The following is a 144,179-nucleotide window of genomic DNA, read 5'->3' on the forward strand; positions in this document are numbered from 1 at the left end:
TCAAATTTAAGATAGCAATAACTCATAATGCTAAGCATTACTGAAGTATATACAATATTTGAATAAATGAAAAGGTATGTGGTGCTTCAGGATAGGAAGACTAAATTTTGTGAAGATGTCAATTCTCTGCAAATTTCTTAATAATGTTAAAAAATTTAATCAAATCTTCAATGTGACTGTTTTAATTTGACAAGATAACTTAAAAGCTCTTTTGAAAAAGGTAAGAAAAGCTAAGAGATTTGAATACAAATGCTAATGAGGAAGAGGGATTTTTCTCTATCAGTTATTAATAAATATAAACCTGCATTAAGCAAAACATTTTAGAATTAGCACAGTAATTGACAGATTAATAATAACAAATAATTTGCCCTGAAAATAAAATCCTAGTACATATATGAACTTACTACTACAAAGACACTACAAAAATTAGTAAGAAGAAATGAATGTTTTGGCAATAAGAGTAGTGAGTGGATGAGTGATGATTCTTACCTCATAAAGTTGTAAGATCAATTTTTGTTGGATTTCGTAACTAAGTTTTTACAAAATAGACAGCAAAAAGCATAATTAGCAGAGTAATTTTGGGATGAGCAAGAACTTTCTAAGTCTAACAATAAAAATATAAGGGGAAACAAAAAAACTAAGAAAAGTATTTTCAATAAAAATAAATATATAATATTTATATGTACATAAATATTACATATTATAATATGAAATAGTTGTACTACAAATATAACATGACTAAAGTCCTTAATATATAAAAGCTCTTAGAAGAAAAAAGATATTTCTAACAGAAAAAACAGGCAAAGGAAATAAAAAGAATTTTAGTTTACATGCCGACTTAATGTATAAAAAAATGTTATTTGCTAGTGGTCTGAACAATTCAAACTTAACCATAAAGCATAATATAAGACATATCAAATTAGCAAGGATTAAAGACAAATGTTACAAAAGCATGTGACAGTCTTGTAGACTGTTTGTGGGAAAGTAAATCGGGACAACTAACCCAACTTTTCTAGAGAGCAATTTGGTAATATACAGCAAGCATAAACAGTACATTTACACTTGGACTTAGTAGGTCTATTTGCAGGATTAAACCTTAAGAATAGTAAAGAAATATTCAAGGAAACTTTAGACATAGTCATTTGTGTTAGATTATTTCATTGAGTACATATCTGATAGTAGAAAAGTGAAATTGTGACACAGCCACAGGATGGAATATTAAGAAATATTATGCACCTATAATCATCATTGTTCCTTATTCAATGTTAAACTTTTTAAAAGCACAATAAACTGCATATATAATATATTCCAAGTTTTACAGATATATAAATACCTATTCATATCCAGATATATAGATATGTAGCCAGAAAATATAAAAAGGAATATACCAAAAATGGGAAAGTGAGAAATTCTCTCTGGCAGATGGGGTTTTGTCCTTGCACTTTTAAAATATTTTACTAAATTTTTGACGGTGAGCACCTATTACTTTTATTATCAGAATCAACAAAATAATCATGTAAAATACACCATGTAATGTCTCAAAAATATTCTGCAAGTTGCAGTTCCATGAGAGCAAATGAAAGGATCTATTTCCTCTGCAGACAAATCACAAGGGAGGCTCTAAGAGGCATCTGAAAGCAGACACCTTTGTGATGGTAAAGCAGGCCAAATGGAAGAAGAGGAGGTTCCAGACAATGCACTGGCCCCCAAGAATCACACATCGAAGGGTCTGAAGACCTGCCAGCGTCTCCCTAGTAATGAACTGTGTGGGTGCAAGAGGGATGCAGTCTTTAAATAATGAAGTTTACACACTTTCAGAGCCAAAGCAGAATTCAGGAATTTAGTGATGAATGCAGTGATTCTCCTAATTCACTTCTTTCTCCCCTCTCTCATATTGCTCCTCTTAGAATTTTTTCCCCACTCTGACCCCCAACTAGTATCTTAATAGTGATTTCTGGATTAAGCATGCAACCTGTGAATTATCTATTCCTTTAAAACTCCATTTTCCAATTGTGTCATTTTTCTATTATCATTGGGATGGGCTGAACCATAAAGTGCACTGGGGCTTCCATGTTAAGTTGAGAATAGTAGGTAGGTGGATTAGACAGAGGCAGGCATCAGGCTTAGAGAATCAACCTGGCCCAGGGCACTAGCCTCTGCTAGGAACCAGGGCTCCTGAGCATAGGCCCAAGGTGATGTGGCCAACTCCATCGAAATCCAAGAGGCTCGGGTGGAGTGGGAGTGATGCTTGGAGTCAGGCAGGTGCCTGCATGTGTCGACTTTGGATAGGCTCCCAGGGAGCCTATGAAGTGACTAATGAGAGGTGGAAGGATTAGTGTTCAACCCTGGGCTGGGGAGGCTTGCATGTAGGGGATCAGATAGCATGTAGGGGACTAGAAACACAGGCAAGAGAATGGGAGGACAGTGGAAACCAAGGCAGATGACCAGCGGTCATTGGATGTACACTAACTCATTAGCCTTTTAAACTCTGTTGACCAGCCACCCAATTTAGATGCACAGAAAATGAAGGCGCCAAGAGTAGCAATATAGGACTAGAGCCATCTCCCTGGAATCCTACAGAGCCCTTCTCACGCCCCTTTCCCCCACCTGTTCTCATCTACCAGGATGTTCGGCTCCATGCCCTGGCCTCACATCTGCTTCTGTTCTTCCATTTGCTCGCTCCCCAAGATTTCTCCTAGCTGTCTGATTTTGAGCCTCCTGGAAGGACTGGAAATGACAGATTGATTGTATCATGGTCTGAGTTGAGATAAGCCCTCAGGGGGAAGTTTCCTCGGACACTTTCCTTGTTTAGTAGCACCTCCAAAACAGAAAACAAATTCCCACAGTGTTATTTTTTTAATTATGTGGATCATGAGGAAGAATCGTTTCTTGGTATTTTTATTACATAGAATTACTTTGGTTTCTACCACATTGTAGAGATTTGGACCTAATTTATCCAAATGTTAGTGTTCTATATTTCAAGGATCTAGAGCTCAAATAGCTATTTAAATGTTAATCTCAGTTCTTGGTACACAGCAGACACTTTATTTATTTGTTCAACAAATATTAATTTCTACCTAGACTGGAGCCCAGTGGGTTTTAAGATGATTTCTAGCATCTGTGGTCTGATATACTACGGGAATTCAGATGGAATCCCAGAATTTAATTGCCTCAAAGCTTCCAATGTACCCTATTTGTGATTAATCTGGAGGTCATTTTGTGATTCAAGAGTGAATCACAAGAGGGACTCACATTAAAATGAATGTGGGACACGGGCATTTCTGTTTCTGGCGAAATTCAAGGATTCACTAGTAACCAGAAAGCTGAATCAGCCTGTCATGCAAAGGCAGTCCCTGATTTGCACCAAAGCCTGATATGAATGAGAACAATTAGGCAGTGGGAAGTTAACACTGCTAATTAAACTCGAAATATGACCCATGGCAAAAATGATCAAATACTCCAGACTAGTAATTAACCCTTTCTGGTCAGAGTAGAAAGAGCTGTATTGAATAATACAGTTATTCAATATGTCCTGGAGGCTAAACTAAGAAATAAGTGTTAGACAGTGAATTGCTTTCTTGTTCAGCCCCAGTTTGAGGGAGCTAAAGTTGTATTCTGTCACCTGTGATGATGGTGTTGAGAAGTAGGGCAAAGGTAGTACGTGCAATGAAGACAATTGGGAAAGATTCCAGATGGGGAGGAATCTTTTCTCTTGGTAGCAAGTTCTTTTAACTAAGGACAAAAACTCAGTGCGGACCTTTCTCCACTTTTGAAATAGTTTTTAGGACATAAGTCCAGTTTCTCATTATAAGCCTTTCTCTGATCTGTGACCACACTTAACGGTTCATGGATGGTCCCTGTCTGTCATCACTAACCTGAAAGTTTTCAGTCTGCCTTCATGCAAACTCTTGCCAAGCAACCTACTTGTTTGTTTGGCTACTTCTACTCATTTCTCAGACTCAATTCACATATTAATTTCTCCAGGATATACCTTTTGACCAACCATGACCAGTCCCTCCTCAAGTTCTACTAAATGTCCCTTATTGGGGATCCTACAGCATCTCCATTACGTTAGTTCACGCTGAAAATTTTTGGTTACATATAAGCCTCTATCACCAGACTAGGAGCTCCCTGTCCTAGCCTTCCTTCTATGGAACTTCTGTGGAACTATGGTAAAGTTCCCAACGTATGTTGAACTTTGCTGCTAGATTCTCAATAAATGTTTGTTGAGCTTGATTATACCAACTGTAAACCAGTATAATCATTGTCACAGCAACATGACTTCAAGGACAGCTTCCTACTTCGGGCCTGAGTATCATTTCTACACCATCGTATAGGTATATGCCAAGGCTCTCCCCTCACGGTAAATGCCTTCCGCCTCTGGTACACTACATGAGAGATGACACTTAGTGCCCAACTATTGATATTTGGGACCGTCTTTGTCCACAGCCCTGCCGTCCACCTCAACAGACCCAGGCTGAGACAATACCTCCCATTCCATTCATGTTCTCTCTTCTACATGCAGGAGGCCTCCTGCCAGCTGGTCCTACCAGCCCCTAGTCAGAGGGTGCAACCTACATTTCTGTTCAAGACCCCTGTTAAAATGATATTAAGAGCCTTACCAAAATATAAGACTGGAATTAACATCCACACTTACATGTAGCTTTATGTAATTGTCTAATTTTTTTGTAATTTAATTAAACTAATTAAATAAACTATAAATATATAGTTTATTTATAAATAATAAACTAATTACTTAATTTAAGTAACTAATTAAAAAGTCTCATACATTTTTTCATAATTGAGTATTAGCATTGAAGGCTATCCTGGAAGTAATCCAAGACGGAATTCCCAGAGGTCCAGGTAAAACAGCTAGAAAATGTGAGTGCAGATAGGTGGTTGTGATGACAATAATTCCATGGTATTTGCAAGGATGTCTCCAAGCTGGGTTACTGGGAGGGTGGTGAAAATGCAGATTTTCCAAAGGGGCATCGGCAGGAGGAGGGGATCGTGGGGAAGTAGCCAAGGCAGGCACTCAGGAGCAAGCCTGGTCCTACCCCCGTGCCTCCCACTTGACCACCTGGCAATGCTTCTGAAGCAGCAGGTAGGGCGAGACACAGGGAAAACTTGGGACAAACTCCTGAATGACAGGTTTCCAATGGTTCAGAAATGGTCACTGCCCAAGGGTCTACAGATCCTCAGTGCATCTCATTCCCCAAGTCTAATGAAGCAGCTTTGGGAATCCAAAGCTTTGCAGTCTGCTCCTGCCTATCTCACTTCAGATTGTGTGCTCCCTGTGTTACATAGTGATTCAGCCTCAATGGAATTAGATGCTTTCAGAGCTCTGCTTTTGATATTTCCAACCCACCTAAGCCAATTACTGAGGCTTGGAGCAGACCTCAGAGCCTGATGCTGTGAATGACAGGTGGTACACTGGTCTCAGTGACAGGACAGCAGAGCTTCTTGGACTGCTGGCTGAGAACTGAGGCTGAATCATAACCTTATGAGACTTCATTTCCTCTCTTGGGAAGTATGATGTATTCTCTCCTTCCTGTGCTTGAGATATTCATCTTCAACATCACAGAAATAACAAGAACCATAAAATGAAACATGAAAATGTAAAGCCCTGTGATCCCTGGGGCAGAAGATGCATCTGCATCTTGTGTGATATCTACGACTTATGTTGTGTGGAAGCCACACATTACTCCAGAGTCCATCCATCCAAACACATACTGAGCACTGACCTTACTCTCAGTCCTGGGGAAGACAGTCATGAAACCGACTCAGCTCCAGAAACTCAGCTTCAGACAAGTTTGGGTCAGAAGGAAAATGAAGATCTGTTTCCCACTTGAAAATTGAAAAGAAATGAGGCAGCTTCACTGTCTCTGGCCTAAAATTCAAGCAGAAAGCCACTACAGTAAGCAGGGCATGGACTTTCAGTCAAGCAAAGCCATGTTCAAACTCCATCTGTATCACTTATAAGCCAGGTATCCTAGATAGCAACTTCTCTGAGCCCTACTTCCTTACCTATAAGTTTGAGGACCGTGTCATCTCATCAGTCAGGCTGTGACGATTGGCAGCCTGACCAATGAGTACCTATTTACTGAGTACCTATTATACATTACAAACTAAGTCAGTCAGGTGCTAGATTAAAATGTGATTCACTCAAATAATGTTAGTTCCTATTCTCTCTGTGATTGTTAAAGATACCTTAGAGGTTTTTTGTTTGTTTTTGTTTTGTTTTGTTTGTTTTCAGTTTCCGGGACTGCAAAGGAAAAGAGGATTATCATTCCTTGGATTTGAATAAATCATGTCTTCTTCTCCAGACAAATCTGACATATCTAGTTTCAACAAGTCATACAGCTAAATGTCCTGTATTTCCTGAGATAATTTTCATTTCAAGTAACCTCTTATGATACTTATAAGTACCCTTGTCCTTGTCATCAACCATATATTCATCCATCAGATATTTATTAATCACTTTCTATGGGAAAGATAAAATGCCAGCCCAAAATGGTGACTCAGACTTAATGCCTGGACTAATGGAAATCTTTTTGGCTCTGGAAGCATATCCCATGGAGTCAAATCCCAGGTATCAGCCCCATGGCAGCACCAGCATCGTCAAGAGAACACTGCAATTCATCCCTCTCAAACCAAGGTTGTAATTTTCTGATCTGCAGGAAGCTGGGGTCACTGCGTGACCTCAGTAACCTGAGGTTAAAAACCAATTAGTCATAATCCCACAACTATTTAACTGAGTTTAAAACAGTCTCTAGTCACTGAAAAATTCCAAATTCACCTATTCCCTCTACTCACTATTGAGCATCTGGCTTGAATTTTTGCCTCACATGACCACTAGGGGGCATTTAATCCCCAACTATATTCTTAAATACTGGTTCTGAGAATGGTGTTGGTATACCATCCGTACCTGTGGGGAAGAGGCGCAGGTGGAAGGCCTGTTAGGCTCAAGTGAAATTTCAGCAGACTGGAACTGAAAATAGGACAAAGAGGGTAAATTCAAGCACCATTCTTAAAAAGTAGTGAGTTATTTATAAATCACTGCTCAAACCTAAATGTAGTCCATGAAACTAAGAGATAAACCAATTTTTATTTTGTGTGTACTGTGCATCAGTCACTGAGCTAGAAATCTCCATTTTTGTCATCATATCTATCCATCACAAGTATCCTGAGACAGATTTTATTTTTGTCTTCATTTTATAAATGAGAAAACAGGCTCAGAGAGGTTATCACTTACTGATGTGTCACACATCTAGCAAGTAGTAAAGAATCTGATTCCAAATCAGGCTGGTTTGAATGCCTACTCACTTTTCTACTAAATGGCTCACTTGACGGTGATGCTCAAATGCCTCTAAACTTGTTTCCCCAATTCCTATTTTCATAATTCTCCAAATCCTCGTATTACGCTGGGATGCGTGTGTGTTTAGGTGTATGTGCAAGCATGGGTTTAAGTATACTATGAATAAATGATCCTACAACTATGTAATTGTTTTCATACTTAATGACCTTTGTACAACTTGATGAAACAGGATTTAATTTTGGCTGGGTATAATTTATACAATCTACATGTTTTAGTCTCTTTTGTAGTGCCAACACTTTATACTAGAGACAATTCACTGATACTGAATGAATTAACAAATAAATAAACATGGCTCTTGGAAAGCAACAGTAGGGAGCTTCTCTCATCTGGAAATTTCCTGGAGCCAGTGACTTAAGGTTGAGATTGTCTTTCAATAGAAAACTCCAAAGCAGAAGGAGTGGACCTGATTTCACAGGATTTGTTCAACCTGCTCCATACACATCATCTAATCCCAAGGAGAACAGACCCTGACCTGTTCACAGAGCACCCTGGGACAGCCAGCCCAAAGCACAGTTACTGCGAGCTCCTAAGAAAAGGCTCAGCCGAGCCAGCACTGACTGCTCCAGCCCTCCTGAGGCTTGACCTCCTATTCACTGATACATCTAACCGGGATAACTTGCTTTGCAGTGTTTGTCACTCTGTGCTCGCAGCAGAGCGGTTCTGATCCCCAAGCCTACTTTGAAGAGATTGGATGCCTGGGTCGGGATCATGCAGTCCAAAGATGAAGAAAGCAGCTGTTCCATGCCCACTGGGAGGCCAGGGGGCTCCTCCATTAGAGAAACTTGATTTCTGGAAATCTGACTCTTGGTGCCAGCAGCATAATCACCAACACACTTTGTGAAAAGCAAATCATTTACCCAGTTCAGTGTTGCGTTTCTGGAACTGTGGCCTAACTGTGCTTACCAAAGGCGCTAGTTATGTCAGGAAAGGGGTGCATGAAGAGAGGTGTATTCTAGAAAAGGCATTGACTTCTAGTTCACAATTACCCTGGCTTCACTTGATTAACTCTCCTACTCTTTCTAATTCTCAGCCAAAAGGGCTTCAGAGTGTAATTTTAGTTGGAAAAAATTCAGTATCAGAAGTAGAAAATAGGGAAGGTTGTTGCCCACCTGCTGGAAAATTGGAGGTTATCTCTATAAGGTGTAGAGGAGGTAAGATGCCCGAGCACAGGGCAGCAGACTCATTCACTCTCTCTCTCTCTCTCCCGTGCAGTAAAAGTCACCCTGGAGAATCGGGAAGGAGGGGGCCGGCCCCCAGGGAATCCCACCACAGGAAGGCTCAGCCCAGAGGCTGAGTCTGGGGCAGATTTCTGTGGGAAGTTCGTTGAATGCCGCACACGCCAGCTGCTTTCTCCCAGCTAAAGGGATGCGGGAGCTGGGCAGGCCTGGGGATGGTGTTGGTGAAGATAAACGACTCAGTGAGGAAAACAGTCTGTATTCCCTGCCTTCCCGCCACTCTACCATCCCCTGTAGAGTGCCAGGCCTCCTCCTTTGTCTGCTTCCCGACACTGCTCTCTCCCCATTCACCATGGAGAGCTGGATTTCTGATCTGACAAAGGGACATCACAAACATTCTAACTTTTCCCTTCCTTCTTCATCTGAGGCTGAAGGAGTTCAACAGAGATCGACGTAGTACTGGACAACTGTGGAAATAAACTACCCTCCACCACTACCCAAGCAGAGAAAATTTGCGGACTGTGATACAGTGCTTTGCAATTCAAAACAAGAAGTTACTTTAAGGCATCAAAACGCTTCTCCAGATGAAAAAGATTTCCTAAGAGAAATAGGAGAAATTCGTGGAAAATCCCTCATTTGCATTCTCAGCAGGGCTGGAAAGGACTTCACAGGCCCCTACCTGTCACATCACCTGCTCCAAGGGCTCCTTGATCTTTTCTGAACCACGAACACCCCCAGGGTGCCATCATCTTCCCTGGCAGCACACTACATTATGACCATATTGGGGACATAGATGCCGTATGTATCCCCTGTATCATCTATCAGTATCATAGGGTCCATGAGACCTTCTGCTAAGAGAGATTTCCAAGCCACCTATTTTCTTGCATTGGTCCCCAAGTTGCTCTACAGTTTTACAAAGTAGGTCCTCCAAGTTCAAACCACTTATTTATGTCCCACCACCTACACACAGATCCTGAATGGAGAACATCAGTCTGGTACATCAAGGCTTCCCCTGCTGGATTTTCTCCTGAGAGCACAGTTGTCCATCCATCTCAAAGAATAGAATTCTCCTACAAAAACTCTTTCCCCCTCTCCACTCAGAATAACCCTTTTCAAAATAATTAGTTTCCATTCCTGATGCTTTCTCAGTGCCACCCATATGTAGGCTGCTAGAGAATTGAATCATCCAGAAAAATGTGACCCTTCTGGTTAGAAAAGGACCAGAGAAAAAGCAGGAGGCCTGGCACTGAGCAAAAAGACTCTGCTCTCCAAATGGGAGATGATGTAAGCATGCTGGAGGTGAAGTATCTGCCACCTGTGCCCTTCAAAGCAGCAGAGGTCATCCACCCTGCGGTCCTCCCACTCCAGTTGTGCACCCACCCATCCACCGGCACCACCACAAGGCCCATCCTCCCTAACTTCTACCGTTCTGTGGCCCCAAGGCCCTGACCTCCACCAGGGCCTCAGGACCCATCTGTAAATGTGAGATGGAGAACTTTAATATCAGCTTGATATTTATTTGTTATGGATGTGTGTGTGTGTGCATGCTTATGAAGTATTTTTCAAAGGATAGGAAGGATATACAGTGTAATCAAAAGGATATTTACCTTCTGCGAGACGGGAGTTGATCAAGATGGAAAGTGGTGGACAAAGGGGATTTGAGCTTTATCTGAATTATTATAGAAGGATTTATCTGGCTGTTATTGTATAATTTAAAATTAATTTAGTATATAAAAAGGGCTGCCGTGATGCCTCAGATTCTCAGGGAGTGTGTCAGTCAGGGTTCTCCACAGAAAACAGAACCAATAGGAAGATAGATGATAGATAGATAGATAGATGATAGATAGATAGATGATAGATAGATAGATAATATATTTTATTGAGAGAGAGAGACTTATTTTAAGGAATTTGTTCACGTGATTGTGGGGACTGGTGAGTCTGAAATCCTTAAAGGATAGAGCAGGCTGGAAACTTAGGCTTGATTTCTATGGTACACAAGGAATTCTTGAGGAAACATTCCTTCTTCTCTGAGAAACCTCGGCTTTTGCTCTCAAGGCTTTCAACTCATTGGTTGAAGTCCACCCCTATTAGGGAGGGTAATCTGCCTTTATTTAAAGTCGAGTGGTTGTAGATGTTGATCACATCTATAAAATACCTTCACAACAACCACCTTACACTAGGGTTTGACCAAACAGCTGGGTCCTCTAGCCTGGCCAGGTTGACACATACAATTTTACCATCACAAGGGATTTCTTCAGGCTCTTCTTACCGTCTTCTCCAAACAGGAGAAGCACTTCTCATCCCAGTCTTAGATGTGTGCATTCTTACCAGGACTCTGCCCAGACCTTTTGGGCTGAAGTCTCTTGGCTTCTGATCTCCTACTTCCCTCTGGATCCCCTTGGCTCCCTGTTCCTCACCCACAGCTCAGCCCACCCCGTCCTTATGTCCAACCCATCCTGTTGCCCTGGGTTTCTGCTTATTCTGGGCTATGGACTTTAGGTAGATGGCAAGTTCCATTTGAAGGAAGAGTGGAAAACTTTTTATGAAGAACTTGACATTTTAAATGAGTGGCATTCCTGCTTTTTTCATCTTTACTAATTATACACTATTCAGTGGAAGTTTAATATTACTATATTATATAATTCTGTCAAAGGAGAAATAGTAAGATAACCCATAATCACACTACCCTAAAATAACCACTCTTAACATTTTAGTATACTTCAGTCTTTCCCCTGCATGTATAATTTTGCAGAGTTGTAATCACACCCAACATACAATTTTATTATGTTTTTCCATTTACCATTATATTATAAGCATTTTTAATGTTGCCACATAATCTTCATGTCTGTCGTTGTTAATAGCTACATAATGGTTCACTGAATTGAAGTGCTTTATTTACTTAACTATCCTATTATCTTTCAACAATTTCCAATTTCTTCTTACAGTAAATATGCACATCTTTGTGATTGTAATGTTCTTTTTCAAACTTAGAATTCTTTCACATAGGCTTAAAATTGTTTGGCAAGAATACTGTGTATACATTTTTCTCTCGACATATATTTCCAAATGGATCTTTTTAAAGGTTGCATCGATTTACACTGCTGTCAGTGTAAATAAGGACCACTGTGTCTTTGTTCTCTTGAGAGTAGAGCTTTGACAGGTGGGGGTAGGAGACCAGGAGGAAGACATTTCAACACCAAAGCCTGAGCCTTGCATTCTGTAAAGTACCCTGGTCCTCACTGATACACCAGTTTTGTGTGGTTTCTCACAGACTGAGCCATTGATAACTCTGTGGGTCCTCTTTGTTTTCACCATTGTTGGAAATGCCATCGTGCTGTTCTCTACACTGAGAAGGAAGAGGAAGTCGAGAATGACCTTCTTTGTGACTCAGCTGGCCATCACAGGTACATAACTGCAGTGTGTGCAGAATTCCAATGGCTCCTCACTTTCAATTATTTTACCAATAGAATTGGTGTATTATCAGTCCAAAATGCAACTGCAAATTTGGGAGGAATTTCTATAGGGATATAAAACTCAAATCTGAATTTTTCTTCCAGCAAATTTAACATATTTAAATATTTATAAGATTCCATTATAAAAATAACTCCTTATACAACAAACTTGAAAATATCATTATCAGTGCTACCAAAGCGTTCTAAAGGGTTCTACTTTCCCTATACACAGCAGCCTCCATGGTTCACTAAGGTGATATTACCATATCATACCGTCTTATGAGCTTAAAGAATATATCCCAGAAAATAGAGTAAAGGGTAATTAGGATTACCGAGTAAATGCAAAATTCTTGGATGAGGGTATAATAACTTTCTTTCACCATATTTTTTCAATTACAGTGTTGTAACCCACATTCTACAAAACTATGTGTTCATCTAGAGTGTAAGAATTTAGAGGTGGTAAGGATATCAGCTTAGAATTTAAAGTACTGTCAAGAATAATAATAAATGAACAACTGAAATTTCACCATCTATTGTCAAAAAGAAGAGTTGCATGTTCTAGTCAAATCCATAGTCTGCTGTGTTAACCTGGGCTTAATTTCTCATGAATGTTCTAGATAGTCTAGATAAATTAATGTGTTAATTCCCTCTGGAAAAACTCAAGGGGTCAGATCAGGAGCATTTCAACTGAAGAATTCTTGGAGAGAGAAAGTTTGCCTAGAGTCTGAGATTAGGCTAACTTCTTATTTAAGGTGTTAAAATTTCCTTCATACACATTTCATCATGATCTCAGATCCTGTAGTAAGGGATTTGAGAATACATATCTGAGTCTTTAGTATGTATAAAAAGGTTACTCTGGTATCAGCTGAAGGATCCTATTCTTTCAGATTTATATAAATTTGATTTGAGTCCCCTATCCTATGCTAATGGCCTCCCCAAGATTTCTTCAAATTTTCTGGACTTTGTATTTTTAGTCATCACTTCTGGTTCTTACTTGCTAACTCTGCTGAACCTTTGCTCTCTTTTACAGGCATCTCACCTTCCCTAGTCTTTTTTTTTATATATATTCTTTAAAATCATCCACAGAAACATAACTTTCTATTTTTAAAAGATTTTGTCAAATGTTTCTGGCAACAGAGGGAGATTGCATTATAGCAAAGCAAATATATTAAAATTGAATATTATATATTTTTAAAACTGTCAGCTACAACCAGTTGTGTTTTTGACTCTCCAATGTTGTTTTATAGGATGACCAAATTTTTTCACACAAACATATTCTTGAATCATCAGATTCAACTGACATCATCAGTGACACACTTATTTGGAAAATTAAATTCAGAGACATTATTCTTGGCTCTTCTGATAGAGAAAAATAGAGTTAACAGTTATTACTGGGTAAGGCAATATTAATGCCCTTCATAAAATAATATTTTCCATCATGACTCACCTCTTAAGAGCAGCTTCCTACTTACAGGCCGGTATCCTTGAGTGATTCTTTAAGGAACACTTTTTTTTTTTTTTGGTACGCGGGCCTCTCACTGTTGTGGCCTCTCCCGTTGCGGAGCACAGGCTCCGGACGCACAGGCTCAGTGGCCATGGTTCACGGGCCCAGCCGCTCCGCGGCATGTGGGATCTTCCTGGACCGGGGCACGAACCCGTATTCCCTGCATTGGCAGGCGGACTCTCAACCACTGTGCCACCAGGGAAGCCCTAAGGAACATTTTGATTTCCATTTAGTAGGTGAATCAATTGGAGTTAGATTCATCTGCACATCTATAAAATCCAGACAATGGTGGCTTAAGTTTACAAGGCTTTATTTTCATCAATGTAAAGAATTCTGGAGGTAGACGGTCCAGGGCTCATATTTTATTTTCTTATTCCTGGGGTCTCAGGCTCCTGTATATATATTTTTACTCTATTAAAGGACTTACATACTCAAGGTCACCTCATGGTATGGATGGCTCTTGGTTCAAGGTGGCTGCTAGAACTCCTGCCATCATCCCCAGATTCTAGTCTAACAGAAAGGATGAGAGGAGGACAAGAGGGGCTCATGCCAGCTATGTGTCCTCTTAACTGGCATTCCTAGAACTCCCACCCATTAATTTTTGCTTGCATCTCATTTGTTATCTCTAACTGAAGAAAAGCTGGTAAATGTTTTTGTTTGTTCATTTTTAACCCATTGGCCAGAATAAAATCAAGCTTCTTTTCCTAAGGAAGAATGAGAGAACAGAGATAAGTAGCAGTCTCTGGTATAGCTTGTCTTCCGTATTTCAGTTTCCATTGAGAACTGAGAAGTTTAGACAATGAATCTCTGTTTGACTACCCATTGGACTGATTTGAAGGTGCTTCCTCCAGAGTGCCATGCTTTCTTCTTCAGACCTCATGTCTTGGAAGGCCAGCACTTCGCATGTTGTCCAAACACTGCAGTGACCCATTGGATGACTGCCCCATTAAGTAGATAAACTCCTATTGTTGACTATTCATATAACCTTCCCCCCACCCAGTTTTTGGCTATTATTAGCAATTCTGCAATTAATATTCTCACAATTAAATCTTGTGAGCATTCTTTATTATTTATTTAAGAAAATTTATAGACATGAACTTAGTGCATCAAAAGAAGACACTTTTGTGAGCTTCAAACTGGCCAATTTCCTGTTAGGTCACCCAGGATTAAAAGATGATGAAGAATGTCATGGGACAAATGCTCTAGAGGCTACCAACACAGATCCACACTGAGTCTTATTTAAAAAGGACCCTGAAAACAAAAGCCCTATTGGCTTGCAATAGTTATAGAATCATGACCAGTTCCTTGAGGACACGGATTCTCTTTGTTCACCTATAAATGTTCTATCTGTACCTACTCAAGTCTAATTTGCTTATTTTAAAAAGGAGCATTTTCTTCCACCCTAGCTAAGTGTATCAGAGAAGAAGCCACACCTAATTTGGCCTTTCTTTCCCCCACAGTAACTATAGCAGCACTCGTATTTGTGAAAACAAAGATCACATCATTTACAAGACATTTGAAGAATTGTTTTTATTTTGCATCTGTATATTTTAATTCACTTCCCTCTTCTCCACATTTCTGTTCCCTTCAAAAAATCTTACCTAATTCTTCTCTATATCTTCCATTAGGAATTTTGACTGTAGGTTTAGTCTTGAGAACAGAAGGAAACCAGAAGTTCTTAAAGCTGCTATTTTGGCATATACTGCCATTTTTAGCACTTCCATTTTAACAATCTATTGGATGAATTTAATGACTGTTTATATTTTATGAGCTAAAGTGCTAATTAAAATTTATTAGTCATTTATCATCTTCAGGACTGACTTGTCTGTTTTATTCAAATGCCATAAAGAAGGGGACCTAATGAGAGTAACTCCCATTGAGTGTTCAACCAAGGAAAGACTGAAAATATATATTTTTTGGCACATACTCAAATAACGTCCTTCTTCTGATAGGCCCAAATCTTCTCACATTGGTGGAAATTAGCTTTGCCTCAAAGCACTTTCTGGAGAGCAATTTACTAATAAACGAAGGTATGTGCCACCCTCAATGCCTTCCTGTTAATTATCTGACAGCAGAGAAAATTGAGAGGTTCAGGCAGGGAGGTGAGACCAGAAAGACTGAGGTATTTAAGGCCATCCATGGAGTTCACTACCACTTCCAATGCTAATTTCACTCACTTTTTCCCTGGGGTTTTGAATGGCATACTTAGTTCATTTATTTATTTTAATTCTGCTCATTCGTTTTTTAAATATTTTTTCAGCTTTATTGAGATAAAGTTGACATAGACTATGTATAAGCTTAATATGTACAAAGTAATGATATGCTGTATGTACCTATTGCAATAAGTTCAGTTAGCATCCATCACCTCACATAGTTACAATTTGTGTTTGGTGGGGGAGGGGAGTATGTTAAGAACTTTTAAAATCTACTCTCTAAGCAACTTTCAAATATACAATACAGTATTGTTAATGACGGTCACCATGTTGTACATTACATCCCCAGAACTTATTCTTCTCATAACTAGAAATTTGTTCCCTTCGATCATCTTCACCCATTTCCCCCAATCCCCACCTCTGGCAACCACCAATCTGTCCTCTGTTTCTATGAGTTCTTTTTTTTTTTTTTTTTTTCAGATTCCACATATAGCATTTGTCTTTCTCTGACATTTCATAATGCCCTCAAGATTCATTTATGTTGTCACAAATGGGACGATCTCTTTCTTTTTATGGTTGAATAATATTCCATTTTGTATGTGTACCATGTATTCTTTTTTTAAATAAATTTATTTATTTTATTTATTTATTTTTGCTTGCGTTGGATCTTTGTTGCTACGTGTGGTCTTTCTCTAGTTGCAGCAAGCGGGGGCTACTCTTTGTTGCAGTGCGCAGGATTCTCACAGAGGTGGCTTCTCTTGTTGTGGAACATGGGCTCTAGGCACGCAGGCTTCAGTAGCTGTGGCGCTCGGGTTTAGTTGCTCCGTGGCATGTGGGATCTTCCCGGGCCAGGGCCCGAACCTGTGTTCCCTGCATTGGCAGACAGATTCTTAACCACTGTGCCACCAGAGAAGCCTATACCATGTATTCTTTATCCATTCATCCACTGATGAAAACTTAGGTTGTTTCCATGTTTTGGTTATTGTATATAATGCTGCCATAAACATGGAGGTGCAGATACTTTGAAGATAGAGATTTTATTTCCTTTGGATATATATACACAGGAGTGAAATTGCTGGATCATATAGGAGTTTTTAATTTCTTAAGGAAACTCCATACTGTTTTCCATAGTGGATACACAAATTTACATTCCCACCAAAAATGTACAAAAGTCCCCTTTTCTCCACATCCTCACCAACACTTACCTCTTGTCTTTCTGATAATAGCCATTCTAACATTTGTGGTGATAACTGTTTGTGGTTTTGATTTGCATTTCCCTGGTGATTAGTGATGTTGAGTATCTTTTCTTGTACCTGTTGGCCATTTGAATATTTTCTTTGGAAAAATGTCTATTTATGTTCTGTGCCCATAATTTAAATGGATTATTTCTATTTTGGCTATTGAGTTGTATGAGTTTCTTATATATTTTGGATATTAACCCCTTATCAGATATATTGTTTGCAAATATTTTTTCCCATTCCATATGTTGCCTTTTCATTTTGTTGATCATTTCTTTTTTTATGCATAAGCATTTTAGTTTGACATATTCCTGCCTGGTTATTTTGCTTTTGTTACCTATGCTTTGGGTGTCATATCCATAAAATCATCACCAAGAACAATATCGAGGAGTTTTCCCCTATGTATTCTTCTAGGAGTTTGATGGCTTCAAGGTCTTACATTTTTCTTTAATCCACTTCAAATTAGTCTTTGTGAGCAGTGTAAGATAGGGGATCCAGTTTCATTTTTTTGCATGTGAATATCCAGTTTTCCCAGCACACTTATTGAAGAAATTATCTTTTATCCATTGAGTATTCTTGGCTCCCTACAGTCAACTATTAGTTGACTGTATATGCATGGGTTTATTTCTGGTCTCTCAATTCTGTTTCAATGGTCTATGTGTCTATATTTATGCCAGTACCATACTGTTTTGATTATTACAGCTTTGTAGTATATTTGAAATCAGCACGTGTAATGCCTCCAGTTTTGTTCTTCTTTCTCAGAATTTCTTTGGGTATTTGAGGTCTTTTGTGGTTTGATATGAATTTTAGGAATTGTTTTCTATTTCTGTGGAAAAATGCCATTGAAATCTTGACAGGGATTGCATTGAATCTGTAGATTGTTTTGGGTATTATGGACATTTTAACAATATTAAATTTTCCAATCCATGAACAGGGGGTATCTTTCCATTTATTTGTGTCTTCTTCAATTTCTTTAATCAGTATCTTACAATTTTCTGTGTGTAGATCTTTCACCTCCTTCATTAAATTTATTAATAAGTATTTTATTGTTTTGGATGCTATTGAAAATGGGATTGTTTCCTTTATTTCTTTTTCAGATAATTTTTAGTGCATCGAAATGCAGCTGACTTTTGTATGTTGATTTTATATCCTGCAACCCAAATCAGGCAAAAATACCAACTAAGCTCCCTAGCCAAATGGGGTCACCATCTGTGATCTTTGCTCTGGTGCATGTGTGAAGAGAAATGTCATCTGCCAAGATCTGAGCACTGGTTGCTATAAGCTCCACCCTTCTTCTCTGCTTGTTTCTGATCCACATGGTCAAGCCCTGCAGATTTTCCCAGTGATTCTTGTGAGTTGAGACCAGAGAGGGCATCCTAGGAAGCATCCTGCAACACTGGGGGAAGTGGATGCTCACTTTGGGATATTGTTTCCCCACTGGAGAAATTGTAGGCCCAGTAGGGCCCTCTCAGTGTGGCCTTGTGCCTGCCTGGGGGAAGGACGATGTTGTCAGAGTGTAGTTCTTCAAATACCCTTCTAACGTGGTCCTTCTTGGTCTCTGTGGTCCAGGGGGTTGTTTCACCTCACCCCTGTGTGTTCTAGAATTTTCACAATCATGTCTTGTCTATGGACACTTGCTAGTTGGTCTTCTTGTGAGGGGGACTGAAGTCAGGAATGATCTATGTTGCCATCTTGATGACATTACTTGTAATTCTTCCCTTTCAAAATGAAAATGCTTAAGACTAAGGATTTTTTTCTGAATTCATAAATTTTATGAGATAATTCTTATTGTTTTTATTTTCCAAATATTTTAGTGTTGAAATTTTAATTTCCTCTTTCACTACTAAATAACTATTTAGTAGTTTTTGGTTATTTTTATCTTTAATTTCCAGGTAACTGTATTTTTCTTTAACATTTTGTAATTCACATTTAATTTTATTGCCTTGCAGTCAGAGAATATTTTTAGAAGGATTCCTGCTCTTTGGAATTTACTAAGAGTACCTTTGAGGTATAACACGTAATTATTTATTTTGAAAAATATCTAACGTTTACTAAAAATTAGGACATAATAATTAAAATTGTGGAAATTAAAAAAAAAATCACCTAAATGAAAAAAAGCAATGGTTGTTTACTTAGAGCTTACTATAGCAAGGAAGTCAGTCAGTATCATTTGTGTTGGCAGGACTCAAAGGTAGGCAGAGGAATGGGAAAGCTTTGCAACACACACAAAAAAAGGAAAGGCTGCAGGTGTGCCCTGATTGGAAACTGTTGGCATGGGAAGCAGTAGGCAGACTAACCAGAAGCACAGCATCCTATGTGATTGGTTAGCATTGCATATTTGTCTTTCTCTGTTTGGTCCTAAGTTGTAAGCAGAGTCGGTTATTAATAAGGGAAGCTGTCAGTTATTAATCAAGTGCTGCCTATTTGGGGCAGATCATTATAGCAGTTATTGTTTGGCTTTCTGGACTGGTTGCTACAGATAGTAGGTTGGCTTCCTGAGCTGGTTACTTCAGGTTGCGGTTCAGAGTTCCATTTTTATATACAGTCTGGTCATTGTCCATATGTATATTCAGTCTCTCAATGTATTCTTTGTGCTTATCTTTCTGAATTTGCCCTTATTAATTACAGTCTTCAGATTTTCTCTATTTCCATATATGTACTTCTTGCCTATTTGATATGTCATGAGTGACTAAAAGTGCTGTTAAAAAGTTTCACACTGGGGCCTCCCTGGTGGCGCAGTGGTTGAGAGTCCGCCTGCCGATGCAGGGGATACGGGTTCGTGCCCCGGTCTGGGAGGATCCCATATGCCGCGGAGCGGCTGGGCCCGTGAGCCATGGCCGCTGGGCCTGTGCATCCGGAGCCTGTGCTCCGCAACGGGAGAGGCCACAACAGTGAGAGGCCTGCATACCGCAAAAAGAAAGAAAAAAAAAAAAAAAAAAAAAAGTTTCACACTTTGTCTCATTTTCTCCCAGTATTTTTTAACATATTTATTTTATAAATTTTAACATTTTGTTATTTGGCTCCTAAAGGCTCCTGACTAATATATCTTTAATATAGGTCTGAGTGCTTAATGTTACACACACACACACACACACACACACACACAATCCTTCTAGTTTCATTTATTAGCTTGCTTAAATTTTATTTACGTGATATTAATAGTAAATGCATCTATTTAATTTTTATTGCATTTGTTTTCCAAGCACGGGACTAAGCATTTTAATAAAATCTCATTTAAAAAATATATTTATCGCATTTGTCTTCTGCTTTGTGACTATGCTTGCAATAATTATCAGCAAATATTTCTATATTTGAATGTTTCAATGCTCACCAATAGTTGGCTTCCCCATTCTTGGTTCCTTTATTTTGATAGAGCTTCCAATTTTCTGGAGTACTTTGAGTGCTAATATTTTTCCTCATTCAGCCTGGATAGGATTCTCAAGCACCCGGCATCAATGAAAAAGACTTTCTCTTGCCTCCACAACAATGGCAGTATAGATGAGGAAATCTTGAATTCACAACTCATATCACCATAGATGTTGCTCCACTGACTTCTGGCACCCCATGTTACAGAGAAGTCTAAAGTCAGCCTGGAATTTCTTCCTTTATAGCTTACCAGATTTTTTCTTTTGTTTCCAGATTTTCTTTTCCTTTTTTTCCTGCGCTGAGCTGGGTATGGGATCTTAGTTCCCTTACCAGGGAACAAACCCGCACCCCCTGCAATGGAAGCTCAGAGTCTTAACCACTGGACCTCTGGGGAAGTCCCCTAATTTTTTTTTTTGAGGATTCATACTTTTACCTGGTTATATCTATTTATTGATCCACTATATCAGTTCTGCTTTTTGCCAAGTAAGCTCTTTGGATCTGCAGATTAAAGTAATTTCTTAGCTCATTTTATTTATGTCTGAATATTGATTATCTTCCATTTATTCTTATCTTATGTTCAGGAGCACTAACTATTCATACGTCAGTAACTATGGTCCTTCTCACTCACCATTTAGATATCTTGGTTCTATTCTTCTATCTATTAAAACTTTTTCTAATTATTGATTTGATTTTGATTAGCAGTGTTAACTCTACTTTTTAATGTTTCTAAAGTATCTTAAAAGTTGCTTTTCCTTTGAGCAGTTTCAAAACATTCATTCCTTATATTATCCAGTACCTTTTTATCTCTGTCGACTTCTCAGTATTTCTCTTTTTACAACTTACCTAATGTCTTATTATCTCATCTTTCACCTTTTATGCCACAATGTCAAAGTTTTTCTAAAGTGTAAAAAGAACACAAAACACACTGCTTAAGATTTAAGTATGTTTCCTGAACTAAAAGTGTTTTTTTAAAGGATTTTTTTTCTGACATTTGTGTATTCTTTACTACTTAATATTACAAAATTTCTCTACCATATGACTCACTCATTCCACTAAAAGTTGCTTGATTGGCTAACATCTGAATAAATGTGCATGCTTTTCATTTAGATTACTCATACAGTGGCTATACAATACCATCATTGTTTCCCACTCTGAGAAGAGATGGTCTATGTTTGTAAAGAAAATCAGTTTCTCTTGAGCAGGAAAAGAAGGTATTGTCCTATCACTATGGAAATAATTTAACTAAAAAGAAGGAACTCTTATCCCAGGAAAACTTTTTCTTCTTTAGAGAAATTGGGTTTCTTTTTTGTTCCCTCCGTTTGCTCCACCATTATCACACTGTGTGACCTGGAAAGGGCACTTAACCTCACTAAGTGTTCGTTTTCTCATCTCTAAAATGAAGGAGTTATCTGGATGATCTTAAGAGGCCAGAAGTGATCTGGCTGTAGTAGTCCTGTGCTTCTAATTAGAAATTTCCAGTTGTAGAAATTGAGGGGAATTTTTACATTTTCAGATGTCTGCCAATTAAACAACTTTTGTTATAATGAGTACAGGTCACCCTTATGAATTAGCTCTGTTGCTTAAAAATGGTAATATCTGTCTCCTGGTCCACATAGAACGTGTCCAATGGAATGTAGTAATAATAGTAATAATAATAAGATTGACCCACTCCTCTGCTGCTTGCTACCTCGCTGGGCTTCCCAGATCAACACACTACAATTCCTTCTGTGGCTTATTCTTTCATTCCTTCCTCTAGTCATTTAACAAATACTATTAAGCACTTACTACGATGAGGCTTGGTTCTAGGTGCTAAGGACACAGTGGTGTACTTGGTTATTAGTTACAGTTGAAACTATAAAGCAAAAAGGGGGACAATTTTGCTTTTGTCATGCAAAGTTCAGGGACAGAATAAGCTTTGGGCTTGATTTGCTTAGCAATTCAGGAATGCCACCAAGGACACTGTCTCTGACATGGTAGAAGGCATCACCCTCAGCCTTGTCCCTCATCCTGGTTGTAGGATGCTGTATTCATTTGCTAGGGCTGCCATAACAATTACCACAGACTGGGTGGCTTAAACAACAGAAATTTTTTCTCACAGATCTGGAGGCTAGAGGTCCAGGATGACGATGTTGGCAAGTTTGGTTTCTTCTGAGGCCTCTCTCCTTGAAGTGGTGGCCATCTTCTTCTTTTGTCTTCTGTTGACCTATAACAAATAGACTGCCAATTATTTCTCCAGAAAAAAAAAGGGTTTATTCAGGATCAGTAAAGAATTGCCATTCAGGGTGTGCAAGGATGGCAAGCCATGTGCAAGTCCTCTCACAGGAAGGAGAGGAGAACTCTTTTAAAAAGGGGAAAGGGAAGCTGGGAGGGCTATAGGAAACAAAGGGTCTACTGGAGGACTTGAGAGTTCAAACGATAATGGCTTTTCATTGGCTGAGTTGTGCTGACGTTTTCTCATTGGCTGAGCTCTTGCCAGGAAAGAAGAGAAAGCCTTTCTTCTTCCTGTTGGGCTCTGCTGTCTTCATAGGACAGGAGAGCTCCCCCTTCTGGCTTCCTGACTCTATTTTAATTGAGGTTTCTGTTTATCAATTTTTACACTTCACATGGTCTTTCTTCGAGTGTGTGAATGTCTGTGTCCTCGTCTCCTCTTCTTATAAGGACATTAGTCAGGTGGATTAAGTCCAACCCATATGACCTCATTTTACCTTAATTACCTTTGTAAAGGCCCTATCTCCAAATACTTTCACATTCTGAAGTACTGGGAATTAGGACTTCAACAAATACATTTTGTCGGGGGGTAGGGGGACACAAGTGAACCCACAACGGATGCTTACTAATGACTCCTGGGGAACTCTGGTCCACATGCACAGAGAAAGACTGTGACTTTTAGAAATTTTCTTAGAAATGTAGGAAGCCACCCTTCCCGGCAGTGCTTAGCAAACACGTACACGCCCCTCACCAATCTAACTTGAGCTATATGCTCATATGTGAACTAATCAGTGTGAACAAGATATGCAATTACTGATGAGCTCAGATTGAAGTCAAATGTCCCACTCCTAGGGATTCAGCTTTCCCCAGAGCACACTGGCTGGGATGAGATATTTGAACTAAAAATTGGGCTCTTACTAAAAGAAGTAGATGTTGGAGAGATAACCTCATTACAAATGGTAGGGGGGAAAAGACAGAGTGCTTAATCCTCAGGAGCTTCTATTCAGGGGAGGGGTCGGGGGTAGATTTTTCTCAGGGCTTCAGGACTGGGGCAGCTTGGCAGTTAATGCCTGGAATCCAGAGAAGGGCAGAATATATCTCTACCCGAGAGCTGGGAGCCTTCCAAATATCTCTGAAGATTAAAAACATTAAAACTCTGCCTGAGAAAAGTAAAATTTATGAAGTTATAAAGTTAGCTTATTCGATTCAACTCGGGAACTTACACAGATCAAATGAACTGCAATTGTGTTTGTCTCCCTGATATTCAGATAGAAGGGTGATTGGTGAGCACAAACCTTCAGGATGTTTACAAATATCATCACTTTCAACTTTATACCAGCCTTGTGAGATAAATATTCCCATTTTCCAGATGAGAATAACAAGGCTCAGAGAGGGTAAGTGGCCTGGCAAAAGTTTTCGAGTGCCTTTTGCCCTGCCCCATAGCCCCTCTGCAGCGTGAGGACGCAAGAATGAGCAACCTGGAGTTGCAGGTGGTCCTTTTCCCCTAAGGGGGTTTGAGAGCCACCAGCACCTGTTCAAGGGGTCCTTGTGGTCACACCTTGAGGATCCTCAGAGTAGAGCAACTTAGTATACAGACGGGCACCACAATTCTGTCCTGTGCAACTCTGTCCTTGGCTCAGCAATTATTGGCTCAATTCTAGATGAACTCTGCCAAAAATTTTAACATTAAGAATTGTTGCCTGTTTCTAATTTTAATAATTAATGGAAGTTTTACAACTCTCAGTTACTTTTAACTCAGTTTTCTTTGGCTTACTGTTTCTTGGGCAGTAACACTGTGATCACTGTTATACAAACAAAGGCTGGACATGATCTATGACCAGCTTCTTCCTCCATGGTAATATCATTGCATGCTTCTGAATTCCCCAGCTTTTTGTACAATTGGGTCATTGTCTCAAAATTCGAGCAATCAACACTTGAGTTTAAAACGTGTCCTTGTAGCATACTTTTTAGGCTAATCCAATTCACGATGTTCTGACTTGTGTTGCCAACCGCTTACTTGACACGTCTAAAAATGCCCTTTTTCATGCACAGCTTTCCACACCTCAATTGCTGCCAGCACATCTTTATCGTTGCTTAGAACAAACAAGAAGTCATCCTAGACTCCTCTCTTTCTCTCACACCACACATGCAATTCATCAGGAAATCATCTGCCTTAAAAAATATTCAACCACTTCTTGCCATCTCTATGGCTTCCACTCAGTTCTGAGCTTTCAACATCTCTTGCATGGATTACTTCAATAGCCTCCTGATAGGTCTTCCTGTTTCTATAGTTGCCTCTTTATAGTCTATGCCGAGGGTGACAAGCTACAGTCCATAAGTCAAACTCTGTCAACTGCCTGTTTTTGTAAATAAAGTTTTATTAAAACACAAATAGGCCTATTTGTCTGCATATTGTCCATGGCTATTTATGTGCTAAAATGGCACAGAAATGAACAGATTTGACAGAGATCATATGGCCCACAAAGCCTAAAATATTTACTATCTGACCCTTTAAAGAGAAGGTTTTCTTCTCTTTAGGTCTCTGGAATACTCTCGACTTGGCAATCTGAAAGGTCCTTTTGAAATAAAAATCAGATCAGGTGATGCCACTGCTCACATCCCTCCTATGACTCCCCAGTTTACCATGAGTAAAATCCAAAAAGCTTTACAAAGACCTTTTAAGGTTACATGATCTGGCTTTTCCATTACCTCTCTGATATCTTCTACTGCTATCTCCCTCATTCACTCTGCTCCAGCCCAAAGGACCCCTTGCTGTTCTTCCAACATGCCAGGCACAATCTTACCTCAGAATCTTTGCACATGCTGTATCTTCAGCTTAGAGAGCTCTTTCCCCAGATGTCTGCATGGCTCACTTTCTCGTGTTCCTCAAATCTTTGCTCAAATATCAGTTGCTTGTGGGTTTCTAATTAATACAACCCACCAGCCCTAGATCCCAGAATTCCTGAGACTTCCTTCACACTGTTCTATTTTTCCTTTTTTTTTTGCATAGCAATTGTTACATTCTACTATGCTATAATTTACTTATGCATTGAGCTTATTGTTTATTGTTTGCCTACACTCCCTAAAATATAGGGTAGGGATTTTTGTTCTATAACAACTTAGAAAAGGACCTGGACACATAGTAGTCATTCAATAAATATTTGTTGAGAGAATGAATGAACAAATGAGTAAATGAAAAATGAATATAAAATATTTACAGGTCCTAACATTCTGCTAAGCACTATGGGGGAATACACACACACACACACACACACACACACACTCCCCAATATGTGACATGTTCCTTTATCTCAAGAATGTATTATCACCCACAAAGTTGAAGGAATTTAGGAAAAATATAATGGAATATAATTAGCACTAAAATGACTAGTATAGCCAAATGTACAGAGTAGATTAGAATAAAAGAGAACAAAGTAGGACAGAGTTGTTTGGGAAGGCTCCTTGGAACACCATGAACCACTCCCAGAAAAGTAGAGAGAATTAAGCTGAATTAAACAGTGGGTGGCAGGAGGAACTCACAGTATTGCATATGAAGGGCACAGCATAAGCAAAGCCAGGGAAGCGAGGAAGAACAATCTTTACCACACCTGTTGCTCAGCAAATTATTAGTCAGCCCTAGCTTAACAATCCAGTGTTGAAGTTTTGATCTTCCTCCATCAATCATCAATCAATCAATCAATCAATGGGACATTGAGGAGCTTGGTCTAATCCACCTAGAGAGTCAGTACAGAGAAAACAGGCTATAGAAGGGAACATGGAGCCCTCTGGAAGACGCCTGGCCAGGTAGTGCTGGAAGAGCACAAGTGCGGGGTATGCCTTTAGTAGAGCTTCTTGGCATCTGCATGTAGGAAATCCTGATGGACATTCACAAAGCTCCAAGCCCCGGACGTAAAAGAAAGAGAAAGGAGGTTTCCATTTAATAGTTAAACTTATTAAACCGATCCATGATGGGAAAAGGCAGAGTCTTCTAGAGCCACTGAAATAGTTACTTTGCTATAGATTATTCAGTAATATGCAATCCTCTAGATAGTAATATGATAATATAATATGTAATAACACAAGTATATACATTAGATATATACATTATGTAATATATATCTATAACTTTCTGTAACTGTATATATAATATATAGAGAAATATATTATATATAATATACAGAGATACAGTTTATAATACATGCAGATACATTATATCATATATATACAGATATATATTATACCTATATGTCTATATATCACATATCATATATATCCATATAGATCTATAGATTCAAAAAGACTGACAATATGGAATTTTTTAATAAAAGGAGAGAAACTATGGAACTAAGTATCTACTACCGACCAAGAGAGAGAAGTACTAAATCAGGTCACTAGTGTAGTGTTCTGTCCTTTGAATCAAGGATATGTCATCAGACCTCACGATGATTATGTATCCATTCAATTAATCAAAGCTCATGGAGCATCTACCATGCACCAGGCTTATGCTAAGTGCCAGGGATTGAGTGGTGAGCAAAACAGACAGTGTGCCAAGCCCTGAGGAACAGAAGTCTCGTGTGGGTGCAGATATTAAACACACACTGGTCTAGGACAGTTTGAAGGGGTCTCCAAGACCAGCCACCAATTCTTTCTCTGATTATACGATCATGAAAACACCTTCTGATGACTACTTAAGTCTCTCATATAGATTTTCAGGAAACTGTGAGGTTTGGGGGAGGTGGCTACAGATTGAAAACCTAATTTCTGAATCTGCCGTGCTGAGAACTAAACCATAGATTTCAAATCACCACAGGAAATTCACTCTGTGAGCCTCGTGGGGACAAGTACACAGAGGCACCTTCCTGCTGGCTACATACTCTGCTTTCAAGAGAAATTTTTTCTTGAGATTTCTTTCTTTTTCCCATTTACATTTTTTCTCACCTCTTCTTTTTTTCCCCCTCTAAGTCTTCCCCCAAATAAGCTTGTCTTGACTTACCTTGAGTTCATTTTGCCAGATTGTCTGTTGTTAATTCCATGTCATCACTGCCTCTCTCCAGGTTTTGCTTTGCATCACAGGGGAGAAGGCTGCATTTCCCAGAATTGTTTTTCCCATTTACTTCCAGGTCACATTCTGCCACTGAGGGGTACAGACATGGGATTTGGAAGATAGCTGAGAAGGAGAAACCACTTTCTCCAGTGGCAGTTCTGCCAGAACACGAGCAGATGGCAAACATGCGATTATCAGCAGCAACTTCTAAGCAAGTTCTTGGAAGTTACCTGATCTCCTCGTGCTTCCAAAGATTCTTGAAGCTTGCAGGCTCCTGGTGAGCTCCTGTAAACCACCTGCTTTGGTGCTATGGGCAAACTAAGGTCATCTGCAGGTGCTTTGTAGCCACTCAGGTGCTTTCTGATTTTATGAACTCAAGCCAAAGCTTCCCTAAGCCCTCTTAAGTCTCATTCCCTGTATCTGAAACCTTTCCTACTTGGAATACATAGAAAGGCTACTTTCTGATCAAACTTGAAAAGTTCAGTACGTTTGTATGGGAAGGACTATCCCCAGTTATTTTGGCCCTCTTCCCAAGATCCTTAAGCTAAATATACAATGGCCTCCCTTCAGGTAGAGAAGAGAAAACAGAGGGAGGAAATGTAAATTACCTATTTCTAGATTCCACTATTAGTGACTAATGTGCTCTTTGTACTTCCTATACTGGAGCCTCACAGACTAATCAGAAGCTTGAAAAGAAGTCCTTTAGCCAATAAGAGAAAAACCTTTTTACCTGACCTAATATTGGATAATTGAGAAGCTCTCCTTGGCCTGTGGGTCTTCTTAGTGATGTTTTCAGGATATGGCAAACAGGCTTGCTTGGCTAGGGAACAGGGACTCCATAAAGGTGTGAGTAGGTTTATAAAAATATAATCACCTAGTGGACTCCAAAGCTGGTGGTTCTCAACATCCTGCAGATAATCAACTGCAAGAGCAGTTACAATATATATATATCCAGACTCATAACAAAGATTTGATTTAATTGATCTGGGGCCAAACTAAGACGTTAGTAGTTTTTCAAAGTTCTCAGATTATTTTACTATGCAGCCAGGGTTGAGAAACACTAAGAAAATGTCCATGAAATGCTCAGCACAGATCCTGCTCAAGAAATGTTAGCTCTTGTCCTCTGCTGTCATTGTTGGGAAATCTGAGACTTGAGCCCAGGCTTCTTGGAGGAGTGTCCCTTGCATTTCCCCACAGCAGCCCGGAAGCATGGATAAGACCATACAACACACTCCTTGGCACTGACTGAACATTCCAGTCAATGGAGACTTTGCAAAAGTACTGATGCCTGGTAATCCTGACCAATTAAATCAGTGCCACTGGGGTGGGACCCACACATCAGTATTATTATTGATTATTCCACAAACATCGCCACATGATCTGATCTCTAGTCCCCCATTATAATTTATTCGTAGTTCTTTATGCCACTTCAGTTACAGCTGCTTGTTTATATTGTCTCTCTCACTGTACTGTGAACCACCTGATGTCAAGGTGGATGTTTTGTTTCGTATTGTTTTCATACATTCTCTTTCCCCTTACACTCAGAACCCATCAGAGTTCTAACATTTTGTATGTATTTAAGTAATATTAATTTAATTAATTGTCTAATGCTGCAGATATCCATGTGAAGTTCTCCCACTTCTCCAATCTACTTTTTCACTTACATTCCCAGCTGTACTTTCTTCTGTTGTTGTTTTATGATGTCTTTTTTCACACTGTAGCCAAAATGACCTTTTCAAAATTCAACTCTATCATTGAAGTCTGCTGGTGGGTATGATAGTATATAGACAATGATATAATTAGCATGCATGTGAGTTATAATATTTGGTCTACTTTTGTGTATGTGAGAAGGCACCCATAATTTACAAATGTCCCCAGTGATTCAAAAATGCACCCAAGGTTAAGAATCACTATTCTAGGGGTAGATTGAGGCCAGATTGCAGAAGCATCTGAGACCCAAGACCAACTCTAGGAGTTGGAGTGTAATAAATGTGGGCACTGGTTCATCACTAATGTCTTTCAGCAGAGATACAGTGGAACTGGAGACGTGTTTAAGTGTATAAGCCAGAATGCAGCATGTGGATATAAGAGAGAGACTTAATTACTTCTGAGAGGGTCCTTTATTCATTTCTCAAAGGACTTACATAATCATCTCAGTTCTGTTTCCAGTTTCCTTCCTTCTATAATTACTTTTTCCTCCATTCACTTGCCCTGATAGCCTTATACTCATCTGAGCAACTGTCAAAGGGCCACATTTCAGTATATTAATTCTCTTGCTGAATGTTACAGATGAATTCCCATCTGCTAGTTTTATTAAAATATAAATGGGGAAAAAACCCTCTACATTATCTAGGAGATCCATGTGAGCAGCCTGGCTCCATTAGCTGTTGTCTACAGTGGATATGGATTATGAGCAGTCATGATCTTAAGGACACAGCTCTTTGTTAAAAGGAAGACCAGACTGGGCAGAGATGGTGCCTCCCTGATCTGTAACTGCCATTGCTGGTCCCCACAGCTAATAGAATTTCAATTGTCAGAGCCATCCTGGAACAATAGACTACAACTATGAATTTAATCATCTAGAAACCAATGACATAGTTTCATTTTTCTGAAAGAATTTGCATCTTTTAAAAGAGTTAGCACATTCATGGTTTTGCTAGCACAGTCTGTGATGTAGGGGGCAAATACTCAAAAGTATTCTAGAAAGAAGATAAGGTAATGAGGTTAAAATATCAGATGGATCAGCCTCTGGAACTCCTCCTTTGCAGCCCACCTTCACCCCCAACCCAAATTAAAACTTCTAGAAGAAAAAACATGTATTTTAAAAAATTAATAACTTACCTTAAAGGCAGAAGGTGAAATCTCACGTGCCAGAAATAAAGAGCAAATCCTTAGGCTGGAAGGCTATGGGAGCTGAAGCCCTGCAGAATATAGTGGGAATCAAGATGTGATATATGAGGTGCCGTGTTGTCACATCTCTGAGACGGTCAAGGCTTCAGGACTCGAGCACAGAACTGGACTGCCTGAATGAAGCCTGGAATTGGGGAAACTGCATCATCTGTGACTGAGAAATGGAAAATCTCCCCACTGGCTGGGAAGCCAACCATTTGTCCTAGGCCTTGTTTCAGGTCCCTCCAGATATAAGAGCCTCAGGAAATAGGATCTCAAACCCACTGCGTACCACACACCAGGCACCAAGTCCACTGGACACCTCTGGAGGACATCTTTCACATAAACAAGGGTCCCCTGTTCTGGTCATTGATTGCTATGTGACAAATAATCCCAAAAGATAGTGGCTTAAAATATCAGTTTACTGCCCCTCATGTTTCTGAGGGTCAGGAAATCAAGCAGGACACAGCAAGGTCCATGACGTGGACTCCATGATGTCTGGGACTTGTCTAGGAATAGCATGAATGGCGTGGCTGGCATGGTGATGCTGACTGACCACGGGAGCTTAGCAAGGACTGTAAGACAGCTTCCTCAGCTCCTCTTCACATGGGTGTCTCCAGAGCTTCCTTGGAGGGTGGCAGCTGGGTTCCAAGAGCACAGGGTAGAAGCTGAAAGGATACCTATGGACCAGGCTTAGAAGTCATGATGTGTCACTTCTGCCAGATTTCATTGACCAGGCACGAGCCACACACCAGCCAGGATTCAAGATGAGACCACACAAGGGTGTGAAGAACAGGAAACATGGTTCTTGCTGTGGGAGACGGGCTGGGAGTGGATTTTTAGAGACTAGTGACCACGCTACTGGAATCAGGCAATGTGTCAGTCCTCGGCTGCGGTTGTGGAAATTCCCGTGTAAGAGCCAAATAGAAACATGGATTCAGAATAAGACAATCCAATGGCGCCCTTCAGAAACGATCATAAAACTCCTCCCATAAAAGGACCTCTTCTCATTAGAGCACCTGCAGGACTGCCTCAGAATTCCCAAAGGTGATAGTTCCCCTGGAAGATGAAGTCAGCTAGAAGGTAGGTATCATTTAGCTGGGTTGTGAGCCCCAAGGTTGACTAAGTGGGGGTCTGCAGGGTTGTTCCCCACCAAAGACCCAGACCCAGTTCCTGATTAGCCTCAGGAGTAAAGCAGAGCTGGGGTCGGGGCTAGATGGGTAGATGGGCTATCAAGTGACTTTAACTATCCATCAAGGAGTGCCACAGAGACCAGGAGTCAAATGAATGAAGATGTGCCATTGTTTTGAAGGACATAAAACCACATGCACGTTTATAAGAAATTTTACTAGGATCACAAACCTCCCATGTCAGCCCAGCATTGATCTCTGAACAGAAGCCCCAGGGTAGCACAATCCACAGTGGAGATGTGTGCTCAGATTAGCACAAATGACAAGTCCTACTGTGTTTCCTCTGTCTGGAAGAAGAGTAACTGAGGACAGCCTATGTGGGGAAGAGCATGAGAGGAGCATAGGTCAAGGTTGTGGCAGGTTCCTGTCAAGGTTGTGGCAGGTTCCTTTCTGCCCTGCTGATGCTTCAGAATAGAGTGGAGATCTATGACTGCCTCACAATTCGGACTGCTTGAAAGGCAGCAAAGAAAGAATACCTAATTTAATAAATCAAGAAGCTCAAGCATGGAAATGCAATGCTATCCCAAGCCAGCATTCCTGTTGGAATAAGCACATGGGAATGTGAATTCAGAAAGTCCTTCTCCCAAGGAAATCTCCTTTTTGACAGCCAATCCAGCACAAGTGGATTATAAAGTAGCTCATGCAATGAAACATTTAGAAATGCTTCAGAAAATCATATAATTGGGGCCTCTACCAAGGAATTGTCAGTCAGCCGTACAGAATATTCTGTGTGACCTTACCTTAAATGCTTGGTAGAAATATTTCTTCCCTTCCAGATGGGGTCATATAATTCGTTCAAGCCAATGAAATGTGAGCAGAAGTGATTGTGTCACCTCCAGGCTGAAGCCATGAAAAAGTCCCTTTAAGATTGCCCTGTCTGGGGCTTCCTTGGTGGCGCAGTGGTTGAGAGTCCGCCTGCCGATGCAGGGGACACGGGTTTGTGCCCCGGTCCGGGAGGATCCCACATGCCGCGGAGCGGCTGGGCCCGTGAGCCATGGCCACTGAGCCTGCACGTCCGGAGCCTGTGCTCTGCAACGGGGGAGGCCACAACAGTGAGAGGCCCGCATACCGCTAAAAAAAAAAAAAAAAAAAAAGATTACCCTGTCTGGAATGGCCATCATCAAAAAATCTACAAACAATAAATGCTGGAGAGGGTGTGGAGAAAAGGGAACCCTCTTGCACTGTTGGTGGGAATGTAAATTGATACAGCTACTATGGAGAACAGTATGGAGATTCCTTAAAAAACTAAAATTAGAACTACCATATGACCCAGCAATCCCACTACTGAGCATACACCCTGAGAAAACCATAATTCAAAAAGAGTCATGTACCACAATGTTCACTGCAGCTCTATTTACAATAGCCAGGACATGGACGCAACCTAAGTGTCCATCAACACATGAATGGATAAAGAAGATGTGGCACATATATACAATGGAATATTACTCAGCCATAAAAAGAAACGAAATTGAGTTATTTGTAGTGAGGTGGATGGACCTAGAGTCTGTCATACAAAGTGAAGTAAGTCAGAAAGAGACAAACAAATATCGTATGCTAACACATATATATGGAATCTAAAATAAAAAGAAAAAAAATGGCTCTGAAGAACCTAGGGGCAGGACAGGAATAAAGACGCAGACATACAGAATGGACTTGAGGACATGGGGAGGGGGAAGGGTAAGGGTAAGCTGGGACGAAGTGAGAGAGTGGCATGGACATATATACACTACCAAATGTAAAATAGATAGCTAGTGGGAAGCAGCCACATAGCACAGGGAGATCAGTTCGGTGATTTGTGACCACCTAGAGGGGTGGGATAGGGAGGGTGGGAGGGAGGGAGATGCAAGAGGGAGGAGATATGGGGATATATGTATATGTATAGCTGATTTACTTTGTTATAAAGCAGAAACTAACACACCATTGTAAAGCAATTATACTCCAACAAACCTGTTTAAAAAAAAAAAAAAGATTACCCTGTCTGTCTCTTCACTTGCAGTAATGAGTATGGAGGCTGTGTTGACACATCAGGGTCTTTAGAGCAAAGCAGCCTGACTCACTCTGCATTTGGAGGTCGTCTGCTACTGCAGGCAGCATAAGCCTCATCTACGCTGTTACTCTGGAGACCTGGTGGGCTTATTTTGTAGCCCTAGGGGTGTCCTGATGCTGGAGCCCTCTCATGGGAGAGCTATTGGTGGGGGCAGCACAGGGGTGGGAAAGCTTGTTGTTCAGCTTGGAGAGGTGTTAGTGGAAGCAATCCTAGGATGTGCCTCCAAGAGAAGAAAGCTGAGTGAAGCCACAGTCAGAATGAGGGAAATAGTATTGGTTAAACTCAAAGAAGGAAGCATAGAAAACCTGGAGAAGGAGTGATGATGTGGTGGCCCCCAGAGTTGAGGTGCCAGGACATGGTATAAATTGTGCTCGGGATTGAGCTGTTCGGGTCTCAGCTTACAAACAGGTAAGACATGCTTCAGTGCCCATTCAGCAGAGAACGTACTTCAGATGAAGGTTGTGCTCTAAATTCTATTAATGGAGAGACTTGTTACTTGAAGCGTGAGATGATTATAACAAAGGCATGGTCATCTATCCAGCACAGAGGAAATGAGCCCATGCATGGCATTTACCAATGTATAAAATGATGGCAAACATCACACTCCTCTGGGCACTTTAGCTGGTACCTTGGAAAAGTTGAGCATTGTCACAAAAACGCTGTCTTCCTACATTAACCCTGACCTGAGAAGAGCAGGAGAGCATACATGCTGGCAGCAGGTTGCAGAGACAGTGTTTCTGCTTCAAATCCTTGCTCTCCCACTTTCTACTGGGAGATCTTGCAAGGTGGTTATTTGACTTCTTTCTGCTTCTATTTCCTCATCTGTCAAATGGAGATGAAAGTATTTCTTTTTTCATGAGGTCAGTACGAGAATTATACTGGATCAGGAAGAAAAGTGTTAAGTACCATGTCTGATACATGAGTCCTAAATAATGCTAGATGTCACGATTTAACCAGGACCCTTTAAAGTACTGGACGGGTATCCCTACCCACCCCCTTTCCCCCCTTTTCCCATCTAAATGCCTAAGACAGGTCACTTCTCCCCTCTCCACACCTGCCACACAGTTCCTGGGAGCACAGAACTGCACTGTGGGGTCTCGCTCTGGGATGAGTGTATCACAGCTTGAGAGTCCTAATTCCCTTCTGTCTCTAACTTGCCACTATTCTTGTCTGCTTCACGCCTAGCCGGGGTGTTCAGGAGCAGATTACACGCAGCCCTGCAGCTGCTGCTTTGTGAACGAGGGCTTCTCTTAGAGGAAGAGAAGTCAGACAATTCCTTTCTTGGTGCGCTTTACTGGGTACCAGAAAACTCCCACTACCAATAACATTTTACCACCATTCACATTCTCATGTCTAAAGTTTTGTAAGGCAGGGCACATTCGTTTAGTTAAAATACAAAAATTCCAGGGAGAAGATATATAGCAAGAGTTATCGGTCACATTTACCTCAGTACAAATGAATTTCCCAGATTTCTTTTCTGAAAACAGGTTAGACAAGGGGGAGATATAAGAGAGGATGAAAAGCCTGAGGATTTGAGAAGCAGCTGAGAAGGAAAAGGATCCAAATGAGAGCCCTGGGAACTCCAGAGATGCTCACTGTGGAAGTACCATTTGGAGCAGGGCTGCTCTGAATGGGCCATGTCCCCAAATGAGTCGTACCCCCAGAGGCCTCGTAGGGTTTTCAGGGTCTCACCCGAGGAGGAGACTACTTTCAAATCCTGGGATTGCAGAGTGTATAACAGTAATCTGAGGAGCTATTCATCAGCGAACAGGAAGTAATCAGAGTGCACAGCCAGCAAGTGTGGGCTTTGGAGTCAAAGGCATTTTTATTAGGACACGTCCTGCATGGGGGATTTTGAGGGCCAATAAATATGTCAAATGCCCACCCTGCCCCCCAGTTAAAGGATTTGAGATCACCTGGACCTCTAAATGTGCCACTGTGGCCCTTTGGGGGAGTATAAACATAGGAATAAACACAATGGATGAGCAAATCTAGCTGGGATTTATTTGGGCATCATATTTTAGAGCAGAAGTTTAAAATTTTTAGTTTACACACTTTAAAATAATATTGAGGCTCCCAAAGAACTGTTGTTTATGTGGATTAACTTATCTCTAGAATTATTTACCATTTTGGAAAGTAAAATTGAGAAATTAAAAATATTTTTATTAATTTATTTTAAATAACGGTAATAAAATATTAACAGAAATAACATACATTATGAAAAGTAACTTTTTTTCCAAAAAAAAAAGATTGCTTTGTTTCTTCATCAGTCAGCTATGCTATTATATGTGTGATATAGTAGGAAATACATATATATTTAATCTTTGTCTCATCCTTGGCTCAGAGCTCCTAAAATCCCTGGAATTTCCTGAGCGATGGGGGTGAGAGAAGCACTTTTTGTTATTCCTAAGAAGCCCTTTTCAACTGTACCTGCGTTTATACTAATGAGGTGAGTCTTGGAGGGCCCCCAGATAGCTTCAGGGTGAAAGCTGGTACACAGAGGAACCAACCCTGTGATTAGAGGGTTGGAAACTTCAGCTCCACCCCTTCTGGAGGGACTGGAGATTGAGTTCAATCAACAATGACCAATGATTTAATGTAATGGAATGAATGTAATGAAACCTCCATAAAATCCCCTAAACAGGGTTTGAGACCCTTCCTGGTTGGTGAACACATCAAAGTGGTGAAGGGCGGTGCTCCCGTAGAGGGTATGGAAGCCACGTGTGCACCCCTACACGTTGCCCTGTGCTTCTCTTCTGTTTCCTGAGTTGTATCGGCTATAATAAACTGGTGAACATAAGTAAAGGGTTTTCTTGAGATTTGTGAGTTGTTCTAATGAATTATCAAACAGGGGCAGGGAAGGTTGTGGGAGCACCCAAATCTGCAGGCAGCCAGGCAGAAGTGTGGGTCACCTGAGCTCCCCATTTGTGGCAGGTGTCTGAAGTGGGCATTCTTGTGGGACTGAACTCTTAACCTGTGAAGTCCATACCAACTCTGACAGTCAGCGTCAGGATTGAGTTGGACCGTTGAATACCCAGTTGGTGTCAGAGAAACAGAGGCATATCATGTAGCCTCTAGAAAACACCATATGAAAGAATGAGAGAAAAAGCAATAGCATCTTAGCGTTGTTGTAAAAATAGTTTTGACTTTGCAGACCACCCCCCTCCCCAGAAAGGGCCTCAAGGGACCCCAGGAGTCCCTAGACCCCACCTGAAGACCTCTGTGTTAGAGAATTGTTTTCTGTGATTGGACTGTTCTGAAACTATCCATTCCTTAGCTCCAGAATACATCATACAAGTCTCAAAGGCCCAAAAAGGTTAAAAATTGCTTTTCCATAATTAAGATTTAAGATGAAGACTCCAAGGAGTCCTTGGAGTTTGTGTCCAGAGACAGCACGGAACAGAGAATGGTGGAAGATGGGGTTTGTTCTGTAAGTTTATCCAGAGCTCATGGCGTATGGTGACTATGCCAGGAGTGAATGAGTACTCAGTACCTAATAACGGCACTGGGGAGGTATATACAATGAGTGGGAAATGATATGGTAACCTCACTAGTTGTCAGAGGGCTAGAGTGAGGAGAAAGACCCTCAGAGCACATGTGCTGGGTATGCAAACACCCTCCCATCCCTGCACCTCTCAAGGGAAGGGTGGGAGGGAGGCCTGTCCCTCCTTTCATTTAAATGCTGATGCCTGGCATAATTTGCTGCAAAGCCGTTTTCTCTCTCATGACTTAGGAGAATAGAGTCAGATGGTTAGCATGCTAGAGTGTTCAGAGCTATGTTGAAGCAGCAGGTGACCTAGAAAAGATCTGTCCCCCCAAAAAAGTGATAACATGCTGTCCCTGCATAATGATGATATTTTGCCTCTATGCACTGTTAAGAAGTTTCAGAAATATTATGGGAAACAAGAAAGGGATTTTTCATACAGCTGGCACCTGACTAAATAAATGTATATTTCATACCTGATTCTTTAACTAGGATCCCAAATGCATTCTCATATTTCTGCCAGACAGACTGTTTTCCTTTTCTTATGCAAAAAATCTAGATGGACTTCCAGCTCAAGACTGTGCCTGGCTAACAGCCTTCAATACAACCTGTCCCATTTTCTCACTTTAAAAATATGGGAAAAAATGAAAACTCTCACTACTGTTGAAAACCATCACTGACAGACAACCTAATGTCTGAATCAGAGAGGAATAGACACTACTTATAAAGCAGATGGAGCTCCACTGAGAAACACTAAGCCAAGGAGCCTCTGAGCCATGCAAAACACAGACTGTCAACAAATGTGAGACAGAGGCATTGTCTGCAGCCGGATCTGACCCACCCATCGAGGAGAAGCTCATCCTTAGATGCTGCCAGGCTCTGAGGCAAGCAGAGGATGGACTCTACCTCATTAACTACTTTCTAGAAAGAATACAAGTCCCAGGGGGAAAATGGTCAGGATGTAGGAACAGACTCAGGATATAATGTGATATGTAGTCCCACAAGTGAGGAACTGGGTGTATGAGCAGAGAGAAGTCCCCTGGTAACGGGCCACACTGGGAGTGGGTGGGAGTTGTGTGGTTTTCTGTGGTGTGGTATGTGTGTGGGTGTGGCACGTGGGGCATGTAGTATATGTGTGTACACCTGTGTATGCATGTAGCATGCATAATGTGTGGTATGTGTTGCATTGTATTGTATGGTGTGTGTGTGTATCATGTACTGAGTGAATATGTATGTGCGAGTATGCAATGTGTGTATGTGATACGTGTATGTGTGTGTGTATGTGGTATGTGTTTGGTGTATATATGTATGTGGATGTGGTATGTGTGGGGGGTGTGTGTATATACCTAACTACTATAATTAAGACTCCTAAAGAATAAGGCAATTGAAAGAGAGGGATGAGTTCCCTTGGATAAAGACCCATCAGAAACTTGGAGTTGGCCTGGACTGTTTGTGCACGTTGACCTGGCCTCTGGATGTAATAAAGGATGGTTATTATTGTTTCACCATATGCTGAACAGAGAGTGGGAATAAGAGTCATTCATTTACCCTATCTGCTTCTAAGCAGCAAATCTGAAAAGAAATCTGGTTATTTTTTGAGAAAAAGAAGAAATCCATCAAATCATTTGTAACTATAGAAGCATAATTTATACCAAGAAAAAAGAAATAACATCTGGAAGGCTCCAAAGAAAAAGACATCTCTAAAAAAGTATACCTCAATGACTAGAAAAAAAGATATTTCAAGGAAGTGTTTTAGTGTCATGAAGAGATGTAAGAAAGCATAAGCAGGAACAGTGTTGTAAGCAAAAAGGCAGGGAGAGGAAAGGAAGAGGATGGCACGAAAGGCGCCATTGTGGGGAAAGGAGCCACTAAAACAAAGCCTGAGGCAACGACAACCAAAAAAGGTCAATTCGTCGTGCAGAAAATCCCATCAATTACTGGAAGGGCAGGTTTGAGAAGCCTTTCCAGAATGCCAAGTGAAAGGATAAGGAAGTCAAAACAAAGTAAGAGGAGATAGGAATAAAGTCAGCAGAGAGTGTTCCTGGAAGAGAAACAAAAATAGAGAAAAGCAGAATCAAACCTATAACGTAAGAAATCTTTCCTGAGCTTGCAAAAAAGGGGAGAAAGAGGCTTGTGGAAGCAGATTCCAAGAGCTTACCATACTTAGGCATAGTAACTGAAAATATACCTGGGGTATCCCCACCTCCACCATCATCTAGTCATGTCTTATCAAAGCATTTTTATTCATTCACTCAACAAATACTTATTTTATGTGCCAGGCACTGCAATTATAAAGATCGAAGGAAAAGTCCTCAAAGATTTAGGCAGAACAAAATTGTTTACTTACAATACCCACCGTAAGCCAAGTATCAGATCATTAGAAGAAGACATCTATCATCTTAAGGGATAGTTTGGGGGCTCAGGGATTTCTTAGGCTTCCAAGCTACCTTTACTGTATGAACATAACAAAATGACAAATGCAGATATACATTTGTAACCAAACCAAACTTGGATCCACTTGCCTGCCTCACAGCCAAGCCAATCTACCTACACCAGGTTGTGGTGGAGGAAACTGCAGCATTTATTGCAGGTGCCAAGCAAGGAGAATGAGCAGCTCATGCTCAAAAGACCCAAACACCCCATGGCTTTCAGGCAAGGGTTTTTAAAGACAGTGTTAGGGGAGGGGATCATAGGAGCATAGCCATCTCATGGACCTTCTTCTGACTGGTTCATGGTAAGGTAACAGGGTGGTGTTTCAGTAATCTTAATTATCAACCTTCTGGTTCCAACCAGTCTGGGTTATACCACCATCCTACACCTGGGCAGTGGCAGGGGTCTTCGTTCCTGCAGAACAACTTAAAGATACATGTCAGATTGTTATATATATATCCCTTGAGGAGGAACTATTGCTGAACTGTTGATCTTGACTGCTTTTCCTTTGTTTCTGCATTTCCTCACTTCCCTAATTAGTAACTGGTTGAGTCTGGTCTTTGGAACTCAGGGAAGGCCTGGGAGACTAAAGCTTTTTTTCTACAAACAAGAAATGGGGGACATGAGGGGCTTTTGTACCTGGGAGGGCCCCACAGGTTCCTGCTTGGTTTCACAGTGGTGTAAAAACCATGGCCTTAGTATTGAATATTTAAAAATATATGTAAATGTTTTCCACAACTAGTGGAGATTTGGAGCAGAATTAAAGGCCTAAAACTGAAGAAGTCATTCGTGTACAGAAGTCCTAAAATTACTAAAACACAGATAATCATAAATAATTGGTACATGTGGTTGTAAACTGAAAACATGTATCAAATATTCTACTAGAAAAAGGATATATATAAATGTACATACCCTTTAGTGCAACAATTCTATGAGTAGAAAAATTTCCCCCAAGCCATTATTTAAGGATGGTATAATGGTTTCTAAACAAGGATATAATTTACAGTATTAGTTACAAAATGAAAAAAAAAATAGAATAAGAATAAAACAGTGGTGGCATTGGCTATATAAACAATAATTTATATCTACGAAGAAATAAAATAGAACAATGTAGATAATGTCCATTTATAGGGTAATAAGCTGTGATATTGTTACACAAAATATGGGTTCACTTCTTGGTAGGTGTCAAGCCAAAAGACATAACCAAGCCAAAGATCAGGAGAAGGAAGGATTTCTTATTACTTGCAGCAAATAAGGAGAACACGGAGACTCTTTGCCAAAGCAGTGTCTCCCCAACAGCAAAACTGGGGAAGTTTTAAGCTAAGGGTACATGCATATTCATGAAGGGGCTTGGGTGGTCCACTGAGTCCAAGCTTTAGTTGATAGAAGTCACGAGGGTCAGAAAACGTCGATATCATCATTCGTTGGGTTCCTGTTGATCTGGTGGTTGAACACTTTAGGATAATCTTTACCATTAAAACAAAACTGGGAGTCTTTAACAACTGATATATAATCTTTGTTATTGCTTCTTCTTTTCCCTGATAATAGTTGTTTGTTCTTTTGTTCCTTTAAGATCATTAATTACTGAGACGTGTTCAAGGGCAAGCATTGTGGCCAGGCTTAGATCACAAAATGGTTTAGGCCAAAAATGGCTTCTCTTATGTCAAGAAAGCCACGCCTGGTTCTCTTTCTCCAAGGATCCCCTGTCCTGTTTGTTTACAATATGTTGTCATGTTAAAAAGAAAAAAGCAACTTAAAACCCAATATTTACAGTATAATTCTACTTTAGAAAAAAATATATGCATGTAAATAGAAAATAAATTCTAAAAATTTCTGCAGTTGAATGTTAGTAGCTGTTATATCTAGATGGCAAGATTTTGCATGCTTGTTATTTTCTATTTTATCCTAGTTTGTTTGGCTCATCTGGATTTTCCAGTTTTTCTGCAAGTTGCATGTAAGCGATTTAAATAAGGCTGTGACATAATTAGATTTTCAAGGGTAGAAACAGGATTGCAGGGCCAATATAAGAGGCAAAGTTATTGAAGCAAATCAGATGAGAGATGATGGCAGCCAGAAGCCAGGAAGTGGCAGTGGGAATGGGCAAAAGTGGGCAGACTTGAGTGATTCCAAAGACAAGAAATGATGAGCTTGAAGATTGGTTACTTATGGGAGTGAGGCTGCAGATACCTACAGTGCAGTAAGAAATCATGCTTCCTTGGAGTTTAAAATAAGGATGAGTCAGCCAGATTGAGAGGGAGGGAAGGCCATTTCAGCCAGAAGTGTGTGTCCCATTATTTGACCTGTCTTACAGTGGCCTTTCCCAGCCAAATTGCAAACACACCCACCAAAGTTGAATTAACATTTTCAAAGGGAGAGGAAAGCATAATTCCCTCTGGAAACTCTGAGCACATTATGTCAAAGTGAATCCATCCATCCTGGCTATAGCAGTTTCCAGACAGGCTGCCCAAGGCTGCTTTGCAGAAAAGGCTTATTCTGTGCTGAGCACCTCATTTACACCTGAATGGAGAACTCCTGAGAATCCTGGACCAGCCAAGCACAGTACAGTTACTATTTCCAGAAAATTTTCATTTGACCCCAATGACTTACAATAACAGAACAATGTCCCATTACCCAGTAATAATCACTGTGACCTTCACTGGGAATGGTCCTTTCCCACAAGGACCTGATCCAAAATACCATCCAGCAGATGGGAGCTCCTGTCAGAACATGAAGATCCATCACACTGACAGGTTCTCCCTGAAGACCCCAAGTGCCAGAGGATTTGAACAAAGCATCCTTTTATATGCAGGGTGAAGGAGGCACAAATTTCTAAATGGCACACAATACAGTAGCCTGTAATTATCTATTTTTAGCAGAATTTTTAAGTCAATAGGACAGGTCAATGGGATTTCCATTCCAAATCTTCATTGAAGTTCTTTATCAAAAAAAAGACTGTTTTTCACTTGACCTGTTCAACATTTCTTACCAGAGATAATTTCTAACAATAATAATGATAATCATAATGAAATAATATGAATATTTCTTAGTTTGCCAGACCCTATTACAAACCTATCTCATTTTATCTTTATAACAATCAACATGAAGAAGGTAACAATTTCTACAGATGTCAGGGAGGAAATTTGTCCATTTGATTGAACCAAAACCCATCTACCTCCCACACTGAGGAGTTAGGCTTTTATTTTAAAGAATATGCTGTTATCAAGAAAGACCTATTAAACATTTGCTTTGACCTTTGCCTTCAAAGTCATCCAAACCTGAGTTACCAGCTGGTTTCTCGAAAAGGGTAATTAATGTTGACTTTTCTTTTCACCACCTTCGGCATAACTAGTATAAAGGAAAACCTCTAAAATAGTATAACCATATTGCCACAGAAACAGATTCAGAAAAACAAACCTGAGAATGCTAGAGAAAGGAAACATATTATGTAAGTTTTCCCTTAGAGTTTGGCAGCCTTTGTTCATAGTTGGCTATAAACTCATTTAGTTCTACCAATAAGCCCACACAACTTTACTTCCTGACATCTGTTCTCTCCTCCCATGATCTGGAAGTTTTCTTTCTTCTGATAAGTGTAAAACATTTGTGGGGATAAGATGTGTTCAGAAAGGAACAGAAAGCAGACAGCCTGGTTCAATAGGTGTTGGCGGGGGGGATCCCAGGAAGCTGGATTTCTTTAAACAACCCCTTCAAAGTTTTCCTTACCCAAGTGGTTTTGGAACAATGTTTTGAGAATCTCGAGTCAGGTATTTGGTGGTGGTATGCACATAGTGGTTAGGAAAATGGCATCATAGGGTCCAGAGTCAAATCCCAGCTCTTTGTGTCACCACCTGGGTGAAGGTGGCGAGCCAATTAACTAAGTCTCAGTTTTCCCATTTATCAAGTGGGTGTGGTAATAATATATGTAAATTAATGAGCTAATATATATATGCAAAGTGCTTAGACCAGTGTCAGGATTACAGTAGGTAATCAATAAATGGAAGTAATTATTATTATCATTATATTATATGAAACGTTAGATAGTAATATAGTATGCAGTGAAGCCCTCATTTTCTTGGACAGAACTAACTAAGCACAAATCCCCATATGTCTGTTGCCCATGGAGTTAGATGAGAGAAATGTCTAATGGTAACACACAACATGTGTTATCAAGCTACCCAAATTAATAATCTAATTAAATTCCACTTTAAACAGGAACAAAAAAGGGTGGGGACCTCTAAACCCCTTCTCAGCACAAGCTCTCAGAACAGTAGACTGCTGACTGTCACCAAGGTGACTGTAGATACAGCTTTCATAACCATTCCTGAAATCACTCATATTCCAAAAAGAGAACATACTTCTAAGAGTAAAACTTAGTAATTAAGTCACTCAGCCAAAAAAAGACATCACAATACATATCAGAACACCCATAATAACACTTTTAGAGAACTGACTATGTCCCATCAACTGTGCCATGCCAAATCCCCTACTGGAGTTAGCTCATTCTATCCTGACAGCCACCCTAGGATGAGTGTTGGTTTGATCTCCATTTGTGACTGAGGGTACTGAGGACAGAGAGATTAAGTAAGTATTTATGCACCTCATGGAGAGTAGACCCAGGTTAAACCCAGGATGACACATCCCAAAGCCTGTGCTCCTAGTCAGAACCCCCACACAGAACTGCTCATGTAGTCAAGAGAACAGTAGTGTCCCCAGAATGTGGGCAAAACCCAGTGGAGAGGCTGTTTAGTGCACTATGCAAGCTAATTGTTGTCACCAGCTTGTTAATGAACAGGAAGTGGGTCAAGATAATGAGAAGACAAGCCACAGACTGGGAAAAAATATTTGCAAAAGACACATCTGATAAAAGACTGTTAACCAAAATATACAAAGAACTCTTAAAACTCAATAGTTAGAAAAAAAAAAAAAAATTTAAAAATTGGGGAAAAGACCTGAATAGCCACCTTACCAAGGAAGATATACAGATGGCAAATAAGCATATGAAAAAACACTCCACATATGTCATTATGGAATTGCAAATTAAAACAACAAGATACTGCTATACACCTAGTAGGATGGCCAAAATCCAGAACACAGAAAATATCAAATGCTAGTGAGGATGTGGAATAACAGGAACTCTCATTCATTGCTGGTGGGAATGCAAAATGGTAGTTTCTTACAAAATTAAACATACTCTTACCACACAATCCAGCAATCACACTCCTTGGTATTTACCCAAAGAGCTGAAAATTTATATCCACACAAAAACCTGCACATGGATTTTTATAACAGCTTTATTCATAATTGCCAAAACTTGAAAGCAACCAAGATGTCCCTCAGTAGATGAATGGATAAACAAACTATGGAACATCTACACAATGGCATATTATTCAGCGCTAAAAAGAAATGAGCCATCAAGCCATAAAAAGACATGGAAGAAAACTTAAATGCATATTACTAAGTGAAAGAAGCCAATCTGAAAAGGCTACATATTGTATGAATTCAACTATATGACATTTTGGAAAAGATAAAACTATTCTAAAACCATTCTATTCTAAAATTAAGCTGGAAAGAGTAAAACGATCAGTGGTTGCCAGGGGTTAGAAGAGAGGGAGGGATGAACAGGCAGAGTGCAGAGGATTTTTAGGGCAGTGAAACTATTCTGTATGATACGACAATGGTAGATTCATGTCATTATATACATTTACCAAAACCCATAGAATGTACAACATCAAGCATGGACCCTAATGTAAACCATGGATTTTGGAGGTTCATTGATTGTAACAAATGCACCACTCTGGCGGGGGATGTTGATGGGGGAGAGGTTGTGCATGTCGGGGGTAGGGGGTATATGGGAACTCTGTACTTTCCTCTCCATTTTGTTGTGAACCTAAAACTGCTCTAAAAAATTAAATCTATTTTTTTTAAAAAAAAGAAGTGGATGCTAATCTTCAACACGTGCAGCTTTTTATAATTCATTTATAAACAATGATCTCCAAGTGGGGAAAGACTCATGTTCATCTTGTTAGCTTTTTAAAAATTTATTTTGAAATAATAATAAATTCAAAGGAAGTTACAAAAACAGTGGGGTGAGGTCCTCATACCTTTTATCTAGTTTCCCCAATGATGTTTGTACAACATTTTGCGTAACTCTGATACAATATCAAATCAGGAAACGGACATAGGTAAAATGTGTGTGTATAGCTCTATGCCATTTTGCCACATATGTAAATTCGTATAACCACCACCACAATATCTTGATCAAGTGCCGACTAAGATACTCAATAAAGATACTATTAAAGACTCATTGAATAAACAAATAAGCAAGTGGCTGAGTGGATGATTGAATGCATGAGATAAATAAATGGCACATAGATCTTATTTGAATATAGGGTCAGTCAATCTCACAAATCATTTTTATTTTTATAAAGTCTTGATCTGAGGGTTGTTTATAAATGCATGGATTGGAAGCACACCACCACACTATTAAGAGCCATTTCAATTTGGCTAATTGAGCCTACGTGTGTTTCGTTGCCCTCCCCCAAAACATTGTTATTGAAATAATATAACATAAATATAGGGGGAAATGTGTACATATATATATATATATATATATATATATATATATATATCTCCTTGATGATAGGAAAGAGTGCTATCCATGTGGTAAAAAAAAAAAAAAGAAGAAAAAATTGAGACTTTCTTAACATATTCAGAGCAGCTTGTGGGAAAGAAAAACAAAACCCTCCTTTGTAGCAAGTAGAAGGGATACCTGTCAAGAATCCATTCTCCATCCCAGAACTCAGAAAACCAAGAGATGGGGCAGTGTCTCAGCCCCTGACAAAGTTCAAAAGCTCTAGGTGGAGCTAGTGCTCTGGTCTTAGTCTCCAAAAATAACTGGACTTTGATCTGGCCAAAATTCTCCCTCAACTCTTGTCTGCTCATCTAAGGTTTTTCAGAAACCATCCAAGTATCTGAACAAAAGCGACAGCATCTCTGAAGAAATACTCTCAGCTCCAAATCTGATGTTATGAAAGACCCTCAGGAAAAACCCCTCTGCTGGGCTTGAGATCCCTGACAACTATATCCACTGTTTTTCTTCTCACAGGAAGCCCATCGGCCTGAAGACTGTGGCACTTAACCACGGTTTCTATGGGTCACTTCTCAGATAAGCTGCAAATAGGAGCAGAGAGAGAACGTAAAATTTCTCATTACAGCTCTTTGTTTAGAACGCATTTTTGCTTGCTTTTTTAAGGAGAGTAGAGAAACTTGCTCCTCTGCCTTCCAAGAGAAAACTGAAAGTTAGATTCGATTTCAGAGTGTGCCCACAGTTTCTGACCTAAGGATATTAATCAGGGTGTCTTAACCCCTCCCACCTACCCTTTGCAAGAACCATCACCTATTTCCCCCATTGGAGGTTCAGTTCTGAGTAAAACACTCCTAAGCACATCATCCTCTCCCTAGGAGCCTTGTCAGCCCCAGGATCCAGTCTATGCAAGCATCCCACCTGCCCTGGAGTTGTGGCAGTGCGGTGGTCTCTGGAGACTTCCACTTGAGAGGGAATAGAGGAGGAGCAAAGCCCATTGACTGATCTCTATTTGCCTCTCTGTGTCCTAAAATCTCCATCTCCTTGTGAATAAAAGAATCAAAGTATGTTCAATCCCAGTGAAGAGCTATATCCCTGAACTTTACAAGACTTAAACATCTTGAAAAAATAGAACAACCTCTGACAGAAAAATCAATGAACACATACAAAGTTTCTGTAGTTCAAAAGGAAACTCTCTAAGGAATTTAGCTAATACAATCCAATAAGAAGACAACAGAATAAATGGTGTAAGTGAAAAAAAAATGAGTGAAATTATCAGTTTGCAAATGATGTGACTATTTTAGAAGGAAACACAAGATTGTTTGGAAATCCCATTGGTCCTAATAAGAGATTTAATTAAAGTAGCTGATTATAAAAACAACAAATATAAAAAGCAATTAGCTTTTCTATATACTAGCAATAACCTATTAGAAAATATAATAAAAAACTAAAGATTGCATTTTCAATAACACAAAATGCATATGAATACCCTTTAAAATAAATGTAGTGACTTATATGAAGAAAATTATATCAATATAAGTTAACTTAGTGACATTTTTTAAATTTAATAATTGAAAATCCATTCAATGTTTCTGGTCAGAAAAGTCCACATTGTAAAGACTGCAATTAAAATTGTGGTTCCATGCAATTCAGATGAAGATTCCAATTGGATTTTTAATTTTAAAACTAGCAGATACTATTTTAAAGCACATCTGGAAACACATATTCTTGATATTTTTCCAAGAAATTTATAACAAGGGAAACAAGTAAAATGTAACTGCTCATCTTGAAACAAGGCCATGTTGGCTTAAGATTTAAAAATGAAGGAACAGAATGAAAAGCTGGACAAAAATCAAATATACATAGGACTTTAGGAAATAAGAAAAATGCTTTTGAAATGAACAAGGGGAAAGAAAGGTGGTTGAATAATCAGAGCAGGATGTGTGCTCCAGCAGATTAGCCCTCCTGCTTTCCTGCACATACTTAACTCTGTGCTGCCTGCACCCCTCTGTGCTGGCTTGGCCCTCTGACTTGAAATCTTCCCCCGAAGCTATTCCTTGTCTCTGCTCAGTGTTCCCTCCACAGAGAGGTCTTCCTTGGTCTTCCTAACTAAAATAGCACCCTGTAGAGGGTTTAAGGGATTTGGGGGTTGATCAATGAAAAAGATGTGACCACTAGGTACCAGTAACACACACAAGCTTTATTTAGGTGCCGCTTTGACAAGTTTGCATGTGAGGAAGTCCCTCACAGCCAGACTGTCAAGTGGCTACGGTGCAGGGGTCACCATTCAGAAGGGAAGGAAGGTAAGGTGGGAGTGAGATCAGAGAGGGGTTTATGTGTCTTGGTGATGTCATTCAGCAGCACAGCAGGGAGTCTAGGTCAGGGAGTTCCAAAGTTGACAGCATCTGCTTGAGGTCTTTTTAGTCTATGGCTATAGCTATGGCTATAAATCTAACAGATGTTGGGCACAGTTTTTCAGGGTATACAAAACAGGAAGGCTGTCAGTGGCTAAAAATCTGCTTATATGGGCTATATATAAAATAATTAGATGTAAAAACTTGAGTTGGTGCCAGTGCGCCTTTGAGCTAACGGATCTCAGTCTGCAAAGAAGAAACAAGCAACCTAGGAGCTAATATACAGAGACCATCTTTGGCTTATTTATATAACACACTTCCACTCGATTCAATGTCAATACCCCGCTTGATATTTTGTTAGAGCACTTATCCCTCTGTGCCATTATAATCTATATTATTTGGTTTTTGTGTTTTTATCTGTTTTTCTCATTACAATGTTAACTCTGTGAAGATAGAACTGTGTCATCCTTATACATCGATGTTTCCTCAGTGCCAAAAAATTGAGTGTCTGAACAGAATGGGTACTTAAAAAACATTTGCTGGAGGAATGAAGAAAGGAAAGGAAGAAAGGAGGAAGCCATACTAAGATAAGCATCAAAATAGAGTTAAAATTCCAACATAAACATGAAATTGTTTTTAGGAAAAATATTTCAATAATTAGGGTGGGGAAGAATTTTTCTAAGTGGGACATCAAGGTAGAAATTATTAAGGAAGACTAACAGATTTGAATTCAAAAATATAAAGCATAAAATTTAAATTATGAAGTAAAATTTTTTAAAAATAAAATTATAAACTAATTTAAATATTTACAGTATAAGTAGTATTTGCATAGCTGATAGAGAGTTGACATACTCACCAAATAAGGACTTCCTACAAATCAATAATAAAAAGAAAAATACCTAATAGAAAAACAAACACAAATATGTGAATAGGAAAACACAGAAAGGAAATGCAATTCACCACTGTCTATTTTAAATGTTTAATGTCATGAACTAAATAAATGCAAAAAACAGTAACAATGAGATGCCATGTCTGCCTACTAAGAAAAGAAAGTAGGTTTCAGGAAACTGGTACTGCATCAGGCCATTTCTATTAAATACGATCTGAAAAGGTATCAACAAAGATACCTCAGAAAGGGTTTATCTATGGATCATGTTTTGCTTTTCGATACTTTTTAATTTTTCATCATTACATATTACTTATGCAATAAAAAAGTAATTGTACATTAAAAATGAATAGTTAGGGTAAATCCCTGGCTCCTAGAGTGGGCCAATCGTGGAAAACGATGTCCCAATACTGAGAACGGCCTAGGTCTGTTGCAACTTTGGTAGCACAGTGGAGAGGGTGATGATTTTCTCTGCTTTAGATGAAGGCCAGGGGACGAGAGTTAATTCTGCACAGATGGATCTTGAAGTCTCAGCAGAGGTTTTCCAGGTGCCCAAAGGAGGAATGGATTGTAGGCAGAATAGAATGTGCAAGAAGGAGATGGGCACAGGACGGCATGGGGCGCAGTAACAACTTGAATTCTCAGTTTCCAGAATTCACACTTGACACTGAATGTCTATCAGGTAATAGGGCTCAGGTTGGAGTTCACCTCACTGGTTATGGGTAAAAGACAGATTTTTTGATGAAATTTGCAAAGCGAGGGTTAGTAAAAAGAGCACATTTCCCTAATGTCTTACCTCGGGGAGTGCTGGGACTGGCCAGAGTGTACCTTCCAGGGGAGGGACCCAGTTTCCCTAGTTGCTCACCTTTGTTATTTATCAAGGGATAGAACAAGTTTATCAGTGGGGGGAAGGGTGTGGTGGCGGCAGAAAAAGGGCCTCGACCACTAGGCAGTCTGGTGTAGAGGTCAGTTGTTTACCGCAGTTGTTTAGGAAAGCCAGCTGCCAGCTTGAGACCCATGGGAGTTGAGTTCAGGTGCAGTCCCACCTCTTGACCTGGGGAAAACCCACTGTCCCCACTGGCTCATCACCTAGGCCACTCGGTGAGAATTCCCAACTTGCTTTTGGACTATTCTATTTATCCGTAACAGAATCTTAGGGTCACTTTTGGACTATTCTGGTGTCCATACATTTCACTGATTTTAATTTCACTGAGGCTGGATTTGACTCACCCATGCTTTAAGGGTAGTGTGCAGAATACATCACAAAACTAGTGCCTGAGGTTAACTACATGCCCAGCAGTCACGTCTCTATTAGACGTCTTTTTGTGTATTTGTCAGCACATACACATACACGCTTATGATACAAGGCTGGTCTTTTGTGAAAAGTAGCCACAAAACTACTTTTTTGTACTAACTGCCAATGCTAGGTGACAGAGAGTGAAGGGTTAACAGTTCTTGGACAGAAAAGAGAAGTTCTAGATAAATGACAAAGAATTGAAATATTAACCCATGTCATCGGTTAAAGTTTGATAACAAGGGCAACATTTAGAAAGAGGTAAAGGGGATCCATGAAACTGTTTTTTTTTTTTTTTAAATAAATAGCTTATTTACTCTAAACAGCAACACAGACAAACGCCATATAAACACAAAGGAAGTGATGCGGAAACGCGCCGCTGGCTGACTGTGGATCTGAGGCTCCTAAGCAACACAAGCCGGGCTCTGGGAGAGGAGGCGGCGGGGCGGGGCAGGTCTGATTTTCTGTTTCGTGCAGCCAGCTGAAGGCTAAGTGCAGCTCTAGACGGCGTGAAGCATGCCTGCATCCGCAAGCAAAGGAACTAGCTCCTTGGGACTCATTGAAGTATAAAAGTTTATAATTTTACAGCAGTTGAAATACTGACATCAATATTAAAATAAAAGCAAGTTTTACATAACAATCAAGAATACAAAAGACTGAAGGAAGAGACCCTGTATGGAAAACTGGGCGATTCAGCGAGCCGAGACCGTACCAGGGGCGGAAATGGAAAATGGCGCCCGCCCAACCCTCCCCTGGTGACCAGTAACTGTAGAGAGCAACGTTAGATTTGCAAAAATGTTGTAAACAAGTTCTTGCCACACCAGTCCCTTCCTTTTTATGATGCCACAGGTCGCTGCTTATGAGGGAGCAAACTTCTTGGCTTGTGCTCGAACCCTTTTCTCGTATTCCACTCTGTTTCGGCAGTAGATCGTGTAGGCCTCTGCTTGAGCTGGGTCTCGGATATTTGGTTCATTTAGAAGTTCCTGTATTCCTAATAAGATGTGCTTAATCGTGATGCCCGGCCTCCAGTCCTTGTCCTCCCCCAGGATGGACAGGCACACTGTGCCCGAGGGGTACACGTTCGGATGAAATAATGGCGGTTCAAACGTGCATTTCGGAGGTGAGGATGGATAATCGTCTTTGAACAGCATCCGTAGTTTAAACGAGCCTCCTTCCCACGGAGTCCCCTTCTTCCCGGGAATGGCGCACTCCCAGTTCATGAGGTTCATCGTGCCGTCGGGATTTTTTGTTGGGACGGCCACAAAACCAAACGGGTGGTCTTTTCTCCAAGCTTTCCTCTCCTGGGCGAGTCTGCTGAGGGCGATCCCCAACATGTTTGCGTCCCTCGGGCGGCCGCGGCCCGGCGAGGGAGGCGGACGGGGAGGCGTTGGCGGCGTTGGCGTTGGCGGCGGCGTTGGCGGCGGCGGCGCTCCCTTTGTCTCGGGACTTCCCTCACGAGCCCCCATGAAACGGTTTTAATGATTGCCTCACTAATTCAAAAACTGCTCATCCAGTTAGAGATAAAATAAATGAATGATAAAATGGTGATTAACTTAGAGTGTTAGTAGGTGTTTGTACAGGAACCCCTGCCCAGCAAAAGTGCCATAACGGCTTTAAATAGTATATGTTGAAAAATAAAAGTTGGTTGGAAATTTTAAAAATATATTTTTTCCTTGCAGAATGTGGATAATAGGCCTTTGTGAGGTGAGGTCACCTTAATCACACACCTCTGTACAAATGTGGATTCTATAAGAATAGTTAACATCATTCATCATTCTTGGTTAGTGTTACTGTAGAGATGTAATGCAATATTGTGTGGAGATCATTTTCATGACAAATATACTGTGATTGCTATTTAAATTACCTTAGTCCTGCATTTATAGAGTCACGGAAGTCACAAATTTTTCAGTTATAGAAAGAAATTATGTGACATTCAAGAAAACGGAGTTTCACAACTGTCTTGAGATATTTCTGTCTTAGAATATCAAAGACTACGTTGGTACCACTTCAGAACAAACTGGGAGGGGGAAGTCACGGGAGATGATACTGAGGAGATGGGAGGTGGGAAGCCGACCATGAGTTGAGTTTCAAGCCACGCATAGGGATTAAGTCAGAAGGCTCACAACCATAAGAGTGATGGAATCAGATTGGTTCTCCTGGAAACCAATTTCACTGAAAGATTCCCCTGGAAATGGACAGACAGATTGGTGGAAGACAAACTGGTAAGAAACCAGACTGGAGGAGTCAAGGTAACAGCTTAGGAGACTATTTTCATTGTCCTAAAAAGATGATAAGGGTCTCAAATCCAGTGGTCCTCAACCCTGGTTGGATCACAGAGTCAGCTGGGGAGCTTTGGAAACTATGGATTCCTGAATACCATTCCAGATCAAACACATCAGAATCTCTGGGGCATCACTATTTTTTTAAGTTCCCCATATGATTCTGGTACAAGATGAGAAGTGAGAATGCTGCTCTGAACTATGCAATGGCAATAGGTGTGGATATATTCAAAAAATATTTAGGAGATAAACCTTCATGATGGCTGACTGATGGAAATGGAGGAACAGGAAGTGTCTAACTTCATGGTGTAGGTCTTGGACAGCTTGGAGGATGGGGAGGCACTTATTAAGATGGAAAATATGGAGAACTTCTTGAATATATTTCAAGCTTTGAATACACGTGTAGTCTCTTCAAAACCTAACCTGCCCTACAAATCTACAAACTTGGAGTGGCAATCGGCAAAGAAAGCTTACATAATTTGAAAAATAATTCTTTGCTAATGTCAGGAAAATTATATTCTTTCAAATGTTACAAGAAAAATATGGTTTGACTATAGATGCCTGTTCTCAACGGAGATCTGGATATTGAAATAGCAACATCTCATTGTGAAGATTTTGCTGCTATCTGAGATTAGATTTATCATTTCTTTTCTTTAAGACTGAGTTGGAGTATCTCATCAGAGGACACTTTCTCAGCAAACTGGTCTATATGGCTATGAAGTTTCAGAGCAGTTCTTAGATTTCAGTCTTCTTGAAAACCCACGTCCACCTGCAAATGTGTTCTCTGTCAACTCCTACTGGTCCTACCTGTTTTTCTCTTGCTTGTTCCCTCATTTAATGGTTGTATTTTTCCCTGCGAAGGTATTTCTCCAAGGCAGGATCTCTCCACGAGGAACCCCAGCAGCATTAGGCTTACATTATCCTTAATGCTAATAAACAATCACTATGACAATGGAGCAGACAACTCTGATTGGGTCATGAGTCCACACTAGGTGGCGGGCATGGAGTCAATACCACCTAAATCATGTGGATTAAGGCCTTCTCTGGGAAAGGTAATTGAGATACTGTCATCAGGAGAAGAAATATAGGTAGGGTAAGCAAAACCAACAGATGACCAGTAAAACCTCAGTGAGTCTCTGACTTTCCATTTCCCTGAGCCTCACCATGGCTGGGTGATTCATAGGAATAATCCATGGTTTACTGCGTTCCCTCCCCAGTCTCCACGCATACCCATGTGTGGAGGCAGAGATGGTCGTGCATCATGGGGAGGCCCTGGAAGTTTCAGAGAAAAGACTACCCTGGAGGTTAAAGCTAAAGTGAAGGCCAACTTGTTGTGCCATTCATGGCAGGCCATCCCTCTTGTTTCTTATCCCGGAGCCCTGTTCCCCTCCTCCTTTTTGCTGACTTTGATAACTGAATGAGTGAATAAATGAATGTATATTTGGGTGCCACACATATGGTCCCTACAAACCCCATGCCAGCCTTCCTTCTTTCTTCCAAAAGATGAACTGAGTGATTACTGGAATAAAAGAGCTGGAAAAGTGAGAGCTCTCAACTCCAGACCCAGAGAAAAAAGAATGGGGCTTGTGAAAAGTAATGCTTAATGAGTTAATTTCCAAAAGCCTAAAACAGAGCTTTAAAAATGTTCATTTCTTTTAAACAGTGGTTAAGGTTTTGATAATCTACCCTGAGGAGGTCATATAAAACTGCTGATAAAGCTTTTTGCAAAGGAATTTTGCAAAGCTATTTATAAAGTAGAAAATTGTAAACAAATTAAATGTCCAACTTTGAAAGAACAGTTAAATAACATATGCTACATCCACTCAAAGAATATAGTTTACCATTAAAAATAATTTTAGTAATAAATTTATAATAATTTTGAAAAAATCTCCTAAATAAGTGAAAAGCAAGATAGAAAATTATATATGCACAGTGAACTCCAGCTACATAAAAAAGCAAAGACTTACATGGAAAAATGAACTCAAATAACTTGTTTTTGGTGATGATAGAATGTATGATCCTCCTCTTCCAACTTTCTACTTTTCTTTAGTTTCCGTATTTTTGGTAAGCATAACCGATGTTCAGTTCTCAATCATCTTGATTGACCTGTCAGCAGAATTTGACACAGTTGATCACTCCCTCCTCCCCCAAAAACTTTACAAACTTGCCTTCTAGAACACCATACCCTGCTGGTTTTTCGCTCACCCATTGGTCCCTCCTTCCATCTCCTTTCCTTGCTCCTCATCTTCTCCCTTATCTCTTAGTGTTGGGTGTCCCAGAACTTGGTCCACAGATCTTTACTCTTGACTAGTCACACTTCCTTAATGGCCTCACACAGCAGCATGACTTTACATACCATCTATATGCCAACAAGTCTCCCACTTATATCTCCAGACTAGTCCTTGCTCCTGAACTCTAGACTTGAATACGCAACCCTACTATACATGGCTGCAAAAAGATATCTCAAACAATTCATGTCCCAAACTAATTCCTGATCTTCCCTTCCCAAACCTATTCCATTTGGGTTCTTTCTCATCTGTACCAGTCAAGATTTGGTCTAGAAATCAGAGTTACTCTAATTATTATAGGAATCAAGGGATTGAGTAGATAACTTGGTGCTTTCCTAAGTGTGAGCAGAGTTACAAGAGTGAAGATCAAGAAGACTGAAGCCAGAAGATCAAAGAAATACCTCCAAAGCTTGTGGCTCTTAAATGTTCTTTGGGGAACTGCAGCATTTCTCAGGGTCTATGCCAAAGCTCCCATCAACTGTCTCAACTGCAGAAGCAAAGCAGGCTCTTCCAGAAGCCTGAGAAGCTATACACCTTGCAGTTGCTCATACATCTGCCTTCTATGGCTACTGACAATAATGGCCTCTCTTCACTTTTCCTTTTCAAATTTCGCATTGAAAAACTCTAACCTGGAACCACATAGGGAAAGAGAATCTAGAAAATATGGTTCCTAGATTCTTCTCCATCATGCAGAGGAGTCCCTTAGAAGTAGACAGACAGGTCAAAACAAACAACCACAGCTCTTTGAGATTAAGGTTTGTCTTGCTGCCTGTGGCACTAGCAACCTGCACCAGGTGTGCAGTGTCTTTGTGGCCACTGGTGACCTGGGGAGTGGAGGATGGCAAGTGGGCAATTTAAAACTTTGTAGCACTCTCTTACTACAGTGCACCAACTTCTTTCTTCACTAAGCTTTCTCCTGGTTGTTGTAAGTTATTTACTATTGGGTTGGCCAAAAAGTTCGTTTGAGTTTTTCCGTAAGATGTTATGGAAAAACCCGAGCGAACTTTTTGGCCAACCCAATGTATTCCAGAGTTCTGTGGAAGTTGATCCTGACAGTTTTCACTAGCGCATTAGCTGCTGGAATGATGGAGCACTGGAGTTCCCTACCCTGTCATGTTCAGCAACATCACCCCCACCTTTTTTATGTTCTTAAGTTAGATACTTGGATAATTTGGCTTCACACTTTCCTCTTTTCTATTATAGGCACTTAGGCACCATAAGTATTTGTCAAAAATGCTTTAATTTCATCTCACAAGTCCTGATAGACATTATTTTCATTCTATCTCATTATGATTAATTAATCTATAATTTCTATTATGATTTCTTTCTTGACAATTTTGACAAATTTTTATTTAGAACTTTAATTTTCAAAAGTACCAGGCTTGTCTTTGTTATTATTCTCTAGCTTAACTTCTTCTATGTTTTAAGTTTTATGAAATTGGATGAAACTTGACATACAGTGTAATGCATAACATTTTTAGAATGTGCCATGTGCCTTTGAAAATATGTGTGCTCCAGATTTGAGAAGTATCATTAATTATTTACATCAGATCAAGGTTGTTTCCTGCATGATTCAAATTTCCTCTATCCTTAGTGATTTTTTTATCTACTGGATCTATAAATAACTAAAAGAGGTTGCTAAAATCTGCAGTTATGGTAGTGGATTTGTCAATTTCTCCCTGCAGTTTTTTTTTTTTTTTTTTGCCTGCATTGGGTCTTTGTTGCTGCGCATGGGCTTTCTCTAGTTGCGGTGAGCAGGGGCTACTCTTCGTTGCAGTGCGCAGGCTTGTCATTGCTGTGGCTTCTCTTGTTGCGGAGCATGGGCTCTAGGTGCGTGGGCCTCAGTAGTTACAGCACGCAGACTCAGTAGTTGTGGTTCACGGGCTCTAGAGCACAGACAGTAGTTGTGGCGTACGGGCTTAGTTGCTCCGCGGCGTGTGGGATCTACCTAGACCAGGGCTTGAATCCGTGTCCCCTGCATTGGCAGGCAGATTCTTAACCACTGCGCCACCAGGGAAGCCAATCCCTGCAGTTTTATTAAGTTTTTACTTTATTTATTCTAACAGGTTTAGAATTGATACATCTTCCTGGCGAATTGAACTTTCAGTCACTATTCAGTAACTCTCTTTGTCTCTAGTAATGCTTTTAAGGATTTTATCTTATATTGGTGTAGCTATAGTGTCTTCCTTTTACTTAATATTTGCCTGATATGTCATTTTTATTTTAATATTTTTAGCTTTTATGTTTTAGGTGCTTCCTTTTTCTGCTTTCCTGAGAACAAGTACTCATGTATCTAGCCCTGTGTCCGGTTTGACCACCTGCTCCCAAGGGGTGGGGGTAGACCTCAGGATAAGAGGAACAGGGAGAGCAAAGGAGATGCAAAGAAGCCCTGATCCTTCATCTGGCATCAAAGTGAATTAAATGACCAGGGCTTCTCTCTAGTGTTGGCCTTGGACTCAGATAGTTTCCCCATGATCTCTTTGTGTTTGAAACTCTAGGTGTCCAATGAAGAAGCCCTGATCCCCAAGTGTTCTGTTCACGATAAACACTCCATTTGGTTTGTGATTCAAAACAACATCCATTATCTCTGTGAAAGCATTTCCTCTTCCAAAAGTTGTGACGTTGTCTGAAAATAGTATGAGATATTTTAAACGGGGACTTTTTCAGGTTTCCTGTATCCGAGACTGACATCCTACATTGATTGTATAAAATTCCTAGGCACTATCTTTTTGCATAATGCCTCTTTTCCATTCTCTTTATCATCTCCTCCTGGAACTCCAATGAGATTTTTATTAGACTTTCTCATTCTGTTCACTATGTCTCTTAACTTCTCTTTGATCTACCTCTTTGTCTCTATTGCCTTCAATTTGATTTTTTCAGATCTCTCTTCAAGCTTACTGATTCTCTTTTCATCTGTTTCCAGTCTTCTCTTTATCATGTTTATTGGGATACTAATTTTAATTATTATGTAATTTTTTGTCATTTCTAAAAGTTTTACTTTGTTCTTGTTTTAATATACCTGGTCAATTAGAGAGTCACTTTTTAATATCATCAAATTTATAATCCCCTGCTTTATTTCTTTTAATGTATTTTTAAATGCTATATAATATTGTTTTTCTGATATTTCCAATATATGAAATCTCTGAACAGTTAATTTCTGTGTGTACACAGATGTTTATGTTTGCACAGTGGAGTTTTTCAAACGTCATAGTACACTCATGAGAGATGAAAGTAAAAAAGGCAAATAAAGTCTTAGTATTATTATGAAAATAATTTTGACCCAATAGATTGAGGGTCTCAGGGACCCTTGGGGATCCTCAGATCACACTGAGAATCACCTCCCTAAAGCATCCATTGATTTAAATGAATTCTTTCTCGCCTATGCATCGAGAATTACCCTTGGGACTTGCCTTTGGCACTTTTAGGAAGATGCCAACACTGGGAACACTGAGAAAATGAAAGCTCCAATCATTTTCTCTGGAACTCTGGTTGAGATAGACTGCAAGCAATTAAAAAATACATCATATAGCTATATAATCTTTTTGATTCTTAACCAATGTGCTTTCCCCTTCTCCTCTTTAGAATTTCTATCACTGCATAATCCTCCATTTGGACAGCTATGTCATGAGGTTTTTGCTGCTACAATGAAGGTTTATTAAAGGAACATGAAAACAAAATAGTCTACTTCTTGACTTTTGAGTTTCAAATGATTTGGAAGAAAAAATGAAAAGCCAGGCTATGTGGATCTAAGAATGGGAAGGAATGCGGAGAGCACGTGCAGGAGACAGGAGCTTGAACATCAGGGCATTGCTGGGAAGGAGACCTTGAGCCCTGAGCCACCACAGGACAAACATTGCAGAGGATATGGGAGGGGAGATACAAGCTGGCGAAATGCAAGAGGAAGAAGATCTGTGACTCCCTCTACCCGCTTTCTCAAGAGGCAGTCCAGGGAATGAGTGAGGCCCTGGGTTCACCCTCCACGTAGCACTGAAAGTGAGAAGAAATGCGTATATGGGTATCTAGGCAGAGAGCCTGAAACAGCCACATATGATCTCTGGACACCTGCATTCTGTTGTGGGGACAGAGAATGTATTCTGAGCAGCCAAGAGCAGAGAGAGCTGGTGCCTTAAAGGGGTCCTGCAGTTAGAAAAAAGGGAGGCACCACTTTGATCTACTGACAACCAAATGCAAGATGGAGTTGGGGACATCATCTCAGTAGATGTCAATGAGGGTAAGGAATGATGCCAATGACCAGACCCCCCCCCACACACACACAGGACTTGACACTGAATAAGCTTTCTAGAACTTTAAGAGGACTACAGAGACAAGAGAAGGGTAAACACTTAATTGACTGCAATTGAGTTTTGACATCCAGCAGAGTAAGAGTTCATAGTAGCAATTAATTTCAGTTTTAGAAGATGAAGAATGTTATTTTTCTTGTACAACTACAAACAGAAGTGTAACGATTGCTCGGATTCCGGGATCCCTTAGCTGGGTGACAGGTGGGAAGAGATGAAGAGGGGATGGAGGGAAGGGATCTGGGTACCGCTGCCTCGCTGCTTTCTCTCTATGGAGACCGCATCACAATGAGGCTGATCATGGCTCCAGGAATGTTTACTGTCTGGTTCTGCTCAGCAAGGCTCTCAGTCAAACATAACTGATGTGCACAAAGCCGGGCCTCTTGCCAGCTCATGGAACAAGGGCCTCTAATTCAGAGAAAAAGGAACTGGGCCTCTGCCAGTCATGTACCTTTTATGCTTCATACGGGCATCAGTCAGACCCTGATTTCAGGCTGACAAACCAGGAAAAATAAAACCGTCAGAATGCAGGCAGGCTCTTGACGGGGACTGTTAGCTTGGTAATGGAAGGAAATGTTATTGCTCTAGGCATTTGCATAATATTTATTGATCAAGCCTCCTCAATGCTACTATTCTTCCTGAGAGGTTCTGGCAGTGCAGGTGGACGGTTTAGGTTCACATCACAGCCTCTGCACACTCAAGCTGGGCCACAGTCACTGACGCAGCTCAAGAATGGGGCAGGGAGTCCCAGTGTGACCAAACAAGAGGCAGCCTCCATCAGTGTGAGATTGGAAGTCAAGGTAGCTGGGTTTTACTCACAGCTCTGCCACCACCTCGCTGTGTGACCTTGGGCAAGCTGCCAGCACATTCTGTTCCTCTCTGCATTCCACACCACCTGGAATCTCTCCGTTAGGGAGTCCCTCCTGGGCCAAGGTTTGATGCCCCCATTAAAACGAAAATGCTGTTGCGAGAATTAAGTGCCTTTAGCCATTAACTCCTGAGAATTAGTTTGTCAGTTTGATTTGTTTACAGCTGAGAGCTCTTTGGCTTTGGTGGGCTGACATGGGGGTGGGAGCAGGTGGGAGAAGGCTAAGTGGAGCGTTGGGAATCTCCTGCCTGGGAGTGGGATGGGTGACACAGGGAAGGATCCTAGTGAGTCATTAGAGAACCATAGATGCAGGTGCATCCCTCTCCCTGCGGTGCCTGAATTCTTGACAAGTGAACTGAGGATCTGAGGTTAATCATCTCCTCCTAAGGCAAGCTGTTTGGAAGCTCCAAGATAATACAGAGAGAAGACCCTGAGCCCAGCCCTATATTAGCCTGAAGTCTAATGCTCCTCCCAGGTGACAGCCTTGAAGGGAAGGTGTGACAGGCACAGGCTGAAGTCAAGAGTGTGACCTTGAGTCAGTCTCCTCTTCTGGATAAATCATGACCTATCCCTTCCCTGCAGCCCTAACAACTCCGAGCCCTCTTTGTGGCTGATCCCGGCCTGATGTTTCTTCCAAAGAAACCTCCACCTTCGGTCTCAAGGAAACCTCTCAGAGGTAACGGCATTTACCTGTGGCAGTAAACTGCACGAAACATGGCAAAATGTCTTAAACTGCCTCTGGGTCCATCCATTTACCTCTCCCAAGGTCTTCATAAGCTGCTCAGAATCTCTTCATTCACTGCCTTCTAGCCTCTCTCTTTCCCCAAATTTCCTCCTGAACATTCCAAGGAAAAAGGGAAGAGGGTAGAAAAGGAAGTGAGGAGAAGAAAGGAAGGAAAGCTTACATTATTGAGAGTCTATTATGTTTCAAACACTTATACCTTTTAATCTTGACGAAGTAAGTATACTTACTTCAGTTTTATCAGGTAGCCACTGAGACCCAAGATGTCTAAGTAAGTTGCCCGAGGTCACAGAGCAATTCAGTGGCCCAAAATGGATTCAGATAGTGACTGTGTCACAGGTCAGGCCCAATTACAATCAAAATAATTCCTATCCTCCTGAGAACCGGAGAGCCAGGCCCCAGGGACTCAAGGGTGGGGCATTGAATAGGGCAGAAAGTGAGGAGGACACCAGCTGCTCATCACAGTTTGGCCCTGATTATAATAACTGCTCCAATTAAAGTTCAATTTTATCTCTTTAGAAGGTTTCCTTTATGTTCCAAATCTGATGAGAAGTTCACATTCTAAAAATGCAAATCTGTTAGAATATTTTAAATTCAGGTCTTTGGTTACATCTTTTAAGACTCTTCCTGTGTTTGCCCTTACTCTTGTGTCTATCTAATTTAATAACTAGAATTTTACTAGCTTTTTGGGGAAATGGGAGATAAAGAAGCCTAAGTTATGAGTCTTATCCATGAGTCTCTCACAATCTGGTTGGAAAGACTAGTAAATTTAATGACATAGACATATTAAATGGTGAGTGACAATATGTGCTCTATACTTCCATACCTTCACACGTGCTGCTCTTACTACCTGAATGCCCTTCTCTCACTCTGGTCTAACAAAGCCCGGCTTATTCTTCAAGGTGCAGAGCTCAAGGGGTACCTCTGTGAAGCTTGCCTTGTACTCTTGGTTCCTACTGTAGCAGATTTAATCAATTACTGCATCTTTTATACCGATATCATGTAATACTCTTTGATATTTTACACACCTCCCTTTGACACTGGAATGTGAGCTACTTGAGGACAGAAATAGAGTTTTCTTTCTTGAATTCCCAGCATATGGCATGGTATTTGAAGCTTAGTAGACAGAAATCAAAAATTATAGACTGATGATTATATAAATAAGTGCTAAATAAAGTGATGCAAATCAGAGACCTCCAGGGAAACCTGATAGAAACTTCATGGAGGGGGTAGAGCTTGCATTGGGTCTTAGAGGATGAATAACATTTGGGGTTGTTGATGCTGCCAAAAGTATAGGAGAAAGTTACCAGCTACAAGGGTAAGAGAATAAAAGACCAGAAATACAAGAATATCTTCCCAGATGTTTCATGGTGGTCCTGGTTTCAAACATCTCACCCTATTGTCAGACATTGCCAGCTTCAGAATGAGGAATATTGTTTCACAGAGAAGAGAGTGTTATTCTGAATCACAACCCGAGCTGAACGTTCATCATGAACAGGAGGCCTGGGGAGCAGGACTGCCCAATGGGATACCTAGAGTTTTAAACACGAAGAAAGCATAGGATGACTTTATCTGGGGCCCAGCCCAAAACTAGGAAGAAGGCCCAGCCATCTTGAAGCACTTAAATTCCCTGTGACAGTTCAATGAACATTTGTGGAAACCTTGCCAGGTCCAAGAGGGTCACCCAGCATCAGGACCCCTTCTCATCTCCTCTGCTCTACCTGACCTTCTCCTGAGATCTACTATCCCCTTTGCAGCAGGGGATATATATCCCCTGGACATAAGACTAGGTACATCAAAACTTGCTCTCAGACAGAGGATTTTCAGGGCAGTGAAGGATACTATAATGACGGATACTTGTTATTATACTTTGGCGCAAACCTCTAGGATGTACAACACCAGGAGTGAGCCCTCATATATGAGGACGCTCTGTACTTCCACTCGATTTTGCTGTAACCCTAAAACCGCTCTAAAAAATAAAGTCCTTATAAAATAAAACAAAAACTTGCTTTCAAGAAAGAAGAATAACAATAATAATGCACATAATACGTACAGGAGGACACATTCTTATATACACTCAATGACTGTCTCTGGATATTCTGTTTGATGGTAACAGTGGCTGCTTCTGAAGAGGGGACTGAGTGACTAGGAGTCAAGAGCAGGAGGAGGGTGCCTTTTTATTTTTAGGTTTTATTATTTTGTCAAAATACGAAGTCTAATCCTGTGCAGGCATTTGCAAGAATCAGCTGATGAATTTTCACAAACTGAACACACCTGTGTAACCTGCACCCAAATCAAGAAACAGAGCATTACTAGCTGCCCCCTAAGCCTCCTCCCATCAGCTTCCCATCATCACCCCTCACCTGCACCCAGGGTAATCCCTGAGGCAAAGGGGAGATTTCTCCTGATTCTGTACCTTATCTAGATGGAATCTAGGTGTGTGCTTTGCTGTCTGGCTTCTTTTGCTCCGCATTTGTTCAAGAGATTCGTCATCATCGTTGCCTGTAGTTATAGACCATTCGCTCTGTTGAACGGCATTCCATTGTATAAATATACCACAGTCGATTTCTCTCTTCTACTAGTGATGGGCATTTGGGTAATTTCCAGTTTAGAGCTATTATGACTATTACTGCCTTGAACATCTCAGACTCATTCTTTGGTGAGACATTTATTTTTATTATTTGTACTATTTGAATTTTGTATTGTGTGTTTGCATTACTTTTTTTAAAAAACACAGAAAACATGTTTTAAAAACACCTTCTAGGGCATTTTAACTTGAATCAGAGACTTCACTCCTTCCCTGCTGACAAGTAAGCAGAAAAATTAATAACAATAGCTAACATTTACTGAATGCTTACTGAACCAACTCTTTGCAAAACAACAAAAAACCTTTTTATTTTCTCATTTAATGCTCCAAATTATCTGAGCTACAGATACTCTTATTACTCTCATGTTTGACCTATGGAAACTGAGACTGAGGGAGTTTAAATAACTTGCCCAGAGTCATAGTTAGCAAGCGGAGTTCAAACACAGGTCCCTAACTCTTGTACTTTAACCTCTGGTGCGCAGTCTCCATTAGACAGGGCTGGGCGTCCAGGGAGCCGGTCAGAAGTGAGGAGGAGGAGCTGAAATACAGCAGCTCCAAACACCCGCTCAGCCCAGCCCAACAGCATGGATTGTTCTTTTCCCCATTCATGTCCTAGTTAATCAGATCCTTTTGAACATGAAAGAGAGTGAGATTGGATTTTGGCTAAGGTGAAAGAAGGGAATCTGTCCCATCTGATACCTTCAAACCTCTCCAATGTAAGCCAGCAGGAAGCACTTCAGTGCAACCTGCATGGCAATTTAATAATTCCCCAAGAATGCCAGAAGATTTGGTAAAGTCACAAGCAATCTGCATCCACCAGCACTTGGGCATAATGAAAAGAGCAGGAGTCTTAAGTTCTAGAGCAGAGGTCAGCCAGCTTTTTCTGTTAAGGGCCAGATATTAAACATTTTAGGCTTTGGGGGTCATATGGTCTCTGTCTCAACCAACCACCTCTGCCTTTGTAGCATGAAAGCAGTCATGGACAATATGTGACTGAATGGACATGGCTGTGTTCCAAAAGAACTTTAGCTGTGGATACTGAAATTTGAATTTCATATAATTTTCATGTGCCACAGAAAATTTTTCTTCTCTTGATTTTTTTCAAAAATTAAGACATTTTTAAAGATTCTTTGTCTGAGATAGATGTAAGTCTTTATATTTTATCTTTTTTATTAGAGAATCCTTGATATGAGATTACTGAGTAGAAAAAAATGTTTTTAAAATTCTTGAAAGAAAAAAAAGATTCTTAGTCTGACAGCTGTACAGAAACAGGTGGCAGAGTCTAGAGATCTGGGTTTGAAGCCTGGCTCTACCATTTTATTTCTGTGGCTTTCAAAACATTACTTAAATTCTCCTAGCTTCCTTTCTTTCTGGGGAAATAAGCAGAGCAGGTACCATGCATTCAGGTCCTCCTTTGTGGTTAGCACTGAGACGTACTTTACTTAATTTAATCCTCACAATGACCACAAGAAGCAGAAATTACAGTACTGCCTTTCTTTGGACAGTTACGGTGTTTGTTAGAAAGAGACTATGTACATAATTTTGTCTGCCCTGGCCTTCATTGTTTATTGAGGTTCATCCTCATCATATGCAGAAGTCTCTATGTTGGTTCAGTGATAGTGTTCCTGCTTCTTCTAAGATTCTGTGATTTTTTTTTTTTGAGTATCTGTAGTTGTACTGCACTTTAGAGTGAATCGTTTCATCTGAGTAGAATTATTCTATTCAATTAGAAGTACATAAAAGTCCAATTTATACTCCAAATTTCACTGAACCAAAGTTGAATGCACACTCTGAGTGGTCACTAACTCTATTTATGTGCAAAGTAGAGTTTGGCTCAGATACATTCATACAAAACACTGCATTAAATAAGAGAATGTCTGTGAATTGCCTAGCACAATGCCTGGAACAAGGATAGTCTGCCAATATTTGTCCCCATCCTGCTTAAAGACAAGGATCAGCATCAGAGAGCTATTTCTTGGAAAGATGAGGCCAAGGCACTTCTTTACTTCCAGGCTCATCTTGTACTCTTCCCAGCCCCAGGCCTGAAATCAACCAACTCCAAGGAGCCACGTAGACCAGGATACATTTGAGGGAAAGGGCTACAGGAACTGTGAATGTTCTAGGGACATCAGCTTATATTCTCAATCTAAGCCCAAATATCCTTTCATACTTCAGTGATTCTCAACTAGAAGCAGTCCTTGGGCATTTAGATGGGGCATTTGGAGTTATCACAGAGTCCAGGGATGTGAAATTTCCTGTAATGCACAGAGTGGTCTAGCCTAACAGCATGGCTCCACAAACAGCATCCTTGCTAACAAATAGCTATCCAACCCCTGAGCCACTCATCACAGTTCGTCTATCTTGAGTTCTGTTCCCTCAAGTATTGGCTGGTTCTATCCGCCTTGTCAGGCACTCAGTTAACTTAATCACCACCCTCTTCTTAGTGGATGCCAAATGTATTAAGTTAACTACCATGCCTTATAGCAGATAAAACAGCCAGTCTTTACTGTTGATCTAGTTTAATCAGAGCCTCAACCACTTATTTATCAATTCTTTTCAGAAAACTATCTTCCAGAAATTGGTTATGAGCTCAGAACTTACCTTACAATGAAGCCCCTTTCATTTCCAGTCCATGCAGCACTCCGCCTAGTCGTTCAGCCCTATTCATGGCATCACCCCCAATCAGAGTTACTCAGGGTTTACACCAAGCGTTTTACCAAGCAGTTTACATGCATTATCTCATTTAACCTTCACAATAGCCCTAGAAATCACGTACTCTTATTATCATATTTTTACAAAGAACCTGATGTTCAGCATGGTTGGTGACATGCCTAAGATGGCACAGCTATTATGGGGCAGAACCAGCATTCAAATCCCTACAGTCAGGCGCCAGGACCCATGCTGCATCCACTGCCTATAACATGTAAGACATACCCAATAAAATGAGAAATACAAAATAAAATATGAGAGTCATGGAAAATATTAAACTATACAGACAACAAAATCAAAAACAAATTTAAGCTTTGAGGTACTACAAAGTTACTGTGACTGAGCATATTTCATTCTGTGCTTCCTAGTAGCCAAAACTAAGGGTAAAAACTCCTCAGATATGATTCTTTCCAGCCTTGAGGGAAATGCACCATAAGATGTTTCCTGAGCATGAACACTGATTCTGTGGAGCCTTATATACAGGACTTGGATAAGACTTCAGTAGAATGTTCTCAACAACATCTTTACAGTAAGTGAATCAGTGATTCTCACAGACCTTCAATAGGATCTGAAAGCATGAAGCCTGTTGGAGGACAGAGGAAATGAAAAGTGCCCATTGAACTGAGACAGCATCTTGAGACCAAAAAAACGAGGCAGGAAGCTCCATATACTCAATGGATCAGTTAATTATAGGGTCACTTACAGGATGGGATCAGGTTCAGGCAGACAACAATCCAGAAGCACTCACAGCTGTAGTCCACACTGATGAGGGGCCACTGAGACAATTTTATAGTTAATCTAGGGTATGGGGGTAGGTGCTTGGAAACAGGACATGCATTCTTAACTTAAGATTTATGGATGGGTAACTAGTCTCATGGGCGTTAGGAATATATCAGTGAAGGTTTTCATTGTTTGGGGATTAACAGAGCATAGAGGCTACCTGGTACTCTATGATTATTAAACAATATATATTAACTACAAAGCCTTTGATGACAGAGAATTGCACAGTACAGTCCTGGGTAGGGTCAGTGAAATAGGATATTTGCTAAGATCTTAGATTATGCAAAAGGGCAGCCCAAGAGACCATCCCAAGACAATGAATGATCTTGTGTCCCTTCCTGCCTCACTTCCTGTTGCAAGTTGGATTCTTTGGGAAACAGATGTTAGAATAGAATTAGGCATGCAAAGGTTTTGGGGGAAGTAACACCTATGAAAAGAAAAGGAAAGAAAAAGGAATGGTCAGGAGGACCCATCAAAGCATGATGGCAACCTACCAGATTCTGCCAGCTCATTAAAGGATTCCCATGTTGCATACAAATGACTAGACCCTTCTACCTGCACCTCAGGCACTGGCAGAGCTTGGATTAAGAATAACATGATCTCAAGCTGAGGCAAACCTTGAGAATCTAACAGCTGGAGGATGCCAGTGAACCACACTCCTTGCAGCTCGACAGCAATTTCTTTCCTGAAGAGGGATCTGAGTAGTGTATCTCCATGTCTGCCTCATGTCCCTATGTACAAATTTATACCTGGAGAACCAAATATTTCTTGTTACTATTGACCACTTCTGTCCCAACCTGTTACAACTCAGCTGTCCTTGGGCAAGAGTGCAAAGGGGAAAAAAAAGACATTCAAAGAACTGTCTCTTGGATAACTGCAAATGGAACTCCCCACCCCTACACTTAGATTGCTAAACATCCCAGGTCACTGATGTCAATTCTTCTTACTAGGAAAACACAATCTCATTAAAAGAGGAAACAAGTTGTCCATTTCCTATATTTATACTGAGTCAATTTGAGTCCAGTGTTGTGCAATGATGACTGAGTACGACCCTGCCTCAAGAAATTTCCCCTTAAAGTGGAGTGAAGAGGAGAAATAGCAGTGACTCGGTGCCTTATTTTCCCTCATTTCGAGCAAACATTTTCTCTTGCTGAACCTGATGTTTGCAAGTACCAATGTAAGACTTCTTCACCACTCAACAATGATCAGTGACCCAGGCTGGCCAGTTGGCCTCATTCAATGAGATTCTTGGCTTTTGAACACAACAGAAGCAAAGGGAATAGGTTTTAGGAGGACTTGGGTTTCTTTAATTAGACACATGATTTTTATTTGTTTGGTGGACCAATGGAGAAAGGAAGACATTAGTGGCATTTTATGACTTGTTAAGACTAATTGAAAAATCTCAGGAACAAAGCTTTCTGTGAAGAGAGTGCTCTAATGAGAATGGATGTGATGATTATTTACCTAATTGAGCAGTAATGACTGAGGTACAGGCCACTTTCCTGGGATTAATAAAGAGCTGGGGAGTTGACAGTTTAGGCCATTAAGCTCAGCTAGTACTTAATCTTAGCGAAGGGCACAGTGCCAGAATCATATTCGTACTGTAAAATGAGCCCAAAACTTAGAGCCACAATAACTTAGTTTTTTGAGAAATAATTTTAATTGGCAGTTGAGCACCCGACATCAGTTTGGGCAATGCAAGTTCTATCATTAAAAATCTTTCACATAATGTCGTGAAATCTTGTTTCATTTAGAGTGTTCTCAAGCATATGGTTGTTAAAAAGGAAAAGTGGGAGAGAGTGGGATCCTTAGCAATATCAAAAATAGTTTCTTGTGCAACTGCAAGCAAATAAACTATTATCACCTCCTCTGCTTTAAAAACAAAACAAACAACACTAAAGACATTGAATTGAGCTAGAAGCATCATAAACCCTGGAGATTCACAGTTGAAATTGTTACCCAGAGTGTCCCTACAGTAAAAACCAGAGCACCTCTCATCCGTAACCCATAGTTGGAGCTAAAAGGATCTTACATGATCAGAAATGTTGATGTTATAAAAATTGTGTTTGTATTCAATAGCCCCTTATCCAGTGCAACGAATGTTCAGGTACTACTCACTTACCAAGAAAAAGAGTTACTCAGCTTGCTAGGTGTTCATTGTTCCTATAGTTCTGCTCTGCATGGTTAAGTTCAAACATCAACTCAGAGCAAGTAGAAATCTAAGAAATGGAGCTTCAACTTGCTCTCTATGCAGAGTGAATCCTACCCTGGTGGTCTTGCATTTTCAAGACGTTTGCAAATCTGTTTTATAAGCCAACATTTCCTTCTTTATCTAGCAAGCACTGAGTATCTTGCAAGACACCATAAAAAGGGATGAGACTATAAACATGAGTAAGACACAGCCACTGTGGTCTTGCAACCTAGCAGAGATCTTAGAATCGAGAGAGCTCTTTTAGAAATCTGCTGAGGGATCAAAATTTCCAATCATGTTCTTCCTTCCAGCATCTGGATTCTGTAATCATTATCTTAATCTACATTGAAGGAGATCGTTAATGTGGCTCAGTCTGCTCTGTGGCACCACCTCTGCTGCAGCCAGCCAATCAAGCAACGGCAGTAATAATGTAGTCATTCACTGAGTGGAAAGTTACCAAGCTCTTACCACTAAATAAGACAATGTTAGGGTCCGGAGACGTGAAGGTGAATAAAAAAAATCTCTATCCTCCCACAGTATAGCGGAATTAGAAAGAAATTTTTAAAATGTTAATGTGTTACAGGTACTTCGATAGTAGGGCAGGGAGAAGCCCAGAAGAGGGAATCAGCCAATCCAGAAGAGGGAATCAGCCAATCTCAGTAGTCTTCAGGAAGAAGAAAAGAAAAGGCATTATAAAGGAGGTAACATTGAACTAAACCTAAAAAAAGTTAGGAGATACCCTTCAGGTAGAGGTGCATAAAGAACCTCCTAAGTCAAGGGACCAACATACAGAAAGGGGCTGGCAGAGGGAACAACTGGGGATGGTCAAGGGAGTAAGGGCTTCCCAGTAGAAGCTCTCTCAGCTACATCTTAAGTGCCTCACTGGATTAACTAACACTTCCACTCTTTCTGCAAACTAGCAGAAAACACCCTGACTAACTAGCATCCATGACAAGATGGATGGACCCTAATGAGCCTGTCCATTTCTGCTTCCACCTCTTGGGTTATTTGAGTCACAGATGTTTGTTTCCAGTCAGTTTATGCCAGTTGTACTCATTACTGAAATTATATAATTAACATAAACAACATTGAAGAGTTGTTGTTTCTGTGAAAATTAAGTTGGATACTTCGAAAAGACTTGACTTTTTTATTTTTACCGAGTCACTAAAAGAAGTTGCAATAGAATTAAGCCCAGAGAATGGAACTATAAAAGAATGAAGGAGGATTATAAAAAATCCCTACAGGGGCTTCCCTGGTGGCGCAGTGGTTGGGAGTCTGCCTGCTAATGCAGGGGACACGGGTTTGAGCCCTGGGCTGGGAGGATCCCACATGCCGCGGAGCAACTGGGCCCGTAAGCCACGACTGCTGAGCCTGCACGTCTGGAGCCTGTGCTCCGCAACAAGAGGCCGCGATAGTGAGAGGCCCGCGCACGGCGATGAAGAGTGGCCCCTGGTTGCCACAATTAGAGAAAGCCCTCGCACAGAAACGAAGACGCAACACAGCAAAAATAAATTAATTAATTAATAAAAACTCCTACCCTACCCCCAACATCTTAAAAAAAAAAAAAATCCCTACAATGAGATTCTGTCTCAAATTGCTTTGCTGATATCTCTAGTTCTCATTCTAATCTAAAGAAACCAGAACTGGCAATCATAAAAAATGCATTATGCACACAAAAAATTGATTTTATGCACATAAAATCAAATAAAAGTCTTGGCCCTGTGTTAAAGAAAAGACAAATAAATGTCCGTGAATGTTTTACGTTAAGATATTTTAAGGGCTTCCCTGGTGGCACAGTGGTTAAGAATCCGCCTGCCAGTGCAGAGGACATGGGTTCGAGCCCTGGTCCGGGAAGATCCCACATGCCACGGAGCAACTAAGCCCGTGTGCCACAACTACTGAGCCTGTGCTCTAGAACCCGCGAGCCACAACTACTGAGCCCACGTGCCGCAACTACTGAAGCCCGCCCGCTTAGAGCCCCTGCTCCGCAACAAGAGAAGCCACCGCAATGAGAAGCCCGTGCACCACAACAAAGAGCAGCCCCCGCTAACCGCAACTAGAGAAAGCCTGCGCACAGCAACAAAGACCCAATGTAGCCAAAAATAAATAAATAAATAATTTTAAAAAAAAAAGATATTTTAAGATGAGTTTGTGGGTGTGCTTCCTTTCTTTAACCAATGTTTTGACCAACTAACTGGATGTCACTATTAATGTGCTGGTTGAAAGGGTTTCTCTTGAAGTATAAATTTAGGATAGGATGAGAAAAGATCACACTGAAGAGAAAGGCAGGAAGGATCCCAAAGTCACAACAGGGCATTTGGAGTTTATTCTGTAGACCAGGGGTTGGCAAACTACAGCCCACAGGCCAATTTCAGCCCAAAGCCCATTTTTATAAATAAAGTTTTATTGGGACACAGCCATGTCCATTCGGTTAGAGGAGTGCCCATGGCTGCTTCCACACTGCAATGGCAGAATTGAGGAGTTGTTATAGAGACGGTGTGCAGGTATACAGAAAGGTTTAGGTCATGCCTACAGGAAAGGCATGAAATGCTGCCCTCCTGCCAGTCACTTCTCTTAATAAAAACCCTAGGCCACCGTGGGACCAAATTCTATTGCCCCCAAAGCACACAGAAGGGCAGAGAAACATTAAAAACCCTCAGTCTTTGGGATGGAGGTATAAAGCAGCTGGTCCCGGATACTATACCAATGCCATTAGAAGTCTCCTACCACTAGAGGAAGAGATTGAAACTCTCTCCCACACACGACCCACCACAGATACAAGGCAGGAGTTTGATTGCCATGGGAGGGAGGAATTGGAACACTGAAAATGTCCCAGCCCCAAGGCCCAGGTGCACAGGTCTATGTGAGACTGAGGCTGAGCCAGGACAAAACAGAGCATTACAACCACCAGCTTAGCAAGCATTGCGTAGTAAATAGTAACAGTGCAGGAATAGAGATACATCTGAAAGCCAAGAGTGCAGCATTAAAACCCTCCAGCACCCCAGCTCCACCATAACAGAGCATCCAAAGAGGAATCTGAAGCCTGTACAGGGTGAGGCTGACCATAGCAACAATGTCATTAACCATTAGGGAAATGCACATTGAAGCCATAATGAGAGACCACTACATACAATGTCAAATGACTGAAAGAAAACATACAGACAATACCAAGTGCTGATAAGAATGCAGAAGCACTGAATCATACGTTTTGGGTGAGCATCACTATGCTGCAGCAACTCCGGAAAACTGTTGAGCAGTTTCTTATGAAAGGCCATACTTACCCTATGGCCCAACAGTCTACTCCTGGGCTTTTACCCTGAGGACATGAAAACTTATGTTCACACAAAATCTTAGGAAGCCTGGAAGCAACCCAAACAGAGTGAGCTTATCTTCCTGTATTTGCAGGAGGCGCCACCATCTACCAGGGCCGCGTAAGCCAGGACCTTAACATTGGGTTGGCTCAAAAGTTCGTCTGGGTTTTTCCGTAACATGGTACAAAAAACCCGAACGAAATTTTTGGCCAACTCAATACGTTGTCAACTACTCCCTCTACCTCACCTTTAAAACATCTAATAGTCACCAAATCCTTCTTATTTTACCTTATAAAATATGTCAACTTTGCATCTTTCTCTATATTTTTACTCCAATTTGACATATACTAGGTACCAGTGATCTCTTTCTTTCTTTTTTAACATCTTTATTGGAGTATAATTGCTTTACAGTGGTCTGTTAGTTTCTGCTTTATAACAAAGTGAATCAGTTACACATATACATATATCCCCATATCTCTTCCCTCTTGGGTCACCCTCCCTCCCACCCTCCCTATCCCACCTGTCTAGGTGGTCACAAAGCACAGAGCTGATCTCCCTGTGCTCTGCGGCTGCTTCCCACTAGCTATCTATTTTACATTTGGTAATGTATATATGTCCATGCCACTCTCTCATTTTGTCCCAGCTTACTCCTCTCCCTCCCCATATCCTCAAGTCCATTCTCTAGTAGGTCTGTGTCTTTATTCCCATCTTGCCCCTAGGTTCTTCATGACCTTTTTTTTTTTTTCTTAGATTCCATATATATATATGTTAGCATACGGTACTTGTTTTTCTCTTTCTGACTTACTTCACTCTGTATGACAGACTCTAGGTCCATCCACCTCACTACAAGTAACTCAATTTCATTCTTTTTATGGCTGAGTAATATTCCATTGTATATATGTGCCACATCTTCTTTATCCATTCATCCGATGATGGACACTTACGTTGTTTCCATCTCCGGGCTATTGTAAATAGAGCTGCAATGAACATTTTGGTATGTGACTCTTTTTGAATTATGGTTTTCTCAGGGTATATGCCCAGTAGTGGGATTGCTGGGTCATATGGTAGTTCTATTTTTAGTTTTTTAAGGAACCTCCATACTGTTCTCCAAAGTGGCTGTACCAATTCACATTCCCACCAGCAGTGCAAGAGAGTTCCCTTTTCTCCACACCCTCTCCAACATTTATTGTTTGTAGATTTCTTGATGATGGCCATTCTGACCGGTGTGAGGTGATACCTCATTATAGTTTTGATTTGCATTTCTCTAATGACTAATGATGTTGAACATTCTTTCATGTGTCTGTTGGCAATCTGTACATCTCCTTTGGAGAAATGTCTATTTAGATCTTCTGCCCATTTTTGGATTGGGTTGTTTGTTTTTTTGATATTGAGCTGCTTGTAAATTTTGGAGATTAATCCTTTGTCAGTTGCTTCACTTGCAAATATTTTCTCCCATTCTGAGGGTTGTCTTTTTGTCTTGTTTATGGTTTCCTTTGCTGTGCAAAAGCTTTTAAGTTACATTAGGTCCCATTTGTTTATTTTTCTTTTCATTTCCATTTCTCTAGGAGGTGGGTCAAAAAGGATCTTGCTGTGATTTATGTCATGGAGTGTTCTGCCTATGTTTTCCTCTAAGAGTTTAATAGTGTCTGGCCTTACATTTAGGTTTTTAATCCATTTTGAGTTTATTTTTGTGTATGGTGTTAGGGAGTGTTCTAATTTCATTCTTTAACATGTAGCTGTCCAGTTTTCCCAGCACCACTTATCAAAGAATCTGTCTTTTATCCACTGTATATTCTTGCCTCCTTTATCAAGCTAAGGTGACCATATGTGTGTGGGTTTATCTCTGGGCTTTCCATCCTGTTCCATTGATCTATATTTCTGTTTTTGTGCCAGTACCATACTGTCTTGATTACTGTAGCTTTGTAGTATAGTCTGAAGTCAGGGAGCCTGATTCCTCCAGCTCTGTTTTTCTTTCTCAAGATTGCTTTGGCTATTCGGCATCTTTTGTGTTTTCATACAAACTGTGAGATTTTTTTTTTCTAGTTCTGTGAAAAATGCCAGTGGTAGTTTGATAGGGATTGCATTGAATCTGTAGACTGCTTTGGGTAGTATAGTCATTTTCACAATGTTGACTCTTCCAATCCAAGAACATGGTATATCTCTCCATCTATTTGTATCATCTTTAATTTCTTTCATCAGTGTCTTAAAATATTCTGCATACAGGTCTTTTGTCTTCTTAGGTAGGTTTGTTCCTAGATATTTTACTCTTTTTGTTGCAATGGTAAATGGGAGTGTTTTCTTAATTTCACTTTCAGATTTTTCACCATTAGTGTATAGGAATGCAAGAGATTTCTGTGTATTAATTTTGTATCCTGCTACTTTACCAAATTCATTGATTAGCTCTACTATTTTCTGGTAGCATCTTTAGGATTCTCTATGTATAGTATCATGTCATCTGCAAACAGTGACAGCTTTACTTCTTCTTTTCCTATTTGGATTCCTTTTATTTCTTTTTCTTCTCTGATTGCTGTGGCTAAAACTTCCAAAACTATGTTGAATAATAGTGGTGAGAGTGGGCAACCTTGTCTTGTTCCTGATCTTAGTGGAAATGGTTTCAGTTTTTCACCATTGAGGACGATGTTAGCTGTGGGTTTGTCATATGTGGCCTTTATCATGTTGAGGTAAGTTTCCTCTATGCCTACTTTCTGGAGGATTTTTATCATAAATGGGTGTTGAATTTTGTCGAAAGCTTTCTCTGCATCTGTTGAGATGATCATATGGTTTTTCTCTTTCAATTTGTTAATATGGTGTTTCACATTGATTGATTTGCGTATACTGAAGAATCCTTGCATTCCTGGGATAAACCCCACTTGATCATGGTGTATGATCCTTTCAATGTGCTGCTGGATTCTGTTTGCCAGTATTTTGTTGAGGATTTTTGCATCTATGTTCATCAGTGATATTGGCCTGTAGTTTTCTTTCTTTGTGACATCTTTGTCTGGTTTTGGTATCAGGGTGATGGTGGCCTCGTAGAATGAGTTTGGGAGTGTCCTCCCTCTGTTACATTTTGGAAGAGTTTGAGAAGGATAGGTATTAACTCTTCTCTAAATGTTTGATAGAATTCGCCTGTGAAGCCATCTGGTCCTGGACTTTTGTTTGTTGGACGATTTTTAATCACTGAAATCTCAATTTCAGTGCTTGTGATTGGTCTGTTCGTATTTTCTATTTCTTCCTGGTTCAGTCTCGGAAGGCTGTGCATTTCTAAGAATTTGTCCATTTCTTCCAGGTTGTCCATTTTATTGGCGTGTAGTTGCTTGTAGTAATCTCTCATGATCCTTTGTGTGTCTGCAGTGTCAGTTGTTACTTCTCCCTTTTCATTTCTAATTCTATTGATCTGCGTCTTCTCCCTTTTTTTTTTTTTTTTGATGAGTCTGGCTAATGGTTTATCAATTTTGTTTATCTTCTCAAAGAACCAGCTTTTAGTTTCATTGATCTTTGCTATCGTTTCCTTCATTTCTTTTTCATTTATTTCTGATCTGATCTTTATGATTTCTTTCCTTCTGCTAACTTTGGGTTTTTTTTGTTCTTCTTTCTCTAATTGCTTTAGGTATAAGGTTAGGTTGTTTATTTGAGATTTTTCTTGTTTCTTAAGGTAGGATTGTATTGCTATAAACTCCCCTCTTAGAACTGCTTTTGCTGCATCCCATAGGCTTTGGGTCATCATGTTTTCATTGTCATGATCTCTTTCTTGAGCTTCTGCACAGTTCCCTAACAAATCTAAATGGTAATTCCAGTACTGGAACTACCAAACAGATCTCCCCCTCCCTCCCCAACACAACCACTACAGTAACTAAAGAAATCTATTTAAAACATGTCTGAGTGCATAAACATTTAATTATTCCCTCAGTATATGAAAAAACAAAAGCTCCTTTAATTGGCACATAAGACCCTAAAATCCCTGGATTCTTGTCTCTCCACGCCCATTTCTTGCCACTTTCAAGCACCTATTTTATGCTTCAGCAAATTATTGTTGTTTCATATGCACAAGCCATTTAATTTCTCATCTCACTTTGTCTCACCTCCATAACTTTGTTCATGCTGTCATCTGTGCCATAATCAATGTCCTTCCCTCCCTTTTCCCCTGATCTATCCTTACTGACCCTTCAGGGTTCAGCTCAGGTGTCATCTCATTTTGACTTCTCCCCACTCCAACCATATTCAGGCTCGGACTGGGAACCCACAAGAACCTGTCAAAGGAACACTAAAGCCTGCCAGGAGCTGGTTTTGGCTTTTCTGAGTGTAACAGTTTCCTAGAATCATTCACAGAAGAAATTTTAAAAAGCAAGAGTACATGGAAATGATTAAGCCTTTAAAGTGTACACTTTGTTCCTCAGGTCCTGTTAATTACCATTTAGGAAAGGCTTATTTGCATTGTCCTCAATTACTTAGGCAACTAAATAGCTTTTACCGATCAGATTGAGCAGCATTTCCTTAATAACAAATAACAAATGCAGTGGCACAGTCTATTGATAGTCTCCTCCCAGAGATGGGCTTATTTAAGCTTGAGCTCCAGGGGGAAAGTTTTTTTTACTGGATTACATTATAATTGTTCATAGAGCCACTTAGATCTAGAGAAACATAAGCTTGGGGGGTTTTTCCTCATTATTTTTAAATTAAGGAATAAGTAAACCATAAGAGCATATCCAAGTAACTCCAATGCCCATTCCACTCATTCAATGAGTCCACATCTGCCATGAAAAGCTCCATAAAATTCCTATTTGATCAAATCACAAGCCCACAACTCTGAAGACCCTGCTCTCATCTGACCTTCTCAGTTAGAACTTCTCTGACTACCCAGAACTGCCGTGAGATTTCTCTCCTCCAATTTTTCTGACAATTTTCTGGTAGTTCTCGTGTGCTTGCCAATACTTCTAATTGTTGTTACTTATAGAGAAACAAAAAGGAAGAGACAGGCAGAACACTGGTGTTCAATATAAAAATGCCAGCTGGGGACTTGGCAAGAGGCCGGCAACACCAGATCGTGGAAGGCTTTGATGCTAAACTAGGGGCTCAGACTTCACCTTATTAATGGTGAAGATCCAGAAAGGGAAGATTTACGGTCCTGCCTCTCAGGTCCTTGACAGAGTGTTATAACTCATCTCCCAAGAAAGTGACCCTAAGTCAGTGATTCAGTCTTAAGTTCCAGTCCTATTCAGCAGAGAATCCCTGAAGCACTGTTTTGAGAAAGATTCTGGATCACATAACCAATTAAAGATATTTGTCATGGGGGTGGGGGGAGAAGGAACTTCTAGACACATAGCATATTTTACCATAGCTTCTGGAGACATCCGTACAACTTATATAGTCTGTAACTATAGAAATGAGCACAAAATCTCTAACCTTGGTCTCATATCTTGGCCTCAATTCCTCTGTAGTTTAACCAACTAAGTCAATGAAATTGATAAATTATGCACTTGACTTTTTCCAAAGGTGGATTTGAAAGGGGAAAGAAGAAGAAAGCAGAGGAACCTGGGGAAGGGGGCCATACCTGGATGTAGGGAGGTAACGAGAGGTCCAAGTTGTAAAATGATGGGTGCAGAAACGGAAATTTTGAGGGGCTTCATGAGAATAAATATTTTCCTTTTCTCAATTTTGCCCTTTATTGATCCTCACACAGTCGTTGTTTTAGTACAGGTCTAAACACCTTTAATACTCCTCTCATCTGATTTAAAAGGTCAACTCTGTGATTAATATAATTCCTCTTTAGTCATTACAAAACTCCTTCCTAAGTAGCTACATCTGAGTGGCGAGAGGCTCTAGTAATAAAGTCAAGTAACTCCTGCCTTGTCTTACATTCCCTCAATGGCCACCTAACAAATCAGAAAAAAAAAAAAAATCTCCCCAGGAATTCATTTCTACTGTAGCATACCTGCAAATTTGAAAGAGGCTGAAATCAACCACTTGTGTGTTTTTGTTAGACTCTTTCACAGGACTGGTTAACATCTTGACAGATATCATTTGGAGATTCACTGAAGACTTCATGGCACCTGATCTGGTTTGCCGAGTAGTCTGCTATTTGCAGGTATGTAGCACCTTCCAAATGTGATGAGACAAACTGACACCAAAATTAGCTCTTGGATTCTTCATAAGGAATATAATATAAAACCCTGCACTCTGATGCAACAAACTGCTCACTTCCTCCTAGTTGAAAGGAGAAGCAAAATTTCTAAGATTTTTTACATGGTTTTTTTTTTTTTTTTGGTTGTTAAAAATAATACCTATATAAAGAAAATGCAAATAAGAAACAATAAGAACATAAACACTCATATTTCAAGCATTAGGTAAAATTTCTGGGTTACTATCCTTTTGATGTATTCTGGCTGTCTTAGCCCATTCAGGCTGCTATAACAAAAATACCACAGAGTAGGTGGCTTATGAAAAATAAACATTTATTTCTCACAGTTCTGGCAGCTGGAAATCCAAGATCAGTGTGCCAGCATGGTCAGGTGAGGGCCACCTTCCAGACTGCAGACTTCTCATTATTTCCTCATACACTATGACCAAGTGGGGTTTATTCCAGGTATGCAAGGCCAGTTCAACATTCAAAATTCAACTGATGTAATTCATAACAACAAAAGGTAAGAAAAGATTATATGATCATATCAATAGATACAGAAAAAGCATTTGACAAAATCCAATACCCACTCATGATAAAAACTCTCAGAAAACTATGCATAGAGAAGAGCTTCCTCAACTTGATAACAAACATTTACAAAAAACCTACAACTAACCTCATACTTAATGGTGAGAAACTAGAAGCTTTCCTCTTAAGGTTAGAAACAAGGCAAGGATGTCTCCTCTCAACACTCTTATCCAGCATCATACTGGAAGTTCCAACTAATTCAAAAGAACTAGAAAAAGAAATAAAAGGTACATAGGTTGGGAAAGATGAAATAAAAACATCTTTGTTCACAGATGGCAAGTTTGTCTATGTAGACAATTAAGTGAAAAATAGCAAGGTTGCAGAATACAAGGTTAATATACAGAAGACAGTTGTTTTTTCATATACCAGCAATAAACAATTTGAAGTTAAAAACACAGTACCATTTATGTTAGCACCAGATATATGAAATATTTAGGTATAAATCTAACAAAATATATGCAAGATCAATATGAAGAAAACTGGAAAAACTGTTTAAAAAAATCAAACAATATCTTAAAATGTATAGATATTCCATGTTCATAGATAGGAAGGCTCACTATTGTTAAAATGTTAATTCTTCCCAATGTGATTTATAAATTCAATGCAATCCCAATCAAAATCCCACCAAGTTATTTTATAGATATGGACAAATGCTGAAGTTTAAGGCAAACAACACAGAATGGCAGATACAATATTGAAAAAGAAGAACATGGTTGGAAGGTTGACACTATCTGATTTCAAGAATTACTATAAAGCTACAGAAATCAAGACAGCATGATATTGGAAAAGAATCAACAAACAGATCAATAGAACAGACAGCCCAGAAACAGATACACACAAAAAGTCTAACTGATCTTTGACAAAGGAGCAAAGACAATTCAATGGAGAAAGGATAGCCTGTTTAAGAAATACTGCCGGAGTCATTGGAAATCCACTTGCAAAAATAAATAAATAAGAATCCAACCAACTTTACACATTTCACAAAAACTAACTAAATATGGATCACAGACTGGAATGAAATATGCAGTACTATAAAACTACTAGAAGATAACATAGGAGAAAAATCTAGGGGACTTTGGGTCTTTCAATGGTTTTTTTAGATACAACATCAAAAGCACAATCCATAAAAGAAAAAATTGAAAGTTGGGGTTTTATGAAAATTTAAAATTTATTCTCTGCAAAAGACACTGTCAAGAGACTGGAGAAACAAGGCACAGATGGGAAAAAATATGCAAAACATATATTTGATAAAGAATTTATATCCAAAATATACAACAAAATCCTAAAACTCAGCAATAAGAAAACAAACAACCCTCTTCAAAATGGGCAAAAGAACTGAACAGACACTTCAGCAAAGAAGATACACAGATAACAAACAAGCATATGAAAAGAAGTTCAACATTACATGGCATTAGGGAATTACAAAGAAAAACAACAATGAGATACAACTACACACCTATTAGAATGGCTAAAAAAATTTTAATTGACGATATGAAATGGTACTGAGAATGTGTAGCTACAGGAGGTCTCATTCATTTCTTGTGGGAATGCAAAATGGTACACTTTAGAAGACAGTTTCGTAGTTTCTTATAAAATTGAACATACTCTTACCATACGATCTAGCAGTTGTGCTCCTAGGTATTTACCTAATTGAGTTGACAACTTATATCCACAAGAAAGCCTGCACAAGAATGTTTATAGCAGTTTTATTCATAATTGCCAGAAACTAAAAGTAAGATACCCCTCAAAAGCTGAATGGATAAATAAACCAAAATGAGCTATCAAGCCAAGAAAAGTCATGGAGGAATCTTAAACGCACATTGCTAGGTGAAAGAAGCCAGTCTAAAAAGGTTACTTTTGTATGATTATAACTACATGACATTGGAAAAGGAAAATCCATGGTGACAGTAAAAAGATCAGTCGTTGCCAGGGATTTGGAGGGATTGAATAGATAAAGCAAAAGGGATTTTTAGGACAGTGAAACTCTTCTGCATGATACTGTAATAATGGATAAATGACATTATGCATTTGTCAAAACCCATGGAACTGTACAACACAAAGAGCGAATCTCAATATAAACCTTGGACTTTAGTTAATAATAATGTATCAATATTGGATCATCAATTTAAAAAAATTGACCACACTAATGTAAGATGTTAATAAGAGGAGAAAGTGTGGGGAAGGGGGGCTAATATGGAAACTCTGTCTTATCTGCTCAATTTTTTCTGTAAAAGTAAAATTGTTCTAAAAAATAAAGTATATTGACTTTTTTTTTAAGTCAGTCCAGAGATTCTACTTTAAATGAATCCAATCTGGCATTTTTCTAAATAAAAATTTTTAAGTTTTCTGCATTTAAGTCTCACTTTTCTGCAAGAATATTTTTTTTTTTTGGTTTCATATTTCCTAGGTCATTTTTGTCAGAATTGAGGGTGGGGTAGTGAGAATTTAGACATATGTCCTCAAGCTGCCATCTGTTCTACAAATGGTATCCCATATGTTGTTGACGTGTAGAATTTTCATTGTTGACATTTATGAATTGACTATAATTATACTTTAATTTCCTTCTTGACTCAAGTTAATTATAAGGGTGTTTAAATTTCCAAGTGGTATTTTTAAAAAAAGAAGATACTAATTTCAGCTTTTACTGTTTGTTGTTTTAGATATGTGAATTGTATAAATTCCACTTTTTGGAATCTATTGAGGGTTTTTCTTCTTGGTAGTTTAGTTTATGACTAATTTTTGAAATATTGCCTAGACATTTTACAATAATGTGTATTATTCTTACAGTTTGTTTAATTATTTCTACCTATGTATTATTGTGTTTTTTTCCTCTGTAGAACTTTGAACATCTTAGTTATATATTTAGTGTTATGTTACTTGTTACATTTAGGTTTATTAATATTCTATTGCCATTGTATCTTGTATCTATTATCACTATAAATAATCCCTTTATTCCATGTAGTGCTATTTGCTTTGAATTTAATTTGTCTAACAGTAGTACTGTAATGAATGCCTTCTTTTAGTTTTCAGTTGCTCAGTATACCTTTGGCCATCACTCTATTTTTTTTTTAGCATCTTTATTTAGGTATAATTGCTTTACATTGTTGTGTTAGTTGCTGCTATATAACAAAGTGAATCAGCTATACATACACATATATCCCCATATCCCCTCCCTCTTGCATCTCCCTCCCACCCTGCCTAGATGTTTGAAGACTCCTGAAGTTAAATACTCTTTTTGACTGTGTCTCAAAGTAGATCTCTTTTTATTGACTTTGCCTGCTCCTCTGGGCACTCTACTGTGACCTTTCCCCCTGCTTCAGATTCTGAACTTGTGGGAGTCATCTCACTCAACACAGCCGCGGATGCCGCCGTTCTTATGACCGTCTCATCACAACATTCTGCCCTTGGGAGCGCTCTTTCCCATCCTTCTCTGATGCCATCTCCTCAACTGAGTGTGGCCAGCCTTAACAATTCTGAATTCATGGATCCCACGTAAAAATCCCAGTTTTCTCTAAGGAGACAGCCATCTTATTTTTGTTGTTGTAAAATCTTGCCATCATTTATCTCTCTGACCGTTCATCACCTTTTTTAGCAAGACGAGAATTTCTTCTTATATCCCTCAGGGGAGCCTTCAATCTCTGATCAGTCTCCAGAACGCCCTCCCTATGGCACCTTCTACAACACTGATGCTGGGATGCATTTGTGGTAGTGTTACAGAGATAAAAATAATAAAGAACAACAATGTAGTTGATCGTTGTTTGTCTGAGCCAGGGAATGAACAAAAAGATACAAATTCAGACAAAGGTTACTACCAAAGTCATGTTATTTCTATTTCATCTTAGAAGAAATTCAGACACTCACCCTTAGATTTCACTCTTAGAGTTACTTTTCTACCACTCTGAATGTGACCCAAAGGTGACAAAGCAGTGATATGGCTAGACTCCTGGTAGAAATGAGGCTCAAAGTTATTTGAAAATTTTCCACCCTGATCAGCCTTTCAGGGGTATCTCATTTAATTACCTTTTGAGTATGCCCTTCACAGAAGAGATATTAACCTCTTATATCCCAATTTCCTTCTCTGCAAAGTATGCAAATATCACTAAAGGGCATGGATAAGCTTAATAAAAGAGAGGGTGGGAAGGAAGAAGAGGGAACCCAAGGGCTGACCCTAGTGAGCAGCTCTGCTGCAGAAGTGGGTGAGGAAGGGGAGCTCTGAGAGTGTCAGCACAGATGGTGATAAATGATTCAAAACAGCACATGGGCTCCCTGAAGCCAGATCCCTTCTATCATCTCTCAACAACTCACATTGATAAAAGGCAAATGAATGTTTGTTTCTAATTATTCTGGAATGTCAATTGTGGCAGAGAAAATTAGTTTAGCTTTAAAAGTCAATTACAAACACATGTACCACGCAAATGTCAAGAGGGACTGATCCTTGGAGAAATGCAGCGTCTCTGAAAACCCAAGTGAATGAGTGAGCAAGCGAGAGCTGGAAGCACTCTCACCTGTCACAGCCAGCAGTGCAAATCCCAGCACCAAGAACAGCAATCTTCTTCCTGACATGGGAGTCAGTCATTCCTGTCCATACTCCAAACGTCATCCATCCCTTGGTTCAGTGACAAGGTTTCTAAATAGCACAAAATGCTCTGCTTTCCATGATGTGCATTTCATCACCTCTGTGAGCCCACTCACCTCCTCTCATTTCTGTCTTCAGGTTGTGCTGCTCCATGCCTCTACCTATGTCCTGGTGTCCCTCAGCATAGACAGGTACCATGCCATCGTCTACCCCATGAAGTTCCTGCAAGGAGGTGAGCTGGCTCAAACAAGTACGATCCTTGAGTGAGGGTTTTCACTAATATTATCCTCTTAGTAATGGTCTTTTCCTCCCCCTTTCTTCTCTTCCACTTCCTCCCCAACTTCATGAGTCTGATTGTCCAAAAAGATGTAGAAAAGAAAGTTTGGGTGCCTGGGAAAATGCTGATGGCTTCTATGGATGGCCAAGAGCCACTAGGAAAGGTGCTTTGCTGGACCTACTTTGTGACCAATTACCTTGACGCTGATGCTGCCAGGTTTGTTTGTTTGTTTTTTAAGAGCAGTGTCAACACGCATACCTATCCAAACTAATGAACACTCCCACTTCTACTTGCTTATTTTCCAGAAACAAGCACCTTGCCCTCCTTACCCTATAACCATGGAAACAATTGGAAAGATGTTTTAATTTATAATTATAATAGAAACAAGGAAAACCCTCTTATATCCAGAGATAGCAAAGAATCCCTGAAAGAAAGAAGCAGGTGGGTCAGAGGGAAGGCTGAAACCACACAACCCACAATACACACAGATGATGATGCAGCAATATGGCAGAGGTCTTCCTAAATAGATCGTGTAAATGTCCAGAGCAAGAAGGACTCAAGGAAACTGGCAGGATGATTCCTGGAGTACAATGAGGACATTTAATCACAGCACTTCTCCCTTCCCACTGCTCTTCCCCTTCCCAGGCATGCAGGAGGGATGGAGGTCCCTGCTTCCAAGTAGTGGAGATATTGGATTTGGAGAAACAGAGTGGGGCCCTGGGAAGCAATGACAGCTTGGAGGGATGGTGGGTACCTAGTCACAGGACTAATTGTCCATTACTCCACCCACAGGCAGAGCCCACTTACCTCTTTGACCCCCAAAAGCAAATAAGAAGCCAACATACTACACTTTCCCAAGCAGGCTGTGAAAATGATAAAATGAAGAACCTAATAGGAAACCTTGCCTACAAAAATGAGGTGCAATCAAATATCACAAAAAATGTGACAAAAGCCAAACTGTGGAAAATAGATAATACGTTTAAAATACGTTTCTGCAGGATTTACAGCTAAGGAAGCAAAATTAATAGAGCAAGCAGAACTTTAGAATAAGTAGAATTAATGTCATCAGATACTACTAAATACATCAGGCAGTACTGACACAGATACTTTGAATGGCAACTTAATAATATCTAATAAAATATAAAATGTGCAGCCTTTTGACATAGAAATTCTACTTCTTGGTATCTTCTCTGGACAAATACTCACATGTGTGCATGCACACGCGTGTGTTGTGTGTTGCAGAATTGCTTAGAATAGCAGGGATTCAATGCTAACCTTGGTGTCCCTCAATGGAGGAAAGGCTAGCATCCTGTGTAGAAGTTTCAGTAGATTAGGTTCATTGATTGCATACTATGTGCTATTCTCTAAGTTCTTTACATATGTTAAATACTTTAATCCTCACAACGGCTCTGTGATGTAAATTCTATTATGATTTGCATCTCAATCTGGGCAATTACAATTCAAAGAGTTAAAGTAGTTTGCCCAAGGTCACACAGCTAGTAGGTGCAGAGGCAGGATCTGAACCCAGATGGTCTGGGTTCAGTTTAGGTGTCCTTGATCACTGTCTCTCAGTGAGGAGGTGGTGGAGCCATATGCATTGACATGAAAATATCTACATCATATACTGAGTAACAAAAACGACACACATGCAGTATGCATACTGTATGATAACATTATTGTAAAGAAAAACTCGAAACAATGCTAGATATTGTGTACAGACAGAGAGAGAAGAGTGTGAGAGAATGCAAGAAAAAGTGAGGTCTCAGAATAATAAACAACTGCCTGCAAAAATGTACACCAACTAGTCCTCACCTCTGGGGATGGGAGCTGGACTCTCCATAGAGAACACAGGGACTTACATGCCTTTAGGGAATTTTTATACCAGAAACATATCAGTGTGTTGTGTGCAACTGAAAGTAATTTTAAGATTGAATTTATACCTGTTTCTCAGGCTTTTTGTAGGTTGTGTGAGTGTAGGAAGGTGTGCAATTCACACCAAGCTTTCCAGACAGTGTCATGCTCTAGCATCTTCTCTGGCAGAGAAGGATGCAGGAGAGGGCACAAAGGTAAATGGGAGAGACATTGTATGATATATGTATGCAAAAGTGTGATACTCTTACTCAGCCAACCACTTATTTACATCCTGCAGGCTCTGGGAAGGATTGCATTTGGTGTACAAAAAGACACCCACACCAGAGTATTTCAAGGCGAAGAAATAGGAGTAAAGTGAACATAAGTATAAGAAAACACGTGAGGGGTGACCCAGGACACTTGCTGGAGGTCGAGGCTTTGGGATCCACAGTCAAGAGGGAAACATGGTCAGTTACATGTCTCACCACCGTATCCATTAGATAAAAATTAATCAACTGTTTAGCTTATGGGAAATATGACTGGTTCTGGGAGATACTGTGCAATATTATAAATCATGTTCTAAATTACAGGAAAGGCAGGAATGAATATTATAGTGTTCTTTAAAAGATGTAAAGCAATTTACTTCCTCACTATAAAACTAATAGACACTTAATTTAGGGCACTTGGAAAATAATCATCTCTAATAGCTTCAGGGAAAGATGCAAGCTTGGAAACAGAAATTAGCCATTTTCCCTTCCTCTGCCCAATCCCAACTGAAGTCATGGAGGAAGCCTACAAATAGGAGGAGATCTGCAGCTGGGATGGGAGCCAAGGAAAGACGCCATCCAAAGACCAGAAACTTCAAGGAATCCCCAGCACACAGGGAGCAGATTAAATATTAACAAGGATGCCAAGCCCCCTAGGAAAGCTGCATGGCCTTGCAGGAAGTTGAAAAGATCCGCACGGTTATAGGATGTGGTAGTTGGTGGAACAGGGTGTAAGAAGGTCCAGGGAACCCTGGGCTAGAGTCATCTTGCTGCTCCAGCACGTAGGAATGTAAGGGCAGCTGTGAGGGGCAGGGTTGGGGGTTTATGCGACGGAGCTGAGAGAAGGCGGGAGAAAGAGATTCCCCACAGAGCAGCACAGAAAATGGAGCCAGTGGAAGCCAGGAGGAACTCTCCTGTGGCTGAGCAAGCACATGGCAATGGTAACAAAACCAAGGGAAGGAGAGCAGAAATGGGGGGGGGGCACATTTTTACTGATGTTTTATTGCTTTTTACTAAAGTGGTAATTTCCTTAGCCAGCAACTCCAGAGGAGTTGTCAGTTTTAAAGCTCTTTATTAAAAGTAACTGTGAGAATAATTAGAAAAACATCAACCCATAATGAAGAGAGATATATAATGCCAGATATGAAAATATAATATAAAACTTTGATAATTATAACAATATGATACTGGAACCTATCTAAAGCATATAGAATACCAAATCAGTTAGAAAAGAATGAATTTGCCAGTGTATGGTGTTAGAATAGCTGTCTAGCCATTTAAAAAAATAGATCACTACATGTCACAGTTAATTACAAAGTAAATTCCAATTGGACTGAAAAAGCTAAAATTTTAAACATAAGAGGGTATGGGTATGGGTAAAACTTTCATCATTTTGGTGAGGAAAATATCTTTCTAGGAAAGAAATCTTGCAGTTCTTTAGTAGTCAAGAAGATCATTTCTATATATCATTCATTTATTTGTCGCTTTGTTTCTCAAAAATTTCTCATAATTTTTTCATGTCCTTTGCCACTTTTTCAATTGGTGTGATCTTATTTCTTTGCCAGAGTTCTTTATAAGAAGGATATTAGCCCTTTGCTTGTCATATACAAATATTTCCTATTTGTCATTTTGCTTTTTAAGTATGTTTACAATGTTTACTATTTATAAATAATTAAAAATTTTTTATTTAGTAAAAACTATTTTTATTTCCCTTATTGTTTCTGCTAATTGAAGAACTGCAAGATTAAACATTTGGATAGGAAATCTTACCAACAAGATAACTAGACTAAGAGGAGGAATCCTCAGTGTTGGGCGACTATAAGGAAAAGGACACTTCTGTACACTTCCAGTGGGAGCCATAAATTGTAGACACTTTGGGGGAAACTTAGCTATATTTGCCCAAATCTTCAGTTTCTAAGAGTTCACGCTAAGGAAATAACCAGAGCAGTGCAAAGAGATGCATATGAATTATTTATAATACAAAATAATTGGAAACAATTTAAATACTTAATACTTTGAAAAATTGGAGTTTAGTTTAACCATGGAAGAATTTTATTTTGTCCGTGTTTTTAAAATTGCACTTCACACACTGGCCCTTGGAGGGCTTATTTTGTGGACCTGCTCCAGGACAGGTCTGGAAGATCCTGGCTGTCACCCAGCCTCAACCTGAGTTACCAGAACATGAAAAGGAAAGAGGCTGGAGGTTACCTGGGAGAAATGGAAAGAGGCCAACCAAGTAAGGCAAACGGAAACTGGAGAGGAGTTTCCAAAGAGCCCGGGAAAGTTCCTCAGGAGTTGAAGCATCAGCCTTAAACAGCAGCCAGGCACAAAAAGCATGAGCCATTTTGTGACACTACTAGTCAAGTAAGAACTCTCCTGTCCCCTCTCTCCTCCTTGCCCCCTGCACCCCAGCTCAGAGAGGCCCCAAACTTGTTGGCGACCTGGAGGAGGAGTAGGAACAGCAGATGAGAAAAGCAAGCAGAGGGCTCGGCCCCCTTCCCAGACTCCAGTTTCATACCTGATGCAGGCCCATCTGAGGAGAGAAGACTTAACTTGAAGTCATCTAAGGAATTTTGAATCTTTATTATTATCTGATATTCTACTTATTAATTTTTTTTTTTTCTTTGCGGTACGCGGGCCTCTCACTGTTGTGGCCTCTCCTGTTGTGGAGCACAGGCTCCGGACGCGCAGGCTCAGCGGCCATGGCTCACGGGCCCAGCCGCTCTGCGGCATGTGGGATCTTCCCGGACCAGGGCACGAACCCGTGTCCCCTGCATCGGCAGGCAGACTCTCAACCACTGCGCCACCAGGGAAGCCCATCTACTTATTAATTTTTAAGTTCATTACTACATTGAAGCACTGTTTACCACGTAAGGTGACTGCAGGGGCTTTTTAACTACCTAATTATCACTGACATCAAGAGGCTGAGTTTTCAAACAGGAAAAGAAGAGCTCCCACTCCACTGGATCACTGGATCCACGTACGGGGACGACAGAAAGACCTAAAAAGACTGTATTATAATTCCACCCCAAGGTTCCTGCTTGTTCAGTGTGCCAGTAATATCTGTTTTCTAAATCTTTCTCATAACTCTTTTCAGAGTGACAATTCAGCAAGAACAGAACCCCAGATATTATTCTCCCAAGTATTTGGGATTCAAGATTCTACTAGAGTCCCTAGTTTCTTCTAGAATTGTTCTCACTTCTTATAGCTCCTTGACCACACCCTACATACCTCTCTACGATACCACTAGACTCTACATTTCCCTCCCCACCCAGAAACATGCACCTGCTTTCCAATTTGAAAGTTGGAAGGTGGAGGGAGGTCTCCTGTCCCTGGATGAAGAAGGGCCGCCAGGGCCAGTCAGCACAGACAGCACAGCTACAATGGGGATGAAGATGAAGATGAAGACCTTCAACAACAGCTTAACAGAAAGCATCACATCAAAACAACTGTTTTCAAAAAGCACTCTCATGTATACTAATTGTCTCTCTCTAGCCCCATCATGACTCGGTTAGGTGAGCAGAGTGTGTATTTGTTTTTAATCCCACTTTAGAGAAGAACTCAGGCTGAGACTGAGTGATCTGCCCAAGGTTAAAATATCACATCTGAAAGAGCCCAAATCTAGTGTGTAGGGTCATATCTATCAGACTTCGGGGCTTGGTTTGAATGAACCCTGCTCTCCAGAACCAAGTCCAGTGTTCTTTCTCTGCCTTACAATTCCTCCCTTGTTCCTTCAAATGAAAGAAGGCTACTAAATGTTTGGCAAACAGCTTTCAAACACTGTCACAGTGCTTCACAGTACTAGGTACAAGAGAAGGATGACAGACAGACCAAAGGTCCCATCCCTGCCTTTGAGGATGGGCAAGGTACAGAAGACAAGCACTTGCACAGCAACCTATCAAATGTATGCGGTACAAAGTGAGCTCCGTAGTACTTTAGGAATGGGTGCATCAGCATCTCAATCAAGCAGGTAAATCGGGGAAGAAAAAGAGGAGAAACTGGGGAACACTGACCTTATGCCAGGCAGTGTTCTAGCTTCTGTGTAAGCATACTCTTTTTAATCCCTGCATCAGCCTTAGACGCTGGTCCTATTATCCCCATTTTATGCATGAGGAAACTGAGGCTCTGAGATTTCCAGAATCCCTCTTCCACCATGATATTTTTCCACACTAGATGCCACGCGTGCTCCCAAAGGATGTTTCCAGATGCCCAAGCATCCCCCTCTTTTCTCTGAGCAGAAAAGCAGGCCAAGGTCCTCAGCGTGATTGCCTGGAGCCTCTCTTTCCTGTTCTCCATTCCCACCCTTATCATATTTGGGAAAAGGAAACTCTCCAATGGTGAAGTGCAGTGCTGGGCCCTGTGGCCTGACGACTCCTACTGGACCCCATACATGACCATCGTGGCCTTCCTGGTGTACTTCATCCCCCTGACAATCATCAGGTAAGAGGCCAGCAGGCCAGACCCATACAGGGGCTTTCCCGGTTCACCAACTGCTGCTCTCCTTCCTTACAGGCCACTCATTGCTCCTAGTGTCCTCTGGGGAACGGGCTAGGTGACAAGATTTTATCTAAATCTGCTATGTGCTAAGCTCAACTCCTCCAAAGTGGGACAAAGAGGAGGGAATTAACATTTTCTGAGTATGTGCTGTGGGGCAGGCATTGTACCAAGTGGTTAACATTGATCTCATCAACCACACTACAACTCTGTGAAATAACTATTATCTCCATCTTATAAATGATAAAACTCAAACTCAGAGAGGTTAAGTAACTTACCCAACATTACGCAGGATTTAACCCCAGGTTTGTCTGATTCCATATCCTGTTCTTTCTCCTATATCATGCAACCTTTCAAATATAAGACGTAGTGCCAGTTTCAGAGATCCTATAATCGAAAAGACAGACAAACCTGAAACAAAACTGAGCAAAAAAATGCAATACACACAAAAATATGCTAGACAATGTACACGATGAGGTCAAATAATGGCAGGGAACACTTCTTGGAAGCATCCTTTGAAGGAAGGAAGGTTTCAGATAGGAGAAGGGGATGGTGGAGAGAAAGCAGTTTCCCTGGTAACCAGGGGTCAGAGTGCGTATGGTGACAGAAAAGGACAGGCAGGCAGTGCCGATGGAAAAGAAGTTGGCAATAAGCTCTTTCTGGATGGGGTGAGACTCAATTGTGAAGGGCCTTAGAAACCAAGCCATAGTATGTTCCCTTTGTCCTGCAGCCAATGGTGGGCCAAAGATGGTCTTTCAACAAAGAAGACCACAACCACCTGGACAAGGCAGGGTCTCCCTTGATCACATGGCAGGATCATCTCTGAAAAAGTGGCTCTGCACGGGCGGATGGGATCAGGAATTGCAGGGAAATACCTGGCATGTTGAGTATGTATATGGGTCTTGCTCATCCTGCACCTTCTGCGTGTCCCCAAGCCTGCCATCGAGTGTCACGTAATTCGTCCTGGGCAAAGGAAGATCAGCCTTTGGGTTTCAGTAGTATAAATAATGCTGTGATAAAAATCTTTGTACTTAAAATTATTCATGAGTCTCTGATTATTTCCTCAGAACTCATTCTAATGGAATTGCTAGATCACAGATGATGCTCATTTTAAGACTTCTGATGCATATGCATAAACTGCCCTATTAAAAAATGTGTATTCCTGCCAACAGCAAACAAGAGCTCTCATTTTTCCTCCCATGACCCAGAGGAAGGTGGTATCATTTCTTTATTAAGTCTTTGCTGACCACAGAGGTTTAAATAAGTATCTCATTGTTTCAATATGCATTTCTTAGATTAAGTGGTTGGGTATTTTTCAAGCGTTTTCTGACATTATAGGAATCTCTTGTTCCTGCTCTTTGTTCGTCTTCAGTCCCTTACGATACTAAAGCTGGAAAAATGTTATCCACCACATAGTCCAGCCCCTAAACTTTTCACCAGTAGACTTAGGGCTAAAAGAAGCAAAATGACTTGCTCTCCATCAGCAGCAGAGGTCGAGCTGGACGGGAGCAGAGTGATTCCCACAGTTAGCCCCTCAGCCTTACTGAGATTGGATATTGTCCAGTCATCTCTGCTGAATCTACAAGTTAACATCTATATTGTATTTCAACTTACTGCTCTCCTCTCCACCAAGCTGAATCTGGGGGGAAACCTGAAGGGAAGACGTAGGTTATTTAGACAATCAATCAAAGGTAAGTAACAGCCACATTAAAAGAATCCCATGGAAGAGGAAAGAGGCCAGTTGCAGCGGTAAGAAAGTATTTGGAAGGAAGTGACTCATGCCGTCATAGGCAACTGACACATCGATTTCGGTGGCAGCAAATGTCACTGCTTCTCTCCTGATTAATTTCCCATCAGCTCCTGAAATCACTCAAAACCCCTGCTCAGCAGGGAGGATGCAGCCGTGAACCACAGGCTCCCAGCGTGCTGTCTGGCCAGATCCCTCATGCGGGGCTTTCACTGTCTGAAATTTCCCCCATTAATTCAAGCTGCCTCTTCTTCTCCTCTGACTCGCCTACGGCCCAACTTGTGCATTTTTGTAGGGTCCTTGGAAAACGCAAAGTCTCATTTAATGATTAAAGGGGATGATTTCAAAATCACTCAGCCCTTGTCAGACAAAGGCCTCAGTAAACCCTGCTCCTTGCTCCTTGCTTCCAGCTGGGGTAGAACCATGAAAGTTCCGAGTGATGTTGCTCTGTCTGTCCTTGAGCTTCCCTGAAGCATTTCCTACCTTCTCAGTCATCATCTTCCCTCATCCTCTTCCATGGTCAGGCTTCTGCGGGAGAGAAAGCTTCTCTCTGGGGGATGCAGCATAGCAACTCCCCACTTCTTGAACCAAGACCAGGCCCAGATGGAGTTTTGTGAAGAATTTGTTTGCCAGCTAGTTGAGGGATAAGTTGCTATAATTTCATCTCTCTCAGAGCTAAAGCTCAACTCTTTTTTGGTTGTTTTTGTTTTTCTCAATCACACTTTGGTACCCTGAGCTTGATTCTGTTGCTAGTGACTCTTTCAGATAAGGTTAAATTCTTAATTCCAAGACTGAGTCGACAAAAGAAACAACACAAATAAGGTGTTCATGCTCTTTATTAACCATGCCTCTTGCTTTATTGTCCCTCATGCGTGACACATTTATATACATATATATATATATATATATATACATATATATGTGTGTTCTTACCAAATTGATAGGCAAAAAAATATATATATACTATTGTTGTTTTAATTCGCATTTCTTTCATCACAGATGAGGTTGAACACGTTTTATATGTTTGTTATTATTTTTGTTTTTTAAGTAAATTACCTATTCGTATTCTTTTACCTGTTTTTCTCCATTTTATTTTATTTTCTCTATTCTCTCTCTTTAGAGATATTTTTTATATAAAAACTTTTCCTGTTTTTATACGATTAGGATATTCCCCTAGTTTGTCCCTAGTTTGCCTTTTCATTTTGAATATGATTTTATTTTGCTTTCAGTTAATAAGACTGACATAATTAAGGAGAGAAATCATGAATACCTAAATTAGAAAGTCAAATGACTTGATTTAAAAAAAGAATCATAGGAAAGCACTTTGCAAAACTTTATATAAATGCATGTGAAAATACGAATGAAATGTATATGGCTTTTCTGTAATATATAAGCATTTTATATTTTAGTGTATTCATATCTACACACAATTTTCTTTACATTTTTTCATTTCTTTTCTTTCTTAGGAAATTGTCCCTTTCACAAACTTATCTATACTTTAACTTTTTAATGATTTATAATTTTAATTATTTGAAAATAATTTCAGTGTTGAGATCATGTTAAAAATATCACCTTAAAGGGCTCCCCTGGTGGCGCAGTAGTTGAGAGTCCGCCTGCCGATGCAGGGGACATGGGTTTGTGCCCCGGTCCGGGAGGATCCCACATGCCGCAGAGCGGCTGGGCCCGTGAGCCATGGCCACTGAGCCTGCGCATCCGGAGCCTGTGCTCTGCAACGGGAGAGGCCACAACAGTCAGAGGCCCGTATACTGCAAACAAACAAACAAACAAACAAACAAAATATCACCTTAAAATATTTTTTATTTGATTTTGATGTTTAATTTGATTTTTATGTAATATGAATTAGAGATCTAAGTTAAATTTGTTTTTTTGTTTTTTTTTAATGCTGGGTCATTTGTCCCAATATCACTTACTGAATGATTTATCTTTTCTCTACGGTATGAAATGGTAATTTTATCATATGCATATTTATATTATAAACGCTCTTATTGTTTCTGAGCTTTCTATTCCCTTCACTTTATTCTGTTTTTATTTTCTCTATTCTCTATCTTTAGAGAATTCTTTATGCAATAACCTTTTTTCTTTTTTAATATATTGCAAAAATTTCCCTAGTTTGTCATTTGTTTCTTCACTTTGAATATGGTTTCATTTTGTTTCCAGTTTGCAGTGATTGACATAATTAAGAAAAGGAGAAAACACACAAATAACTAAATTAGTGGTTTTTCTGCCCCTAACACCACATTGCTTTCATTACAGTAGCTTTATATACATTTAATATCTGCTAAGACAGATCGCTGGTCCTTTTCAGATTCCGTGGCTATTCCTGGAGAAGCTGCTCACACACTCTCCTTGCACCCACTACTGCAGCCAAAACAAGCCATCTCTTGTTTCCGGGACACCCCACACTCCTCTCACCCCTGGGCTTTTGTGCACATCATTCCTTATGCCTGAGCACTCCTCCAGACTCACGCTGCCTTGCTTCTGGCAAAATGATTCACATTCTTTCTGTCTCATTTCAAATACCAACCCCACACGGAGCTGCCCCTGCCAATCCTAGGCCGCATCCCGCCTCAGCTTGTCCATGTTGCCATTAAGGCTTCACGGGAGAGTCATTGCCTGCTAGTGTGGCTACATTTCTTGAGTACATGGACTCTTGTCTCTTAATCTCTAGACTCCAAACCCAGCACATAACGGACACTTCATAAATGTTTGATTAAATAACCAAAGCAGACCTGACTGATGTACTTCATCAATCAGACAGAAGTGTCATGTCGCTCCATCTCTGTCTCTCTCTCTCTCACACACACAGACACACACACCCCTAGTATGGAAATTTCTGGTTATTTAGTGCCTAGATCAGTTTCTGGCATATGGTAGATACTCCATAAATATATGTGAAAGGAAAGAAGGAAGGAAGAAAGGCAGAGAGGGAGGGAAAGAGAGGAAGGAAGGAGTTGTATTGTCAGTGGCAAACTGTCGGTGAGAGCTGTGTATGGATAAAGATTTAGCTGTTCTGTCATTAATTAAATCAGGCTGCCAAGACTTGAAACCACAGTGACTGACAATAAAGGCAATACACTGTTTTTCTGGGTCAACACAACTCCTGTTGTTTCGAAATTTACTTGACACAACTGTCTAACTGTTGCTGGGAAAGGTTTTTAGCCGTGGTGTAATTGCTTTACTTTAGCTATGGTTATTTTCTTGCTACCTAATTGATTTCTCCTTCTCCTATCATTTTTACTCTGTGAGACAAAGGTAGAGGCTTAAAAGATCCAGAGCCTACAATTGCAAAGGAATAAGAGGAAGAAAGCACGTTTGTCATGGAGCACTGATTTATGTTACACGAAAAAAAAATCCATTTATTTTGCTCGGGGAAGGGGGAACAGACTGTGGGAAAGCCCCAAGCTGAGGTCAGTACAGTTCTATGGACTACAAGGCCATGGTGGGTAAAAGGGCCCAAGATCCTAGCCAGCACTATCCATGACATGAAGTCCAAGGCCAAGGTCGGATGACCCATCACATCAGTCAAGGAAGTGACATCCTATATATTTTTACCTGAGGGTTGGCAAGAGTTAGGTCTTTTGAAAAAGCCATTATCACTAGCCTGCCAGGTTATGGTAGATGCTTGTGTTTGAATTTCCCATATCCATTCCACTCTAAGCCACTCATGGCAACCCCTCCCCTCGGCATGTGAATGGCTCAGGAACGGCCATGTCATCCAATTCTAGCCAATGAAATGTGAGCTCTCTGAAGAGCTTTTGGGAAGATTTCCCCATTCTAAGCAACAAAAGAGTATGAAATGAAAAATAAAAATCTTCCTTCCACTTCTGCCCTGTCCCCCTCCTCAGAAGTAGCACTGTTAAGAATTTCTTATATATCAGTGGTCCCCAACCTTTTTGGTACCAGGCACCAGTTTTGTGGAAGGCAATTTTTCCATGGGTGGGGGTGGGAGGGATGGGGGAATGGGGAGGGAGGGGCTGGTTTGGGCGGAATTGCGAGTGATGGGGAGCGGCAGATGAAGCTTCACTCCCTCACCTGCCACTCACCTCCTACTGTGCGGCCTGGCTCCTAACAGGCCATGCACCACTACCAGTCCGTGGCCAGGGTGTTGGGGGCCCCTGCTATATACCCTTCCAGGACTGTTCAATTCATATACCAGCATATACACATGTATAGAAACAAATTATACACACTGAACAATGTCTGATCTTTGAAAAAACATGTTAATCAATCATTTTACTTTCCTGTTTAGAGCCATTCAGTGGATTTCCATTGTTTCAGGATAAAGTCCAAGACCTCTAACCCTGCACTAAAGGCCATGTGTGATTTGGTTCTTGCCTCACTCTCCATCCTTATCTTAAGGCATACAAGCTGCCTTACTCACCATGCTTCAGCCATGCTGGCCTTCTCTAAGTTCTTCAAATGCGCGTGATCCCTCCTGTTTCAGCAACTTTGCACATGCTGTTCCCTCTGCCTGAATGATCATCCTCTTTTGCATTTAAAAAATCAATTTTATCCTTCAGATCTTAGCTGAAATTTCACCTCCTCTGGGAAGGCTTCCATGACCCCCAGAACAAGCCAAGCCTTCTATTATATACTCTTGTATCTCCCTATATTTTATCTTCATAGCATTAGTATTAGTGAAATTAACTAATAAAGGGGAGAGACACTTTTGGTCAGGGAGCATCCTTAAGCCCCTGCTAGATGAAGAGTAAAAAGGACCGTGCTAAATGAAGCATCAGCTCCCCCTACACCCCCTCCCTATGCTTGGCCTTTAATGAGAACTTCAGAGCACAACTGGACATCATCCTCAGGCCCCAAAATGAGGCAAAGGTGGAGGCAGAGATGGAGCCTGTGGCTCCAAGACTGTGATGGGCATCCTTCAATTCCCCAGGCCTGTGCTGAGTCCTGCAGCATTTGTGAAAGGGGCACCTTTGGTCTGAGTGGAATGCTCTCCACGTGTCTTGAGGACAGAGAGAATTTTTGTTCTGTTTTCTGACACTCCTCATACACAATGCAGAACCAAGACTCAGGAACTGCCCTCAGGCATCATCTTAAGTACTTAATGCCACTTGAAAGGTCTTCCTCTGGCTTGGACTCCCACACTCTCCCACCGCCAGGAGCTGCCTTCATGAAGGTAATGAAGGAAAACGGGTCTGTGTCTGGACTGCCTTCCATAAAATCAAGAAATAAACCAGCCAGTTGCAGGGAAGATGTATTTTACTCAATCTTAGTGACCCTTAGGTTTTCAGATTTCTAAGAAACTTGAAGAAAAGCTACACCTGCTGAGGGAGTGGAGATAAAGAAAAGACACGGAAGAAGCTGACCCAAAAGAATGGAGGTGCTATTCCTCAGCTCTGTTTCTGAGAATGGGCTATTTCTAGGTCTGCTTGATCTTTAAGATACAACTGTCATAGACAAAATTCAGCGTGCCTAGTGTGACACCAGCATGGAAGCCCCAAGGAAGGGGGAGCTAACTGTCACTGAGGAACAGAGGCAGCTCAGAAAGGTTTCACAGCAAAGTGATGTATAGAGAATGGGCTAAAAAAAAATAAATGTATTTTCAGGAAGAAGGGAAAGCAGACACAGAGAAATGGAAGACCTTGGATCTCACATTCACCCAAAGTCAACCACATACTAAGCATGGAATCGGGGTTAGTTTAATTGGTTTCTCCTGTTGCCCACACGGAAAAAAAATGTGTTGAGAGACAGTGGGGAGGGAGGGAAGCAGGATGATAATGATAGAGATGAAGAAAGCAGAGACAGATTGTGGGAGACTTTGGATGCCCTGCTTGAGAGACTGGATACCATCTTATAGGAAAGTGGAGGCACTGGAGGGTTTTTAAGCCAGGGAATGATGCTCTGTCCCAGAGCTCCAGTTCTGATGGTGGGAGGTATGGGCATTCAAGATGCTAGCAGAGTGGAGGTGTTTAGAAGACTATGGCAAATAATCAGGCAAGAGATTATAAGGGGTGCTTGCTTTGGCAGCATGAATACTAAAATGAGAATGATACAGAGAAGATTAGTATGGCCCCTGCATAAGGATGACACATTAATTTGTGAAGTAATACACACTTCTGTGTTTAATGGGTACAGAGTTTCAGTTGCGGAAGATGAGAAAGTTCTGGAGATGGATGATGGTGATAGTTGCACAGCAATGTCAGTGTACTTAATGCCACCGAACTATACACTTAAAATGGATTAAATGGTAAATTTTATGTTATGTTTATTTTACCACAATAAAAAAATCATCAAAATATCAATATTAAACAAAAAGAGATCAAAAGGGTCCAAAGTGATAGTGAAGAGCAGGAATGGAGAGGAAGGTACAGGTGATGGAGACATTTTGAAGGACAGTCCATAGAACTTGTTGATTAATTAGATGAAAGAAATCAGCAAGAAGAAGGAAATGAATGTATTCAGAGTGCTCTCTGATGCATGACTGTTACACCCTGAGAAGTGGCTGGATTTGGGGAATAAGCTAAAGAGGCATCTTACTTATTAGTTTTCCTGGCTAACAGTAAAGCTGGTACTGGCTTTCCACCTGCCTGACTGATCCTAAGGAGACGAGGTGGGGGTAACTAAAGCCCAAACCCCTAACACATAAAATTTTTCTTAATTTTCCATTGTACATATGGTTGATGGTCAATAAATATTTGAATTATTGATCAATTAAGCCCTGGGGTTGCAATTGTAGTACACAATGAATGCTTGATGGTGGTTGTAACTTTTCCTTGTATTTCATTTACCTGGGAAAAAGTTTCCCTGCTCTAATAAATATTCAACTTAGGGTAAAGAATAGACTCATTAGCAGTTTTCTTTCTCAGTTTTTCTTTAATGTAGACAAACAATTTCCAGAAAAGTCCCTGGGCAGGTATATGAGAAGGAGTAAGGATGCTCCAAAAAGGCCCCGAGCTTTCCTGGAACACTCAGAGGGGTTCTCTGAGCAGGGGAAAATCAATAAGGAGGGTTTTACCACAGCCATTAATTAAGGTATATTCTAAAGATCATTAAAAGCAATTAGTGCTTTGTCAGCTACTGCAAACTAGAACTCTGATTTTTTTTCAACCAAGTGATTCTCAAGGGGGAAGTTAGTGCAGTTTTAAAATGAAGAAGTGCTTTGTCTCAAAGTTTTTAGTCAAGGTTCTTAATAAATTAGAAATGTCAAATAACTAATTAAAGAAAGGCATGCATGTTTATATTTATCAAAGGGAACAAAGGATACAAAATTTGTTAATGCTTTTGAGTCATTAACACTTTTTTTCCTTTCAGGTACAGATTATATCTCATAAAAGTAGGTGTGATATTATGTGAAAATGGGGGAAGAAAGAGAGGAAAGAAAATGGCATTTATTGAGCCTCTGCTAATTTTCAAGCCCTGTGCATAGCACTTTAAATGTTGTCACATTTGATCCCTATAAACCTCTTAAGAGGTTTGTATTACTACCTCGATTTGACAGTCTCAACTGAGGCCCAGTGTCTTAGTGGGTTCAGGCTGCTATAACAAAATATCACAGAGTAGGTGACTTCTAAACAACACAACTGTATTTCTCACAGTTCTGGAGGCTGGAAGTCTGAGATCAAGTTGCCAGTACATTTGGGTGAGGGCTGTCCTCCAGGTTGCAGACATCTCCTTGTAGCCTCACATGGCAGAAAGGTCAAGAAAGTTCTGTGGGGTCTCCTCTTATAAAGGCACTAATCCCATTCATGAGGACTTCACCCTCCTTATGATCTAAGCACCTCCCAAAGGCCTCACCTCCTTATACCATCACATTGGGCATTAGGATTTCAACATGTAAATTGGGAAAGGAGAGGGACACAAACATTCCTCCTATTTCGCTCAGTGTATTAGTTATGTATTGTTGGATAACATTATCATGAACCTGGTGACTTAAAACATACACTTATTATCTCACAGTTTCTGTGGGTCAGGAGTCTGGACAGTTAACTGGGTCCTCTGCTTAGGCAAGGCAGCCATCAAGGTGTCTGCCAAGGCTGGGGTGTCATCAGAGGCTCAACTGAGGAAGTATCTTCCTCCAAGCTCCCCTGGGCTCCTGGCGGAATTGATCTCCTGGGGCTGTAGGACTCACAGCAAGTTGCTTTTTCAAAGCTAGGAATACAGAGAGATACTAGCAAGACAGGTGCTACACAATTATGTAATCACAGACATCCCATCACTTTCACCCCAATGCACTGATTAGAAGCAAGTCCCAGGTCCAGCCACACTCAAGGGGAGAGGATGACACAGTGATGTGAACACTCGAGGTGGGAATCATGGAGGCACATGAAAGCCTGTCTAAAATCAAGGTCATATAACCAGCAAGTAGTAGAGCTGGTTACAAATCTAAATCTTTCTGACCCCAAACCCTGTGTTTGGATTCCAACCTAAGCTATACCTCTGACCACATGAGTTATCTTGGAGAAATCAGTTAACTTCACCAGGTCCAAGCCTCCTGGCTTAAAAAAAAGAAGTAGCTGCCATCTACTGTGATTCTACAGAGGTGGGCAGACCATGGTTGAGAGACCCCTGACTCCACACCTCACACTCAGGAAACTGGGGGTGGTCTTCACAGTATGGACCCACCAGACATTTTAATAGTATCTTTGGTCCTTTCCGCAGTGTCATCTATGCCATTGTGATCAGAACGATTTGGGTCAAAAGCAAAGCCCATGAGACAGTGATTTCCAGCTGCTCAGGTAAGTCTCTCATCTGCATTACCCAACTCTTAGCTAATTTTGCTTCCGTACAGGTTTTCCTCTAGCAAATATGAGCTTGGGTTTTCTGGTTATAACAAGCCTGCTCTTTTATATCAGGACCCAGCTGTGGGCCCTGAAAAGATGGATGAAGGCATCCTTCAAAAAAAAAGATGGATGAAGGCATCCTTCCTATCCTCAGATATCAAAGAAATACACCAAATAGTTGTTGAACAATCACAGAATTACATGAAAGGGGGAATAGAACAGGACAGAAACTCTAAAGGAAACCTAAGGTATTTAGGGTATGATGAAGTAGTTCAGACTGATAGGAAAATAGAGATTGTTTGAAAATTAGGGTTGTTGAGAAAACTAACCAACTATTTGGAAATAGATGGATAGGTAAATAAATTTTAAAAATACACATGATTGCTACCTTATATGCTATAAGGAAATAAACTTCTGATTAAGGGAAAGAAAAGAAAATATACAAATTGTTGTTTATAATCAGGAAAAATTGAAAAAGGTATGAACATCCTACAATGAGGGATTAAGTACATTAATTATACAGTCATACAATGAAATATTACAGCTCTAAAAATTATTGTATAGTATACTTAGTGCCTTAGAAAGATGTTTATGATGTATTAGATTAAGAAGGAGAAAGCTGTATGGTGTTGCCTTTATAAATGTGTGAATATATAATATACAATAGTATAAGTTCATGTACAGATAGATGATAGCTGGATGGATAGATAGATAGAAAATGTCAGGGAGGACAAGTACTAAATGTTATAGTGATTATCTCTGAGTGGTAGAATCTTAGTTGATTTTTATTTTCTTCTTTTTTTGTGTGTGCTTGGACAATGAGAGGTCCAACACTGAGACTGTATACATATATTCATTTTGTAAAAATTATCATCTATCTTTTACAAATGGAAATCATATTAATTTTTAAATTATACATATCTGTATAGATATATAGATATATCACTGCATTGCCTGGGGAGCTTTTCAAGTGAGTTGTCACTTAACAGAGTGCATGACCCTAGTGTGATGGTGAACAGATCAAGTGTAGTGGGACCAGAAGGCTTTGGAAGGTCCAGAGCTTTGGGTTGGAAGGATGCATAGGGAAAAGGAGGATGTTTTAGTATGCTCAGGTGCCACAACAATACACCACAGTGAGTGGCTTAAACAACAAATTTATTTTATCACAGTTTTAGAGACTCAAAACCCAAGATCAAGGCACCAGTCAGTTCTGTTCCTGGTAAGAGCTCTCTTCTTGGATTGCAGATGTCCACTGCTGCCTTCTTGCTATCTCCTCACATGGCAGAGAGGAGAGAGACAGAGAAATCTTTCTAATGTCTCTTCTTATAAGGGCACTAATCCCATCATAGGGTTCCTGCTCTCGTGATCTCATCTAACTCTACTTCCCAAAGGCCCCATCTCCAAATACCATCACATTGGGGGTTAGGGCTTCAACCTATGAATTTTGTGGGGACACAAACATTCAGTCCATAACAGGGGAAGAGCCAGGAAAAAAAAGAGATGGTGGAAAAAAACAAAGACCAACCAAATGAGAATAGACAAAAGCTATTTTTTCAAAGCTTGCTATAGCAAGAGTCAGCCACCATCACTTGTCTCTTGGCAGAAATACAAAAGCAGGCAGTGGAGTGAGAAAGCCTCCAGTACGTCCTGATTGGTGGCTGTTGGCATGTGGAAGCTGTAAGTGTGCTGACTAGAAGCATGGCATCCTGTGTGATGGGTTAGGGGGTGTGTATTTGGCTTTCTCAGGATGGCTTTAAGTAAAAAATAGGGGCAAATATTAAAGAAGCTGTCAGTCATTTATCAAGTCTTGGCTATTTGGGGTAGACTGTTACAGGTATTCTTATTTGGCTTATGGACTGTGAGATAGAGACAGTGGTCTGACTTCCTCCAAGTCTGAGTTGCACATAGCAGGTTGGCTTCCTGGTCTGGTTACTGTAGATAATGGGTTGGTTTCCTGGGCTGGTTGCTGCAGAGTGTGGGTCAGAGTTCCATCTTAAATATGATCTGGCCACCATCCATTTGTTTGTTCAGTCTGTCAACACAGACTGACAAGACAGAGGGACAGACAGAGCACTTACTGTCAGCCACTTCTGGGTCCTTTCCATACTTTACCTCCCTGAATCCTTACAGAATCCTAAAAGGTGATATTATCATCTGTCTTTTGCACATGGAAGACAGGCCCGAGGGTAAAGCAATTTGCTTGTTTTCATAGGTAGTGCATGACACAGGATTCAAATGCACATATGATTGGCTAGAAAGCCTATGTTTTCTCCTCTACATCAAGCTCCCTCTCAGAAAGAAGGACATGACAGAAAGGAAGGTGGTGAATGACTGAAAAAAGAGCTCAAACTACAAAAAACCAAACAAACCATTTTTTTAATTAAAAAACCCAAATAGGATTGTTGGCATGGCTGTCTTTCACAAGCCTCCCTGCTGTGCTTGGCCTTCAGAGCACTATTCCAGAGTCATCTCCCGAAGTGTTTTGTTTTGATATATGTACAAATCTAAAAGGTGACCTAATTTTGTTTAAGTAGGCTGAGGTCTTCCTGTACTTTCAGATTTAAATCAGATTGCTTTAAACCCTTGTCCTGTGATTTCTGCCAGTCCCAGGAGACTGCTGTGTCCTCTCTCCCTGTCCCTCTGAGTTCTTACCCCACTGGCTCACCTCCAACAGCTCTTCTATTCCCTCTGATCCTGGTCCAATGAACCATGGAATTCACCTTATTTTCCTTAGGTTTGAGGTGATGAAAAGTTTCCACATTCTGTCAGCTACCCCACCACCTGGGGTATCCCCCACCCCTTTTTACTCAGCAGGCCTTTCACCACTGTGGTTGGGCCCCTGTCTCTCTCCAGAGTGCCCTATATCTCCCTGCTACTCGATTTTCCAGTCCCTGCACTCTTGGGTTCCCCCATCCTCTAGTCCCTGAGATATTACAAAGTCACATAGAGATCCATTTTCCCACTGATACACAGTACGCCATTACTCCTCCCCAAAGGTGGAAATGGCTACAGTCAGTTTTTATTCTTTAATGCAAGTTTATATGTCCATCACACCTATTTTTTAGTTGTCTGTATCTTTATATCAGCATCACTGACCCCTTTCTGGAATGAGGAGCAGGCAGATGGTGGTTTCAAAAGCCTGTATACTCTCTATATCTTATTCATAAGCAGAACTCACTTGGTTTTCTATCTGTCATTACAGCCACGTAGCTCTGGAGTTGGCTGGTAAGTAGGATCTCCAGTGGTGTTAGTACCCCAGGATTACTGCTCATCAATGAGGGGACATAAGCAATGATTAGTGGGAACAGAAGCTCACTTTGTAAACACGGGCTGCAAAATTCAAGTTTAAGAATCACTCTTCTTTCTGGCAAGTATGCCTATTTCTCCCCCTCAAAGGCTGACAGAAAGGAAAAGAAAGAACTATTTAATAAATGATCTACAGACTTTCCCAAAAACAAGTGCGTGGAAGGAGAGAGGTAGAGAATATGAGGTTTCCAATCCCGTAGGTTATCTTTCATAAATAAGCTTGCTCTTGATGCCCAGGGGTGTTTACTCCTATAAAACAGAACATTTATCGCATGGGGGCAGGAGATGGGGGAGGTGCACCCATGAAATAGATGAAGTATAAGATATCTGATATAACTGAGTCTGTCCATTATGACTTGGAAGATGTGATGTGATCCATGCTATATCCAAAGTACATGTTTCCAATTAAATGGGGCAGAACGAGGTGAAGAAAAATCTTCGGATTAGGTACTGGGTTAGAGTCCTGTTCACCTCTAACTAAATGAACGTGAAATAAGTCCATTAAGTACCTTTCTTCATCAGTACATGAGAGTAAAATGGCTTCTTTGCAATCAACACCTTCAGCAAAAGACATAAAGAACTTTATGAAAAATATATACATATATAAATAAATGACACTTATAGCATGTTCGTGGATAGTAAGATTCAGTACCATAAAGATGTCAATTCTCCTCAAATGATCTACAGATTAATGCAGTTCCAATCAAAACTGAAATGGGACATTTTATTGAGCTTGACAAGCCAATTTAAAAACATACATGGAGGGCTTCCTTGGTGGCGCAGTGGTTGAGAGTCCGCCTGCCGATGCAGGGGACACGGGTTTGGGCCCCGGTCCGGAAAGATCCCACATGCTGCGGAGCAGCTGGGCTCGTGAGCCATGGCCACTGAGCCTGCGCGTCCGGAGCCTGTGCTCCGCAACGGGAGAGGCCACGGCAGTGAGAGGCCCGCGTACCGCAAAAAAAAAAAAAAAAAAAAAAAAGGAAATTTCAAGAGCCAAGAAAAAGCCATGAGGACAGTTCTGGAGAAGTAGAACAAGGTAGTAGAAGTTTACTGTACCAAATATTGATTTATCATAAAGTTAGAATGATTAATAGAGTATGGTATTGACACAATTCAATAGAAAAATGGAAAATAAAACAACCCCCAAATAGACCTACACATATATGAGAACCTGATACATGTCAGAAGATCACAGGGAAAGAAATGAAATTGGAACTTCACCTCAATTCTTAGGAAAAATTACATTCCAGGAAACTATAGACTTAAATGTGAAATGTAAGACTTTTAAAAATTTTTAAAGAAAATGTAGGGTGTTATTTTTATGACATTAGAATAAAGGAATTCTTAAACGAGATACAAGATACAAGGTACATTAAACCAAAAAACTGATGGATAAATTTGACTCTATTTATATTTAAAAGTCAAGCCAAAAAGAGGGAGAAGCTATTTGCAACACATAATCTGGGAAAATGTATGAAGAATGTATGAAGAACTCCTAAAAATCAATCAAATATATTTTTTTAAAAGATAAATAGAAGAAAAATGAGCAAGGCACAAACAGACATTTCACAGGAGGGAAAAGAGAAATAGCCAAAAATAAGATTCTCAACCTCACTGATAAATCAGGAAAGTGCACATTTAAACTTCAATTAGATACAATTTTCCACTCACAGGACTGGTAAAAATTTTGAAGTCTGTTATTTCTAAGTATTGACAAAGGTATAAACCTCATGGTTCATCTGGCAATATCATTCCTAAAAAACTTAGTAGACTTCTGATTTATTTGCTTCCAGTCAGTTTCACATGCCAGCAATCATATTCAAAAAGTCTTTCTGAAAATAATTCTCAGGTCTGACTTGTTTCTTTGCTTCCTCATCCAATCCCTTTCCCCTAACTGAATAGAAGCTAGCTTGAGGCCATCTGAAACAATAGGTGGGAGGCCACATCCTTAGTCTGATCTTCCCCTCATTGCTGGTTTAAACTCCTCACTGTAATAATTGAATTTGGGTTCAGGCTTCATCGGCACAAGACCTGCACACTCAGAAGGTATACACATTCGCATTTTCATTTTGTACCCGGCCACGCAAAGTATATAGCTGGTGCTACAAGGGGTTAGGAGCAACTGACCCTTGCAACTCTACAAGGTCCCAAATTTTAGGACATTCTTTTAACTTCCTTTCATTTTTGTTCATAAACCAACCAACTCTTGTCTGAGTTCATCTCTTTTTTCTAATACTTTGCTAAACACAGCTGGTGGCAATCAACACACACTATTAACATTCTGTTTATCAACTGTGGTAGTTAATTTTGTGTCAACTTGATTGCCCTAGACAGACAGCTGGCAAAACATTATTTCTAGGTGTTTCTGGAGTGCATTCCTGGAAGCATTTGAATCTGTAGACTAAGTAAAGAAGATTGTCCTTACCAGTGCCAGTGAGAATCATCCAATCCACTGAAGGCTTGAATAGAATAAAAAGGCAAAGGAAGTGTAAATTTGCTCAAGCTGGGACATCCATCTTGTCCTGCTCTCGTGCATCAGCATTTCTGGTTCTTGGGGCTTCAGACTAGGATTTAGAGATTTACACCATTGGTTGCCTGTTTCTCCAGCATTTGTAGTTAGACTTATACCATCATCTCCCCTGGTATTTCTCCCATGAAAATGCCTTTGGATTTGGGCTGAATCATACCACCAGCTTTCCTGGTTCTCCAGCTTGCAGACAGCAGATTATGGGATTTCTCAGCCTCCATAACTGCATGAGTCAATTTCTATTACAAATTTCCACATATATATATCATATTGGTTCTGTTTCTCTGGAGAGTCCTAACTCCACACCACCCTTGTACCCTCCCTGGGGGTCCAGTCTCAGTAGGCACACAATCTGCCTTCCCAGCATCATAGTGGCATCACAGTTCTATCCAATGCACCTCTAGTGTCCCAGCTTTCCCTGTCAGTTTCCTTATTACCTGCTGCCTGCTCACTAGGCCAATGCCACATGTTTTAGGTTTGTGTTATGACAGCGCTGCATATGAAGCACCGATCTCTGCTTTAGTTAAGGAAACTCTAGCAGCTATACAGGAGAAACCCCCAAATACAGTAGCCTTAAAATAGAAGTTTGTTTCTTGTTCAATTAACAGTAAAGGTCAAAAGGATGGATACACAGCCATTCAGAAACTCAAGCAGATGGAGATTCTGCCACTCTTAACAGATGGCTGCTAAGGTATTGCTTAGCATCAGCATCCAGCAGTCTGGGGAGGGGGGAAGAGAGAGTGAAGGATTACTCAGGGGGTTTATCTGAGCCAGGCCTGGGAATGGTACATATGGATTCTTCCCATGTTCCTAGAGGCAGAACTTAGTCATATGACTACCCCCTGCTGAAAGGGAGACTGGGAAATGTAGTCTCTCTGTGTGCCCTCGGGGCAAAGAAAGGATTTGGTGGATAGCTAACCTGTCTCTGCCACAATTATTTTAGGTCTGTCAGGGTTCCTGGTTCTGCCTGAGCTGAGGCACTGAGGAACAGAAAAGGCTGTGAGTTAGGTAAGTTAGGTCATACCTCCTCCTATCTAGCTATGACCTCCTATAAAAAACAAAAGGAAGTGGCCAAAGTCCTGCAGCTAAGCAGATGAGACATAACATGCTAAAAATAGTTAACATTCAGGTTATATTCGTAGATAAAGAGGTCATCAATGATCAGAAATTGAAAATGAATTTTAAGTTTAAAAATTTTAGAAATCAGGCAATCAGTCATAACTGTTAAAATGTTTAATTTTTAAAATAAACCTGAAGTACATAAAGTTCCCAACATATGAAAAAATATTTATTTTAAAATATTAACCAGGTAGTCTTCCTTGTTAACAAACAAATCACCTGGACTCATTGTAGGTCCATTGTCGGTCCCCTCCACCCAACAGGAATAAATTCTGCTTCACTTAAAATCCCTAGATACCAACTGCCCCCCCTTCATGGGCTCAGCACACAAGAAAAATAGGTTCCCAGTGACTCTGCAAGGGGCATGAAGCATGGGAAGGTAAGGAGCAGGAACTGGCCACTTGGAGACTAACCCTCCAGCGTGGGCCCCCACTAGGGAGGCATCCTTGAACTAAGACAGCCTAAGGCAGCATGCTGCTTTCAGTCCTGAATCTAATCGACCCACCGCCTCTAGGCTACCCCCTATTAATGCACAGTGACAGCTGAATTTAACTGCTTTTCTGGCTCCAGCTCAGCCCCAAGGCCTGAGTAGAAATAATCCTTTCATCTCCCAATAAAGGAGAATACTGGGATTTTATAGTTCAGCTCACTTTGAAGAGCCATCTTTAGGAGCTGGAGGCTTTGCATTTCCTAGAGCGGTCAGATTAAATATGCTTTTCACTGATCTCACTGGGAGATTGAAGGGCAGGAGTTGATTATATTGTCACCCATTTGCTCTGTAGAAAGTACTGCAAGTTTCCATTTTAAGCAGATTTCAGAGCACAAATGTCATTCTCGAGAAGTTTTCTGAAAAACCAACAAAGTCTTCAGAGCCATACTGTTTAGGAGCCAGCTGTTAGTCCAGCAAATGGAGATATTTTGAAAAGATACAATTTTTTAAAAATAAATTTATTAATTTTATTAATTTTTTTATTTTTGGCTGCATTGGGTCTTTGTTGCTGCGCGTGGGCTTTCTCTAGTTGCGGTGAGCGGGGGCTACTCTTTGTTGCGGTGCGTGGGCTTCTCATCAGGTGGCTTCTCTTGTTGCGAAGCACGGGCTCTAGGCACGTGGGCTTCAGTAGTTGTGGCTCACGGGCTCTAGAGCACAGGCTCAGTAGCTGTAGTGCACGGGCTTAGTTGCTCCGCGGCATGTGGGATCTTCCCAGACCAGGGCTCGAACCTGTGTCCCTTGCATTGGCAGGTGCATTCTTAACCAATGTGCCACCAGGGAAACCCAAAAAGATACAATTTGATCTGCTGTCTTTTTTTTTTTTTTTTTTTTAAAGAAGATGTTGGGGGTAGGAGCTTATTAATTATTTATTTTTGCTATGTTGGGTCTTTGTTTCTGTGCGAGGGCTTTCTCTAGTTGTCGCAAGCGGGGGCCACTCTTCATCACGGTGCGCGGGCCTCTCACTATCGCGGCCTCTCTTGTTGCAGAGCACAGGCTCCAGACGCGCAGGCTCAGTAGTTGTGGCTCACGGGCCTAGTTGCTCAGCGGCATGTGGGGTCTTCCCAGACCAGGGCTCAAACCCGTGTCCCCTGCATTAGCAGGCAGATTCTCAACCACTGGGCCACCAGGGAAGCCCTGATCTGCTGTCTTTTACTTGCCTCCCATGGCTATAATCCCACCCTGATAATTATTTGATGTATACAATTCCTATATACAGATAACATTGTATAATAGCCTATCTAAATGTACATGGTAATACCTTCTGTTCACTTCCAAAAAGGCAGCTCATACCTCCTGAAATACCGTTAAAACCTATTCATCCCAACTAATAAGGGAACTGACATTCTCAGTGTGGGGCTTGGCATCTTGAATACATTATTTTATTTTAATTATCAGAATAACTCTGTGAGTTTGGTGTTTTATGCTTCATTTTTGAAAGTGGGAAACTGAGCCTAGAAACAGTAGGCAACTTGCATAAGGTGACACCGCTAGTAAGTTGTGGAGCTGGAGGGTGTATTCAGGTTTGACCCTAAAGTCTGTATCCTTCCCAAGATATCACCTTGAAAATCAAGGCTTTTCAGCCTTGTCACTATCAGCGTTTTGAACTAGATAATTCTTTCTTGTGAGGGGCTGTTCTGTGTACTGAAGGACGTTTAGCAGCATCCTGGCCTCTGCCCACTAGAAGCCAGTAGCACCCACCCCCAACCATTTGTGACAATCAAAAATGTGTCCAGACATTTCCAAATATAACCCAGGGGGCAATATTGCCCTCACTTGAGAACCACAGCTGTAAGTGCTTCTGAAGCATTTGCTTTCTTACACCACTGACGTTTTGTGGTGCTGTGAAATGCACAGAATGATTTGAAGGCCCTAATGGTGCCTAAGAGTGGCCTTCCAGGGGAGACATTAAGAAATAAAAATCAATCCTAATTAGCATTTCAGTTCATTGCACATAAAAAGCCCCTTATTCCTATGATTCCTGCTAACAGTTTGTCCTCTCCAGTGAGTAAGTGTCCCCGCTGTGAAAACACTCAGAAGCTTCGATGGCTTGTAGCTGCCTCAGAAATTCAGCCCAAACTCCTCAGGGAGACATTTAAGGTCTTCCCACTTTGGCCTCAGTTCTTCTCCCCACTCTCAAATCCAGCGTCCTCTCAGGCTCCAGCCAAGCGAGATGACTCACCGAGGTCCAAACGCTTCCTACATTTTCTTGTTTCCGTGTCTTGGCTGAGGACTTTCCCTCTGCTTCACAAGTCTTTCCCAATCCCACGCCCCTACCCCCAGCTCTGCCTTGGGAATCTCTGCCTCTGCCACGTGGCCTCCTCTGCCTAACGGTAGGGGGATGGCTTCCTTCTTTGTTCATAGTCGGTTTTTGGTTTTCGTCGCTCTCATCTCACACAGCTGTGTGCGGAGTGTGTGATCTTTCCTGCTGGATTGAAAGTTCCTAGAGAAGAGGAACTCTATTTTAGCCTATTTTGTTCGGTCCTTAGCTCTTAGCAGATGTGCTATGCTTGGTGGGTTGGACTGGACTGGATTGGAGAGGGGGTAGAATAAATAGTGCAAAGGTAAATTTCACACCAGTTTCCATGAGGATTTAAATACGCTTCAAATGTGAAATCTGAACGATGTAGTGAGGACCAGCGAGCACAGTAGTTGGCCTCTAGGGTATAACCGCCCTGCCCCATTTGACTTAGGTGCCCTGGGTGGGCCTCTGACCTGGGCCACCACTAGAGTTGTGCCTCTTGAGCCCACTACTTCTTGACTAGAGAGAGGTTTATATTAACTCGTTCAACAAATATTTATTAATCATTCACTAAGTTTACAGGATGCAGAAACAACACAAAGTCTCTGTCTCCATTAAGCTTACATTCTAGTGGATTCTTATATTTAACCCTCACACGTTTTACTATCAAACAACCCGCATAGGCTTAAAGTTATAACCAGGCTCCTATTTGGGACAGGTTTTTATTATAGCCCCGCTTGAGCTTTTCTTGAGAGTAGGGTTTCTGAGTTAAATGAGTACGTTAGTCTGGGGTAACAATTCTAGGCAAACTGCTTTGCCCTAAGTTGCTGAAGGGACAAGACAGGTGTCTCAGCACCGCCCTCTGTGGTCACATGGCTAATTCCAGCTTCAGTTGATTCAGGGCATCCAGCCAAGCCTGTTGAGAGAGTCTGGATGTCCCAATGCATTTGCATTTTATATTAAGCTGCAAACTGAGCAGTTTCCAGCATCCGGCCCAGAGCCATCTTTAGGAAAATGTCCAAGGGGGGTCTTCCTGGGCATAGGTGAGGAAGATGGAAGTGGTCCCATGACAAGCAGCATTTATTTTACCATTCTCCTTTTGTGCCTGCAGATGGAAAGCGGTGCACCATTTCCAACCGAGGGCTCATCTCAAAGGCAAAAATCAAGGCCATCAAGTATAGCATTGTCATCATTCTTGGTAAGCAATGTCCCGTCCCTCCTTTTGTTGCAGAACTGTGTGGACATTCCAAAAGCAAATTTGTACCTAGAACCTGGTAGGTAGAGAGCCCATACAATTAAAAAATTTGTCTACGGGCACTTCTACCTTTGTCTGATTAGATAAGAATATGTGGAGCTAATCAGTCCATCTATGCCTCCTTCAAGGGCTGACATTTGGTTTCTAATCACTCTCTTTATGAATATTGTTGTCCACCACAGCCCTGGGGTGGGTAATGTGGAGAAAATCAATTAGGACATAACTGGCTGAAGCTGATGCTCACCATCATCCAGTTGACCCAGTTGCTCTCCTGATGGCACACTCTCCCCAGGGCTGAAGTCCATCAACCAGAGGAAGACAAAAGTGGCATTCCATTTCTTCTGGATATTTAATGTCAAGGTCACCATAAATCCTTCCCTAATGGATGCCTTATCTTCTCTCCACCCTACTGTCGTCTTCCCTTTCCTTTTCCTTTCTCTCTACTCTTTTTTTTTTTTTTTTTTTTTTTTTTGCAGTACGCGGACCTCTCACTGTTGTGGCCTCTCCCGTTGCGGAGCACAGGCTCTGGACACGCAAGCTCAGCGGCCATGGCTCACGGGCCCAGCCGCTCTGCGGCATGTGGGATCTTCCCGGACCGGGGCACGAACCCGTGTCCCCTGCATCGGCAGGCGGACTCCCAACCACTGCGCCACCAGGGAAGCCCTTTTCTCTCTACTCTTAACGCCCATAAAGTCACCTCATCTCAGGAAAAAAAAAAAAAAAGGTATTTCTAGAGTACCTAATATATGTCAGATTCTTTGTTATTCTCAAACCTTCAAAATTTTCTCTCCCTTCCACCCTCTCAGTTAATGACCCTGATTCTTATTTCACTGAGAAAATACTCTATCAGAATAGAACTTCCTCATTCTCCTGCCTTCACATCCATGGACCTACCTGCATCTCTATCTGTCTTTTCTCCTATTACTATGGATGAACTGCCTCTGCTTCTTTCTAAATCCAAAATGCTCACTTGAGCCCTGTATCCCATTCCTTCCTGCCAACTCAAGATTTGCTTCTCCAGTCATGTCCTCTCCCCCACAGATGTCCCCCTTGCCTGGATCGTATGCACACAAGCATACTGTAATAGCTCCCTCGATAAACTCTCCCATAACAGACACTCTTTAACACTCTCTTTTCTAGCAGAACTCCTCCACTTTTCACCTCTCATTCTCTGGAGTCTATTTCTGTTAGCTTTCTTTCCTATTACTCTAGTAAAGGCATCCTTATCAAGGTCACCACAACCAACAAAATGCAAAATATCAATTCTCAATCTTTACCTTACTTGACTTCTAAGCAACATTTGATTCGTCCTTCTTTGGAACACTTCCTTTGCTTGGAAATTATATCTATGATTTCTACTTGAAATCTCTGTGTATAATTTCTAATAAGCTTATCATACTCGACATGAAAACCCAGAAGTCTCATGCTCTCCTACCTCCTGCAAGATAACTCTTCCTCCTGTTGCCCCCAGTTCAGTAAATGACAGCATCTTGCACCCAGTGTCCACACCAAAAACCTAAGAATCATCTGTCTGTCATGATTCTATTTCTCTCCCACCTCACATATCTAGTCCATCAGTAAGGCCTAGAGGCTTTACCTACAAAAGAGATCTCGAATCCAACCATTTCTCAGCATCTATACAATTATTTCCTTGGTCTAAGCTCCCACCAACTTCTCCCTGGAACATTGCAGCTGATCTTCTCTTATTCCTTCCCTTCAAAGCAGCCAATGTGATCTTTTTAAAGATGTAAATCAGACACTATCATTACCCTGCAAACCCACACATAGCTTCCCATTACATTGGAATAAAGTCCTACTTTTTCCCATGTCTTACATGGCCTCTGTGATCTATCCCCCAGCCAAGTCTCCAGCCCCATTCCCCTGCTCTTCCCCTTTCCTATTCTATAACAGTCACAATGGTTTTCTTGCTATTTCTTCAAAATGTCAACTTATTCATACCTTGCACTGTTTCCCCCACCTGAAATGTTCTGCCTTCAGATGGTGGCATGGCTTATCCCTCACATCATCTTGTTTTCCAACAATACCACCTTTTCAGAAAGACCTCCTTGATAAGTCTTAAATAGCTCTCCTGTAATCTTTACCCTACCTTATTTTCCTTCATATTTTTACTTCTACCTGACAGTATAGGATAGATATTGATCTGCTTATTGTCTATCTCCCCTGCTGGCATAAGAAATCCATGAGAGCAATGACTTTTGCTTTTGTGTTCCTTACACTGTTATCACCAAGGCCTTGGGGGTCCATGCACACTAGGTGCTTAATTAATATTAGTTGAATGAATGAATGAGGTTATGCAAGAAGGAAAGGGATTTGTACCATTTCCTTTTTATTTAACTCAAATACTACCCCTCCCTACCCTTCTTGCGGCTCTTGGGAGCTCTGGGAGCATAGCTCTCATGTTAGCTCTTCTAGTATATCAAATCACCAGAACCGTCCAGCTCACCTTTCTAAAATGCAACTGCAAAATGCCAAACAGACCACAGAGTGTGACTCAGCGAGCAGAACACAGTCACAAAACAACACTGCAGGCAGACCTGGGAATAGAGCATATGCCACCCACCAGGGCTCAAAATCCTTTCCCAGAAGCTTCTGAAGTAGATCAAAGATTATCTTGCCTTCCCAGATAATCAGAAGCACAGATGCACATTCCCTGGATGTTGAGTTAGGAAACATATCTTATACATGTGTTTCAGAGCCAATATAGCCTTTCATAATCAGGGACTATATTCCCAGGCACTGGGCTCCCTTTAGTCAGAGAGCAGTGCTGTCCACAAGGAGGTCACCAGTGTCAACAGCCCAATCAGACCCAAACGCTCCTTCCTATAACAAATATTTTGTGATGCCCCTGTACCACCCTGAAATGAAATGTATACATAAAACTATCTAGTTAACATAATTCTTAAAGGATCAATATACAATAATATAAAGGAGGAATAGAAAGAAAATAATTTATAATAAAATAACACAGATTTCAATATAGAAATACTTGGGCACAGCCCAATGAAGTAGTAATAGCTCCAAATGAAAACCAATGCAGGTGTGTTTTTCATGGAGACCTGAAAACTAAGCAGTATTGCTGCCAGTGACTTTATTTTCCCAGCAGGTGAGCAAACCCTGCTAAAGTTCCAAATTAAACAAAGTAATCGTTCCTCTATTTGCAAGGGAATTACACTTCTGGAAGACTCAGTATTTATTTAAAATATTGTGTTCATATATAAAACAGAGTTAGGTTTCTAGATTGGGGTCATTATAAACAGGGTTCTCTGCTACATAACATTTGAAGGATGTATGGGACATGGGTGGGACCGCCCGCATCGTGCAGGAGGACCGGTATCCCTAGGAAAACCAGAACCCTCCCCTAACACACACAAATACATAAACATGCATTTAAAAAATTCCCCCAAATGGAAGCTTTGCCCCTCCATGCCCCAGAACCACTATTCTGGGCCAATGCCAGGCTTCACCACCTGAGCCCACAATGTTTAGTGGTCTTTGTGTTTGAATTGCTCCGTTTTAATAGATTGCCAAGGTCTGGGGTAAAAAATGTGTCAGTCAAAGCGTTACGGAGGAAAGTTGGTTCCTGCTGCCAGATGGCAAAGGAAGCCATTCAAATCCAGCCTCATCCGTGGCTCATGCTTTCTCCTATATCACATCACCTCTTATAGCAACCATCCTAATCAGGTCACATATAGAAGACCTTTTTTTTTTAGTTCAAAGCTTCTCTACATGAGTTGTCGCAATACAATGCCTTGGTGATAGCAGAACATGAAGCATTATTATCATTTTACAGATAAATTCAGGCTCACAAGGTTACATGACACTATTGAGATTATATGAATAATTAGTTGCAGAGCTGAAATTAGATCCCTCCCACATCTACTCAGTCTGTTGTTTTTCAGCTGTTTTACTGCACAAGCTACAGGGAGTAGGTGGAAAAATCCATAGGTTATAGAATCGTAGAATGGTTTCAGGTTTGGGTTTGATGCCCTCCAATGGATCTCTCCTCCATCAATTGACAAGATCTTTCAAGTCCTTCTAGAATTATGGATGGTAGCATTTCTCAGGGATCCTAAAAATCATTGATAAGTACTAGAATGGCTACCATCCCCTGCCCCCCCTTGCCTCTGGCCTCTCGCTTGTTGCCGCACTCTCCTCCCCTCCCCTCCCCTTTCCTCTTGTCTCCGTGATAGAATCGTAGAATGGTTTCAGGCTTGGGTTTGATGCTGCCATTGCTGATTCATAGCTACACGTGACCTAGGGAAAGTTATTTAACTCCCATAAACCTCTGTTTCCTCACGTGTAAAAAGGGGCTAATAGCAGTGCCTACCTCTTGGCCAATGATGTCTCTGTCCATTGGGCTCTGGTGCTGACCAGTAGGAAGGAGGGCTGTGAGTGGTGGGGTAGGAAGGTGAGGGGTATTACATATAAAGTGCTTAGCATAATGTCTGATTCTTAATACATTCTCCATAACTGTTAGCTCTTAACATCCCCACTTCCCTTTTCATCAGGTCAAATTATTTTTCCTCTCTGCTCTGTTCTTTCTCTAGGGAGCAAAGATCACGGGATTCCAGAATGACATGTCAGGAGAGAACTGAGAGGCATGAGATGCAGATTCTGTCCAAGCCAGAATTCATGTAGACCCTGAGGCAGTGGTATTGCTAGGCTGAGCCCCATCAGCTCTCCTGGGTCCCCCTCAGCACCCTGGGCATGTGCACGAAGCCTGAGCCAACTTCTCCACCCTGCACTTTTCATCACTTGGGGGATGCACAAGGAAAACACCCTAATGAGCGTGTGTCACCTGCATTGGCAAGTTTTAGCCAATATGAAGTCACATACTATTCACACCAGCCAGGAAAGATGCCCCTTCTTTCCCCACCACTCCCAGCTGTCCGTCCCACTGGTCAGCACCAGAATCAATGGACAGAGACTTCACCGGCCCAGGCCTAGGCTTGGGCAAGCAGAGGGGACTAAAGAAGCATGGTACATGTGTCTTATAATTACAGTTTAAGAAGTAAATAAAAGTCTTACCTGGGCCTAGATTTTCCTCCCATTTTTGGATTTAAGTTTCAGTAGTTGTAGCCAAAGAGATGTTTGTCTTGAAATGCCAACAAATTCACTTCCAGGCATTGAAGCTTTGCGTCTCTTCTGCAGATGGCCTTGGTTGGCAGATGGATGTGTTGGCAGCAGCCAATCTCACAGTCTCATTGTATCAACAAATGATTTGTAGAAAGAACACAAATGCTGGCCCTCCAGAGCAAGGTTGAAATTGAGGGGTACTTTCTCTGGTAGGAAAAGAAATAGTACAAAAAGTCATGGGTCCCTGACCTCCAGGCTCTGAGAGTTGGGACCTAGGTCTCAACACATGGCTTTTCAGCTCTCTGAAGGCTCCTCCCTTTGCATTCTACATTTAGGCCACTCTGGGCTCCATTCCTCATACCTCAGGGACACTTCTCTCTCTTTAGTTGGGAGCTGAATTCCTGTGGCTTTTCCAGGCATGATGTTGCTGTAAGATCTTTATCATTTTTGCATTGCACCCATTGTCTATCTAACACCTTGGCTGGGAAGCACTGGTAAGGCTTATTTTGACAAGTCCGGAGTTTGGTATATGTAAGCATAATCCAAGTGAAATATGACTAAATGTTTTCTAGTCAACTTTTACCATCACATTTTTCCATAAGTGGAAGTGGAATAATTTAATTTGATTATATATACATCCACACCCACGGCTCTGGGATGCGCGTGAGCTCCTTATTTTTAGCCTCACATACATTCTTGACATTAAAATCTCCTTGGCAAAACCCTCCTTCCCAGAATTATTCTGAGCTTAAGCCTTTTTTTTTTTTTTTTTTGGTCTACTGCTAGTGGAGTTATTAAAATCTGCAATATATTTTAATAGCACTCTATTCCTCATTATGGTATCAACCCAAAGATTTCACATTTAAGGTCACAGTGGCATTTTTCCCATAAACTCTCTTTCCAATTCCATCTGACCTTAGGGAAAGTATTTCTTAGGCAGAAATCAGTTTCCTCAGTCACCACCTCTCCGAATTATTTTCTGAATTTGAAGAGACTGAATAATCTAGTTGTATGTCTACAGAACAGTTTTGAAGGCTGCTTTCCTTTCTGTCCAATCAGTTAAAAGTGAGAAACCCTGGAAGCTTTGAGTGGTTGAGAAGCGCTTTTTGACATTTCACTTTAAATCAAGATGTGCCACAGAAGACCCACAGAATCATTGCTAAAATAACTGCCTGCATGGGAGCCTATTAATGGCAAAATCTGGTGGCTGTCCTAAATGGCAAAATGGGAGGCCTGGGTTCTTTTGACAGATGCTTTCAATCTCTGTCAAGCTCTGGTCTGCAAAAGACATTACAAGCCTACCTCACCTATCAATAGACCCTGAAAGTTAAGGAAAGAGTTGAGTGAGGGGCTTTGTGCTCCTTAAAAACTGTGAATGTGATTTTGTAGTTGTTGTGGTGCTGTGTCTCCCATTCCCAGTGAAGACTGGAGATCAGTAAGATGATGGTACCAGCTGCTGCAGGGTAAGCTGCCATTAAAATGAAACTTGCTTCATATTGGTGTGGATTCTAGAATCTTTATTCTCATGTATTTTCTGAGCTTGAGGAAACATGATTTAAACATTGAGGAACACTGGTAATTGTTCCATAGTCTTATGACCTTGGACAAATTACTTAATGTCTCTGAGCATCAACTGTCTCATCTGTAGGATGGGAACAAAATAAGTCTGGAGCAGAAGGTATTGTGGGTTCTTTAGAGATACAGGTTCTAAGATTGTAAAGACTTAAATTACATCCAGAGTGTCAGAGCTTCTGGAATTTCTTCCCCAGGGGACCAATGACTGTATGACTCAAAGCTGAGTTATTTGCTCTTTAGAAGCTGTAACTTCCCCCTCTATCACCATGAAGTGAGAGAAACATCATTTCCTAATTGGGAAATACAGTTTGAGCTCTTGGAGAAAGTGAGCAGCTTAGTGTTGTGATATCACCATTTGTAGCCTTGGATGCCCAAGTTGGGGCAGAGAAGCTAGCAGGGCGCTATATAAAATAAAGGTGCTTACTTCCCACATCCGGATGTCAAAGAAACCTGTGGTTGTATTATCTCATAGCTTTAGGCACAGGTGAAAATTTAGGATAACGAGAATAAGTGTGTTTAATATATTTAGCCATGCTAGAGAAAATGTGTCTCTTCTTTACTGAACTAAATTAAATATAAATGGTAAAAACTTCTCTACTTTCAGGGCTTGTGTTGAGCATAATTTAATGGAAGTTTAATTTTGCCAAGCAACATCTCCCACTTTTCCCCCCCAGAAACTGGTAATACCTTTTTAATGGCTTTAATTTGTGATTAATGATGAGAAAAAATGTATTCCTTCTCAACCAAACAAACATGCAGCTTAAATTTGTTTCCTCATTTCATTTGGATAAATCTGTACATCCATATACAGAAAGGACTTTGTCTCTTCCTTCTGCATCCACAGCGTCAAAAGGGACCACAAGCCTGGGTCTGCTGGGGAAACAGGAAAACAAAAATATTTTTGGCAGGAAATAAAGCAGTTCTGCTCTTCTAGGATCATCTTGGGTGAACTACAGGGCTACTGGCAACTACAGTTCTTTTATCATCATCTGAATATACCTCATTTTATATGCAGATCTACCAGTGTTTTCTGCAGCTTTTCAACTGTATTTGATTGAAAGGAGATGGTCCTGTTTAGGGGCCAACCTCCTTGCTTTTGGAAACCTGAAAACACATGTTTCATATCTCTGCAGTTGCATTTTAAGAATGCATTATCCTCAACAGGGCTGGTTTGGTTAACATTTTTATTATTATTTATTTATTTATTTATTTTTGCGGTACGCGGGCCTCTCACTGTTGTGGCCTCTCCCGTTGCGCAGCACAGGCTCCGGATGTGCAGACTCAGCGGCCACGGCTCATGGGCCTAGCCGCTCCGCAGCATGTGGGATCTTCCCGGACCGGGGCACGAACCCGTGTCCCATGCATCGGCAGGCGGACTCTCAACAACTGCGCCACCAAGGAAGCCCTTCGTTAACATTTTTAAAGTGCAATTCCACGCGTATAGAATGTTAAGGTGGACGGAGGCTTGGGTCATGTAGTCTCACGGTTTTCAGTCTGCTCAGGGACCCCCTGAGAAGTCCCAAAGAGGTGACTCAGTATTCATATTCGTACACACAAAAATAGTATATGTGTAAGTCTAGAAGAAACTAAAGGTAGTTAAATTGCTTAAAATCCTTGAATTACCTGGAATGAGGGTAGAATATAGATTACCATTAGACACTGATACACCAAGAATGAATGTTTTAATTTCAAGAATCCATGTTGTAATCACTAAAATAATAAAAATAAAGTATACAACTTTGAAACAAAAAGAGAAGAAAAACAAATGATAAAATCACTCTAGCAGTCCAAAAGAAGGCAAGAAAAAAGAGATATAGGAACATGAACAGCTGGGACAAATAGAAAGCACATAGGAAAATGGTGGACTTTTTTGGTCCAAATATATCAGTAACTGTAATAATGTAAGCAGATTAAATGCTCCAGTTAATAATCAAAGATCGTCAGACTAGACTTTTGTTTGCAAAAGACACGCCTAAAACACAACGACACAGAAAGTTTGGAAGCAAAAGAGTGGACAAAGGCATTCCATGGAAACAGTACTAAAAGAAAGCTGGTGAGACTATATTAATAAAGACTAAATAAACTTTAAGGCAAAAAGCACTAGTAGAGTTAAACAGGGACATTTCAAGTGATAAATGTTTTAGTTCAGTAAGATGATATAATAATTCTGAATTTCTATGCATTTACAATATGGCCTCAAAGTATGTATTCCAAAAAGTTGTCAGAACTACAAAACAAATAGACAAATCCACAGCCGTAGTGGGGAATTTTATCACTCTTAATTCCAGTAATTGAAGCAGGCAAAAATAAGGAATGATCTGCATAACTGGAACAACATGAGTAACACAGGTAGGTCACTTTATCCTACCACCCCAGAGTAAACAGTCTTTTCAAGCACATGTGAAGCAGTTACAAAAGTTGACCATACGCCAGGCCATAAAACAGGCTTCAAAACTTTCAAAAGATTGAGGAGGCTTCCCTGGTGGCACAGAGGTTAAGAATCTGCCTGCCAATGCAGGGGACGCAGGTTCAAGCCCTGGTCTGGGAAGATCCCACATGCTGCGGGGCAACTAAGCCCGTGTGCCACAACTACTTAGCCTGTATGCTAGAGCCCGTGCTCCGCAACAGGAGAAGCCACCGCAATGACAAGCCCACACACCACAACGAAGAGTAGCCCCTGCTCACCACAATTAGAGAAAGACCACGTGCAGCAACAAAAACCCAACACAGCCAAAAATAAAAAAATTTTTTTAATTAAAAAATAAAAAGCTTTCAAAAGATTGAGCTCATATAGTCTGGTTTATCTGATCACAATGCAATTATGCTAGAACTCAAGAGCAAGAGTATAACTAGAAAATTACCATATGTTTGGAAATTAGGAAATATGTTTCTTAATAACTTATGTTCAAAGAAGAAAATACATGGAAAGTAGAAAATAATTGTACTGAATGATAATGAAATTATATCAAGTGTGCAGGATACAGACAAACTAACACTAAAAAGAAGAATTTTTCTTCTTTTCCTTTAAGTCAATGAATAAATCATCCATTTTATGAACTTAGGAAAATTCACCAAAATAGACCCAGAGGAAATATAAGGAAGAAAATAATAAGAGTAGGAGTAAAATTAATGAAATAGAAAACAAACATATGGGAATTCCCTGGTGGTCCAGTGGTTAGGACTCCAAGCTTTCACTGCTAAGTGTGAGGGTTCGATCCCTGGTCTGGGAACTAAGATCCGGCAAGCTGTGCATAGCATGGCAAAAAAAGAAAAAAGAAAACAAACATATAATTTTAAAAGCTCAAAAGATAAACTTCTGTTTTTTGAAAAAAAAATTATAAACCTCTTGTGAGACTGGCAAGGAGAAAAAAAGAGGGAAGGCACAAATAAGCAGTATCATTTATTTTAAGGATATCACTGTAGGTCCTAAAGTCAATAAAGAGATAATAAAAAGATATTATGATCAAGCTTATACTAAAATAAACTGAAAATATAAATGAACAGGACAACTTGCTACAACTGACAGAAGAAGAAACAGAAAATATGAGTAGTAAGTATCATAACTACTAAAGAAAGAATATGCCTTCATTGGTGAGTTCTACCACCACTGAAGTACAAAGCAACTCCAATTTTATACAGTCTTCAGGAGACTACAGAAAGAGTGACTTTTAAAATATTTATGAGACTAAAAAAGCCTTAATGCCAAAACCCTACAAAGATATTACCAAAAGGAAAATTACAAGTGAACTTCTGTCATGAAAATAAAAAGTTCCAAATAAAATGTTAGCAAATCAAATCCAGCAAAATATAAAAAGACTAAAGCATGTGACCAAGTTGTATTCATTCCAGGAATGCAAAGCTGACTTAATATTAGAAAACCACTCAAATAACTCATTACACTAATAGATTACAATATTTAAAAAATCAGTGTAATAGATACAGGAAATGTTTGATAAAATAATTGGGCATTCAGGCATGATAAAAGGTTTTCAAAAACTTGAGATAAAAAGAAATTCCTAACTCTAAAGGCTATGTACCAAATAACCTAATGATAAAACTCTGAGGTGGTCCCTTTGAAATAAAGAATTAATGCGTAAAGAATGCTTAGAATGCTTAGGAGGGAGCCTGCAGAAAAGAGGCTGGCAGGGTTCTACTTCTTGCTCTGGGTGTTCACTTTCTAATTACTCATTAAGCGATATGTTTAAGTTTCGTGCACTTTTATGAATGTGTGCTACATTGCACAATAAAAAGAGTTTCTAAGACTGTATTTTTTAAAAGCCTTTTAGGACCATTATTCTGGAAGCCGCGCAGAGAAGGGAGCCAGACTGGAAAGAGAGAGGTGATCAATTGGGTCTCAGTTACAAGAAACAGCAGAGATGAGATGGCTGAAAGATCCTTCTGGGTTCCTTCTCTGCATCCGAGCCAGCATGTATCATTAGCATCCAGTAATAGGAATATTTGATGCCAAGATTTTTCAGAATCTGCAGAAATATATCTTGGCTCCTCCACAGAGCCTTGGGTGTCAGTTCAGCAGAAATCAATAACTAGCTTCTGTTCTCTTGTTGCCTATTGAGGGGTCCTTGAGTCCTGAAGTTTTTACTCCTAGCCTCCCATGTACTTACAAAGAGTCTCCTCCTCCTGTCTCCATCCATTCTGCCCTTTCTCCTCCCTCATGTATAGCAGATAGATAATACACCTGCTACGTTACTCCCAGATCACAGCTGAATCAGCATTCCTCCAGATAGGATTTCATGTAAATAGGGTACATTTGAGGTGGTGTTACCTATCCCCAAAGAACTAATTGCTAAAAAGTAGGTATTTTGGGCCTGCAGGAGGGGGCTAGAAGAAATATTTGGGGCCAAAGTCATGTAAATCATCTCTATAACGATTTGACAGGGTTTAAGAAGGCTGATCAAATGGTCCCAAATCTGGCTGCATCACAGAATCACCCAAGGGGTTAGAAAAAAAGTACAGATTTTGAGATCCCCAACCTCATTCTGATTCACTGGTTTCTGGGTAGAGCCTGGAAATCTGTATGTACAGCAAGCAACTCAGATGATTCTGGTGCAGGGGGTTCTGGTGCAGCTCTTCAATGGGCCAGTACTGAGGAGCCAGCACTCAAAAGCATGCCGGGTCATTAGAGCCCAAGTTCCTCATGGCCAGCAAATGTGTGGGCCCCCTTTGCTTACCCCCGTGCAGTTGCCCTGGGTCCAACCTGAGGACAAATGTTCTTCTAAGAGTCCAACTTGATCACCTCGCAACTCTCCAGATATTTGTTAGGTAAACCCAGGACAACTCTAATTTCTTCCCTCCACTCTTAACTAAATGCTGTCCTGCCCCCACCCAAGAAGACAGACCTTAGTATAAAGTAGTTCTGCATGCAGGTAGATACCCAAAAGAAAGTCAAGTGGGGAAGTATGGCCACAAGTTTATGTGATGTCTGAGAACAAGGAAGGATGCCTCTGAAGGGATGTTTTGGGGGCCGTGACAACATGCAAATGGGGTATCACATTGAAGCCCTTGAGAGCAGCCTTTCTTAACTTTTTGATCTCAGGACCCCTTTATGCTTGTTTATGTGGATTATACCCATAGATATTTACTGCATTAAAAATTAAAAGTGAGAAAATGTTTAATATTTACTTATGAATTCATTTATAAATAACAATAATAAACTCATTACATATTAACGTAAATATCTCCTATGTGGAAAGTTAACTGTATTTCCCCCTTCAAAAAAAAATTTAGCGAGAAGAGTGACTTGTTTTAACTTTTTGCAAATCTCTTTAAGTTTCGCTTGATAGAAGACAGCTGGATTTTCAGATCTTCTGCATTCAATCTGTGGCAATATGTTGTTTTGATAGAAATATATAAAGAAGATCAGGCTTCACACAAATATGTAGTTAGGGAAAAAAGGAGTATTTTAATCTGCTTCTGCACTCAATCTGTTGTGCTAGTCCATGCCATGTAACCTCTGGAAAATTCCACTGTACACATGAGGGAATGAAAATGAAAAAGGCAAAAAACATTCTAGGCTACTATGAAAATAGTTTTAGTCTCACAGACCCTCCCTGAAAGGTTCTCTCCACCCACCAGGATCTGGACCACACTTTGGGGACTGCTGCCTTAAAGAAAAACAGTGTGCACATTTGTTTGCCAATAGCAATAGCTATTGCTTTAATACTGCTGTCTTGGCTGCAAAACTGAGGCAGGGTGAGGTGGGTAGGCTAATGGACCACATGCCTCTGTTTGCAAAGCTGGGTAAAGCACTAATTATAGGCAATTATGATTGAGGCTTTGCTCCAAGACGACACCTCAACAGGTAAACCTAGTGATTAAACCTGTCTCTGCTGGGAGCCACAGCCCATAGTCCTACTCAAACAAGATGCTCAGGGCATGTCCAGGACTGGGGACAAGTGGTGTGTGGACTGAGAAACAGACTGGCCAGTATTCACCTCAAAAGCTCTGGTGTTTACAGGGTTCTGAGTGTGGGCAGACAAATGGCTCTCCTCATTTGCTCAATGCACTTGCTAGGTGAGCCTACCCAGACCACATTCTTTAATACTGCAGCTGCCAACCCCGCAACCCTGATCTCTCACACTGTTCTGTGTTTTTCTTTGCACCAGCATTTATCACCTCCCAATACACTATATAATGTACTTATTGATTATGTTTATTGCTTATTGCCTGCATCTCCCATGAGACAAGTATCTTTGTCTATTTTGTTCACTGCTATATCCTCAGGACCAGAACAGTGCCTGGGATAGAGTAGGTGTCAATAAATAGTAAGATTTACAGAAGAAGGGGCAGAGAAGAACATCAGCATCCAAGAGAGGAGGAGGGCTGAGCTGAGCATGCCCAGTTTATTCTCTCCAAATTCCTGACGCAGATTAGGCCATTCCTTCCCCTTTGGGCGACTGAAGAGCAAATAAAAGTTGAAAATGTGGCATCTCCACATGAAAAGAAACATCAGAAATGAACAAGGATCACCCACCACCGACTTTCAATTGTTTGTTCTCAACCCCTTTGTGCTTTAACTATTTAGCCTATGGTCAACCAGGGGTGCGGTGATCCTCCGATGAGGACACCAGAAGTTCTATCAAGACCTTTCTACTCCTCTTTCATCAGACACTCCCCCAATGCCATCCACAGCATCTGGGCCCTTTATGTCCCTACTGTTTCTCAGCTCCAAGCCCACCCTCCACTCCACTTTTGATGCTGAAGCTGGGGCGGGGACTCTGCAAACCACATTTCCCAATTCCTTTGACAGTTGTTTCTTGTTAGGTAGGGTCTGCCAAAGGGAGATGGGCAGGATATTGTAAAAAAAGAACACATCTTGGGGAGTATGGGGCTACACTGGGCCAGTGGGAGTAACTCCACATCCTTCCTTTTGTTCCCCCAGTCTGAGGGATGGTAGCTGCTTTCTGCAGTTATTAATCTCTATGTTACCATTCTTCTTTGCTATTTAAGCTGTCCAGCACCTGTGTACCCAATTCCCTGCACTGAGACCCTTCAATCTGAAATATCTACCGTGGTTCCTATTTCCCTTGGATGGCCCCTGACTGGTACAGCTCCTTTGTGGATCCTCCTGGGACCACTGGTGGACAAGTTAGAATTGATCCCCAGAGGGTTCCTACATGAGTCAGAAAATCTCCATTAATTAAATCTCTACATTGCTGGAAATTAATTCCCTATTCCATTTATCTTTCCTAATGATGTCCCTCCACATTGTCCAATATAGCTAGAGTGACTGTACAGCCCAGTTCAATCCAAACAGTATAGGTTTATGCCTGTTGTCCCAGCATAATTATTAATAGAGCCTCCTTTCTCTCTCAAAACTATACTAGTTTGGGTGATAAATTATATTGTCACTCTAAATATGGATCATTATATGTTCTACAAAGAAATTAAATGACGGTAAGATACTCCAGCAATAAAATACCAAATACAAGATGTTCCAAGTTGGAGTATCAACCCCTTCTCACCATGAATTTTCTGGGAAGAAATTAAATTTCAATGATTAAAGCCAATGATTAAGTTAAAGTCCAAAGATATTAAAGCCCAGAGGATTTAAGGTCTCAAATCATATTCTCTTCCCCTTGTGATTTAAGGTTCGAGGAAAATTAGAGTCCAATTCCTTCCCAATTTGTTATTCAAGTCCTATGTTTTATTCCTCAATGTTCCAAGGACCTGCACCAAATGATGGAGTTGAGGGGTCCAAAAATAGCCTCTCTCTTCCCATGAGAGCTTTGAACAGATTATAAAATAAAACAAAGGATGACAGAAGGGAAATTAAAACAACACCCTTATGTGCTCCCTTTTAGCATGATCCATAAAAACTTCCCATGAGTATTTCTCATGCTCTCCCCAACTCCATCTGCAAGCTGAATGGAAAGAACTCTGAGGACTTAGAAAAGGATGAAGCTAAGAAATTTCCAGAAGTTGTTTCTTGCAGCACTTAGGTCACCCTGCCTGATATACCCACCAGGTTCCTGGAAGCACTGACCCAGGACAGGTTTTCCTACAGCAGGGAGTTAGCTGCGCAGGGGAGACATAAAGGAGCAGAAGAAAACTTCTGTACCCTGTGGACAGCCCAAGCCCAGGAGAAAGAGAGTGGAGCTGAGCTGAGCATGCTCAGCATCATCTTCCCACATTCAAACCAATCAGATTAAACTCCACCAGGTAGGACTGAGGGATCCTCTTTCCAGAGACTAAGATGATCACACCTTCCCAGGGAAGGATCTTCCCAAGGAAGTGTTTTCTTTCTGTGCACCCCCTGTTTTGACCTCCAACAATCTTTCCTTTGCTCCCCATCCAGATTCAATTAGCTCTTTCTCAAGACACACCCCCTCCTAACTTCCTTAGGTATAAAATAGAGGAGAACTACATTTGCTTCTCTCTTGTGACTAGCCCACGGAAAGCCAGCCAAATAGTCCTTGTTGGACAAAGTTGGGTGAAAGTTAAAGGAGAAACAACCCTTCCTGACCTGCCTCTCTACCTGCTCCCAATTACAGAGTCCACAAAGGGTCATTTTTAGTAGACATAACAGGATATCCTTAGCACATTCTTTTATTGTTTTTTTTTTTTAAAGAATAGCGGCATTTACTTACAAATCACCAGGCTTTTTCTGAGGGAAGTTTGTGCCCTCAGCAATTCCCTGCCTCAGAGTCCACCTGCCCTGGAGACCACCTTCCTTTGATTGAAACGGAGAGAGAAAAGCTCAGATCCTCACCATAGCAGGAATAATGCTGGTCTGGGCTCCCTTTAGTGGGCCTACCACACCCACAGTCTTTTCTGAAGGACACTGTCCTGCACAGCCTTTAATACTCAGGCCAACGTTTGGTCCCATGTGGCCTAGCACCTCCTGGCCAAAGCGGATTAGACCAAGGTAGACCGCCAATCCATGGGGGCTCATCCACAGACTGGTCAGCATACTATGGACAAGAGACTGAGTCATTTAGTGGGAATTGAAACCCAAATTTCATATGATTCAAATGGGAGACGTTACAATGGACACTTTCAAGCCCATAAGACAGTAGGACCCATGAGTAAGCAGAGGAAGTTGACTGATAGAGAAAGGACAATAGGGTAGTTGTACAGAGAAATGCAAATGGAGAGAGGAGCGGGGGAGAGAGGCTCGAGAGAAAGAAAGAGGGAGAGAGGACACAGTTTGGAGGAACCTATCCACGGCGGTATCTTGGATCCTGACAGTTGTTCAGTTCCTTCTACATCTGTCCTTATAATAACCCTCTTTTTCCTTGACTTAACTTGAGTGCATCACTGTGCGTTGTCTGACTAGAACAATTCATTTCCATAAATGTTATCAGACTGATGAGTGATCCCCTAGAAGACCATGAACATGTGGGCTTCTTCCTACCTACCTGTCAGGTGGCTTGAGTAACTAGCTTTGGGAAGAAGTTGTGAATAAATAATAGAGAGTTTGGCAAGATCGGCACTTTGGGAAGAAAGGAGAATAAGTAGGTGAATCTTTGCTTTATTCTTTAGGTTATTATGAGGCTCAGAGTTTAGGGTAAAGGAGAAGACATCACAGTAAGAAGAATTCTCCAGCCCACATGGGGAAACAAAGGAGGTTTCTTCAAGGACATCGTGGTGCTGGACATTGTGCGTGTGCATAGTCTCACATTCAATAAGGGAGTTTAGATATGAAAAAGGAGGCACTTTGAAATCTGTGGAATGAATAAACTAATGAGGCACGTCTACCCCAGATGGAGAAAGCCCGTCAGTTTTATTAAAAGTTTCCAATCTTGGGACTTCCCTGGTGGTCCAGTGGTTAATACTCTGTGCTTCCATTGCAGGGGGTGCTGATTCGATCCCTGGCCGGGGAACTAAGATCCCTCATGCCGTGTGTGCAGCCAAAAAAAAAAAAAAAAAAATTCCCAATCTTTAAAATTTATAACATGGGAAGCTATAATTTATTGAATTATCTCAATCTTCTGCTCCCAAAATAAAGAAGTTAGTGAGGCCATCAAATGAGATGAATTTGACCGACAGTTCAAACTAGCCAAGTAGCCAAATAATCTGGGGTACATTAGAATACTATTATATAAGCCTCTGGTGAATGTCCTTTATTAAAGAGCAAGAAGTCAGCAGGAGAAAGGCAGCTTTCAGGGGGTATATGCCAGAAGTCAAAGTGAGCTGGAGTCTGGAACCCTTCTCATCCTCCACTAGAAAGCTAGGGGGACACGAGGCGGCAGTACCCCTCAACACCTCCCCTCAGCGTCCCCCAGCGCCAGCGCCTCCCAGAACCCCCTTACGCCTGCCTGGCTCATCCATCTCTGAGTAGCTCTGACCTAGCTGGGGAGAACACTGAGACTGGGAATTTCAGCATCCCTGACCAATAAGAGTTGAAGGTCCCTCAGCAGAGAGTAATCCCCCAAGTCAAAGGAAGGGATGGGATCTGAACATAGAGCTGCACTAGACACCCAGCGTCAACCCTAGCAGGGCCCACCTCTGGGACACAGCAGCATCTGCGCTTGTCTAGGAGAGGGGTGGTGGTGAGCCTGTTCTTGGCATGAGAGAGAGTGAACTCCCACTAAAGGGAAGAGCTGGGTGCCCAGCACGGCCCAGTAACACAGGCCTGGTTCTTCAGAGGAGAGCAACTTGGGAGTCCTGTGGTATCCGTCACTGTGTTTGCCACCTTAGCAACTCCAGTTTAAACCCATCAGGGCTGCTTTGTCCCCCCCTGTCAAAATAGAATACAGATGGGGAAAGAGGTACTGCCAGTCCTCACATTGCCAAAGGCCTGGGTGGGGATGACCAGAACGATGAGGGGCCCCGGCTGCAACACCAAGCCTGTTTGAAGGAAGCAGCGGCTCCAGGTGGAGTTGAGACGAACCTCTCGTGAGGAATTGGAAAGACCTCACAGGAAAGCTCACTCTGCGTAGCATTTCGGGCCAGGGCTCTGAGGAAGCGAGTCCCATAATGACCACAGAAAGAAGATTGTCCACCTTGCCATCCTCCAACACAGGGCTGACCCAGGACCCAGTATGACAGCGGACAGAACTGTTCCTGAACAACACTCTCTGGAAACTGCGAGGAAAGAACTGTCCTTCATTACCAGGGGAGGGCAAGAATCAGTGAAACAGGGGTTGGACAGTAAAACAATTCAAGTGAAACAATAAAACAATTCAAGGGGAGAAGACACAGGCCCAGTCATTCAGAGTGCTTGAAACTGATTATTCTAAAATGCAAATTTGGTGACATCAGATCCTGTTTAAAATCGCTGCCTTTTCTCCATTCCCACACGCCCCGCCTTAGCTCGGACCATAATTAACTACCACTAGGATAATTGCCATAGTCTTCTAACTACCACCAGACTTGCCTCGCGCCCTCCCCACACACTGCTTTTGGGAATCACAACTTGAAACTTTCTTAGAGGGTGAAACCGGCAGGGCTGGGGGTGGTGGTGTGTATTAGTTGACAGGCAACAGAAAGCAACATCTTTCTGAACTAGAACTCATGATTTTTGTGCCAAGTATGCTAGATACTTTCTCATGCTCCATTTCATTTAATTTCATTGTCACATCCCCTCAAGAGGCACGTGTCAGTATCTGCACTTTAGAGATGAGGAAAATGAGACTCAAAAAGGGCACGCAAAATGTCCAAGTCACGTAGCCCTAAGGGGTATGGGGTTTGAACTCGGGCTTTCTGATATCCTGTCTCATGGTGTGAACCAGTGGTGACACTTCCCTGCCCTCATCTGCCCTCTTCTTTCTCTCTTCTCCTCAAAACCCCAGTACAACATATATTGATCTGGCTCCCAACATCTCTTCCTTGATCTGCTGTGGTCTGTGACCTAACCAACCCTCACTGTCACCTTCTTCTGTCCACATGTCCTTTGCCCCTTCATCTCCCCCTCCCCACTCCCCCTCCCAAGACTCCATCAGAGTTTGCTGTGGCTTCACCCCCATTTTCTGGAGAAGAGCTGAATAGACCTCGGCATGTCCAAGGCCTACAGTATTTCTGAGGAAGGTGGTAGGGCCCAGGCAGGGGCTATGTGAACAAAGGCTGTTACAATAATGCTTTCAGGGCTGGACTAAGTGTGGTGTGCACACAATGCCTTGCATTTTGTCTCTTAATCATCCCCTCGCCTCTCTGGCTGGTTCCTGCCATTGAAATCCTGTAACATCCAGTGAAAAAAGAGCCATTGTTTCTTTCCAGAACAGAATCTGGCCTGTCATTCCAAATACGGATAGGAGCCTTGCCTTTTTAGTCAGTATCTGCAGTGTCACTGTCCCTGCTGGTCCTTATTCTCCCCTAACAATAGCAGCCAGGTGTCACCAAGGGCATGAGCCAGCACAGCTGGAGGCCTCCAGGAAGTGCTGGGGCTTGACACCGTCTTGCAGAATGGCTTGATTCCTCACCTTAAACTTGGGGATCTCCAGGTCAATCCAGTGATGGAGCTGGAGGTCCGGGTGCCCTTACTGGGCCTCTCAGTGGCTTGCCTGAACTTGCAGCCTCTGATCTCACCCCTCAAATCAGGCCCTTGAGTGTAGGGCACCGGAAGCAGCTATGCTCTTTAGAAGATGTAACCCCTTAGAACAGAGCTTCGGTGTGTATAGGAATCCCTTGTGATCTTGTGAACATGCAGGTTTGGATTCAGCCCGAGATTCTGCATTTCTAACAAACTTCCAGGTGAGATTACTGTTGCTGGTCTGGGACTATGTGTTTACTCACAAGGGCTTAGAGATTTGCTCAGTCACCAGGGACAGGATTAGAGCTGACATCTGAGGGGCATCTGTGAGGCTGTGAGGAAGCCACTCAGCTGGAGTCGGCCATGATGCCATTGTCCCCTCAGCAGACCTGACACAGCAGCAGGGTCCAGCCCTTGGGAAAGAGTTGAAGAGGATGGAAGACATGATCAGAGATGCTCACAGAATAAAAAGGGGTGGGGGAAGGACATCTGTGGTGGTATTGGTTGGAAGGTGAGAAACAGGGTGGGGTGTGGACTATAGGTCCTGTGAGGAGTTATCAAAATGAGGTCACACATAGGAAGAGCCCGGCGCTTACTCATTTCGATAAACCTTTCCTCTTTCCCGGAGTTCTCTCTTCCGTGTCAGCTCCGGGAGGCTGACTGTGTGATGCCCTCAAGGAGAAAGCCAGAAGCTCAGCCAGCGGGGCCTTCCTGGCTCCTCTGTTCTCACCACGTGCTGCAGGTGGTCCTGGGACCTCTGCTACTTCCTACTGCTCATGACGGCACACGGACACCAGTGGTTCTGCAAATGGGTCACAGCAGGTTGGGCTATGTCAGAACTACCAGGGAGGCTTGTGAAATTGCAGCGTTCAAACCTAGAAATCCTGACACAGTAGCATGTGGGAAAGAGCCCAGGAATTTACAAAAAGGTTTAAGCTCCTCAGGCTGTTATGAAGCACAGCCAAACTTGAAAAGTACTGATTTATGCAAAATAATACTACCATCCAACTGTGTAAAATGCTGCTAACAAAAGGTCGTTAAATGCCAATATTATAGTGTAACTCCAATTGTTTTTTTTTGTGTGTGTATGTATATGTTTTGTAGTATATAATAAACAGTATACTTCCAATTTTATAAGTACACACACATTAGATATATAGATGCATAGATATCTGGGTGGTAGGATGATAGGATTATAGGGTTTTCTCTTCTTTATTCCTTTCTCTTCTTTACTTCTGTTCTCCACCCCCACTGCCCGAAGGACGGGGGTGAGCTCAGGCTCCCTTGTCCCTGTGTGCATGTCTGATGACATCACTCTGGTCTAGAGACAACAGGCGGATGGGGTCAGGGAGGCCTTGGAGCAACACACATGTGTCCCAGTCCCAGCCTCACCACTTACAAGCTGGGCAACGGACTTCCATGACCCAGTTTCACCATTTGTAACAAGAGGCTAAATAGTACCTTCTTTGGGAGGCTGTTGTGTCTCTGACACAAGCACAATGTAGATACTCAACAGAATGTTTTCTTTTCTGACCCTTTTACTGGAAATTCCTGCAAATGTGATTCCAGTTAAGTCTCGAGGGTATTAAATAATATTTTTTCCACTTATTTCTGAGTAGTACAGATGGTCTTCTGTGCATCAGCAAGAAATTCATGAACCCTTCCCAGGGTCTGAGGCCACTGTCCACGTAGCCTCTGCCACTGAATGTCCTCTAAGAAGATGAGAAGGGGGTTCTTTGTTATCCTCCCTCCAACATACGCACACCCTTCCACCTACCCCCACCCAGAGCTTTCGGTCCTGGGGTCTGTTTCTGTGTTAAAATGTACCCAGGTTTGCTTCAGTCAGGTATGACACAGACAAGACTGTCACAGAGGAAGAAATTTATACTCATGGATCCCTAGAAATGAGAGGTACACCATGCCATGCCATGCAGGGCCACATGAGAAGCACCAGGGTAGGTTAGGAGGCAGAAGAGGCAAGAGAAGAGAACATGGCCCAGAGCGTTTATTAGGGTTTTGCCCAGAGGGGATGGGCCAGGCAGGGTAGGTACAATGAGTAAACTTAGGATGGGGAAGTTTGAAGAATTTCAGCAGGCTCTGGGCTGTGTGGGTGGTCTCTAGGTGTCTGGCACCTGGCTCTAGGGTGATTACGGGCAGGAGGAATACTGACTTGCTGTGTGTAAGTTTGGTAAAGGAGATGATGTATGTGTGGGCTCTGGGTTGGTTGGTTTGTATATGACAGGTGCACTCTTGGGGAAATCATTTGCTATTTTTAGGAATTAGGTGGCCCTGGGAGGGGCAATCTCTCCAAGATCAAGACACCAAATGTCAGAGTATTAAGGATACATAAATTTTTTTAAAATATAGTCAATACAAAAACAAACAATCCAATCAAAAAATGGGCAAAAGGGCTTCCCTGGTGGCGCAGTGGTTGAGAGTCCGCCTGCCGATGCAGGGGACACGGGTTCGTGCCCTGGTCTGGGAAGATCCCACATGCCGCGGAGCGGCTGGGCCCGTGAGCCATGGCCACTGAGCCTGCGTGTCCAGAGCCTGTGCTCCCCACTGGGAGAGGCCACAACAGTGAGAGGCCCACATACCGCAAAAAAAAAAAAAAAAAAAAGGGCAAAAGACCTAAATAGACATTTCTCTAAAGAAGACATACAGATGGCCAAGAAGCACAGGAAAAGCTGCTCAACATCACTAATTTCAAAACTACAATGAGGTATCTCCTCACACCAGTTAGAATGGGCATCATCAAAAAATCTACAAACAACAAATGCTGAAGAGGGTGTGGAGAAAAGGGAACCCTCTTGCACTGTTGGCGGGAATGTAAATTGAAACAGCCTCTATGGAGAACAGTAAGGAGGTTCCTTAAAAAACTAAAAATAGAACTACCATATGACCCAGCAATCCCACTACTGGGCATACACCCTGAGAAAACCATAATTCAAAAAGACACATGCACCCCAATGTTCACTGCAGCACTATTTACAATAGCCAGGTCATGGAAGCAACCTAGATGCCCATCAACAGACAAATGGATAAAGAACATGTGGCACATATATACAATGGACTATTACTCAGCCATAAAAAGGAATGAAATTGGGTCATTTGTAGAGATGTGGATGGACCTAGAGACTGTCATACAGAGTGAAGTAAGTCAGAAAGAGAAAAACAAATATTGTATGTTAACGCATATATGTGGAATCTAGAAAAATGGTACAGATCAACCAGTTTGCAAAGGCAGAAATAGAGACACAGATGTAGAGAACAAACATATGGACACCAAGGGGGGAAAGCAGAGGGGCGGGGGTGGTGGTGGTGCGATGAATTGGGAGATTGGGATTGACATGTATACACTAATATGTATAAAATAGATAACTAATAAAAAAATTTTTAAAAAGTCAATACAGCTTTGCATAATCTACCCTCAAAAATGCCACTGAGGTCTTTAAATGACACAGAGCAAAATCAATTGCAGGGTAAGAAGGTTTGTGCATTTTGGAAAATCTTGTGAGGTAGACACAGACTTCAGGACTCTTCTACCTGCCTCTTTAAATGATGGCCCTCGTAATTTTAGCACCAACTTTTACATAGCACCTTCTTTCACAAATTTTACTTTATTTAATTTCCATAACCATTCTATGAGATAAGCCTTTGGTCCCCATTTGATTTATAAAGAAACAGTCTGGTGGGGTGTTTGGGGTCAGGGGAGTGAAAAATAAGGGACACACTGACATGTGTGAGAGCTTAACACATAGCTCTCCTAAAGGGTAGGTAGTGTTCTCCTCGTTTTACAGATGGAGATTTGGAGGCTCAGAGAAGTTAAATGGCCCTGGTCAAAGCCAGAAACTGTAAGGTCCTCCTTGGTTAGGCACTGAACCCATATTGGTTTGATCTCAAAACCTATACCCCTTTCCACCATATTCACTGGTTCAAGCAATAGTGGTGAACTCCCATGTGTTCCAGATGCTATTCTGAATGCTGAGCAAAATAGATGGCATGTTCCTTAGTCTTGGGGAATTTACAGAATAGTATGGAGAAAGATATTAATCAATTAATCATCAAAAAATATAAAATTAGAACTGTGTTAAATACTTTGAAGGAACACTTCAGTGGCCCGGAGCCCACCTCTAAAATCCTGGGCCAGGAGCCCAGGTCTAGGGTCTATTTTACCAACAGTGCAGCCCTGGTTGGGGCGCTGAAGCTGTTTCCTGGTCCATAATAACCACCAGGGCACCAGGGGCGTGCAACCTCCTTCATAACGGGTACTGCTTGACCCTTCACTGCCCACCTCCTCCAGCAGGTCCAGAAGGTGATGGCCACTCAGACCAGATTCCAGCAATACCAGAAGACATGGCAGAGAAGAGCCAACAAATAAACTGTTGAGGGCAGTTAGGAGGAAAATCCCTGGAATGTGAGCCTCATATGTTCACCTGCCTGAAAGAGTTTTCCTTCCTTAGGAGGAGTGACAGCATTTGTTACTGACACAAAGATACCAAGATTCTTCCCTTCCCTTTTTCAATTCTGACTCAGGGGGTATGAAGGGAAGACTTTTTTGAGAGGGGGAAGCTGCTGAGAAGGTTCCCTTGCTCTTTAGGGAGAGCCACAGGAAGAGACACTCTGAGTATGGGAAGGTCTGGGAGTGATGCTTCAATGTGGCTGCTGGCACTGAGGACCAGTCAGCGCCCGGGGGCCTGAGCAGACAGTCAGACCTAGGTCGTCAGTGCCATCACTGGGCGACCAAATGAGCTGTGCCTGAGGTCCACCTACCTCAGAACTTCCTGTAACCTGAGATAATAAAGTCCTTGTTTAAACCAGCTTGAGATGGGGTTTCTTAAAGACAAATCTATTTGAACTGATGCCTAGGAGTAAGTTTTATTTTTAGTATCATGAAGTTTACTTACAACCTCATGGGAGCAAAGTCATGGATGCCGTCTACCTAGATCAAAGGTATCTTTTTAAGTAAACGTTTTATTGAAGTATAGCCAACATTTAAAAATTTGTGCAAATCCTAGATGTACAATTTCATGAATCATGATAATGGGAACACACCCATGCAACCACCCAGGTTGGACCTAGAAAAATGGGGAAAATTTGGATACGTAGAAGGTAAAGGGCCAGCCAGCCATGGTAGGTAAAATGAACAATGTAAGTTTAAGTCCCAAGGTAGGACCTTATGAGGTACACTAGGGAGGCTATAAGGGTACAGACTTGACAAACATGGATAATTAGGATAAAGAAAGAAAGCCCATTCAGACTCAATCATCATGTGCATTTTAATAGACTTGTCCTGCTGATGGACCCTTTTGTCTGGACCCAACAATATCTATTCCTATTAGGAATATAAAGAGGAGGGATCCAAGAAATACCAAATCTAAGGTCAACAGCAACTTAGAAAAACGCTGATTAGTAAACACACGTGTATTTTCTTGCTCTGTCAGCTAAGAGGGACTAAAAGCTGTGACACTCCAGTAGCAATGAGCACACAGTGATTTCTAATACCATTCTCTAATTCAAAAAGCCAGGGTTTATCCAGAGCTGATTCTGCGGCTGGGGCAGGAAATATACAAGATGACCCTGGAGCATCTTGCAGTGCCAGAGATAAGGGAGTTCTTGGGAAGGAAAAAACCCCACAGTGATGGGGGTATCTCAAAAGGACTCAGGAGCCAACTGAAAGAGCCCCCATGGCCAAGCTGGAACAACTTGAACCACAACATAAAGTAATGCTGGATCATAATCCACAGGGTAGAATAAATATCCACAAGTCCACATTCATATTAAAATAATTAAATAAATTAATAAACAGAGAAGAAGAGACCAATCTTCCATACAGAAGAATTCTAAATAAGGTTGGTAGATATTTCACCCTCAAGGATGTGGATTATAACTTCCCATCTCTTAAGTGTGGGCTGCAGATAGTGACTTCCTTCCAAAGAGCACAGTAGGAAAAGGGAGAATAAGCTTTTTTCTCTGTGGTAGAGAAAGCTGACAAACACTGTCTCAGCCAGGTGATGAAGGTCAGCACCATAGTCATAAATCATATTCATAGTATGCACCCTTGATATGATGTGATCAGAATGTCACTTTACCTCTGGTCTTCCTCCCCAAAATACATAACCCCGGTGCAATCATGAGAAAATCGTCAGACGAATTCCACTAGAAGGACACTACAAAATCCAAGTTTATCAAAAACAAGGAACGTCTGAGAAACTGTCACAGCCAAGAGGAGCCTGAGTAGACATGACAACTGTATGAGTTTCCTAGGCCTGCTATAACAAACAACCACAAAATGAGTGGCTTAACTCAGCAGAGGTTTATTCTCTCACAGTTTTGGAGTCCAGAGGTCTGAAGTCAAGGTGTTGGCAGGGCCATGTTCCCTCTGAAGCCTCTAGGGGAGGATCCTCCCTTACCTCTTCCAGCTTCTGGTAGTCCCAGGCATTCCTTGGGCTGTAGATGCTCCACCCCAATCTCTGCCCCCACCATCACATGACTATCTTCTCCCTGTGTGTCTTCTCCTCTTCTTATAAGGACACCAGTCATGTTGGATTAGGGCCCCCCCACTCCAGTACGACTTCACCGTAACACCTCACAGCAGCACCAACCGCATTCCCGAATAAGGCCACCTTCACAGGTCCCGGGGATTAGGACTTAGTATCTCCTTGTGTGTGGTACAGCTCAACCTATAAACAGTCCTCACACCAATGGCTGTTCCCATTTTACAGGTGAGGAGCCAGGGACTCAGAAAGGGAAAGCAACTTGCTCAAGAGCACCTGAGTAGCAGAGTGTCAGAGGCAGGTTTCTAACTCAGGGCCGCCTGGTTCTCAAGCTTGAGCTTCTCCACTACCTTATACAGTCTTTTTCACATTAGACATCCCTTCCTGCCTCTGCCCTCTCTGTTCATTCCCTTCAAATTACAAGGGAGCAAATTGAGGTCTAGAAAGGGGTAGTGATTTTCCCAATGTCAAATAGAGGGGAAAAGGGCAACAAGTTTTGATACTGAGACTTTGAATTGATGTATTTCAATTACAAATTCTTATTAAAAAGCTTACCACTCAGCCATGTACAGGGAGAGGGAGAAAGAGTAAGAGAGAGAGAGGAAAAAAGCCTTGGGAGTTGGTAGGATCTGGATCTGAGGGCCCTGTGTTTACAACAGACGAGTTGCCTATGGCATTGGGTCTTCAGTTGCTTATACAGTTTTTCCTCCCATGATACTATCTCTGAAAACAGTGACCAGAAGAGAAAAGAACCAAAGAAAAGGAATTCTTAGAATAGGTCATCTGTCTTCCATCATCTGTCAAAAAGTTGGTACATTGAGGGTTTCATGGTGTACTTAACAAGGAGCCCAGGCCATAGGTCCATAGACACATCCTCTGTCTTCTTTGACTGGGAAAGTTCTGTGAATTTTTCTCTAAGAATGTCAGGGTCATCATCATTGGCACTCACCTCGTGATTGATTTTACAAAGGTCACAGCTATGATGAGAGGCTAGAAATGCAGTCACTTATCCCCTTCCTTGCTGATGGCCATTGACAAGGCTGGTGTAAAGATGGTGTCACGTGTTGAAAAATGGTCACCCAAATATATCAGGTTCTAATTACTGAAACTTGTAAATGTTATAAGGAAAAAGAACCATTGTAGGTATGACTAAAATAAGGATTTTGACATAGGAAATTATCCTGGATTATCAGGATGGGCTCTAAATGTGATTACAAGTACCCTTATAAAAGAGCACAGTGAGAGATCACACGCAGAGGAGAGGCAATGTGACCACAGAGGCAGAGATTGACGTAGCTACAAGTCAGAGGCAGAGATTGAATTAGCCACAAGTCAAACAGAGACAGAGATTGAAGTAGCCACAAGTCAAGGAAAGCCAGCTGCCACCAGAAGCTGGAAGAGTCAAGGAACAGATTCTCCCCAAAGCACCCAGAGAGAGCACAGTCCTATGTCTTGATATCAGCCCACTGATATTGATTTCAGATTTCTGGTCTCCAGAACTGTGAGAGAATGAATCTCTGTTCTTTTAAGCCACTAAGTGTTGGGGAATTTGTTACAGCAGCCTCAGGAAACTAATACAGGTGGTAAAAGATGGATTCCACTAATAAGTGAGAAAACTCACCCTCCCACATTCCTGATCTTCTCTGGTTGGTCCAGGTCTTATCTTAGGTTCATAGTCTGTCCTCCTGGGACCCCACCCCACCCCCGCCAGCTGCCCTAAGCAGTGACTGTCTCCTCTGTCTCAGATACAACACTTCCTGAGCAGAGGTCTCATCAGCATCCCCCGGGGGTTTCTCATTCATTTTCAGGTCTTTCTTAAGCAGGTCTCACCTTGAGGCACCCTCACCTATGGCAAATCTCTGCTTCCTGCCCCCAAGTTGTCCCACTGGTTCTACTTCTTCTCTGCCCTTGGTCATCACGCCTGAAGCACTGAGACCTCATCCCTGTTCCCACATGCTACCCTCAGATTTTATCTTTGGCTTCAAGAGATGGTATATTTCTGCATTTCTGTTGTAACATTAATGTCTTCAAACTTCACAGAACTTCTTGGGTCATGGTAAGCTTTCTGGGGAAAATGTTCAATTGAGTAGGGCCACAAGGAGGATAAGTGGGACGTGGATAAGAGAATCTAAGGATAATAGATAGCTAGTGGGAAACAGCCGCATAGCAAAGGGAGATCAGCTCCGTGCTTTGTGACCACCTAGAGGGGTGGGATTGGGAGGGTGGGAGGGAGGGAGACGCAAGAGGGAAGAGATATGGGAACATATGTATATGTATAACTGATTCACTTTGTTATAAAGCAGAAACTAACACCATTGTAAAGCAATTATACTCCAATAAAAATGTAAAAAAAAAAAAAAAAGACTGTGACACTACCAAATGTAAAATAGATAGCTAGTGGGAAGCAGCCTCATAGCACAGGGAGATCAGCTCGGTGCTTTGTGACCACCTAGAGGGGTGGGATTAGGGAGCATGGGAGGGAGACACAAGAGGGAGGGTATACGGGGATATATGTATACGTATAGCTGAGTCATTTTGTTATACAGCAGAAACTAACATAACATTGTAAAGCAATTATACTCCAATAAAGATGTTAAAAAAAAAAAAGAGAATCCAAGGATAGAACAAAGGAAATGGCACAACCTGATCACTCTAGTGATGAAGAAAAAGTCCGAAAGGAGAGAAGGAGCTGCAAGGTCACTTGCCAGCAGAGTGAAGATGAGCAGCTCAGGTTCAGGAGAGAGGTCATGGCAAGTGGCTAGGGTAGGCCTATCCTAGCAAGCGGGGTCCAGAGCTGCCCTTTGACATGGTGTCCGGTGCCGCCACACTGAAGGAGGCATTGTTGGGCTGGATGGGGCAAGGTTTGATGTGGTCTCCCTGTCCCACACCACCACCAGCTGTGGTCCCCCTGCAGTAGGTTGAGAAATAGCCCTCCAAAGATGTTCAGCTCTCAGTCCTGGAAACTTTTACCTTACAGTATAGGGAACTTAGCAGATATGATTAAGTTAAGGGTCTCTGGATGGGGAGATTATGCCCAATGTAATCACAAGGGTCCTGACAAGAGAGACGCAGGCGGCTCAGAGTCTGTAGCAGGAGATGCGATGACAGAAGCAAGAAGCTGGAGTGGAGTGGAATACAGGTGGCTTCTAGATTTTGAAAAAGAGAAGGTAATAGATTCTCTTCTGAAGCCTCCAGAAGGAACACAGCCCTGCTAAGATCTTGGTTTTCGCTTTCTGACTTTCAGAACTGTAAAAGAATAGATGTGTGTTGTTTTAAGCCACTAAATCTGATTTAATTTGTTGCAGTGGCTGTAGGAGATGAATACACCCCCATATAGGGCAGGGAGGGTTGATGGGAGCACATGGGGGCTTTGGACATTTTCCAAAACTTCATGGGCCAAGATATGCTGCAAATGGCAACATCCGTACCTTCTGAGGTCCCCAGGCCATCTCTGGGTCACTCACTCACTTGGTAAAATGCTTTTTATGTTGCCAAAAGGGTCATCCACCTAGGTGGTGAGGCCAGTGTCCACCCAGAGCCTGTTGGAATCCTCCAGGTTGATGGCATTGTGTATGTTAGTGCCAGTGGGACACAGCCATTCCACCTGTCACCAGGTCTCTTAACTAAAGCGTGACCTGCCTCACCCAGGCACTGTGGGGACAATGGGGTCTGTTCTTCTTTCCTGACTCTCACCAAGAGAGAGGACAGAGAGCTGGGGAAAGCAAGTTCAGGCAGACTGTGGGATGCAGGGAAGGCACTTCTCCAGGCCCAGTCAGCCTGCCAGGCCAGCACCAGCAAACCACCCTGCCAACCGTAGCTGGCGTCCCAGATGCTTGCAAATCGAAAGTGAAGAGATTAGGAGACCTCTGGCTGCCAGCAGGCTCCATTTCTCCACTCTGTGCTCCATTCCCTTAATAAAAGCAATTTCAAGCTACCACCCTGCAGAGCATTAGCGTAACAGGCCGAACCCTGGCAGTACCACCCTGATTCTTTCATTTGAAGCACATGTTCATTATAGACTTTCTTTCAAATAAATCATATTACTGGCTCCCATGGAGAATATTTCTCTGGGTTCACATGGCAACCCAGGAAACAACAGCACCGCAGCAGCTGTGACATGCCAGGTACTCAGGCCTTACTATCAAAAGCTGGAGAGTGCCTGGAATCAGAGCAATGTTCCTACTGTGTTCCTAAAATAATGACCACTGATCCGCAGGCACGTTTCTGTAGGGAACAGTAATTTGCATGCACCTGCCCTGCTTAAAGGGGGCTGGAACACCACGCTGTAGGTCAGCAGGGGGAAGGACAGTGGCTTAGATCCTTGAAAGCTATATAAGGCAGCCTTCCCAGGTGGAGGTGAGCCAGCACCAGAACACAGAACCTTCTGATTCCAATACCAGTACTCTCTCCACCGCCCATTCTGTACCACCACTGGTAACCTCAATCCTTTTGTTGAAGGCCCCCAAATTCCAACACGCCTCCTAAGGGTAATCTAACTCTCCAATATCTACCTAAGCTCATGTTAGCTTTTATTTTTAACCTAATTTTCTAAGTTGATCTAAGGGAGCAGACAATGATGGGTCCTTTGGGAGGCAGACCTGGGCGGGGCTTCAGTCTCTCGGCAGGCCCAGCCAGGGTTCCTTCGCTTCCACCTCCACTCTGCCTGTAACTGGGTAGGAAATTTAGGCTGAGGTCTTACATTTTCAGGGAAGGGGAGTGAAGCCTCTCTTGGATTCCTATCTTTACACTGAGAGTTGTGGCATCTGGCACTTAATGAAAAGGCACCTTGATTTCCATTTGGCTATTGATCCTTGTGTGTAAACCTCTTATCAGGTATTGACACTGGGAGGCCAGTGTAGTTGAGCCCAGAGCCCTTAACAAGTCCTACAGCTCAGGAAATAATGCCATAGGAGGTCATATGGTAGGCCTTGATCTCTAAGTAACTATAATTGAAGGGGAATGAAATCAATTATATATCTTGAGCCGTCCACACATAATTATTTAAAAATCATATCATGGTATTTGGGCATTACTTAAATGACTTGAAAATTGGTCTTGATAAAGCCAGTAAATGCATTTGGTTTAGGATTGTGTTGTGGCCAATACTTGTAGGACATGGACAGGCCTCTGTGGTAGGCAGAATAATGGCCCCCAAAGATACCCACATCCTAATTTCCAAACCTATGAGTATGTAAGGTTCCAGGGCAAAGAGGAATTAGGTTACAGGTGGAATTAAGGTTGCTAATCAGATGACCTGAAAATAGGGAGATTATTGGGGTTTATCTGGATAGACCCATCATAATCACAGGGGTCCTTAAGTGAAAGAGGGAGGCAGCAGAGGGAGAACCCGAGGCATGGCACCTGAGAACTTGGCCTGACATTGCTGAAGAAAGAGAGCAGGAGGAACAAGTTAAGGAATGTGAGTGGCCTCTAGAAGCTGGAAAAAGCAAGGACATGTTTTCTCCCTTAGAACCTCCAGAAGGAACATAGCCCTGATGACAACTTGATTTTAGCCCAGTGAGACCCATTCAGATTTCTGACCTCCAGAACTATAATATAATAAATGTGTGTTGTTTTAAGCCACTGTGTTTGTGGAAATTTGTTACAGTAGCAATAGGAAACCCTCTCAACCTGAGTTTCTCAACTTCAGAACTATTGACATTTTGGGCTGGAAAATTCTTTGTTGTGGGGTTGTCTTGTGAACTGTGGGATATTTTGTAGGATCCCTCACCTCTACCCACTAGA

The 144,179-nt window shown here is 41.2% G+C and overlaps 2 protein-coding genes and 1 long non-coding RNA gene across 3 annotated transcripts; 1 reads left to right on the forward strand and 2 right to left on the reverse strand.

The window, feature by feature from the left end:
• Positions 1-8,743: 8,743 nt before the first annotated feature.
• On the forward strand, positions 8,744-116,950 carry NPSR1 (neuropeptide S receptor 1; the record flags this gene model as incomplete). Its single annotated transcript, XM_082632238.1, has 10 exons — positions 8,744-8,795; positions 9,767-9,852; positions 11,825-11,957; positions 78,704-78,807; positions 84,143-84,236; positions 90,637-90,838; positions 101,277-101,353; positions 112,191-112,331; positions 116,663-116,763; positions 116,903-116,950. The coding sequence occupies 10 exons, from the start codon at positions 8,744-8,746 to the stop codon at positions 116,948-116,950; spliced, it is 1,038 nt and encodes a 345-aa protein (XP_082488364.1).
• LOC309810020 lies at positions 22,362-32,388 on the reverse strand. Its single transcript, XR_014294930.1, has 4 exons — positions 32,338-32,388; positions 30,360-30,439; positions 27,468-27,608; positions 22,362-22,469 (listed from the first exon to the last, which is right to left on the reverse strand). It is a non-coding gene; the product is annotated as an uncharacterized lncRNA (long non-coding RNA).
• Positions 51,420-54,627, reverse strand: LOC309810598 (SUMO-conjugating enzyme UBC9-like). The gene has a single exon (XM_082632712.1). The coding sequence runs from the start codon at positions 52,136-52,138 to the stop codon at positions 51,530-51,532; it is 609 nt and encodes a 202-aa protein (XP_082488838.1). The 5' UTR covers positions 52,139-54,627; the 3' UTR covers positions 51,420-51,529.
• Positions 116,951-144,179: the final 27,229 nt, after the last annotated feature.

The sequence above is a fragment of the Mesoplodon mirus genome (assembly GCF_964341445.2).
Source record: "Mesoplodon mirus genome assembly, chromosome: 9".
In the NCBI taxonomy this organism is placed as follows: Eukaryota; Metazoa; Chordata; class Mammalia; order Artiodactyla; family Ziphiidae; genus Mesoplodon; species Mesoplodon mirus.

Excerpts from the sequence above, each read along its gene's own strand:
- LOC309810598 (XM_082632712.1), bottom strand. The coding sequence starts at position 52,138 with ATGGGGGCTCGTGAGGGAAGTCCCGAGACAAAGGGAGCGCCGCCGCCG.